Consider the following 144,179-nt stretch of genomic DNA (forward strand, 5'->3'; position numbering starts at 1 on the left):
AGATGTTGTGAAATCAAAAATCAAAATGGCAAGATCCACTAGAGGTTTGCTTTTCTTACATTTCAATTGACATTGCATTTTTCTATTTGCAAAGGTTAAAATCAGGGGTGCCCAAACTCAGTCCTGGTCCTTGGTTTAGCTCCAACTTGCCTCAACACACCTTCCAGGGGGTTTCTAGTATGCCTAGTATAAGCTTGATTAGCTGGTTCAGGTGTGTTTAATTGGGGCTGGAGCTAAAATCTGTAGGACACCTCCCTCCAGGACCGAGTTTGGGCACCCCTGGATTAAAACAATGTTAAGATACTGACAAACATTAGTGTTTCCTTGGACTCGGACGAACTCGACTCGGACTCGGCCCTTTGGGACTCGGACTTGAGTCCGACTCGGCCCATTTTGGACTCGGACTCGTCTCGGACTCAATTGGTAAAAGACTCGGACTCGACTCGGACTCGACTTAGGTGGACTCGAACCCAACACTACAAAATATTGAGAAAATCGCTTTTAAAGTTATCCAAATTAAGTCCTTAGCTTGCATATTACTAATCAGAAATGAAGTTTTTATATATGTACGGTAGGAAATTTACAAAACATCTTCATGGAACTTGATCTTTATTTAATATCCTAATGATTTCTGTCATAAAAGTATTTTTGCCTATTGCTACAAATTTACCCGTACTACTCAAGACTAGTTTTGTGGTCCTAGTTTTAAGGTGTTGAGATGAACTGACAAAATAATTCTCTTCAGAGCTAGAATTTAGTATTGATGAACCATGAGAAAAGAAAGCACAGGCGACAACACCGAAGGTCCTTTTAAGTTATTTTGCAAAACTTTTATTGAACAAAAGTATTTCAATTCTCACCACACTGTCCTCAATACAGTACCATAATGCTGGATCTAAACGATTCATATATGCACCATATCTTTTTTTAATATATATATGTACATACAGTGGAAAGAGGAATTAAATAACATTGCTCAATAACATTCAGACAAATAGATTTAAAAAAAAATAATCTGAAAACCCCTTGTCCAACACACTTATTGGTAAACAGACGTCGAGTAATTGACAAAAGTAAAGAAATAAAATCATGTTTTATCATGTGAATTAGTGTTCACAATCAACTATGTGTTACTGAGAGCAGAGAAGACTTGTTGGTGAGGTGCAATAAGACATCAATAGTAGCAGAACTGGAAGTGGGTGGCACATTTGGTTGAAAGGACACACATTCAAAATCTCTCCTTGTCTACAGAAACTGCTCTCTCTTAGAAGCTACAATCTCTCTCTTCATCGCCGTCTTTATTAATATTTTTCTCCCTTTATGAAGTACCCTGATTCTGAAGAAACCCTGAAGCGACTCGGATCCAAGAGAAATACCTGGAAGCTGCGTATGTTCGCATTGCCTTCATGTATGAAGGACGGGACTGTAGATGCAAAAACAGTGTTTGTAAAGGCTCAACGAATGGGACAGCACCGCTTTATTTCAGGGTGAAATCTGACTGTCATCTCAAATACTAGTTTGGATTCAGATTCAGACAGTGTAATGCAATAGGCAGCTGCAGTGTGAACATACATGAAGTTGCATGGCCTTCGGATGAGCTGTGTGAATGGAGACAAACCATCTGTTGGGAACCAAATTACAAATGCTCGCCTGCTCTGAAGGATCAAGGTTAAGACATGCACATGAATCTATTCTCCTCTGCTAATTCAGTACAAGAGCTGCAAGTGTAAACACTATAATGCTCTTTTGGGCAGAGAAATGTAAACCAATATAATGTGAGTTGAGGTTGTAGATTAACCAGGAACAGGAAAAGCAGAAAAACAGCTGTCCAAAGGCCGGGAGAGAGTACAGATGTTGTTCAGTGAAACCCCATTCTGTTTTTCTTTACCAAAACCTTCAAAGTGACTGTAAATCATTTAAAAACAAAAACAAACAGGGCACGTATAGCAAGGACGGACATCTCTGTTTAAAAGAATGATACGTTGCTACTGCTCCCTACAGGAGTGGAGGCAATTGGGCTTTGAAATGTCAAACAGTCCTTGAAGTTGCTTCTGAAAAGAGCTTCATCCCCTCTTTCAAGAATTTAGTAAAGTCAGAGGAGTGCGCAGGAAGAGAAAAAGAAGGGAACGGAGGTGCATGGGGGAGAGGTAACGTCTGCGACAAATTCAAGCAAGGGACTTGACGAGATAGAGTTTGTCTCCTTGCTCACTGGTGAAGATGGGCGCTTTCTTGTAGTGCTCTACAAGCTCATCCATACTGCTAAAACGCCGCTGACCGATGCAGTACACTCCGTCCTGCAGCTGCACCTTGAAGTGCTTGTTCTTCCCCACAGCCTTCAGAGAAATGGAGAAATCACTAGGCTAGGAAAAAAAAACAAACAGAAAAAGACATGGAGCGATAAATCAGTAGGACATTGTTGCTGCTGCTTTTCCCTATCTAAACACCAGATGGCAGCATTGATTCAAATAAAATCAGATTCTGCTTTACCATACACCACAGCATGATTATAATGATTTTAAAAATCCCACATAATTTAGACAAACATGTCAAATATTGAGAACTGTGTCGCAGAAAAGCAGTTTACTGCTTGGTAATTATAATTTTCGAGTTGCTATGTGCCACTCACATCTGGTGAAGATTTATGGTTTCCAAGCAATATGTACCAACTTGGAACATATTTATTTTAATAAATTATCTTCTCTTTTCATACCTTTTCAAGTTCCAATTAAAAACTCCACAAGAAGTTTCAAAGCAAATAATATAATGAAATTAAAGGGATAGTTCAACCAAAAATTTAAATTCTGTCATTAATTACTCACCCTCATGTCATTAAGATATTTTTAATGAAATCCGAGAGCTTTCTGACTCTGCACACAAAAAGTGTTCTCATAGCTTCATACAATTACAGTTAAACCACTGATGTCACATGGACTATTTTATCGATGTCCTTACTACCTTTCTGAGCCTTGAACGTGGTAGTTGCATTGCTGTCTATGCAGGGTCAGAAAGCTTCCGGATTTTTTTGTGTTCCGAAGATGAACGAAGGTCTTACAGGTTTGGAACAACATGAGGATGAGTAATTAATAACAATTTTCATTTTTGGGTGAACTTTTCCTTTAAGGACCTTCATTCATAAAGTATTTGACCACATGATTAAAATTTGGAATATTTCTGAAATTCATTTTCAGCCAAATTTTGTAAGAAGTACCATACATACATTGCATTACCATATATATGTACACTACCAGTCAAAATTTGTGAACAGTAAGATTTTTAATGTCTCTTCTGCTCACCAAACCTGCATTTATTTGATCCAAAGTACAGCAAAATTTTGAAATATTTGTACTATTTAAAATAACTGTTTTCTGTTTGAATACATTTTAAAATGTAATTTATTCTTGTGGTTTCAAAGCCGAATTTTTAGCATTATTCCAGTCACTTGGTCCTTCAGAAATCACTCTAATATTCTGATTTGCTGCTCAGAAAACATTTATGCTGAAAACAGCCTAGTAGAATTTTTTCAAGTTTGATAAATAGAAAGTTCCTGACAACAGCATTTATCTGAAATAGAAATCTTTTGTAACATTATTAATGTCTTTATCATCACTTTTGATCAATTCAAAGCATCCTTGCTATAATCCTGACTACAAGCTTTTGAATGGTATAGTGTATAATGTTACAAAAATGTTTTATTTCAGATAAATGCTAATCTTTGGACCTTTCTGTTCATCAAAGAATCCTGAAAACGGTACCCAACTGTTTAAATATTATTATTATTATTATTAATAATAATAATAAATATATCTTGAACAGCAAATCAGCATATTAGAATGATTTCTGAAGGATCATGTGACACTGGGGTACTGGAGTAATGATGCAAAATATTTAGCTTTGACCATAGGAATAAATTACATTTTAAAATATACTCAAATAGAAAGCAGTTACTTTAAATAGAAAAAACTTTTTGACTGGTAGTGTAATATGTGATAAAACATTACTAGCTATGTAAGATTTTGGACATACTGCCCACCTCTAAACAGCACTATGGGAAGTCATATTCTCTTTGCAATTCAAATAAGTTTTGCAAGTTTCATGGTTTATTCAACACTGCCCAAATTGGTCTGTGTCACACTCAGTGGGTTGTGCAAGTAAACAGATTCACCATCCAGCGGGCTGCACAAATAATTGGTTCACACTGTGCAGTTCAGTTGGCTAGTGCAGTTTCTTCCCACTCTGGTTTCCAATACACTACATTACATAACTCAACAAGACTGCATAACTATGTGGGAAGGTTGTTGCAACAGGTAGTTTGGCATGCAAATGTAAGTAAAGTCAGTTCAACTTACCGATGACTCACTGTCCCGTATCAGAAAGTCCCCTTCCACTCCTCTCTCATTAAGTGCACACTCAGCTTGGTGCCGTGTCACGTTACCATAGTACCAATCCTTTCCAGCAAATTTGCCTGTACGTGAGGGAACTGTGTGACTGATGTGAGGGGAGCCATGACTTGACCCTAAACCCTTCGCTATTGGCCCATCACTGAGCACTACCACATAGTTCTTGGGCACAAGACCGATCATGCCGCGACTGTTTTTACACTTCCACCACTCTGGGTCGTTCTCTGGCTTTTCCAAAACTTCCATCGTCTCACCCTTCTCAAAGTTCAGTTCCTCCTCTGTTACTGAGCTGAAGGGGTACAGAGTCTGGACCACATGCAGAACGGAGTTCCCAGAGCCTCCCGGTCGGCCGTTGGCCATCGCCGCCCCTTGCCCAACCTTTAAAGACCGGAAGCCCCCCAACGAGTCCCCAAAGACCCCATCGTTGTCTGCGTATCCCATCTCCTCTTGGACGTAGTTGGATGGGAACCAGCCAACACGGCCGGCATGGCTACCCCTCCACCAGCCATCGCTGCACTTCTCCATGACGACCACCCTCTCCCCTTTAATGAGGTTGAGTTCATCTTCACGCTCAGCTGAGTAAGAAAACTTTACAAGTGCGGGAATGTTGAGGTCGTAGATCCGCTCGGCCCCGCCCACTCCACCGCCTCCTGCGCTGCCATTGGATGGGTACTCTGCCTCTGTGCTGGGTGTGGGAGATGGATCACGGGCACTAGTCTTCCTTTTCGTTTTTCCAAGGCCTAAGAGGAGTAGAGAGACACAAAACAGTGAAGATGTAGAAATCTGGAAGAAAGCTGTCAAAAACTGATTATTTGAATCTTGACTAAAGATTTAACCAATGAGTCCTTCAATCAATTAGTCTAAAATTTCCAAGCAAGAGCTTTTACCAGTGCTTAGAGTTGCATAAATTAAACGGGCTCTTTATTAAAATTACCCCAGGTTCCTGGAGGGCCACTGTCCTGCAGAGTTTAGCTGCAACCCTTATCAAACACACCTGCCTGTAGCTTTTCTAGCAGAGATTATATTACTGTTGAGAGATGAAAGGGTCTGCAGGGCTCTACAGTGCGACCATTTCAGTCACATATGCTGTGCATCTCCATTCAAACACAGCGTTGTTTCATTTATGAATAAACGTGCGTTTATTAACGAATCTAGCGAGCCAATAATTTAGCTTGCCATTCATGAAGACAGTCAGTTGCTTTATTCCTGAATGAATCAGTCATTTGAATGAATCAAATGAATGAATGACTCAGTAAAAAATATCAGAGGCTTGCTGCCACCTACTGGCAGTTTTAGTTTCATTTTTAAAGTACATTTTCTGTTTTTTTAAATCACTTAATATTTCTATATTCAAAATTTTGTATTTTAAACTTTAATTTCAACATGTATTTATGAATTTGACTGCAGTCAAGCCACCTCTGAGCCTTGTTAAATATGAAAATACACCTACAAGCCAATTTTGAGTTCTTCTGTGCCACCTCTGTAGTACAAATTCATTTTGGTAATACTGATTTCATTTAATTGGTAACTTATTTGTATTCTATTTGTTCTAATTCTGTTGTTTTAATTAGAAATTTTAAAACTCTTATAAAATATAATAAAAAATTAACATAAAAGATAGCATACTTTTAATAAAGTTAGAAAAATGCCATTGCAAAGGTAAAAGCAAAATTTCCCTGTAAATCACTTTAAGGAGTAAAATATCACCTTATAAGGGGAAGGGTTATTTTTAATCAGATCTTTTGATTATTGATTAGAAGGTGCTCATGAAATTTTGACTGTGCACAAGTGCCCCTAAAAAGAAAAGTAAGTGTAGAGCCATGGTCTGTATTACTTACTATTGGAGAAAGCGCAACGGTTCACTTGGATCACGTGTACCTTGATATCCAATCACATTACAGCCTTGACGTCACTGTATTTCAGTTCAGAGTTGTGCGACACTCAAGCATTGTTTACGGATACCATAGGAATGAATGGGAAGTGCCGAAAGCTTAACCCACCTGTCGCAAAAAGTCAATGACTTGTCTTATAAAACTGCATTTTTTTCATTGTAAATTCTAAACAATACTTTTGGATTGAACTGTTTTTAGTGTAAGGAGTGTATTCTGTGTAGTGCAGCCTCTTCTCCACTGAAATCCATTCAAAGAAATGGCCTCTGTTGTCCTTTCCCAAACTGGAAGCAGTAGGTTTAGCTGTTAGAGGTTGCAGGCTTGCCTTTTATTGGCTTTGTTTCTGGTGATCTAGAAATTAATCAATGAAGACATTAATTAACTTGTTCAGGTGTGTTTGATTAGGGTTGGAGCTAAACTCTGCAGGACAATGGGCCTCCAGGACTGAATTTGCCCAGCCCTGCTTTAACACCAAATGGGACAAATGGGTTGATATGAGTGGTACAAAAAAATGATACACTTCTGCTTTAAATTCCTCATGATTCCCATTCCTACTTTCTAATGAAACACAGACTGCAAAGTACCCTTAAGTTCCCTGATGTCTAAAAGCATTACATATTCTCTTACTATAGAAAATTGCCACCACTTCTGGGCAAACAGAAGCTGATCTACTTAAGACTAGTGATCTGACAGAGCAGACTGCGTTAGAGTCCAAAAAGTAAACACTTGAGTCCTAGGGGTGCATTGGGAACTGTAGAAGAAAAGAGAGATTAAGGATTGAAGATTTTCAAATTCAGCTTTAAAGAGAGGTGGGATTACTTTCATCTGGTTTTCTAACAAAAGAACAAGTAACCTAAGAAACAGACAATGCTTTGAGCGCAGAAACTTCCATCTCATAAATACAAAGACATATACGTATACCACTGGTAGAAAAAGAAAAGTAGTTTTCTTATACAGGGAATAGGTCAAACCAGGTCTAGTAAACCAGATCAGTACACGTGTCATTGTCCATAACTCCATTTTTGCTCTGCATGCTTTGTCAGCATTGCTGTGGCTTATTCAATGTGTGCACATCTGCACATTTTGATGACAACCAGAGTTTGGGTTTTTATAATGAGCTGATTTTTGACAGTTACAAGCATTTCGTTGTATGTGTAAACACGTGAAAATACCTCTAGCAAGGCTTTCTGAGGTGCGAATTAATCTGAAACCATTCCTGACTTCAAACAAAGATATCGACCCTTTGCAGTCCGGAAGGTAGGGATGGGCTTGAGTACCTGACGAAGGTACTCAATCATTATATAAAGCAAATGCAGGTCATGATATATATATTAGCAAAGTATTAGCATATACAGTGACTTGCCATTTGGGACAGTAACAGCACTCAAAAGGGGGAGTGACCTGGACTGCAAACAAGAGCAGTTAACAGTCAGTCTTCCAGTTCAAAGGGAGCGGAAACTTTTTCCCTATTCTGGAACTCTGAGACTGTGTTGGCTGAGAGTGGTGTGTACTTCTGAGGCTCGGGCTGACAGGGAATGAACACTGCAACACAAACAGAACAAAGACCTTCTGGGAAATCTCAAAATAGAAGCACGTCCCACCACCAGTGACAAATACGTGAGAGGAACGCCTGAGAAGGCTTAAAAAAGGAGAATGAAGATAGAAAAATCTATGAAAACCGTGTACAAGAAGTCTTTGAGATGGCAAAATGTGAAGCCTCTTTTCAGAATTCCCAGAAAGGGATGACGCGGTTGACTTGAGCAGAGGAGATTTGAAGAGCTGCTCTGGCCCATCTCAAGTGACCAAAACATGGCACACCAAACTACCACAAGCAATACAATAAGAAAAACTACCTCATGGGCATTCCAACGCATTCATACCCACAAGTTCTCATTCTCCCTCCCTTCGTTTACAAGATGGCAATATAACCGTCCATTAACTCACATTTCCGGAAAGCAATCACCCCTTTCTCCTTAACCTTTACACTTACAGTTTACCTATGTCTTCCTATGTCAAATACAAAGCGGACTTGTTAACAGGCAAAATCATCCAACCATCAAAACTGCAATAATGGCACTCCCCTACCATTATGCTGTCCATTAAGCTCCATACCACAATAATGCCCAAATATCTCTTCATTCAATTAACTCCCCATCTATATGATTAGCTTGGAACCTAACCCACAGTAAAGCTGCAGGCTCCATTTACCATTCATTGAGCGCTGCCTCTATTAGGGAAATACAATGTTGCACATTCAGAGTTTTTTTCAGATAAGGAGACTATTCCTATTGTACAAGGTCCACATATTGAGGTGCTGATATTTTAGCATGTGACAGAACTCCCAAACAGGATCAGTCATAGGAACAAGTTTAAATATAGGAAAATAAATACAGCAAGACTTACATCAAAAATAGCAATTTAGCAAGTCAATAGGTTAGGATTAGAAATTAAGGAAAAGGAGAAATTTTGGTTTTTCAGGAAAACATTCCAGGATTTTTCTCCATATAGTGGACTTCAATGGGGATCAGTGGGTTGAAGGTTCAAATTTGCAGCATAAACATTATATCAACCATTTATCAAACACAAGTGAAGTCAAGCTAGTGCAAGATGAGCACTTGTGGTTAAAAAGTACATAATTTTTGTATTTTTTTATTTTTTTTTAGAAAATGGCCAATTGTTTAGCTAGAAAAGATGCTTATTCCTCAGCTGGAATCATGTAGAGCCCTTTGAATCTGCATTAAACTGCAATTTGGACCTTCAACCCATTGATCCCCATTGAAGTCCACTATATGGAGAAAAATCCTGGAATGTTTTCCTCAAAAGCCTTCATTTCTTTTTGACTGAAAAACGAAAGACTTGAACATCTTGGATGACATGGGGTGAGCCAGGAAATTCTGTTTCTGGAGTGAACTAACCCTTTAGAAGGACAGATCTCAATCAAGCTAATTTTGCTACATTGGGCTGGTCGAGATACCAGATAAACAGCTACTAGCACCGCAGAGCCCCATTCTTCACACTTTCCTCTTCTCTTGATAGAATGGTTTATTAGGAAATGCCAATTCACAGAACAACACGCCCGAGATGGAAGTGAAATGATAGTAAGAGTGTGTGATTAGTGAAACTCAGAGGTGCCAAGAGGAAGTATGTGTGTGTGTGTGTGTGTGAGTGTGAGTGTACGCTGACAGTTCTTTAGCGAGATCCTCTGATCTTCAAAGAGTGACAGGTTTTGAGCTCAACAGGATGGAGGGAGGGTTTGAGAGCAGGTATCCGTGACAACCACCAATCAGAGGTCCCCTGTGGCCTCTCAATGGGAATTAATTCCCAATGCAGAATTAACTTAGAAGGTCACTGACGCATATTCATGACCTTCCTCTTGGTATACAAATGGCCCCCTGTTATCTTTATTCCACATATTATTAGGGAATACTAATATAATCAGAACTCCAAGTAACTAACAAAATAAAAATCAACAAAAAAAGTCAACCCCACTACGTTGATGCATTCATACGGTTCATTATCCCAAAACCTGAACGCTTTGTTATGTATGGACAGATTAAATCTGAACAAGGAGTTTCATTTCAACACTTGCCTAACCTGCTTTAACAAATCTCAACTTAACCTGCTTGGAATTCATACACATTCACTTGGACACAATGGAAAACAATGGAAAGGAAGCAGGTAAAATGTAACACCGTTTTCATGAAAGCTGAATGATGGCCTACTCCAATTTCATTGGCTGTCTCAGGGACCTGCATAGTGAAAATGCATTGCATTTAACAACTTCAGTAGCTATTAAACCTCTCCACATCTCTACACCCCGCAGCAGACGAGGCATTATCGATTCACTGCTTCCTGTTGTTCAGAGCTCATTAACGAAATAACAAAATGTTATTTAGAGCTCATTAACTCATGGTAATCACATATGGGACAAACAAACACATAGAGAGAGATAAGCATGTTCTCATGTAGGGCTACTAATGATTTGGACAAATTTAAAAATACATAAAAATACATTGGGCAGGAGTTAGAATTCATTGAAATTCTGGTCTGATAACGCAATGCTTTTTAAGTTTCCCATATTCTCTTTCTAAACTTTCCAGTTTACATTCTCAACCAGTACTCATGGATTCTTTTCTCTGTCTGGAGAACATGGAAATGAAAACGCTCTGGCCTAGAACTCAGGCGTTTCATGAGAAGGGCAGAAATTGGGATGCACTAGAGCTCAAAATTCATTAATCCTCACACCTGTAGTGTCTCACCCATATGTAGGTCCCGAGACGGCCCTTGGGAGAACTGATGGATAACTTGCAAATATGATTCTGCACATTACACGCTGAGTCTTTTAAGGATAAATAACTGTTTAGCAAGAGACCACAAAAGCATCTCTGAATATTTCCAAACAAATGTACAACATATCAATGATTATTTTGAGTCCAAACAGTATAGTGTTTTTGAAAAGAGCATGGATATGAGGATATTGGTGGGTTTGTTAATGGACAGCAGGGGGCGCCTGACATCCAGTGTCAGCTCTTAGGGCCACACCAATCTTATAAACTTGAGATACATTTTTTAACAATGACCGTTTTTAATTTAAAAAATCCCATGAATCCTGTCCTAACAAAACATGTCATAATCACAAAAAGTTGAGTGTTCAGACGCTTCACCTACTTTTAAGACTAAAAAGTCTTGTTTTGGGGTGTACTAGAACATGCTTTCATGCTTGGTGGTTCGAAAAATGCATTATTTTTCACATTATTTACATTATTATAATACCGTTCCCCCCAGCCCGGCACAAATGGCTCGAATAGTTCTGGGTTTGATGAAGGCCCGCCTTCCGAAAAAAGGAAATGTGTTATGATTGGTTAGCTGTCCCACTGCGTTGCAATTGGCGAACTGCTTAGACGGTGTTTCAGTACCGCCACACCCCTTATTAAAGCAGTTGGCGCAAGCTAGATTAAAGTGATTCTTATGCTTGATTCTTATGTGTGAGGCACTTTTTATTATGGATGGATGCACTTTATTGGACTTGTTTTGGACTGATGAAGAGAAACACCTGTCTATGCCGTTCTAAAGCTTGGAAATGCCAAGATAATTCATAATATAACTCGTATTCGTCTGAACGAAGGAAGTCATATACACCTAGAATGCATGGAGGGTGAGTACATAATACGCTACAGTAGTGTTGAGTCCTATCCTCAGCTAGCGAGATTGCCAATACATTATATTATCGTGCTAATTTATTTAATTATTTTACATTGCCCGAAACCAGCTCCAGCATAAGGCTAAAAACAGCCTAAGATTATCAAAAACATCATCACTGATAAGCCTAACCTAGTCTACTGCAAGTTAATGCATTTTACATTGCACTTCAAGTTTATGCATTTTATGCATTACTGCTCTGACGCGGCCACTCTAGTCTATGCTTGTGTTTATACCCACTGCGCTGCGGCTCATTGAAGTGGCTCTGTGATAGTGGTTGTGATAACATTATATACGGAAAACAAACGCTGTAGTCCAAAGGAGCCGTTCGTTGTAGTTCTTGAAAAGGCATTTTTAAAGACAAATATCTCCTTTTGGAGTGGACTTTGAGATTTGTAACTTTGTAGATATTTTTTATGCCCAAACATACACACTACACACGGACTACAATTCAAAAATAGGACCCCTTTAAGATTCGTCATTGGAATGAATGAAGGAGGGCCCCTCAAGGTGACTAAAAAAAATCAAAGTATCTCAACAATAAACTTAAAAAATCATTTTTATAAAGCATAAGACATGCAATCAAAGGAACTTCCGCTGCTTCATAAATCTCAGTGTTTGTTTTGTGTTGTTGGCTTGTATACAACTCGCTGAAAAAACGACAGTCCCAAGAGTATTCCTTAGTGCCTTGAGATGACAGATTGAGCGTTAAAGGCATGAAGCTCCGGAGGCGTATGGGGGAAGTAGGGCATGGCAACTGTGAGGGCGTTTCATACACGTCATTACTGAAGGAGTATGAGGTCTAGACCTGCACAGGCTCTTCAGAATGACATTTAGATCATTTATCTAATGACCCAACAATTTTAAGTATAACCTTAAATCTGACTGGTCTTGCAAATGCTGAGGCCATGAAAATGCCTGCTGTCAAATTTAAAATGGAAGGAAAACAAAGGAGAGCAAGCCTTTCAGTCATAAGAATTTGATGATTAAGCAGTTCTGGAGATTTTGTTTTTCTCCCCACTTGATATTCTACTTGCCTACATAAAAATAGGTTCCTGATGGCCAAGATGGCTGCTAAATAAACAGACTTGCCTTAAAAGGACTTTTCTAGTTTGGCAGGATTGTGAATTGGTGAAATGCTTCACTGAGCTGTGAGACTTCTTACCGAGTGTGTCCTTCAGGTTCTTCACTAGTGAGGTTTTCTTCAGACTGTTTTTGCGCTCCACGTAATTAGAGGGGACGTAGCCGGTGCGGTTGGATGCGTTGCGGACTCTCCACCAGGTCTTGGAATCATCCAGCAACCACAGGCGCTCGTTCTTCCGGATGTCCAGTTCCTGGTCTTGCTGAGCTGTGTAGTCCCACTTGGCTATAACAATCACCTCCTCTGTCATCTTTCATCGAGTCCCACTGTCAAAAGAGAGAGAGATAAAATTATATGAAAGATTCTAGAAGAGCTATCACCAATAAAAAGTTAGCGAGAACCCAAATCATTTAATAAATGACAAACTGGCCAACTATAAAATCCAATAAGTACCAAGGAAACTGTAGAGATAAGATTGAAAACTCATTATATTTCTCCCTAAACAAAAGTCTGGACCTTCTCTTGTACTAAGACAGTAAGTCAAGCTTTGATGACAAATGCATGACTCAGATGAGAGACAGACATGATTACATATGCTCTATTTAACACATCTTAATCAGCAGGTGAGCTCACACTCCCTCCACCCAACCCATTTACCAGAAGAAAGAGAGAATAGCAGAAGTATATGTGACTAACTTTAGTAGTTAAGAAACAAAAATAAGTTTGGAAGATACAGTAATTTAAGAACCTAAAGATGATAAATAATAAGCTGTTCACTATAAGCTATTCACTATAATGTAAATGTTGTCTCAATGAAATATGTAGTAGAAAACCCATTAAAGATTTACGTCATTGTTTTATACATATTTTGGATGCCACTATTTTGATGACATCAAATGGTTGCACTCAGTGAGCTACTGGCACTACCTGTTGCTATTTTTACCGCAACACAACTTGAAAAATAAAACACTGATACGATGTCCACAGCTACTGAAAGAACTTATAGGTAGCGATGGATATAAGCACAGACTTAAACCAAATGCCGTGCCATCAATATTTCCCCACAAGGCGTCTACACACCACTGGATATCGAATAAAATCGGCATAGAGAAACTCCTTCAGTGGCTGCGCCATCATGACAAGCGTCAGCATGTTTACATCCTGTCAGGATGGCATCTAGCGTTTCTTATCTGCCATTTGTAAGCTCTTTCAGCAGCTGTGGTCTACTAAAAGCATCAAAGGCATCAAGGCTAAAGTGGAGAGAACAAAGACGCGGGTCTTTAGGAAGTTTTATTCATCCATAGGTATCTTCCAATTCTTTTCTCCTCTTCTAAACACTTGGAAAGCAGAGAAGACTTACATCGCTTCTCTTGTTGCCCTTCGGCTGACAATTACAGCCAAAAGCCGCACAATGCGTCATCGTATCAGTATTTTATTTTGAGTTGTATTGCGGCAAAAATAGCAACAGGTAGTGCCAGTAGCTTATCGAGTGCAACCATTTGACGTAAACAAAACAGTGGCACCCCCCTCCATAGTCCAAAATATGTATAAAACAGTGGATTTTTTAAATAACGTAAAGCTTTTATGGGTTTTCTACCACATATTTCAGTAAGAGCTGGGGTTCCTTTTAACTACCAGAGTTTCCAGACACTACAGTAACTTAGAATCAGCCAGATTTAAGATCAGTAACCAGATTTTCTTCATTTATTCTGGAGTTTACTAAATAAAACATTAAATGAAATTTGTATATAAAGTATATAATACGCATTATGTCATGGGTTCTCAACTCTGACCCTCAAGGTTTACTTTCCTTCTAAGTTTAGCTCCAACCCTAATCAAACACACCTGAACAAGCTACTCAAGATCTTGAGGATTACTAGAAAGTCACAGGCAGGTGAGTTTGAACAAGTTGGAGCTAATCTCTGCAGGAAAGTGGACCTCGACTTCATTATGTAATCTACCAGTATAAACTGCATAAGGTTATTTTATCATCCAACATCACAGCTTGATAGCCCTCTTCCCTCTGCTACATAAAGAAAGCTGTGACAGTTGAGTGCATGAAGTGTGCAACATTCCACACTTCATTTTTGTCAACCGATAACGCCTTTTTCCCAGGTTTTTGAAGTGTGCTCTAATGTGTGTAACACACACTATTTATACAATAAAATTCAATGTAATAGTGCGTAAACTTGTGAATTAGGACACACTTATAGATTGTAGTGAATGTTGTCTTGCTTATTTTGCTCAAGGACATGATCTATTTAAGTATACATGTCATACTAACCAGAAACTAACCTCAGGTTACCCACAGGCTGTAGTTCCGACCACACAACATTCAGATGCTATTTGCAACTGTTCATTGGAACGACGGTTTCAGGAAATGACAAAATGTTGAACTATGTTGCTAGTGATGGAGACTGCGACCAGTTGACTTGTAATTCTATTTATTGGTACTAGTGGCACATAAATTACATGACACTGCATTTTGGGTGCTAGATTTTTTAAGTTTAAACAAATCAATATCTTTCAATTGACTGATATATTGTCTAGGCTGATATTTGATAATCTAGAAAGTTTTCACGACATGTCATCAATCGGCCATATTGGTGGCAGTGAATGTAAACAATGCCACTAAACCAAACGAAACTCGCATTTTTTTGCTGAAAATAGTCAATTATTGTCATGTTTTGGGCTGTACTAATCAGTACTATAGACTGCCAAAAGATAAAACAAATCAAAGAGTGCAAAAAACTGTCTGAGGTACAAAAGGCTTTTGTGGTTGGCCAAACTAAACTAGGATTTCCAGGGCAAATTCTAATCATTTGTGCTTGTTCTAATCATTTCTGGTCAGGTAGGTGAAATATTAGGCTAATATCTTAATACTGCTTGTACGTATCTTTACCACCTATTAACTTTACAATCTAACAGTTTGAACAGTACAAAGTCCTTCTCTATATGATTTAGCAGCTTCCACATGCTTTTTTTCATGGTTTAGACAGAATGAATTAGCTAACAATGTACAGTAGTACATTAACCATGCAATCCATACTACCGTTTACATCTGAGTATCACCAATATGGCCACGCATCTAGGTAACTGACCAAATCGTGATGTAAGTGCAAACCAAGAATTTAGATCAGCAGACAATAAGCTGCTTGGATATTTGGCTCCCCGTGACTAATTTTTAGTGTGACTAATTTTCCAGCAATTTAATGTGTGCATTATATGACATGACGACATTGTATCGACCTGTTCTGTAGATATCAGTCCTGGCCATTAAAAACTCATATTGGTTGTCCACTAAAACTGATATAAACATCCTCATTCCATTAAACAGTGAGACCGGATTTATCTAAATATAGCTGACAACAGCACTAACAAGCCTAAGAAACAAAACAAACAATGACTCTAAGGATTACTAAGAAAGCGTGAGCAATAAAAAGCAAGCGATATACGCAGAAAGCATTTTCGCCCAGTCGGAATAGTTAAGCCACTTAATCCATGCCATTGGTTTCATTAAATAAACAGCCAAACCTCTGGGTAGAAAAAGCCATTAAAAATGACTGAGACTGTCAAAGGCTGAGCAGAAGTTTTCAAAATACACGGAGCGCTCTTGTTCCTCCAAGCAAAATGACAGAAATGATAGTAGGCAATTGCTTAACCCATAAATGAATAAGTAGGCGGGTTTATTGGCATGGCTGATTTTAAACGCCTAGCCTGAGATGTGAGAGAGAGAGCTGGCGAAGGATTAAATATGCACTGAATAGTAATGGACTGATTAAGTATTGATGGTGTTTCAGGCAAGCGCACTTAAAGCTCCGTGCTCCTGCTGAGAGAGGCTTTAGGCACGGCTACTAAGTCAAATGCACAGCCATTAGACGAGAAGGCCAGACCTAGTCTGAAAGGGTATGCGCATGTGGGTGTGCATGCGTGAGCAACAGCTTTCATTTCACGCTTTGCCTACAATGCACATGTGATGCAGATCCCATATGCATAGCTTTCTGCTTTCTGAATGCTGTAGTGAGTCTATTCTTTACTACACGTTTAGTAGTGTTCCTTACCACTCCTTTAGTGTTTAGGTGTCATTGTTATTCTCCTGGTACACTTACTGGGTCTTCATGAAAGCAATTATACTCTAGATTCAGCCTCAGGCTGCACGCCAACGGACCACCCACTGTATGTCTGCTGACCGTCTGATGCATATTGCACATAAAACTGGACAAAATACACATTAAAAACAAAAACTGTGGTTCAGATAGTCTCTTCCTATCTAAATGAGAGCCATAAAGAGCTGCAGTGTGGACTAGCCCTTACGCTCACATCAAACGTCTGGCTACACGAGATTAATTTGTCCTGTGAATTATGGGCTCTAAAACTTAAATGCAGATAAACACACCATAAATTGATCTACAGAGACACATTTCAGCTTCTTTTACCTGTTTTATGTCTTTAATGAGGCGACAATTCTAATATTAACACCCATCACACCGGAGCACATAACTCAAGAGATGCCTCCCACACACAATTACGCCACATAAAGGATTTCATTACCTCTGGTGAGATGAGTATCCATGCTGTGCTGTATTTCATAAATGCAAATGTGGCAGCTCAAAGGCAGAGCTCGTTTTCTTTAAAAGCGGTCGTTAAATGACAGTTCAATTAGGAAAGAGACTGGCCGAGACAGCGCAGCAGCTGGATAGAAATGTCCCCGTGCTTTAAATCAGTCATTTCACTCTGCTGGCTGCGAGCTTCGGGTTCATTCATTACCTGAAGCGGGTGACCCCGCTCGCTGAGTTTCGGTACAGGGCGGGAAAGAGAGCAACGGAGAACAAGGAGCTGCTGAACGAGATTCTGCATCAGGCAAACGTGGAAGGGAGAAAGAGGTGGGGAGAGCAGGCCAAAGCTTGCCACTGAACATTTTGTTGAAGAATGCAGATACTGTAGGTAAGAAAGGGAAAGATGGAAAACGTGGCAATAGGGGTGATCGATACTCATATTTGTTATATGTTATCTTGGCATAGATAATAAATCAACACCACAGTCAACAAATTAATCAATACTAACACCACATGCAGCAAATAGTGTCGGTTAGCTGCTTAAAAAAAAAAAAAAAAAAAAAAAAACTTGTCAATGGATCCAATAATTAGCCATTAGTAGCATAACTAATGATATCATTAATAATGATAGCTGCAAGCAGCAATCAAAGGGCCAAGCACAAAGAGGGAAAGATAAGTCATACCAGCAACTGAAGAGGTATTTATGATTTTAAGTAAAACGGCTGCAAAATCAAATGTGACCCTGGACCACAAAAACCAGTCTTAAGTAGCACGGGTACATTTGTAGCAATAACCAAAAAAACAATGGGTCAAATTATTGACTTTCTTTTATGCCAAAAATCATTAGGATATTAAGATCATGTTCCATGAAGATGTTTTGTAAATTTCCTACTGTAATATATCAAAACTTAATTTTTGATTAGTAATATGCATTGCTAAGAACTTCATTTGGACAACTTTAAAGGCGATTTTCAAATTTTTTTGGTACCCTCAGATTGCAGATTTTCAAATACATCAGTCAAACATTGTCCTAACAAACCATACGTCAATGGAAAGCTTATTCAGCTTGTATAAACCTCAAAAAAATAAAAAAATAAATAAAATAAATAAATAAAAAAAAAATAAAAATTGACCCTTATGAATAGTTTTATGGTCCAGGGTCCCAAATACAGTCACAATTAATATAATTGAAAGATTTATCACTGTCGACTAATAGGTGTCGCTCTTACTAAATTCATGTGGTGTGGTCAGGGTGAGGTCACAATGGCACAAATAAAGTTTGGTGTCAATATGTCATATGTTTCGTCTATGGACATAAAACCCATAACTTTTTGTCAAGACGGTATGAAGATGATTGAAGACTCGAAATCGGTAATAATCAGACAAACTGTCTAGGAGGAGTTTGAAAAATGTTGTTTTTAAAGAACATCAAAATGGCAAACAGGAAGTTCAGCCAACTATGGCGAAATTGGTATCTATGTTCTCAGCATGATACAATGATTCATTACAATAGGCTTATTTAATAAAAAGTTATTTTTTTATGTTATTACTGATTGTTAATGGATGGTTTATCACTTTTGACCAATAGGTGGCGCTAGTGCCAAACTGATGTGGTGTGGTCAGTGTGAATTGACAACATATAAAGTTTGGTGTCACTATGTCGCAGTCTCAGATGTTTGGCATCCTTCCAGGAAATTTGTTGATGCACTAAACAATAACGGTTTTCTATATTGACAAAATCCATAACACTTTGCCAGCATGGTCTGAACATGGTCTGAGCCAATTTTGGTGAAAATCAGACAACCCACCTAGGATGAGTTTGAAAAAGTAGGTTTTTTGAACTATTGAAAATTGCAAAACATCTTGGCCAAGCAGACTTTTACATTTTGGTGTTCAACTGACTCGGCATGAGCCAAGATATTAGAGGAAAAAAATATTTTGCTTTTAAAATGTACAGTTCAAAAGTTGATAAACGAGTGAAATTTGGTGAAGTGGTGGTGCTAGAAAGTTGTAGTTAGAAACTCCAAACTTGCTATAGGTAATGTCGAGACTGTCCTCTAGCTGTGTGCCAAATTTCATAACTTTTCAACAAGTGGTTTTATGAGCTGCCATAGACTCGATTGGAAGAAGAAGAACGCCAACGAAAACAATAGATGCCTACACACCTTGGTGCTTTGCCCCTTTTAATATTATAGTATTTAATTTGAAGATAGTAAATAACATGCATGACAAAAAAATTTACTTGGTAAAAAAAAAAAAAAAAATCTGTAAAATAAACAGATTTATATTTTGATAAGAACTTTTTGTTGTGATACCCTCAGGAATGCATGGCGGATACTGATACTGACACAGAAGAGAAGAAATTGTTGAAAAAAGGCGTCATTTTTGTTTTCTTTACACACAAAAAAATTCTTGTAGCTTCATAACATTAAGGTTGAACCACTGATGTCACATGGACCATTTTAAAAATGTGCTTACTATCTTTCTGGGCCTTGAACGTGGTAGTTGCGTTGCTGTGGAAAACATCTTAACTTGTGTTCCAAAGACGAATAAAGGTCTTACAGGTTTGAAACGACATGAGGGTGAGCAAATAAATCACACAATTTTCATTTTTGGGTGAACTATCCCTTTAAGACTTACTAGTACATTGACTTTGTTAAACATCCAACCTGGATTTGATTTGTAGATAAACTATAGATTGAGTCCTTTACTACATTTATAATGATTCCCAAGCCGTTTTTCAAGCCATTATGCCTGAAATGCCAAGGAAAAACTAAATGTCAAGAAAAAACTAAATGTGCAAGACTAAATGACACTGCACGCAATATTGTGCTGCAGTGAGAACTGCTATCAGAACAACTGCCACATTTATCTTCAGAACGGCACTGAAATGGAAAAATTAAGCACAGAGAATGATAACTTGAAATGATGTTTGCAATACCATCTGCTGAGATAACAAGATCAACAACTTTATTTGAAAAGAAGCCTGTTTGTAGAAAAGGCAGATTCATGGATACCAGCTTCTAATATTAATCGCACGTATACTAATTAAGCACAATATTGCTATCATCACTCATTGGTTCTGCAGATCAGGACAGAATCGCGGTCATTGTGTCAGAGGAAGCTGTTAAAGGTCGCCGTCCATCTCTTTCCTCTCTGTCCTCTTCAGAGAAGCGAGGAGGTCTCTGTCCCGCCATCGCGGTGATAGATGACACTCATTTCGCTAATCGGAGCCCCGCCTCCTGTAATATCCACACAGCTTAGCCCACCTCCTTAATAATCAAGGCTGTTAAGAAGACCGATGGCTCTGCCGCAGGAAAGCAGATCAATCCTCAAGACTCAGCGTTCGCTCAGACGCCGGAAAGCTGCTTGGTAATGATCAATCTTACCCGGCTCACTGTCAGCTTACGCTCACTTACACGTGCGACGAGAGAAGCCTTTTAACCGAGAGGAGACAATTAGCCGGGTTATAAACATTTCTCACCACGGGTAGAAAAACAGTCGTACTCCACTTCCTATAAATGGTTCAGACTTGCAAACAGAGTCTGTCTTACATCCGGCGGCCATGATGACTACAGTGCACAATGTTTGTAAAGACGAGAACAGAAGGAAGCCACTCTGTGACCTTGAATTGATCCATCCTCGGCCAAGATGCGTTCCCATAGTCCAGATGCACTTAGCACTCTGAGCCCTGCTCTCGAGGGATTAATACGCATTTAATACGACTACTACATCCGCTAGGCAAATGTCCAGCTCACATTCACTTAACCCAACTAAATATGCCTTGCATGCAAAGTTGCTAAATATCTGCCTAAAATGTGCAGATTACACAACAATTCATGTTATTTCAATGCTCCATGAGTTTCATGCTCCTGTTGCTTAATGGCTGGCTCAAGTTCTTTTAGCCTGCTTGCTAATAACAGATCCATGCTTGGGTCAGTAATATGGGGACCAGATGCAAGAGGTCCTGGGTTCAAATCCCAGACGAGCCCCTAATTTTCACAGTTATGTCCAAGAAGTAAAGCGTGTCTAGGGTTAAGGAGTAACAGAAATACACAGTGTGTTTCCAAATTAAATTCAATTAGATATACATTCTTTTATAGTAATGGTGAAGGACTGGTTTAAAGGAAAGCAGTACTATTTTTTTTTTCCATTCAACTATTATTTTCTGTATGCAAACTATTGACTATTTTTAACTATTTTTGAGGAACCTAAAATCACAAGTTTTGTACTGTTCCTATACAAATATGTAAAAGTAGGAATCAAGTCATTCTCTTTAATGTCTCAATTGTTTGTGCTAGAAGAAAAGTAGGAAGGAACAAGAGCAAAGTGAAGAAAGTGCACACAAAAGAAATCACGAAAGAGGGGGTTGAAGATGTACCCCTGAATGCATCTGGCCTACCCCCTCAAGTGGGAATTTGGAGTGGGACTTAAAGAAAGGCTTCTGTCCAGCTGCTTCAGCACTCTTTACAGACTCTCTTGAGCTCTTTACCCAGCACAAAAAACACTGGGATGAGAGGAAAAGATGGAGAACAAAGAAAAAGAGAGAGGAATAAACAAGTCCCACCAGATTCTTCAGTACAGAGGTTAAGAATGAATCTACCAGTCATCTCTTTCACACTTTCCTGGCCTCTTTTGGATATTTGTCATGTCTGTAGCAACAGTGGACCGCCACATTCATCTCCATCCAGCAAACCTCTCCTGGCACTAATACAGATGCATTCAGAACCATTCAAACGGGCTCGAGAATTAAGCTAATGTGGTGGAGTGTGGAGAAGGGAGGACGGAGTAAATTTGGCTCAATGTGAAAGCGTTAGAGAAACCAGGTCAGGACCTGTAATAGGCAGGGACATGCGTTTTCCCATTGCTGGTGTTAATGGTTACTCTGAACCAGCAGTCCACCCATCGCACACCTCCTCTGTACTTCTTTCCCGCGAATGAACTCACACACACGCCGACCAGGCTGCTCTGATCTCAGAAACACAAGACATTACATCATACAACAGTGGGAAATGGATGACCAGCTTGAAAAAGAAAGTGGCGAGAAGGAATCAAGTTTGACAGTAACATGGCGAGACACAAACTGGTTGTTTGTGAAAATGAGAGACTAGGACGATGATGAAACACCGGTGGACTGTCAACACCAGTTTAGCTAAAGAATGACTTCACTCATTTGGACAAAAGCAACTGCGTGAATCTGTATTCAAATGGTCTAAGATAACAGTAAAACAATAGTTAATTATAAAAATATAATTATAATATTTGTGAGATTTACAGTGAATGCCACCAAGAACACATAGATATAAATATAGATGCTGACTGATCAATGCAGTCCTGCTAAAATACACAATCTAAGACTCTAAATATCTGCTTACCAGCTTTATAGTAAACATTAACATTTTAATTACATGAAATAAAAAACATTAACTGAAATAAAAATGTAATCTAAATTTATTATTATCTGTACTATTATTAACAGTAACTAAAATTTTTAATGTTTTTTAAAAAGTCTCTTCTGCTCACCAAGCCTGCATTTATTTGATTCAAAGCATAGCAAAAACAGTAAAATTTCGAAATATTTTTACTATTTAAAATAATAGTCTTTTATTTAAGTATATTTTAAAATGTAATTCATTCCTGTGATTTCAACGCTGAATTTTTATCATCATTACTCCAGTCACAGGATCCTTCAGAAATCATCATTGCTAAATAAACATATTACTTTCTATAATTCCTTTCCCAAAAAAAGAAAAAAAGACTCCAAGCTTTTAAATTGTATAGGTGTTTAATGTTACAAAAGCTTTTTATTTCAGATAAATGCTGATCTTTAGATCTTTCCACTCAAAGAATACTGAAAAAAATGCATGTTTTAAATATTGATGATGATGATGATGATGATGATAATAATACATTTCTTGAACAGCAAATCAGCATATCAGAATAATGAAGGATCATGTGACACTGAAGACTGGAGTAATGATGCTGAAAATGTAGCTTTGATCACAGGAATAAATTATATTTTAAATATATTAAAATAGTCATTTTAAATAGTAAAAATATTTCAAAATTTTACTGTTTTATAAATATACACACACACACACACACACACATTATTTTGAGCTAGTAACCTAATCCAACATTTCTAATTTTCATTAAGTTCAAGTTGAAGTATTAAAGTTAAATAAAATAAAAGTAAAGTGCTAAAACTAATTGAAAAGCATATAGATATTTACAAAGAAATAAAAATGACAAAAACAACACTAAAACTTTTAAAAGAAAATGAAAGCAAAACAAAATCTACTTGTACAGTAAATCAATTATATTAAAATGACACTGGTCCCTGCACACCGCTAATAAAATAAACAACTGCTACATCTTTTAGCAAAATAATTATGATTAATAAATTTATGTTCTTTGTGTTGCTCACCAAAAGTAGTGTGTCAACATTTATGAGAGCCATTAATCATGAGTTAACAGCAAAACAGTTTGACTATGACACCAGCACCTTCTCACAATGCTTAATTATCAGTGATTTGTAATATGGCAATTAAGCACTAAAGACAGGAAATAAATCATTGTAATGATCTGTCATTGAAGGATTTTTGAGGCTATTATATTTATCCAGGTCTTGAGTGAAGATGAACCCTCATAATGTTGGCAAGTTTTATTGGATCACAATTATTGCGAGTAGCAAAACTATTGTTTTCTGCCAATATATTCCCGCTCTAACGCTTCAACAAATGCAAAATATGTTTTTTTTCTTTTGTAAATTTAAAGTGTGCTGCTTTTTGCTGTCACACGGCAACAAGAAAAGAAAGTGGCTCTTATAAAAAAAAAAAAAAAAGCGATCAAACACTATTTTACAAGTTGGTGATTTCACATGAATTTATACAATACAATTTGTAAGAAATATAAATCTTTTCAAAACAAGTAAGCATGAAGGTCTAACCCTAACCTTAACTCTCAGTGGGGCATAAGCAGATTGTACAAAAAACTGAATATTCACTATACATAAGGTCAACACAAGGTCTCAAGTTTCTTGATTGCTGCCACACCAATATCTATGATTCACCAGTTCTGTTAAAAATATGTCAAATTTATTGGATCAACTGATATCCAAAGCAAACAACAGCATCCTAAAGTCCAAACTGCAGTACAGTGGGCTGGGCTTGCAGTGACACATCCTGTAATGTCTCTGATGAGGTTAGCGGTTGCTCTTCTTCGGTAAGCAATAAAAGAAAATTAATGACTGTTTGACTGCTTGGTGACGTCATTCAAGAAGCCTTCACGTGACTGACATTAAAGCATATCGCTAATGGTGAACAGATTTCCACTGATGTCCCGCTCTACTTACAAACATTTGGTCACAATATTACAAAAAAACAATAATTCAGTGACTGATTGAACCACATTACTGAGCAAAGCCTTTAAAAAGCTACAGCGCATGACTTTCAGCATGTCCCAAGGTGATTGCATGCTACATTTTTCTTACAAACAACAACCTTGTTTGTGTCACAACCAAATCATGACTGTTTCTGTCATCGCTCTGCATAATGAAAGCGATCTGAATTAAGACTTTGAGTGCAGTGAAAAAACACGGAAAGCTAGTTTGTCTTTGATGTCAGTCCTCCACGTTGTTCCAGCCGTGCTTTTCCACAGATGAATTCAGCATTGTTCAGCAAACAATATTTCCATTGTTCAACATGCATCTCAGACCTCTGCGTAATAATCTAAAGAACCCCCTGATCCCAAAATGACCCCTGAACCCTGACATATAAAGAAGAAACCCACACAAATATGCACCAGTCAAAAGAAAATCTTCTTTTTCATTTGAATACTAGTGAAGTTCCCAAAAAAAAGTCAAAGACCATCTCATTTACAAAGCATCTATGAATAAATATTATGCATTGGGTGTGCAAAATAACTAACGGCTGGTGGGTTGCCTGAATGACCATTGGACTACTACGTCCTAAAGGAACAAAACAATGAAGCTGGTTTTGGGTTCACCAGACCTAAATGAGAAGACGACCCAGACGTTTCACAGGAGGTGTTCAGCGGTGCAACAGAAAGTTAGGGTCTAGATAAAAATTTCTGTCAAAAATCAAACAATTCTTGACAACTTGTCAGGTCTTTTAAAATATACCAGATGCTCAAAAACAATGCTAATTAAGGCTCCATCTCCAAAAATCTAAAACTAACAAACCTCACCAATATCCCAAACTAGTTGACCATTTTGACCCATTCCTTATGCATTTTAGGGCTGCACAATTAATCGAATTTCTAATTGTGATTACAATTACAGATGCCACAATTTTGTAATCATTCAAAGACACAACTACAAATATCCACTTACATTATTCTGCTTTCTTAAGATTTATCTTAAAGGTTTTTTTTTCCCATTGTTTTAATTTTTACATTTTTACTTTTTTATATTTAAAGAAGAAACTATATATAAAAATGTGGCCTGAAGTTGCTTCAAACAGTGGTATAAAGCTATTCAAAACATCATTCAATGTAAATTGTGATAATCGTAATTAATAATCGCAATTACAGTTTCAAGGGAATAATCGACAATTATGATTTTTGTCCTAAACAAAAAAAAAAACAGCCCTGACGCATTCATTTAAAAAAATACCAACTGCTTGAATGAACGTGGAAATGTAGGATTATGATAATGAAACTGCTGAGTAGTTCCTCTTTACTACTAGTTATAGCACAAAATAAACATGAACGAGCATTAGTTATGTTGTCTTAACCGTGGAAAGATGTCAATACACCATAGTTCACTGATGGAAATCTAACTCTTCTGTTTAGGTTGTTTGTGAAACAAAATAATGGATTTGGCATTATGATCGGTCAGATCTCCTGTCAATCAAACTCCTGGGAAAGGCTGAAATCCCGCCCTACATTCTAGAAGCTCGGATATACCTTCTACACGTCTGTTTCATGCCAACTTTAATAAACAATATGGTTAAATCAGATCTCACATAGAAGTTGCTTCCAAAACAAACAGCTTTCTGTTGACCAATCAGTGTGGCAAATTCAGATGAAACCATTGCAAAATCTGCATTGAAAAATCTTTTACCTTCACACAAAATTCCAGACTGTGTGAACTCCTGTTGAAATGACTGGATTTTGCCCACGAATACACGCTGAATAATTGTAAATGATGGTGACCGCACCTTAATAAAGAAATTTGTCAAGATTAAGATGACATTTAACCATCCGTCACTTTGCCAGGTTTTTTCACGTCACACAGGAATGTGGGTAACCTCCATCTATGTCATAGGTCTGACAGCTCTCACGCTCATCTCCCCAGGACACATTACCACGCAATACGGATCTCCTTTCCCGCACTGAGCATTCTCACTCAGCCTTTTCCTTTCTTTCTTCCCGCCTTCCTAAGTGTAAAGGCCATTGTTTGCTGGTTTCCATGGTTGCAGTGGCCAAACCCTCTCTGAGGCGAGGGACAGACAGGCGGACGGGTGTCTGGAGCTGAACAGAGAGAGGAGGCTGAGCCTACACAAACTGAAACAAAAGGGTTTGCCATGCCCAGCACACCAGAGATGCACTGAACAGGTGGTCCTGAATGGCAAATTTCATAGTTTGGAGTCCTTTTCCAAAAAGCTTGCTCACTCTGTAAAAATTAGGATTGCTGTTAATTATTTATTTTCTTATCTAAGTCTTGACAAATGAAGTAATTTAATATGATAATTTATGTTCCAAAGATGAAGAAAGGTCATACGGGTTTGGATTGGCATAAGGGTGAGTAATTAATGACAGAATTTTCATTTTTGGGTGAACCATTTTCTATTTTAATATATGATAAAATGTAATTTATTCTTATGATGCAAAGCTGAATTTTCAGCAACATTACTACTTCAGAAATCATACTAATATGTAATATTAGATAAATAAATACCAACAAATACTATATAGGCTACAATGCTTTAAAACAAGATAAGATCACACTCTCTTTTCCTTATTCTGTTTCTTTTGTCAATACGCTCTCTTGGTTTTGTTCCTCTGAGATTCCAGTAACTTCCCAATAAATGACTCATAATTCTTTCTCATGCTGATTGTTTGGTTGGATGCTCCTCAGAGTGAGGTTATTTCTTTTCTTTTCCTGTTTGTGAGCTCAGCAATATTCCCAATACATGCACTAACAATCCGGAACGCAGTGATATACTGAGAATAAATGCTTTGAAGTGTAACCCACTTCTGATGTCTGATGTCTTCTCCCTAAAGAATCTACGTTGTGTATCTGAATGTATGGTTTATTCACAGAAAATGTCACAGAGAGGTCAAAGCCCACATTTGTGAGAACACTTGCTCTATGGCACGTTATCTCCTTCAGCTCCCCATTGGGGTCACATATCACACAACAGACAGGATATTGTCTAAGATCCATAAGCCCATTCTGGTCTACAACTCAGAGCTGACATGCATTTCAACTTGAGTCTTTATCTATTACAAAACGTGGGTGAAGTACAAAACCAATTAATGTCATATAGTTTGGATATTTGCTACTGTCAGCTTCAACTGATCTAGAAAACCAACTGTGCTCGAGCTACATTAAACATGCTTTCGGTACAGCATTTGGCGTGTATTACAAATTCAGCTCAGAGATTCTTCCCTCCCTGTGGTGTTTATTTCCTCAGTAGTTTAAAGTCGCTAATCAAATCTCATCCCGATGCATCGCCCCAGGGTGTTTTCCATGTGAATCTGAATGGAATCCATCAGTCGGAGTACAACTGTTGCCTTAGACAAAGACAAAGTTGAACACAGACATTTCACAAGGGTGAAAAACAAGTGCTGCCATTAAATAAATAAATAAATAATCACGTACAAAGCTAAAGGCGCCTACACACTAGAATTTACACTGCATCAAAGAACGCAGAGAAACCATTGATTTCAAAGGGGATGGTGCATTACAAGGACATAGAAGAAAAACAAAAGTTGTGAACACTCAGGCATGCAACCAAATATTGAGGAGATTCTACATGCAGCAACATGCAGAGACAGAAGCATTCATTGACCAATAAGAGATAGGATTAGTTCACTTCCAGAATAAAAATTACCTGATTATTTACTCACCACGTCATCCAAAATGTTCATGTCTTTCTTTCTTCAGTCGAAAAGAAATAAAGTTTTTTAAGGAAAACATTCCAGGATTTTTCTCCATATAATGGAAGGTCCAAATTGAAATTTCAGTGCAGCTTCAAAGGGCTCAACATGATCCCAGCATGGAATAAGGATCTTATCTAGCAAAACGATTGGTCATTCTCTACACTTTAAAAAAATGCTGGGTTATTTTTTAAATTATTTTAAGCTACGCAACATAAGGACGAAATATCAGTCAGCTGCATCAGCAGCGGTTGTTTCGCAGGATGGAAACGCCTTTTGCCTTGCATAAAATATCTGTCATTGTACTGAGTTTAATCTTAAAATATGTTCTCTAATGTCAGTACTGTTTGGTCAAGGGCCGTTTTTGCAGTCAGTCACGGCATCTTTCAGCTACGAGTGAAAAGCGAGGCCGTGGTCTGAAGTTCGCAGTTCCTCCGGTGAACAGAAGCCCTTCACCAGCTCAAATTTCGGCAACACATCGGCATGAAAATGAACACTATTTCGGTAAAAAGTGATTACAGAGAACGGTTTAATACACTAAAATTAAAGTTCTATATTTAAATGTTACATTTTTTAAAATGTCTAAATGCTTGTTAAATGAGTTTAAATATGTAATATTGTAAACTATGCTGTATTCACCCAAATAAATTCAATTTGTCTTGTATTTTGTCCATGTGTTCTAGCTTAATAATAAATGTTCATCTTTTGATTATTGCTGTTGCCTCTAGTAATTCTGTGTGTTTTTATAAGTTCCAGTCCATTTTAAACCAGCAATATAATAATTTTTAAACAATAGTTGACTTAAATAAAATAACCCAGCATTTGTTCTGTCCGATATTTACCTTTTTTTTTTTTAGAGTGTAAAAAAAATAAAATGTATATACTTTTTAACAACAAATACTTGTCTTGCACTAGCTCAAAAGGTCAAGCGTGGTTAGTTGTTTATCTGTGGACTTTTTTTTTTTTTTTATAAAGGGCATTTGACTTTCTTTGCACCTGCTAGATTGGTAATTCTGCCTATGTCACACATGACCTTTCCAACATGACGTAAAGCATGGTCAACCAGTGCAAGACTAGTATTTGTGGTCAAAAGTATATAAATGTAATTTTTGTTTTGTTTTTTTTTTTTTTTAGAAAATTATGATTGTTTCACTAGACAAGACCCTTATTCCTCAGCTGGGATCATGTAGAACCCTTTGAAGCTGCACTGAAACTACAATTTTGACCTTCAACCTGTTGATCCCCATTGAAGTCCACTATATGAAGAAAAATCCTGGAATGTTTTCCTCTTTTCGACTGAAGAAAGACATGAATTGGATGACATGGTTGTGAGTAAATTATCAGGAATTTTTTATTCTGGAAGTGAACTAATCCTTGAAGTTTCTAATGCACAGACAGAAATTAAAAACCCATCTTGCAAGCGTTGAACCGAACTTCCCTTTTAATCATACACTGACAAATTGTATGTAGGTTCGGTTGTGCTTTCACAAATCCAGTATGCTCCACAGGAGTTTTGTCTAGCGTGTAACAACCTCACACATGACTTAGGTTAATGGATTCTTTAAGAGAACGATCAAAATCCTTCAGAAGTTATAGTCTGGGAAGTCTTCATGATCATAATAGGCCTGCAGTAAATCATACCAAACTAAAGTGCTGCAAATATTCATGATAGAATCTCCAAGTAAACCTGCTGTGATCAAAAGAATATGTGGGGCACCAGGCATTCCAGCAATGCCCTACAGCAGGGCATGCATAATAAACAGACATGTTGAACAGCGCAAGTACAAATCATAGCGTTTACTCACCCGTTCTGTCATCACAAAACAGGTACGGACAAAAATACAAAAGGCCCTTCAGCAAAGAGAGCCATTTACAGAAAGGGCAGGATGTCACAGGTTTGTGGTGTCTCATTACGGGCTCATCTCCCTTGTGCAGGGGTTTGACCTTGCCTCTGCTACAGGGCAGGCCTCTGACAAGCTCTCTTCGTGACTTCCACAGCGCCAGAGGCTAACCAGCGTTCACTAACCTGCATGGCTCTCAGCTACAGTTACACTGCGCACAAATGCAGTGCCTCAGAAGGGCTTCAGCACCTGTCAAAACAAACATGCCTGGCACACATGTCCGCTGAGTCAAGCCGAAAGAGATCTCAGTCAAGCTGCACAATGAATTCTTTTACAAGACAGTCAAGCCTGCCCACTAAATTAGGCCACTTTACTGCTCACAAATGCTCAGCTTGACTCTCCCTATACCTGTTCGCGGTGATCTGCGTGCAGCGGTGTATATCAAGTCACTTTGGGCTGAATAAGAACTATTAGAAATGTGCTGGAGGAAAATTGATTCATATAAATTGTATGGCTTTTTCAAATCATTCAGCAATCTGTTCAACAATTTTAAAACGGTATATAAAATGAAAGTCAATGGGTGCTGGCAAGCTCCAAAATGACAAAAAAGCACCACAAAAATATTATATAAATGACCCACATGTCATTTTCAAATTATTCTGACGCTGTGCAACATCTTTGTGTGAGGAACAGACTGAAATTTCAATTGCGAGTTGACAAACAAAAAAATAATAATAATGATAAAAAATAAACAGTAAAGTACAGGATTTTTTTAGTTTGGAAAACAAGAGAGATTAACCTGGTAATATCTGGCCAGTTATATTATCAGTATTGGCCAATAAATTGTCAGATTACCAGAAGTGTTCATTTCATTGTTATTTTTGTATCATTTATACAGTAACACAGTTTTTGTTGATATTTTAAAGTAAACATATAGAATTGAATTTAGATTATTTTCCATTTCAAATTTAAGTAAATGTTGAGCATATCTATCTATCTATCTATCTATCTATCTATCTAGTTATCCATCCTTCCATCCATCATCCATCTCTCTATCTATACATCTATACATTTAACTATCCATCCATCCATCCAGCAAGCTATTCATCCATCATCCATAATCCATCCATCTAGCTAAATCTATCTAGCTGTCCATCTATACATCCATCTATCCATCCATCTATCCATCTGTCTATTCATATATCCATCTGTGCATCTATTTATACATCCATCCAACTATTCATCCATTAATCCATCCATCCATTAATCATCCATCCATCTATGCGTCTAACTATCCATCCATTCAACTATCTATGTATCTATCCATCCATCTATCCATCCATCCATCCATCCTTCTATCTATCCATCCATTCCTCCATCCATCCATGCATGCATCTGTGCTCCCATCGATCCGACTATCCATCCATTCATCAATCTATCTAGCTATCCATTTATCTATCCATCCATCCATCCATCTATCCTCTATGCATGTATCCATCTATCCATCCATTCACCCATCTATCCACCCATCTATCTATCCATTATCTTTTTTACACATCCATTTTTATGGAAATGAGCATCAGAAATGGTCCGAAGCAATGTTTTTCTCTGAAGCTTCAGAAACCACCAATCCCAGAATTCCCTATGACCTTTGGCCTCAGTCTGCAATGATCTTGGGATTACAAGAAAAGGTTTCAAACTAAGACTTAGACAGACACAAATGAGATGCTAATGAATAACTGTATGGCAGTCCTAACTAGACTGGCCCGAAAATGTACTTCAGGCTTTCAGTGTGTGTGTGTGTGTGTGTGTGTGTGTCATCCAGCTGCTTCCACTGGGACAACTAATGACTCACTCTGTGCCCCGGCGGCAATGTATCCACTGCATGCTTACATCCAGCTCTCACGGATACACAGATAATATATACTCCCACACACACGCTAAAACAAACATATATGTCTCACAGCTCTAAATCAGAACAGACATCCGCCTACCCACTCACACAGAAAAAGCCTGTGGTCTGTTATACGTACATGAGTACACAGAAAATAGGATACCTGCAGTCCAAAACCGGAGCAGGAACAAACATCCAAAGCGACACATGCCTACAGATCCCGTCTCATTTCTCTGTGTGCGTACGACACGAGCGGGGAGATGGCAGCTAAACAGACAGTCCTGATCAAACACGGGGCTTCAAATCGAGCACAAGATTACGAGCACACGCTCTGGGGATGGAGACGAACGAGAGCCCGCAGCTCCGAGAGCCGGGAAAGAATTCATTCACGAAGATTGAAGGCGTATCTCTCTCCGGCTGAGGTAATGAAAAAGGGCTTGTGAACATGAGTCTTCTGGCTGGGAGAACGGGGATTGTCAGGAATACGAGCGGAGAGGATGTTTTCCAGAGCCTGGCGATCTTGGCGGTGCATTAATGGGCCTACAGCCATAAATCTCAATCTATATCTAACAGCAGAACTATACACACACACATTCATGCACAGAGATACATCTACATTACGCTACACTGTGAGTCTTGGGGAAGCAAGACATGGGCATACTGCAAATCTGCAAACCACTGAGTAGAGCCATTATAAAAAGGAGAAAATGGACCACTTGTATTGAAATTAATAGGAAAAAGCACAACACTTAAGAGATAGCTCACCAAAAAATGAAAATTCTGTCATTACTTACTCACCCTCATGTCGTTCCAAACCTGTAAGACCTTTGTTCATTCTTGGAACACAAATTAAGATATTTGTGATGAAATCCGAGAGCTTTCTAACCGTAGACAGCAGCGCAGCTACCACATTCAAGGCATAGAAAGGTAGTAAGGACATCGGTTTTCCCGCAGAATTGGGCTACTTTAACACTGTTGAATCCGCTGACTACTTTAACAGTTTTTTATGTCCGCTTGTTGAAGTGACCCCAATAACATGATATTTAGCCTAACAACTGTGAGTTTTACTAAGGGAATCCTGACAAAAACGTGTATTTTACCCCCTGAAACTTTTTTACAGGGGTAAAAAAGACTGACATGAAAGAGAAGAAATTGTAGAATAAAGTCGTTAATTTTTGTTTTCTTTGACCACAAACTATTCTCATAGCTTGCTTAAATTAAGGACTGATGTCACATGGACTATTTTATCAATGTTCCTACTATCTTTCTGTAGGGTTGCCAGGTTGTCACAATAAAACCCTCCCAACTGCTACTCAAAAGGTGCCCAAAACTAGCCCAATCGGAGGGATAAATATCACATTATTGGGATCGCTTCAACCAGTGGACTTAAAAATCGACCCGCGGCAAGAGTGTTATAGTAGCCAATTCTGCAAGAAAAACCCCAGACTTGGCAACACTTCCTTTCTGGGCCTTGAAGTTGTGTTGCTGTTTATGCAGGGTCAGAAAGCTCTTGGATATGTGTTCCGAAGATGAACAAAGGACGTATGGGTCTTACGACATGAGGTCTTACGACGTGAGTAATGACAAAAGTTTCATTTTTGGTTTCATTTCTTGAGAGAAATGAACACTTCTGTTCAGCAAGGAAACATTAAATTGATCAAAAGTGACAGTGAAGTTAGGAAATATCTAACATCTTTTTAATTAAAATATCAGCAAAAATAACTACATCGTAATATACAATGCTGTGACATATGCTGTAAGATTTTAATACCAAACACCCCTCTGAAGACCTATTAAGCTCAAAGTAAATAAAGCTTAACTAGAATCAGTGTGAAATTCAAAGGCGTTGAGGAATCCCCTCAGATCAACCATTTCCATGATAAAGCACTCAGGCGTGAGCTTCCTGATGACTTGTATGCGGTGTACCGCAGCTGCTCTGTTTGGCCTCTGCCCAATTAAACCCCTGTGTGATATGATCAGCGGTACCATAAACCCCCCTTGAACTGCTGGGCTTGGCTCTCCTTCATCTTTACTCCATATGCGGGTCTCTCATGGCACACAATATGGGCAGCACTACATACCCGCTCAATTTCATTCCATCACAGTCCCTCTGAGACGTCCATATGGAGGGTCTCTCTGTGTCTTCCTCTCTTCCTTATTACTCCATGTACCGAACACCCCAGTTGGAGCGTGTCGGGCATAATCCCAGGCTGTAAGCAGACATGTGGGTAATTTCTTTAATAGGTTAGCCCGGGTTTTACACCTCCCTCCCTCTCATAGGGTAATCCAGAGAGAGCTTCCACAATAACCCTCAAACATCATCAGTATGCATAGAGACCGAACCAGAGGAAGGCAAGGACGATGGAATATTCATGTTTTCCTAATAACCGGATGTGAAGAATTAATCAAATCACTCTATAATTTATTAATGCGATCACTTTAAGGCGAGTTATTGGCTAGAAAACTGCATGTAATGTAAATGTATGCGATGTACAATATGTTCAACCACAAGGGGTTTTAGTACTCTCTTGTGGCTTCCTAGCTTACAAAATAATATTTTCTGCTCGTAAAACCACCGTTACCTTATATTTTTTTGCACATAAAACAGACTCTTCAGTAAGTCGATACTTCATAGATTTTTTTAATGTTGTTAAAAGAAGTCTGTGCTTACCAAGGCTGCAATTATTTGATTAAAAATACAGTTGTAAATATTGTAAAATATTTTGTAAAAATATTTTTGCAATTGAAGATATTTATTTTATATTTAATACATTTTAAAATGTAATTTATTCCTGTGATGCAAAGCTTAAGTGTCAGCATCATTACTCCAGTTTTCAGTGTCACGGGATTCTTCAGAAACTATTTGAATGTTGATATGGTGCACATTTTGTATGAATATCAAAGTTGAAAATATTTGTGCTGCTTCATATTTTTGTGGAAACCTTGATAATGAATTTTCAGGATTCTTTGATGAATATAGTATAAAGAGAACATTATGTATTTTGATTTGTAGCATTATAAAAATCTTTACTGTCACTTTAATTCAGTGCAACGTATTTTTGCTCTATAAAAGTATTAATTTGTTTAAAAACATTTTTGAATTTTTACACATACTCTATGCACAAGCAACTTTCAACACTTTTCAACTTGATTAATTATTACTTTGAAAACTGAAAAAGCGATGCTTAATTGAGAAACGCTTTAAGGAAACATTTCAAATATTATTTATATTAATATTTAACTTTTTAAAAGTGTATTTAATAGCACATTAGCTTTTTCTGTGGTATCAAAATTGGTATTAAGAATTGTGAAAATGTAGTGGCATCAACTAAATACATTAAAAAACTTAGCAGATGGAAGATGTCAACAATCGCAACAAGGGATAAAGCAGATAACCACAGGACAGTTGTTGCAGATACAGTAGACTGTCAATAGTATAAGGATCTTGTTTGCAAACACAACTCTCTACAGATGTGCATATGGAGCAGACGTTAATGAGCCGTCCAAAAAGAACTGCTGTTTACTCACACCGAGTGTGTCCTTCACCTTCCCTTTGTACTATAGAGCTCCCACTCTGTTCACTGCTGAATTATTCCCTTTGATGCACCTAAACACACACACATACATATACATAGAGTGTGCAGACCTGCCATGGGCCCTTCTTCCCTTTTCATGGTTAAACCTCAGGGTCCTCATCTCTGAATCATGTGCTCACCTCAGTGAATGAGCACATCACTTGACCATGATTAATGTTTACCAAACCTTCAAGGGCATTTACAATCTCAATATGTTTTTTAGATCAGTCTTGAGTACACGCTTCCTAAAAATCACAACAGGTAAGCGAATGGCTTTAAAGTGGAAGTGTGATGCTTTTGTAAATACAAAGGTATGAATATTAAGGTACTTCACAAGCCAGTATGATTTTACAACATTTCTTGAGCTACATGTTTTGTGTATTTTTATTGAACTACTTATACAAGTATGTTTTTTAAAAATAGTTCAAACTCCGGCACGGCGCTAACTTACTAGAGTAGATGCGTTCACTCACTGGTGGGTGTCGGTCACTAAACAGCGCTAGTGTGAAGTGGTTGAATTCAGTGAAGAACACAAATGACTCGGTTTATAGCCAGATGAAACAGCGCTGACAAAAAGGAGAAGCACTGTGAGCAACGATACAGTCACAAGGCTTTTTAAATGTACAAATCACCATCATTTGCCATAGATTTACTGTAGAAGCACTAACTGCACTGTCAGAAATGCGGGTATATTTGTGTCGAATTTTATTATATTATTAATGTAGACATGTATTAAATGTATTGAAGGAAGAGGAATGGAATATAAATTACAGTTTGTTTTTTTGTAAGCAAGCTATAGCATACATGCATTTATACTAAATGTATTTAGACTGTTTTTCATACAAATACCTAGGAACCATATTACATATTGCGCAACTCAAACAGTCAAAATAATCAAATTTCACCATATAAAAGTGAGGTTGCTACAATTTTTACAGATATTACGGATTTTGATAAAGAACATAAATCTGCATCTGTGTCTTAACTCAAGCTACTATCAAATGTGTATTTCTAAGAGACAAAAAAATATATATATTATTATTAATATTATCAGGTAACACAAACCTTTCTTGATTTGAAACAATATTACTCATTAAAACATGCAAAACTAAGAAATTATTTTTTTCTATCAAGACATTTATCTTCTTAAGGAAAATGACTGGAAAAAGTGTGAAGAATTCAAAAAACATGAAGTGTTTGTCATGTTCTGACCATAAAGAATATTTTAAAGTCACATTTAACCATCTAGTTTTAACAACTTTCACGTTTCACAAAAATTTGCCTTTAAACTTAAAAGAAATAAAAATTTGACATTGACATTTATCGTAATAATTATAAATATCAACTGATATGAAAAAAAAAAAAATATTGTCAAAATTATCACAAATTCCGAATTGCAAAAGATACCAACTCATAATTCTGAGAAAAAAAGTCTGAACTGTGATTTATATCTCGCAATTCTGACTTTATAACTCACTAAACTAAGAGTCAGAATTGCTAGTTCATATCTCTTTTTAACTCGTAGTTCTCGAGTTTTTATCTCACAAGTCTGAGAAAAAAAAGTCACTATGTACTACGCTTGTACTACGCAATTCTAAGAAAAAAAGTCAGAATTGCGAGATTTCTCGCAATTGTGAGAAAAAAGTTAAAACTGTGAGAAAGTCGCAATTAAACTCAGAATTGTGAATCAGAATTGTGAGATAAAAAGTCACAATTATCTTTTTTATTTTTTATTCAGTGGCGGAAACGTGAGGTGAATGTTCAGGAAAAGCCTTTTTAAAAACATATACTACAAAATTATCTTTTTACATAGCGATACTACTACTACTACTAAAAAAGTCAGAATTACAACATATCACGATATACAGTTTTTATCTTGCAATTCTGACTATTTCTCACAGTTGTGAGTTTATATCACAATTGTGAAAAAAAAAATTTAATTGTGATTTATAAAATTGCGAAAATTCAGAATTGCTAGTTTCTATCTCTTTATAACTCGTAATTGCAAGTTTATATCTTACAGTTCTGAGAAAAAGGTCAGAATTGCGGTAAAAAAGTCAGAATTGTGAGATAAAAAGTCGCAATTATCTTTTTTATATTTTATTCAGTGGCAGAACCAGGCTTCCACACAGATATAAATATTCAGGAAAAGCCTTTTTTAAAATATATACTACAAAAAATTTTTTTTTAAATAGTGATACTACTACTAATTTGAATTACTGTAGAGGACTGGCAGGTTTTATAGCAAGTTTCTGATTTTTTTTTTTTTTTTTGTCAGTAACTTACCCTCATGTTTTTCAAAAACATACTTTCTTTCCTTTGGTAACAAGAGTAGAATCTAACAGTTTCAGTCACCTTCACTTCCACTGCATCTTTTATCAGTATAACGAAAATGAATGGTGACTAAGGCTGTCATTGTGCTAAACATCTCCTTTAGTGTAACACGGAAGAAATAAAGTCATACGGGTTTGAATAACATGAGGGTGAAATGATGACAGAATTTTTGTTTTTGTCCTTTCCATACGACTCCATCAGGGCTCTACCACACCTTTCAACACAAGAGTCATGCAAATGGTTGCAAATAGTGTGATGAATGGATTACTTCATGGCAAGCTTTCGACGTTGCACTGTATAAAGCTAGTAATCACATTATGTACAAAATAAATTGAAATGAGTTAAGTATGACGGTATAGACGTGAAAGAGTCTTTAGTCTACTCAAAAGCAGCCTAGATTCATCACACGGACATTCAGGCACATAGTCCTCCGTTTACAGCTATCAGCTGCATGACAGCTCCGCTCTAAACGGAATAGAGTTTTTCCCCTTCATTTTTCCTTGATTGAGCAAATCACAGGGGAAGTAGGCAGAGACTCTGAAAACTCACTCACCCAGTGAAACGGCAACCCGTGAACAAATGACTGGCATTCATGAAGCTTTTAAAAGCGATCCCCTCCTCACCTGCCCGGCGTATCTCCTCTCCGCTACAATACGGCCCTCGTCCAAAAATAGAACAGTTCGTTTTTTCACAAAAACTAGGATGACAGCGCGCTGCAACGGGAACGAGGCAATTAGATCTAAAACAAGAGAAGGTGCGCTTAAAAACGCATTTAAATACGAACCAAAGAGACACCAGTGAAAGAATGCAGCAGTATATTTAGAAACCCAAGTACTGTGAAGTTATCACAGAGATAAACAGTCTCAAATAAAATCTGTTTCTAAGCTGCGCCGTGACAATGAAGATAGGACTTCAAAAAAGCACAGCTGAGAGATGCGCACTTGTCAGAGCAGAGATGCCGTTAAGTGAATATCGAAGCACTTACCCTGTAGTCATCAGTGAGAAGCATTCGCAGAGACAGATGCAGTGCGTGTCTGTCCAGAAGTATATATAGACATCACTTGGTCGAGAGCCACAGTTCAGATGATAAAATGTATCTACAAAGCACTACGGCTGTAACCAATGACTGTACTATTCTGATAAGAACGTCTTCTAAGGATTATTAGAACAATTTACACAAGGAATAAATCAACAGCTCTCAAAGCTTCTTTTTCATCCAATGCAGGATCACACGTGCTCAACAGATCACCGAGGAAGCATCTCAACCAGCGCATAACTAGTTTCAGCTGCTCTCCTCAGGCAGACACCTGGGAGCAATAACAGCTAAAATCTCCTGATTAAAGAACAGTTTCTTGCCAACAGCTGTCTGGTTACTCAATAAACATCTGCAGAGTAAGCATATTATTCCTCAGGTGCACTTTAAGGCCCATATTTACATGCATATCGGCATCGTCATAGCCTATTTTGAATATTTTAACTAGTCCACAAATTTCTTCTGACTTGCACACTGTATCACACTTTCACAGTGCTTGCTTTTCATTATTTTTGCATCAAGCTATTTTCTATACTTCATTTTATTTTTGATACTGTCAACTATGAGTTTTAGCTCCACAGAGAACTAGTTTCAGATCACAAGAGCTTTCGAAGAGTTTCGAACGTGCCATTTTTAGTAAATTAGTGTGCCTTTCCCTCTGCTGGCTGAATATGAGCAGTCAGGAAAGTGAGGGGGGCGGAGGGCAAAAGTTAATGGTGTCGCCTAGCTGATGCATGAAGGTCAGCGCATTGGCAACGCATTCAGCGCAGTGGCAGAGAAAAGGCTAAGTCACAGAAGCTGGGAGGGGACTACCGCATCCCACAACGGAACAGTGCATTTGTGTGTCACTCTGGCCTTCCATGCTGACCGACGGGGGACAAGCTTAAAGGGGTGGTGGTTCATTACGTAACCACTGTGCATTATCGTGACAGAGCAGGCGGTTCTGGAGAGCGAGGTTAGGGTCCAGAGGAAAGACAGGAAGCTTCTCGCTAAGAGCAGATCGTGTTCTGGGCTCCTGAAGGGCAGAGTCTGGCAGCGTGTCCGTGAACAGCATATGTCACGGCGAGTCAAAACAGAACTTACGCCTGAGACAACAGAAAACACATCCTGCACCTCCCTCTACCTCCACCTATCCATCTACCTTTCTAATCAATCACTCAATAACTTAACCAGAACAGGGCTGCAAACTAAAATGACTAGGGAGCCACCAACTTCTACAATGCAACACTTATGAGTCAAAAAAGTTTTCTGCTTCTTATTTAACCTTTTCATGACAGTCAATAATGAATTAATTTCAGTTGTTCAGACGTGTTTCTTAATTAACCATTTCAAAACAGTCAATATCACAGGTCAATAATCAATTCATGTCAGTTGCTCGGAAGTTTCATAACAGTCAATAATCAATTAATATCAGTTGTTCGAAAGTGCTCCTTATTTAACCCTTTCATAAGAGTCAAAATCAACAGTCAACAATCAATTAATTTCAGTCGTTCGGAAGAGTTTTTTTTAATTAACCCTTTCATAAGAGTCAATATCAACAGTCAATAATCAATTATTTTCAGTCTTTCGGAAGAGTTTTTTTAAATTAACCCTTTCATAAGAGTCAATAATCAAGTAATTTCAGTTGTTCGAAAGTGCTCCTTATTTAACCCTTTCATAACAGTCAATAATCAATTAATTTCAGTTGTTCAAAAGTGTTTCTTAATTAACTCTTTCATAACAGTCAGTATCAACCGTCAATAATTATTAAATTGTAGGTGTTCAAAAATGTTTCTTAATTAACCATTTTATAACAGTCAATAATCAATTAATTTCAGTTGTGAAGAAGTGTTTCTTAATTAACCCTTTCATAACAGTCAAAATCAACAGTCAATCAAGATTATTTCAGTTGTTCGAAAGTGTTTTTTTAATTAACCCTTTCATAAGAGTCAATTTCAACAGTTAATAATTAATTAATCTGAGCTGTTGGGAAGTGTTTTTAATTAACCCTTTCAGATCAATCAAAATCAACAGACAATTATCAATTAATTTCAGGATATAAACTACAACAATTAACATTTTATAAACTACATAAACTATTTTTTGTTATATGGTTTTCTAATATTAGTAGGACTTTCAGGACTTTCAAAATTACAGGCAACCGCATTCTCAGCAACCCGCACTTTTTGATTAAAACACTGAAATGGCAGAAGTTTTCAGAAGATATGGTTATTTATTAGTTAGTCAACCAAAGGATTAATTGACTAATCATAAAATAATTGCTAGATTTATCTGAAAATAACTTATTTAAACTAATCCAAAAATATTTGATAGATTAACATAATGACTAGTTTCAACCTTAAATATTAGTTCCAATATCTTTATTTTCTGAAGAACACATAATAATATACATATATTTTTTTGGTTAATATATTAATGGTCCACACAGTTGAGAATTCAGAAACAGCTCTGGATGTTTTATAAGAGTTATTTGTCTGCAAATAATAAACCAATAAGCTGATAATTATTTCCATGTTCTGCCTGACAAATGATTTGTTTTAATCTAAATTAATTAAAAACAAATCAATAAAAATGAGAGAAAATGAGCATGTACAATTAAAAATTCAGTCTCTTTCACCAGTTTATATGCTATGATACTGATATATCACACGGCGCTAATCGTTGGCAGGTAAATTTTAAACTATTGTCACTACCTTTTAATGCTCATGTAACCATTTTTCATTGCAGGGTAGAGCCTCACAAAAATATTCATGAAACTTCATCCATAGCTCATCCCTCGCTCTCTCAGTCTATCAATATGTACTACTGAGAGTCTGTCCTTGGCTTATGCTGGCTCTCCTTCTGGGTCTCAATTTCCATCTTTATCTCCCCGCAGATGATGTCATTGTAAAGCCATGTGCCAACTAAACAAGGACTGGCAAGGGACAGGATTGTGGGATTTTGGAGCATGGAGTACTAACAAGTATTCACACATCCCTCTGTTCATTGTATGTCCTCTTCTGTTGACATCAACTCAGCACAGCAATGGCTTAGGCAATGAAACAGAACTTCAATTACACACTCATCTGGTTTGGCCCGAGAGGTTCTGGGGCAGCGAGGACACTCGCTCCATGATTGTTCGCTGTATCACCCCCTTCAACATTTCCCGCTCAGCTTGGGGGCGCGTTGCAGCTGTCACAGGCCTCTATTCCCATTGCCTAATAAGCCAGTAATGCAAAAATCTCTATATAAAAAACCCTCTGCCAACCAAATGTCTGTGATGGGTGAGGGAGTCTTTTTATTAGAAGCAGCACCCCATAATTACCATTCCACTTCACTGAGTACCGGCCCAAGCAATTAATGTGTCATCCAATTAGCCCACCAGGAGATCCATAAAGAGCCTACCATTGTTAGCATGCAGATGACTCAAACCCAGGTGACGCTAAACATTTGCAAGCTTAGGTTAGCCTACAACTTAATGTATGCGTTACAGTTTATTAACTTAACACAAAACACTCATTACAGGGTGCTTTTGATAAAGTTAAAGAACCACCACTTTAGTTTTAAAACACTATTATCAGCATCTAAAAGTGCTTTGGATGGAGGTGAATGAATTAGGAAAATTTGACAGAGCCATGAAAAGGTTGAACAGGCAGTTTTATTTAAAATATAAACTACTGTTCAAAAGTTTTGGGTCAGTAAGATTTTTTTGAAAGAAATCAAGTCCCATTAAATTAAGCAAATATATATATATATATATACATATATACATATATACATATATACATATATACATATATACATATATACATATATACATATATACATATATATATATATATATATATATATATATATCCTCTAATAATTTTATATTATAAAGTGTGTGTGTGTATATATATATATATATATATATATATTTATATACATACATACACACACACTTTATAATATACAATTATTAGAGGATATGCTTTTTAATGTAATTATGGAACTGTCACACTTTCTAATAAAATTACCTGCTAAAACATTTATATGAGGAGAGTATTAATTTTGGAGTCTGACAACAACGTAATATAAAAGGGCAAGAAAAGAGACTAAAGACCTGGGGAAATAATAACTGCGTGCATTCACACTGCCAAATCCAGCACAGGAATGTGACACTAAAGCAAGTGGACAAACACAATCTTGTACAGGAAATGATCAGGTCAGAGTGCAGATCATTTCCTCTGTAAACAGAAGGATGCATTTCAACAATGTCAACTGGAAAAAGAAGGGTTGTGAATTGCAAAGGGAATTCTTTTTGGCAAACAAATCTAATGATGCAGCCTGAAAATCAGCCTAGTTTCTTAAATCTACCATGTCTCAGAAGAAAATTTCTCACCTTGGGGAACCAAACTGGCTCTCCATCTGCTTTATGAAGTCTTTACTCAAAATAAACAAAAGGTCAACGGTCTCCAAATTATAAGATGAAATACTGGAATGTTCTTACAAACGTTTCTTAATTGGCAGTTTTTGCAAGACCTAAAACTTCGACATTAATGGGAGCATTGTGCGGGATAGTATTACTATTAATTATGATTTTGCATGCTGATTTGTACTGGAGACCACTTTTTTTTTCAGATCTTTCTCTTCAAATTGCTCTTGGTACATCTCGCATATTGTGGACCTACTTTGATGTCAAGAGCTTCTGGGTAGCCAAAAACAATGTCCACAGCTATGGAAAGACTGGCGCAGCATACGGTTGAGGTCAAAAGTTTACATCCCCCTTTCAGAATCTGCAAAATGTTCATTTTACCAAAATAAGAGAAATCACACAAAATGGTTATTCTTTATTTAGTACTGACCTGAATAAGATATTTTACATAAAAGATGTTATGTTAAAAAGACTGCCCGCTGTTCTTCAGAAAAATCCCTCAGTTCCCACAAATTCTTTGTTTTTTCAGCATTTTTGTGTATTTGAACCCTTTCCAACAATGAGTGTATGATTTTGAGATTCACCTTTTCACACTGAGGACAACTGAGCGACTCTTATGCAACTATTACAGAATGTTCAAAGTTCACTGAAGCTCCTGAAGGAAACAATACATTAAAAGCCGGGGGGGGTGAACACTTTTTGAATTTAAGAATCAGGGTAAATTTAATTTATTTTGTCTTCTGTGAAACATCTTCTGTAGCCTCTTAAGGGCAGCACTAAATTAAAAAATATGATATTTAGGCAAAATAAGAAAAATCCATTCAGTTCAAAAGTTTTCACCCCTGGCAATTATTGCATCGTGTTTCCTGCTGGAGCATCAGTGAGCGTTTGAACCTTCCGTAATAGTTGCATATGAATCCTTCAGTTGTCCTCACAGTGAAAAGATGGATCTCAAAATCATGCAGTCCTTGTTGGAAAGGGGATTAAATACACAAAAATGCTAGAAAACCAAATAATTTGTGGGACCTGAAGGATTTTTCAGAAGAACAGCAGGCAGTTTAACTGTTTAGGACAAATAAGGGACTCATGAACAACTATCACTAAACAAACAAACAAAAAAAAAAAACAGCTGTGGATCATTTAGGTAACAAGACAGTATTAAGAATCAAGGGGTTGTAAACTTTTGAACGGGGTAATTTTTATATATTCAACTATTATTGTCTCTTGTGGACTTATATTTCACATCTTTTATGTGAAATATCTTATTCAGGTCAGTACAAAATAAACTAACATGCATTTTGTATGATCCCTCTTATTTTGGTCAAATTAACATTTTGCAGATTCTGAAAGGAGGATGTAAACTTTTGACCTCAACTGCATACAATGTATGGAATTATCAGTTGTTCGACTTTATGGTGCAAAAGAGGAAATATGTGGTTGGCTACTGACTATTCGATAACACGCATTATTAAACTCATCAAAATGTAGGTGTGACCCTGAAAATAATGTAACCACTTGTCAGAATATGCAATGGTTTGAATGCATGTTGTAACAATATTTGGAGCAATATTTGGATGGAGCAAATAATGCATTATCAGGGTTACTTGTATTGGTTGGCTACTTAACTAAGGAAAAATGAAAAAAATAATTGACATCATGTAAGCACAAAAAGCACTAATGCAAAACCTTTTTAATTATAACACCTAATAATGGCAGCATGACTATGTTTCCCATACAACTTCACTGATTATCCTGTGCTTGTCCACACCCTGAGCACAGTGCTAATGTATGTAAAAAAGTAATTTGACTGAGTTTGTTTAGTTTAGCTTTTGTTAAGTTTGCGACTGTGTACATGTGAGCGCGTGTACAAATAAATAATGTGCTAACATACCACACCGCTCAGGCTCCAGTCAAACAAAACAACAGGAGAGCTGGCAACAGCTCAAGACTCTCGTCTCCGCAGTGCAGGTTCAGGTCAGGTCATTTCTGTCCCTCGTCTGTCTGCCATTCATACTCATTTTTTCCATTCTCATTTATACCTACAGCACCGAGGGTTCACAGAGATTAACCCCTCGGCTTCCAATCTGTTACATCCATCAAAGCTGCAGCCCATACTCACATTCACAGCTGAGCAGTTCCAAGTTTGATGCTGTGCTGTTTAATCTCCAAGGCTCCAAGACCTGCAATGCGAAGCTGTCTGAAAACACATCTAAAAACACCATAGGAAAACTTCTCATCAGAAATCTATAAACAGCACTGATGCATGTCTTTTTCCCCCTTGTAGAATATCAAGGAAAATTCCCACCAACAACGACACAAGCTGGATTCTCCATTTGAGGCAGAAGCCAGGCCAGAGTGTGAGGAAATTACGACTCAGCAAATCTACATGGTTCAACGACATACAGTGCATCGTTTCGCTAGACAAGACCCTTATTCCTCAGCTGGGATCATGTAGAGCCCTTTGAAGCTGCACTGAAACTAGAATTTGGATCTTCAACCCACTGGCTCCCATTGAAGTCCACTATATGGAGAAAAATCCTGGAATGTTTTCCTCAAAAACCCTAAGTTCTGTTCGACTGAAGAAAGAAAGACATGAACATTTTGGCTGACACAGGGGTGAGTAAATTATCAGGAATTCTGCAGTGAACTAATACTTTAACTTTTCTGACCGCGAACTTTTGAACTGTAGCTTCTATTTTGATGGCTTTCAGAGAGGGTTTTATACCAGGCTAACTGTCTAAAAGCTGAAGTCTCTTGAGTGTCTTTTATCCTCTTAGTCGACTGGTTGATGGACGACTAGTCGATTACCCTGACTCATGCCTAGAGGCAATGGCCCAAGCACACCCGTGGCACCGGCCCAACAAATACAAGCCACAGCTTCATCAGCAAATACCTTCCTGTGCTTCCATGAAAGTGTGCCGTGAGAGGAAAAGCGTGTGTGTGCTCTTTCTCTGTAGGACTCCATTCCCTTCATGAATAAAGAAGAAGTGTTTTGCACACTCAGCCGACATGCAATTCACACTGCAGCACAACCAGGGAAAGGCCAGCGAACATGCTAGAGAGAGAGTGCAGGGTACTTACACAAAGCGGTGGGCTGATGGGATCTACCACTGGGACATGGACAAAGGGGTGTCTTAACAGTTTAGCTCAGATCAGACTCACACAATCTCCAGACATTCTAAGGCAGCACACTTATGGGCCACACGCAGTCCAGTAACCGAAGCGTACTGCACACAAAATTGCAAGAGCTGCCTGAATTGCAACAAATAATCTGGAAACTAATTCTCGTTTAGCAGGGCTTCTGAGGAAAATAAAATTCCAAAATTTGCCAGGTTAAATCTTTAAAGGATTAGTTCACTTCCAGAAGAAAAAAATCCTGATAATTTACTTACCCTCATGTAAGCCAAGATGTTCATGAAAAGATGAAAAGAAATTGAGGTTTTTGAGGAAAACATTCCAGGATTTTTCTCTATAAAGTGGACAACAATGGAAACCAACTGGTTAAAGGTTCAAACTGCAGTTTCAAAGCAGCCTCAAAGGGCTCTACACGATCCCAGCCGAGGTATAAGGGTCTTATCTAGCGAAACAATCTGTCGTTTCAAAAAACAATAAAAATGTATATACTTTTTAACCACAAATGCTCATCTTGCACTAGCTCTGCGATACGTGTCTGCAACTTAGCACATTATGTAATCATGTTGGAAAACTCACATGTGGTTAGTTCTTCGTCCAGTTCAAAAAGGTTGGGCAGGATGAAAAACTCCATCTCATTTTCTTCTCCAGCTTCAAAATCGTCAGACATTGTTGTTTTACCTTATTTTGTAAAGTGCATTTGACTTTCTTTGCATGGTCGTTTTGTAAACACTGGGTCGGTACTCTCGCTTACATCACACTTGACCTTTCCAACGTGACTATGTATTGCGTCGAGCTAGTGCAAAACGAGCATTTGTGGTAACAAAAGTATAGAAATGTTCATTTTATTTAATAAAATGACATATCGTTTTGCTAGATAAGCCCCTTATTCTTCAGCTGGGATTGTGTAGAGCCTTCTGAAGCTGCACTGAAACTGTAATTTGGACCTTCAACCCACTGATCCTCATTGAAGTCAACTATATGGAGAAAAAACCTGGAATGTTTACCTTTTCGCCTTCTTTGAGGTGGAAATCCTCTCCAGTTAATTTATCCTGTTCATTCTGTCGAGGTCATACGAACATGAACACACTGGAAAGCTGCTTTATAGTAAAAATGTTGTAATTTGAAAGTGAAAAGTGAAAGTGATGACATATTGTCAAGTATGGTGGTCATCTGCATTTAAGCCATCACGAGTGCACACACAGCAGTGAGAAGTGAACACACGCACACACACACTGTGAACACACATCCGGAGCAGTGGGCAGCCATTGCTCCTGGCCCGGGGAGCAATTGGGGGTTTGGTGCCTTGCTCAAGGTCACTTCAGTCATGGTATTAAAGGTGGAAGGAGCACTGTTCATTCACAATTCCCACCTTCAATTCCTGCTGGTGCGGAAATCGAACCAACAACCTTTGGGTTACAAGCCTAACTCTCTAACCATTAGGCCATACTGTAAAGCTACTTATTTATGTTGTAATGTGCATACTGTAAAGCCTATTTTATAGCAATCTGTTGTATGAATAACATTTCCACATCATCAGGATCACATGCTTTCTTAACTGTTGTTTTCCCACAGCACTCATTTTTGGTGTTGGTTTATTTTATTGAAAGGAAAGCACTAACATTTAAAAAAGCCCTGAGTACATCGGGAGCTTAATCTGAGTTTGTAGGAAGTTTTCTCCACTACTCATTATCGTGGTATCATTGATGAGCTGAGAACTGTGTTTGGTTTGAGTCTAAATGTGTGCTTTGTAGAATAAGTTGCAAAGTGGATAACATCTTTACATAATAAACAGAGGTTCTAAAGCTAAAATCTGGAGCATTAAAAAACTATAAATTCTCCTCCTGGTCACAATGTAAAGCCTTAAAAAGCACCATCTCCAAGCATGAGTGACCCTGCAGATTACGGCGTGAATGTGGTTCGGTGATAAAGATTTATGACAGGCTTCTGAAAGGTAAAGAGCAACAAGGAAAAGAGGGGGGAAAGGAGGCAAGAAAAAAAACTGTGTGGTAAAGAAGGGAGAAAGTAAGATAAAAGAAGAGATAATGGGATTGTCTATAAGGCCCCGTCACAGTTTCTAAGAAACTGGGTAGGAGTTCAAGCAGTGTTGTCTTCCGAAAGGAAGGAGAAATGTACTGGAGGAAATATTTCACAGAAACTGTGGCACTGCTAATGCGAATTACAACCTCACCCATGTTCAAAGTTCATTTATGAGAAGGAACAGGTCTGGAGATGTAGATCAGGTAGGATCACGTGACTCTCGATGTAAACACAGCATAATAAATACTAGAGTCCTACTCTACATCCATTCTGTGTACTGAGAAAAGGGGAGATAAGGATATCAAATTCATTTACTCTGGCTTCCGAGAAGGGAATCAGGTATCTTCAGACAGTTTGCCATATTTTCTCAATATGCAAGTGTGTTTAATTGTGCGTAAGGACCAGGGCTGAGCAATATAATAGATATTAGTAATATTTTTAACAATAACTGATCTTGTAAACAAAAAAATGCACTTTTTATTCGCCTATTAGTGTGGTTAGGCCAGTTTAGCACACAATTGCTTTTTCAACTCAAAAGTATGAAAGTGCTAAAACAGAAATAATAAACCACAGCAGAATAGAGCTGAGAAGATTGATTCATTTCCACGAATCAGTTTCTTCTGACTGTACATTTCAGTGAATTAATAGAATAATATTTTGTCTTAGCAAAATTGTTTTGGCAACATTAATTTTAGCTAAAGAAATGTTTTTTAGCAAACTGCCATTTAACAGTCTGGGGTCAATAAGATTTTATTTTCGAAAATTAAATTTATTTAGCAAGGACATAAAACTGATGAAAAGTAACAAGAAAGGTATTTATATACAACATTTTTCTCACTGTAGTGTACATGGGTTGCTGTTGTACAGTACTGTAAATATTGCAGGGCTAACAAAAGGATTTTTTCTAAAAATGTAAAATGTAAAAATAAAATAAAATAACATAAATTAATAAATTAAAGAGTTGTTGTTTTCATTGTTTCTGATAAATTTAACCTTTACAAAAAAGGTTATGACACCAAAACTATGCAACTTAATAACTTAACTCATTTAAATTTAAAATATTGTTAGGCAAGTGAACATACTACATAGCGTTCACTGTATTCGAGATGTAACGGTATCAAAATTTCTCATCACGATTATAGTGACCAAAATTATCACGGTTATCAGTATTATCATGGTTTTGTTAAAATGTGCTGGAAATGTTCAAAAAGTACTGACACATAAATCACTCAACCAAGTTTTATATTTAAGTTGCTCAGAAATGCAAAACATTGTCTTTATCTTTGTTTGGAGCTATTTTCGTTGGCAAAATAGAACAAAAACAGACAATATGGCATCTAAAACGTCTTTTAATATTACCTTCCTGTTTAATGAACTGTAGTATAAAAATCAATATCACTTTGTGATCTTGCTGATATTTGGATAAAAACGGTACTTTTCCTATAATTTTGGTTAATTATGTCATTTATAAATAGAGGGGCATTTTTGCCCCGATTTTGACTTTTGGGGGTATTCTAAATGCATTTTAAGGGGCTAAATCACGCAGTGAAAGCATCAACTCCAAACATGCACGCAGAAGTTTAACCTACTATTTCTTCACATAGTGTGTGCAGTCAATGACTGCGTGTGTTTTTGTTTGCTTTTCCTAAAGTGAGGGAAATGTCAGATTGTTAAAACAACAGTTAGCCTACAATATTATCGTAGACAATATATCACAAACTCATACGATACTCGTTCTGTCAACTGGCCCGAGCAACGTTCACACTGGCCCTGGGCCATCGAGCAGTCCTTATTGTCGAGACCTGTATTAGTGATTAATAAAACTGGTTTGGTCAGAATTTCTACTATTTCATCCCAAAACATAGAGATTGTTGTTAAAAGGACTTCAGCAAAAACAAAACTGTTTATTTAGTGATGCCAAACACTTCCACACAATTGGATTCAAGCAAGCAGAAAACCAAGTTAATTAAATTAACTGGAGCAACACTCACCAGCTCCGCTCCAAACAAACCCTCTGACAAAACAAAGCAGCAAACACTTACTGCACCAACACAATCAAACTTGACAGTGACAGCACATAAAGCTCAACTTCCTGCCTCTCGATCTCCGTCCCTCTGGTACATCTTCGTTTCGTGTGTGAATTTCCTAATGTGAACTCCTCCGTTCTTCCTCTCTTTCTTTCTTTCTTTCTATCTCTCACCCTCCCTCTAGCTCAATCTCCCATCTCTTCTTCCATGTGGTTGACAGCACAAATCTGTGGTCATGACCTTTATCTCAGAGGCTGACTGTGAGTGTTCAGGCCCTGGGCTGTGGAGCTCTAAAGCAGTCACAGATATCCACACACAAATACAAACACAGCCCCTGGTTACCTATTCACAGACAATTAACCTCACTGTCTCCAACATGTGGCTATGGTCAACACAACTATTTCAACACATCTGTCGATGCTTTAGCTCCTAAAACACTTGATATACAAAGATGTTGGCTGATTAACTTATTAACTGAAATGCTAAAGGGACACTTCACCAAAAATGGAAAATCTGTCCACATTTTATTCACCCCCATGTCATTCCAGACCTCTTTGACTTTGTCATAACACAACACAAAGCACAAAAGGATACATTTGGAAGAATGTCACTCTTTTACACATATTTACAAAGGCCCTGTCCCAATACAAACACTTGCGAATAGTGTTGTCCTCATAATCTTGTGATTTTGGGTCACGTGTCTGGACATGATGAATGATAGGATACACTTAGCCTCAAATACTGCTCTAAAGTGGTGTGGATTAGGGTGCATTACGGGCATTGAGCTTTGTCAGTTTTGAGCCAGTATTATTTACAGTAACATACATGCACTCTCAAGTGACCAAGACTGCAAATGTGGGCACTGAGACTGGAGGTTGACCAATATGTGTTTTCAGGGTTGATGCTGATACCAGTTATTACTGATCAAGTAGACCGATAACAGATATTCTGAACCGATATATATGTCTGGAGTAAAAATTCAAATTAATGTCAAAATTAAGAATAACAAGGGCTCTGACAAAAACTTTCTTTAAATGTTTTTAAATAATTTTATTGGCAAATTCAGTTTTGAAAATGACTGATACCGATACCCATACCCACAAAAATGCTTAAAGGGGTCATCGGATGCAAAACTCACTTTTACATGTTGTTTGAACATAAATGCTGACAGTGTGTACACAACCACCCTACCATGATAAAAATCCACCCAGTGGTATTTTTGGGTGCTCCCACATAGTTGATTGACATGATCGTCTTACCTTGGACCCACCCTGATTCAGCTGTGAACAGTTCGACTCAAAGACAAGAATGTCTCCGATTGAGCGATTGAGGTATTCTGTTGTTGGATGTAACAACGATCACAGCAGTCGTCATTTACTCCCGACAAACGTTACTTTCGTTTTAGAAGGAAATGCGCCCGGCTATCTACATAAATGCGTCTATGTTCGCGCGAATCATTCATGATCCAGCTTCACCTGCAGCAGAAGTGAGTGTAAGGGTTTTTAACATTTTTAAGCAAGTCACCTTTCTTAATAATGTGCTAGTTAGCAAGTTTCGCGGCTAAATGCAGCTAAACAGACCGGCTCTTCACCCCACAGAAGAGAGGGGCAGGGTGAGCAGAGCTCATTAACATTTAAAGGAACATGCAATAGAATGGCTCACTCTAAACATGGCTGATTTTGACAAGGTAAAAAGGGTGTTTTTTTACACTACTACTAGAAATTTTAACCCAAGTACGTTATAGAATTCTCATTAAGACCCTAAAGAAGCATATCAGCTTGTGGAAAATGGGCATCCGATGACCTCTTTAATATCGGTGCCGATAATCGGTTGACTGACCAATGGAACTGCAGCTGCTAGTTGAAATACTAGTTGACTAGTCGAAGTTTAGTGAATTTAATATTACTTAAAAAAAAATTGCATTATTTTGTGGATATCTGGAGCAGATAACAAATTCATATTACTTCACCTTAGACCTTGCATGTATGTTTTTTGTTTTTTTCGTGTCAATCAGTGCTTGCTCATAAATATCCACTAGGAAGACGAGCAATGTGTAGGAGTGTATTTAACTTTTTTTTTAAAGGGGGTAACATTATGAATGAAAGGGTACTGACTTTCTTCAGAAAGATTTTGTTGACTGTATCATCTCTGTATAACGTTTAATAAAATGGTGTTTATCAATGCAGCGCTGTTTTGTTTACACAGTAACCACTGTGTTTCTGCTTGTCTGAGTGTGAATTTGCATTTTCATCAAGCCTGTCTTCTGATTTTGCTGCTAACAGTGTTGTAAATTGTAACCGTTTGTAAACCGTTTGAAAGTAAGAGCAGTTAAGATGATAAGGTATCTGGAATTAATTTTGATTCATAGATTAAGTATTACAAATAGATCGCTTACACACAATTTATTTGGCTGTTTTCTGAGAGTTTCTTACATTCAGACTTTTGGTCGGGTACAAAATTTGTTTAAACGATTTTGAAAGTAGTCATAATGCACATCCCTAACTGAGACAAGCCCTATGAAATGCCACCAAGCCAATATAGTGACACATCAATAACATCAAAATTTGAGTCATGCGATACACAACAACCAATGAGCTTTGATGTGAACATTTTGTGTTCATCATTAGTAAACATGAGTTGATCCATGTTTATATTTGATTTGACAGTAAATAAACACTTCTACATGACACCAAAGACTTGAACTGAAAAAAATAAATTTGTATGGATTACTGTAACGCTACTTTAAAGGGTTAGTTCACCCAAAAAGAAAAATTTGGACATTAATTGCTCACCCTCATGTTGTTTCAAACTTATAAGACTTTCGTTCATCTTCGGAGCATAAATTAAGATATTTTTGATGAAATCCAAGAGCTTAGACAGACAGCACAGACAGCAACGCAACTGACACATTCAAGGCCCAGAAAGGTAGTAAGAACATTGTTAAAATAGTCCATGTGACATTAGTGGTTCATCCTTAATTATATTCTGTCTGTGCAGGGTCAGAAAGCTCTCGGATTTCATCAAAATATCAGTTTTTTGCATTTGCAAGATGAACGCAGGACTTACAGGTTTGGAACAACATGAGGGTGAGTAATTATTTTCATTTTTGGCTAAACTAAACCTAAAGCTTAAAACATTGACTTTCACTGTATGAACAAGATCTTGTGTTCCACAGAACAAATAAATGCATACATGTTTTAAATGACACGAAGAAGATCGTTCCAAGTACATGCAGGTCTTATCAGTTACGCAATAGCCATCCTCTTCAGACACACAAAGAAACTCAAATTCCCATGACTTCTAGCAACACCTGAGCCTGCGTTCTGCTCTTTAGCACGGTCCTGTGCGAGCGAGGGGGAGGGCGGGATAAGGTTCTGAATCAGCAGGGGAGAGTGGCCAGCAGGGCCCAAATCTGCTGCTCACTCCGAGCTGCAATAAAGCACTTAGAGGTGGTGTTGAATTTCACACTCACCCTGTAACACCCTGTCCAGTCCAGAATGGCCATTTCGCTGAGGAAATTCAAAACCAGCCATGCAGTTAAGAGCAGGCGACCCTTAATTACAGCTCAAGAAGCCCTTCACAGGGTGTTTATGACTGGAAAATGAATTAATGATCAGTTCGGTGTAAATGGCAATAGGGTGCTAAAGAGAAAGGCTAAATATGTGGTGTCTGATTATGTACTTCCCATTTCCCAAGCAGAAGGGATGCATCTGGGATGCATCAAGAATGCGGGTGTGTGTGCAGAAGAAAGGGCATATATATTACAGAGAGAGTTGACAGAACCTTTCATAAGGAAGATTAGGTGTGATATCTGCTAGTATGAGAAAAAACAATCACCTTGCTGGACCAGATGATGGAGTGACATGATAGAGGTCAGGGACAGAACAAATAGTGAAGAGTCTTGGCTGGCATGGCCACAGATTCGGTTCACTGGCCGCCTGACGCATATTGCTCAGAAAACTGGAAAGCACTTGCAAAGAACGCAGGCTCCATCAGATTGGACTTCCGTAAGCCAGTGTCTAAAAATATTTTATCAGTCTGCCAGGAAACAAACAAATGTATATGAATGTAAAGAAATGTTATGTAATAAAAAAAATTAGTGTCTACAAAACAGTGGTTTGCCATCTTACAAGACAGTCAAACAGTCAGGAGTTTTACAATAACCTGCAATGCAAACCAAACTTTATGCTGGCAAGTCATCATTCTGGCTTGAGAAGGTCTGACAGTAAAAAGAGTGATCAGAGGATGGATGGAGGAAGCAGCCAGGACTGCAATCCAGCAAAGACTGAACAAAGCCAGAAAGAGAAAGATGCTCTATGCAGCTATATAAGTCTGTGATAGTCCCTGGAAAGCTTGTGAAAGAAGGAGGTTCAGCCAAGGGACATAGTCTAGTTCAATTTCCCAGTGAGTTTTCACACGATGTAGAGCTCCTCAGTAAAAATCTTCTCAACTGCTAATAGTTACTCATGAGAACATTCCCCATGGTCAACAAACCTTGTTCCCTTAATGAAACCACAATTAACAAAACAATGCCCTTGTTAAATAAATTGCCCTTTTTAAACGGATGCCACCGCAAAGGCACTGAACACCCAGATTGCAACCCACACAAACAAGTCTACACGGAAAACAAAGCTAAAGGAGGCTATTGTGAAAATGTAAAAAAAAAGCCTGACGATGAGCAATCAACTTTGTCTTTTGTTGAGAATTCTGTCATATTTAAAGGGATAGTTCGACCAAAAATCAAAATTAGCTCAATATTTACTCATCCTCCAGGGATCCTAAGTGTATACGACTTCTTTCAGACGAATGCAATTGGAGTTATATTGAACATGATCCTGGCACTTCGAAGCTTTAGAATGGCATGGACAGGTGTTTCTCTTCATCAGTCCAAAATAAGTCCAATAAAGTGTATCCATCCATAATAAAAAAAAGTGCCTCACACGGCTCCGGGGCGTGAATAAAGGCCTTCTGTAGCGAATCGATGAGTTTTTGTAAGAAAAAAATATCTATACTTAAAATGTAAGAATCACTTTAATTGTAACTTGCACTAACTGCTTGTACACGGAAGCAGCCCTGGGCGGATTACGTAGGATATCAGCATTGCGCATGTGCCACTCAGACATGACGAACACAGACGCGCCGTGGAGAAAGGCAAACAAAGCACTGGTCATGAATTATAAGTTCAAAACAAGGATTTGCAAAGAAAAATGTTTTGGAATTTTGATATAAACCAAGAGGAGACTGGTTTTCCTTTGCTAAAGTAAGGAAACTTTGCCTCCTTTGCTCCTGTAAACAAACGTTGGCTCATGGGCGCATGTGCAATGCAAACATCCTACGTCATTTGCCTGGAGCTGCTTTTGTGTACGATTGTTAGCGCAAGCTAGATTAGTCATTATTGTTTTAGATAAGGATATTTTTCTTAAAAAAAACGCATTGATTCGCTACAGGAGGCCTTTATTCACCCCCTGGAGCAGCGTGAGGCACTTTTTATTATGGATGGATGCACTTTATTGGACTGGTTTTGGACTGTTGAAGAGAAACACCCACGCATTGTCATGATAGAGCTTGGAAATGGCTGGATAATTTTTAATTGAACTCAGATTGCATTTGTCTGAAAGAAGGAAGTCATATACACCTAGTATGCCTGGAGGGTGAGTAAATAATGGGATTATTTTCGGAACTAACCCTTTAAAATATTGTCATAATCATACTGTCATGCACACAAGCCAAAAAACTGTTTAAATGCTCTAAGAAATCTCATAACAATTCATAACTATTTTATGTTTTGGAGAAATGGAGGCAAATTCGAATTAATGTGTTTTGATATTATCTGCTTACATCCCAGTGAATGTTACATTTTCATATGGAATCATCATCTCATAAAATAGTTATCTTTTTCCTTGAGATTGTGTTGAAATAATGCCTATATGTGATCTTCATACACTGTCATCTTTCATAGTGTCTTTGCAGGCACTGAATATTCCATGAGGGAAAAAAAAAAAAAAAAAAAAAGATTCAGTCAGTTTTTTGCTGATTTAGAGGAACAGTCTTTGGTCCATGATCACTTTCACAGTCAAATCTCTTTAGTCTCCACATATGACCTATAAAAAACAGCGCTAAAGAGAAAAAAAACATATATGGCCTTTAAATTCCATCCAAGCAGGGGAATAACACATTTCGGGAGCGTCGTGCACTGCGCAGGATAAATCCTCTTTCTCACCAGAGGCACGACGACCAATTCAGTTCCATCATTGCTAAATCAGCTGCACGCATAATGGCCGTTCCAGATTACAAATGATTATGGTAAAAATAACAAAACTCCAGCCTGACCTTTAACCGTCATCTGTGCGCTCTATTAGACGGGGGCGTCTGTCTCTGGGGTTGGCAATCTGGGCCTTTTCTCTCTCTTATTTTGGGAAAGATTAAAATTTGCTGTAGGACGGCACGTCACAAAAAAGCAATTTCCAGCTCCAAGCCACAAACTCCACTGTGACGTGATGTTGCAGATGTGAGCCGTTCTCTCTCCGCACATCTAAATTTATGGAACGAAGATACGTGGGATTTTTGTTCATACCATCCAAATCCATTCTGCAGCTTAAGAGTTTAAAACAGGGTGATTTCACAAAAATGTGAGCACCATGAACATCTACTAATACAAACTATCAACATTTTAGTGGACATCCACCCAGCGAAGAAAACGGGTAGCCTTAACCACTAGAATGTGATAAATCAATACATTTACAAAATACTAAACCACAAACTATCTGCGGCTACGCCGAATACTTGCATAACTCTGCCAAATCCATAAACACTATAATTATAGCCTTTTATAGAAAAGTTAAAGTACATTTAGGTCAAAGTTCTGAGGGAGCCAGTTGCGGAGATGTTGGCGTAAACCAGCTGAGAGACGCAGAAAACACTTGCCTTGCAAGATTTTTAAGCCGGACGCAATTACCAACAAACGTGAACTATAATTTCAAACAAATCATGTCTGGAACTGCAAAACCAAACATGTCTCTAATTGACTGATTCATCCGTAAATCACAACATACAGTGTTTCTGAACGAGGGCTGACACCACTAATAGATTTAAATCTCTTGTCTTCACAGACTGTAACGTAATAACATACAAAAAACAGCATAAATAATGGTGGATTCCATAATTTGGAGAATGTGGACATACCAATGAGTTTACACTGAAAGTTATGGGCATGTGCAAGAGATGGCAAAGCTCAAATGGAGAGAAAGGCTTTGACTGAACAGTCTTTTGTTTGGGACTGGTGGCTGGTACTGAGAGAGTACCGTGTGCACAGCACATTCCAAAGCCCGGTCCAGAAAACAGCACATTTGTAAATGAGATCAGTAACAAGAGCGCTCGGGACATTTTTGGACTATTCCAGGACTATTTCAGGACTAAGGAGTATTCAGATTCCTTTCTTATGCCACAGGAATAAAAGGAGGAGCACACTGTGATGACAGTGCTGTGTTCAGATTTTAGTTAGCTAATTTTATAACTGAATTTCACAACCTTTCACAGTTGTTCGTAAATATGAAATGGAAAAGGATGCTTAAATAGACAGTTTACCCAAAAATGAAAAATCTGATATCATTTACTGCTTCTGAAGTCTAAACATGTATGAATTTTTTTCTTCTTGAACACATAAGAAGATATTTTGAGGAATGTTGGTAACCAGATAGTTCCTGGTAACCTTTGACTTCCATAGTATTTTTCTCTATTATGGAATAAATGACTACTAGTACCTGTTTGGTTACCAACATTCTTCAAAATATCTTCTTTTGTCTTTCAACAGAAAAAAAAACAATACAAATTTGAAACAACATAAGGGGGAGTAAATGACAGAACTGTCATTTTTGGGTGAATTATCACTTTAAAAATCATTTGTGATCCTGGACCACAAAACCAGTTTTAAGTAGCATGTGTATATTTGTAGCAATAGCCAAAACTATATTGTATGGGTTAAAAATATCATTTCCTTTTAAGCCAAATATCATCAGGATATTAAGTAAAAAATATCTTCATAGATGTTCTATGAAGATATTTTGTAAATATATCAAAACTTAATTTTGATTAGTAATATGCATTTCTGAGAACTTTGTTCGGACAACTTTAAAGGTGATTATCTCAATATTTTGATTTTTTTTACACCCTCAGATTCCAGATTTTCAACTCCAAATATTTATCTATATTTATATAAATATAAATATTGTCCTATCCTAACAAACCATACATCAATGGAAAGCTTATTTATTCAGCTTTCAGATTATGTGTAAATCTCAATTTCAAAACAAAACTACCCTTATTACTGGTTTTGTGGTCCAGGGTCAAATTTTTCAAAAACATTTGTACTGATAAAAAGCTTTTTCTCTCTTTAGAAAAATCCAGAAATTTCCTTTAGAACATTTCTAGTCCTGAAAATCACAGTTTCAAAATTCCCTAACATTTCCAGGTTTTCCTTGCCTTTGGGGATCCTGTTTATGGCAGATTGCGCCTGCTGCATTGCGTAAGCTCAACTATGTTGTCTTTTGTTGCGCAATGACAGACACTACGTGACAATTACATACAAGTTTCATAAAAGAAAATGCAAGTGAGTTGTACCGTGTTCAGACATCATGCCTAAGATTCCACATGCCTGACAATGCAAGACAGAAATGCTACAAATCACGATTTGCGAAGAAACGACAGTGGTGGGTGTGATGAGAGTGAAACTTTAAATCAGTCGAAACTAAAAATAGACTTATCGTGCATTCAAATCGATACATAACTCAGACAAGAAATCCAATAGACATACGGTTTGGGAATTTTATAAATGTGATGGGAATACAACACAAGTACCAGCGTTGTGTAATAAGTATAAGCAGGTTAGCTTTTCCAATCCTCTAAGGATGTTTCATGAGAAACTATAAAAATAGGATTATTGTCTTCAAAGTAGCCCAGTATTTGAGCCACTTACAGCACGTAAGCCGAGTGGGCGAAATCCTGACTGGTGTAAAATTCAATTATCATAATGCTAGGAAGTATGCAAGAGTCTGTGAAAGGGAGATGGAAAGGAATGGCATCAAGAACATGACCATAAATGTAGACCACAACAACTGTAAATCACAAGATGCGGCATGTTTACTTTTGCCATGAAAGAAACCATTTTAAAATTACTACAGCAATCAGACAGTGTATTAAATGCAATAAATCTTTCTCTGGGACTCAACTTTCATTTGCCATCATTTTAAAGCAATGTCTCCATGTTCCGCTGAGACCGTCTATAGGTACTTTGCTTAAGGATCCTCAAATGTGACCCTGGACCACAAAACCAGTCCTAAGTAGCACAGGTATATTTGTAGCAATAGCCAAAAATACATTGCATATTTCTTTTATGCCAAAAATCATTAGGATATTAATTAAAGCTCATGTTCCATGAGGATATTTTGTAGATTTCCTACAGTAAATATATAAAAACTTTTTGATTAGTAACATGCACTGCTAAGAACTCTAAGTATTTAGATTTTTTTGCAACCTCAGATTCCAGTTTTTCCAATAGTTGTATCAGACAAATATGTACAATCCTAATAAACCATACATCAGTGGAAAGCTAAATCATCTTTCAGATGGTGTATAATCTCAGTTTCAAAAAACTGACCCTTATGATTGGTTTTGTGGTCAACGGTCACGTATTTAATTAAAACCCAATATACAGATAGTATTGAACTTCAACCACACATTCTACAAAGTATTGTTAATTACAGAAACATTTGATTTCAGTAAAAACATATTATATAAAAATGCAATATAACCAACAAGACTGCATTGCTACATTCACCTTAACAAGAGACTTCTGAGACCCAAAACAGAAATGATGTCATTTTTTTTCCACTGATGATATGTAAAGGATGTCCTTCAGTGCTCACCAGATTAAAAAAAGACAAAGTAAACCAGAAAGTGTGTTTGAGCATTTAAAATACAACATGAGCGTTAAATACCATTTAAGCCAATCTCACTTCACATCAAGACCCAAGTTTCATTCACTTCCAGTGAAGTAATGTGCACTTCTTGCCATGCCAATTCATTCCCTCACTTCAGTGAATATCATTTATAAACACTAAACTACGCTTATATACAATTATCCCTTACAGCATTGGATATGTCAGGGAAAGCGGTTGTTGTACAATGTGGAATGACTCCATGGCGTGTGCACACAACATGTAGTGAATGACAATGGACATTTCCCAGCAGCCATCATTTCATTTTTTTCTCTAACATGATGCCTTAAAACAAAAACAAACCAAAAGCGAGATTTCAACTATATCGATCAACAGATGATCCTCGGTGTTACGCGAATATATGTCAAATCCAGCAACTTAAGCAGGCGGTTGGGATCTCTATTGTGGGAACAGAGCTGTTAAAGACAAAAGACGAGCGCGACAGAGACAATCACTCAAAGTGCTCCTGTTTCTTTCTCATTTTGCATTGCACCATGTACACAGACCCTCTCGATACAGAAGCAAAATTCATATAGACGCGATGGTGCTCACAGTTTTTGCTCGGAAAGCACACCAAGGCAACTTTAAGTGAGCCTTTATTACTCCAGTTGACATTTTAGTGTGTTCCTCTTCTTACCTCGCTGTAACTCCTGACAGATCGGGCTTTAGGAACGCAGGAAAACACACTCTCTTTGCAAACTCGGATTGGTAGGACGATACGTAGCGAATGTAAATCCTTTTCGGTGAGTTTTTGTCCGTGGGCCCAGGCTGCTGCTGCTGCTGCTCTCTAACCCTCGGTCTGTTCAACCTCTCGCTCTCAGCCAGCGCGAGTCAATGCACGGGTGACGTCACCGCTGCCATGGCACAGCGCGAGCGAGCAAGCGAGCGAAGAGGGAGGCGCGCTCAAGAGCTCTGGGGGAGCTGATGATGATGTCTTTAGTGGGGTTGCTCAGATATTAAAATACTTTACACTTTTTATAGTGGGTAATATACTAATGAAGTATGGTCAAGTTTAGAAACATGTGGAAGCTGATTCATACATGAGAGCAGTGCACTCGATCATGACATGGATTTTTATTATTATTATTATGATTTTAATATGTTCCTTGAGTTTTACTTGTAATGTTAATAAAGTTTTTTGCACAAAAAAAAAAAACTAATAACCGTGGAAAAAATATTATTTTCTGACCCTCTGTCTAAAATGACCTGTTGTTAAGGGGCGTGTCCTTGTTTTGATTGACTAACATCATTACATAGGAAACAGTATCAACGCTCCACCCCCTCGCTATAGCAAATGAGTGTTTTGACGGCATAATCAAAATAAAACTGTCGTTTCCAGACAAACATTATAAAATAATTTACTTACAGTTTGTGATGCAGCTGCAGTCAGATCTAGTACCACTTCATCTTTCAGCAAATGTTTCTTTGTGAACTCTCCGTGACACGGTGCCTCGATTACAATCATCAGACACAATCTGGAATGCCGTTAAAAATAATAATGCTCCTGTCGGCGCCAATAGCCTTGCGGTTTGTGTGTTGACATACAGTGCAATTGCGCTCATGGCGACCCGAGTTCGAATCCCAACTCCTGGTCCTTTGCCAATCCCACTCCCCTCTCTCTTCACCCAATGCTTTCCTGTCTTATCTACACTGTCCTGTCCAAATAAAGGCATACAAAAGCCCAAAAATAAATCTTTAAAAAATAATAATAATAATGTTCCTATGGTGAAAAGAAGACTATTCATCTATGTGTTGCTCTGGAGGCATTGTTTATGCAAACGACTGTCACCTCGCACCTCGGATTCAAAAGAGCCGATTTCTAAGGGTTATTACGGAAATGCTTTTTTTATTGATGATGAGGACATTTTACATTATGTAACTTGCAGGATGTATTAAGCGTACAAAGACCTCTTCTATGTCAAAAGATTAAGGAAAATTGGTTTCTCATATCATGACCCCTTTAACTGAAAGTGAAAGATGCTTACTAGTTGAATTGTATTTTACAGTTCAATAAAAATGATTAATAATACGGTTGAATGGCATGACATACATTATCTTCTTTGCAAAATAATCTATCCCCCAAATATATAATACAGAAATATTTTACAAAAATATAGTACTGCAGCACATAGCTTGATTGTGCATTAGATAGATTTTTTTATAATAAAGTTGTATTTTAATTAAACAGTCAAATTAAAAAAAAAAGTATTTTTAGTTGTAATTGTATTAAATGTTTTTGTTCAAATGTTTTAATTAATAAAAAATAAATAAAAATATTTTTATTAAACAGTACTGGAGTAGTGCTGTATATACAGCAGTACTATCTATTTTGTAAAATATAATTTTTGCAGTCTAACCAAGAAATCTCTAATTTATTGTAGTACATATTAAAGCAATTCATATCGCAATATAACTTTTGCTGTACTAAAAAAAGAGAAAAGGATAGGACATGGATGCTTCACAGGCTTATAAAATACTTCATGACACAAAAGAGGGTCATGCGATGACACTGACAGGCCATATCCTTCTTCGGTTTTCCTTTGGGCTTTTAGTGAAAGCTGTAAATGTTTTCAGCAATGTATCATTGCACCGAACTTTTTTGTTCACTGGAACCATTGCGTCTGCTGCCAAAATCTGACGGGGACTGCAGACTACACTGTAGTAAAATGTCATCCCGTCGTTGTCACATGAAAGAATGAGTAAGTCTGATTCACCGCTGAGGTTTTTATAGTTTCAGGAGATGGAGGGGAAAAACCCCACACATATTTATTGGATTTTGATGAAGGTTTCTCTCAGGCTGAAGAACGATATTTTATTGGCTCAATAAGTGCCTGCAATGCAATGACCAAGAGTGCTTTCATCTGAATAGTTATCTACAGAGTACTGCGGAAATTTAATCATGTTCTTCCCTTTAGTGGGATTAAATCATGGATAAAACAAGGGTTTGCTGTGAAAATGGGCTAAGGAAGCAAAGTTCATCACATTATGATGATGCAGATCCAAAAAGGGTGTTTTAGCAGCAATGCCTTAAAGAACCACTTTGGGTCTTCCAAAAAACTGTCAGTCCATTACAAATAGTAATGTCCAGGAACTAATACTAGAGTCACACAATGTCACCTATTAAGGTGGTTCTGGTGGATTGCGAATCTAAAATGAGTCAAAATGGTATACAAAATTATCTGCCGATTGGTAGAATCAAATTAGACAGATGCCAATATGGACGTGTGTACACAACACAATATGGATTGTCTAAACCAAGGTATTTACATACAGTATCTGCGTATCCCTATGAACAGAGCCAGCCTGCTGTGTTTTGCATTCTCACAAGTGGGCATCAGGCCTAATCCTGTGTTTGAGGAACAGCATTGTGATCCTCTGCATGCATGGATAATGGCCCGTTCCAATAATGGATTTGTGCCTGGCACATTATGATTTCAAATTGTAAAGCTGAACACAGTGTTTCACAATATTTCAGATTATCGATTTAGAAAGTCTATGGACTCAACAAGACCTTCCATTTTCAGTTTGTTTACTGAATCAGAAATGATGGCAAACGTTAAATATATTCAAATTGTTACAGAAATGATTTCAAATCATTTAAGGCCATATGACAATGCAGCAAGTATTGTTTCATAATACCTATTGTTTCACATACTTTCTGTAATTTAAAAAAAGAAATAGTATGCAATATACATTGCATAGTGTGCATAGTATTCAGTAAGCATAAGCTAATATTCCATTCTGAACATAAGCTTTATGAATATTACTCTGCTTCCTCAGCTGGGCACAGCTGCATCAGCCTTGCTCGTCACATTTATTCAACTAGCCTGCATAAACAGTTACTACATATGCTGTTTCAGCACATATGGGTGAGACTAAGAACACCGATGGCAAGATGAATATAATATACCTCCTCAAGACTTTCAGCACTAAGAAACAAGAAACTGAAGGCTCACACAGTCATGGCTTGCATGATTAATTCTGCCTGCATGACCTCAGATCTAAACACAGTAACAATTACTGCAATTAAATATCCTATTTTCTTATACATATATATAGTGTGCGTGTTAGGGACCTGAGAGGTCACAAGGAGGATCTCATTGTGATGTAAGCACAGGAGCAATGTTGGCAGCCAAAAAGGTGTTAATTTAGAGCAAATGTGCAAAATGTGCAAAAAATATGTCCAAGAGCATAAACACAAAGGTTATTAATAAAACTACTAAAAATAGTACTAAAATTATAAGGCTGGTGTTTACGGCACTTAAGCAGCATTACAATAACCTTGTTCACTTGCTCTTTATTGGTCCATATATACATATTGTGCCTATTCAAGTCTGTGTGATGGCCATTTAAAAAAAAATACTGTGACAGTTTCACTGCAGTTTACCAGCAAAGAATGACAATGACTCGACCTCAAATTGAAAATCAATTTCAATAATAGAAGTGGTTTGGATGTTGTCGTTCCTCTAATGGGAAGACAACAAAGTAATTGAGGTCAATTATCCAGTGTTTTCTCTGTGTGATGAGTTATTGGGCTGTGCACAGAAGCAAAGTAATTCCAGTGACAAAGTTAACTGATTAATGAGACCGTTGGAGGATTTGGAAAGAGAGCATTTCTCACAATTAAGACCCATTAAACGCAGTCATGGTTAATAGTTTACAATGAATTTCAGATGAACGTTTGGACCGATGGTTACCTTTGTTTGTTAACATACCTACAGGTGGTATAATGACTTCTTAAGCAGTTTATTTGCTGAGGTGGAGGTTTTTTACAAAATGCACAACAGCCTTATTCATTAAAAGGAAAGGTGATACTATTAGGTACACTTGCTCTGCAACCACACGCATGAATTTTCACAATGTTCATAACGAGTGTTCCCATTAGTCATGGACTCGGAGTGCATTGATAATAGCTGCTCTCAGGCAGCGGGGGATTACGGAAACTGAGGAGAATATTAAGAGAGGTTGGAGTCCAGTCAGCATTAACTGGAAAGGGTCAACAAGACAAACCAAGACTAAAGTTAAGATCAAGTCGTTGATAGCTATGTATTTCATGTGGTTTGATGAGCAAGCAAATGATAAGACTCGATGAAAGAGTATCGATGGAATAGTAATATATCGATTGACAACCCATGGCGATATTTTATGGTGCTTTAACGCCCCCAAGCGATTGGTGATGGTATTACCGCGTGCAATTGCACCAGCAGAGGGCGCATTTAGTTCTGACTACAGACTGTTTGAAACGTTTCATTCCGTTTACTCATTTATGCTTTGGAGAGGCAACTATCCACCTTATTTTTCCCATAAGAGTGGGTGCAGCCATTTGTAAATTTTTTTGTGTCTGGCTTCCGGTCCCATCCACTTCCAGCTATTTTTAGCTGCACAAAAAAGCTTTTTTTTCTGCTTGATATTGCAAACTGGTGTCCCTGGTGAAAAAAACAGCATATGCTGGTTAGGTAGGTTTTGATGCTGGTTTAAGCTGGTCCTTTGCTGGTTCATGCTGGTCCTTGACCAGCAACATGACCAGCAAAAACCAGCTTAAACCAGCATCAAAACCTACCTAACCAGCAGTGTTGGGAAGGTTACTTTGGAAATGTAATAGGTTACAGATTACAAGTTACTTGATTTAAAATGTAATAAAGTAATGTAACTTATTACTTTTAATTACATTTTACTTTTGATTACTTTTCTAAATTTCTAATATTTTCAACTGTTAATCATTTTGAAAGATTTAAACCAGGCAGAGTTAGCCTTACAGTAGCACTCAACACTGATTACTGTCAGACTTTCAAAATCCTTTATGACTTGAATTAAGATTATAATAAGTAAGGGATAAAATACATCTTTATTTTGCAATAACAACTGACTGAATGTACATTATCTCACCTATTACACAGCTGCTTGATAGATTATTTAGATGTTTTGTGGCAAAATTATTTGAACGCAAAGCTTCCACGAAGAAATCAGTTGCTAGCAAACGGCAAGTTCAAACTAGACATTTTAGGGATACAGTCAGGCCCGGTTCTACGGGGGTGATTGAGGGTGCTAAGCACCCCCAAACAAAAGCAAAAGCACCCTCAGATAAAATTATTAATAGCGTATTAATTTTTAAATTAATGAACACGCAGACAGATGCACACACATACATAAATTCGCCAAATTAATACGTACACACAAGCTTATAAATACACAAGCTGAATTGTTAAAAGCGCACCTCGGGTCATGTGACACGAACCAACCAATCAGCTTCATCCTTTATAGAAACAACATTGAAAACTCAGCCAAGACGGTGAAACAGCTGATCATAGCTGTACAGGGATAGACATTTTTAAAATACATTTTGTAGCAGGGCAGTGCTAGAAAGCCATTTATCATTTGCTGAAACTAACTTGTCTTCATGGAGAGCGTAGGCCATGGTTGCCTAGTAACGACAGACGCCATGGGAGCGTAACTTAGCGCTTTGGAAAGAACGCGTTTTTAGGCGCGACATGTGAACTGCTCCTAGATGAGCATGCAGTAATAACCTTCACAGTGTATTCTTGATGTTAGATGGCATTTGTTGAAACTACAATTACGATACTAGTGTAGACGATTTATATTACTCAGTCCTATTTGGTGGTACCGTTTTCATACAGTTCCATGCATATTTTTTGTGAGCACCCTCACAATTTTCAGAAGCACCCTCAGTGATTTGGTTCTGGAACCGGGCCTGGATACAGTGCAGTCATACCAGTTTTCTTACACAACATTTCACCACATAAATTATTAAGTAGTAGTACTAGTTAGTTATCTTATAATCCATTGCAGTGTACAAAAAAAAAAATGGCAGCAGCTGCGTTTGTATGAAACAACAGAGCAAGTCCACGATACCAGGATCACAGAATTAAGAAATTGTCCACATAATATTGAATTAAGCTTTAATATTTTATTAGCTAACCAAACACAAAGCTTCCGCCAAGAAAAATTATCAAGCATATAGCACTTAAGTTGCCCCGAATGAGTCTGAGCTGTGTTAAATTTTAATTTAAAGCTCAGCCACCACAAATTCAGACTTTCTTTTTTTTTTAAACTTATTTTTTTTGGGCTTTTTATGCCTTTTATTGTGATAGGACAGTAGAGAGATGACAGGAAATGGTGTCTCATTTCAGAGCAGTCAATACAATTTATTTAAGAAGTCAATTAAATCTGTAAGTGTGGATGGGTGTGTGAAAAAATTCAGATGTAATCCCCTTTGTAATCACTGGCATTTTTCAAAAGTAATTGTAATTTAATTACACATTTTTTCTCAGTAACTGTAACTAATTACAATTATATTTATTTTGTAATTAAATTACGTAATTCCGTTACATGTAATTAGTTACTCCCCAACACTGCTAACCAGCATTACAGCATCAAAACATACCTACCAGCATATGCTGTTTTTTTCACCAGGGTCTTACCATATTATTTTAATGTATGATCTTAATTATGAACACACTGGTTTGTAGTGCAAACTGTTTTACCGTTTACTGCACTTCAATATTCTTCTCGTTATTTCCCTATGGTGGATTATGAACCGGACGTCTAACACTTCACCAGAAAACAGCTTACTTCCGCATTGAGAAATAAGGTGCATAGCTTCATTGTTTGCTTTACATAATTGATATATACTTCATCTTTCTTGTGTTTTATTGTGTGGGATTTAGATAAGCCATACTCTAGTCTAATAGAAAAAAGAACTGACTGAAACAAAAACTCATTAACTGCCACTAACAACTGATTGTAAACACAGCGTTCCTGACCAGTTTTGACAAAGCCATATGATCAAATTATGTATTTTAGAACATGATGGTGAGGAATTAAAGACCAAAAATTAAATAAAAAATGGCAATGTTTCTAATTCATAAACTCACATGGTTCTTGTTATCCGGCAGTAAGAACACAGTCTAAAAAATATTGATAAGAAAACATTTAGGTACTTTCCCCTTACACAGGCCTTCCGCTAGACTTGAAAAGACGACTTAAACAGTGGTGCCACTGACTGTGGCACATTCTGATGATTTTAAATAAATGATGTTCAGCAGTCTTCGTGTCTGTTTTGGTCTTCTGAATTCCACAGCATAGGTATTCTTCAATTATTCTTTCCAAAACCTGTCTTTTCCCAGCTGAAAAAACAACAGAACCACAGAATCACAGAACATTCTAATGGTTTCCACTACAAATACCATTACAAACCGTCAACTTTTAACCATTAAAACCATTAAAAATGTTTTTTCTGTATTGTGTTTGGGACATATTTAATTAGGATTTATTGGTTTTAACAAGCCACTAACAGAACGTGACCAATTACCAGTAGTAGTCATTACAGTTTCCATTAAAACCAATACAAGTCCCAATATAACCAGCAAAACCAATACAAATTTCGTAATGTGTCTATTGTTTGTTTATTCGTTTTTCCATCAGGGTTCCGTTCTTTTGAGTTGATTGTCTGGTCAAAGGTTTTTCCAAAAATCGCATTTGTCCCGAAGTTTTCGATTTTTATTTTGGTGTTTTTGCCTTTATATTGATAGTAGAAAAACGACAGGGAGTGAAGCGGGAGATGGGAACGAGAAAGTTCCACAAGCCACAAAATATGGACCACAAAATCAGTCATAAGAGTCCATTTTTAGAAATTGAGATTTATACATTATTTGAAAACTGAATAAATAAGTATTCCATTGACGTATGGTTTGTTATGATAAGATAATACCAGGGTTGTCAACTTTGAAGTTCAGCTTGGAGTGAGATTTTTTGGGGTCTTCTCGATTTCATGTCTATCTATATGTATATACTGTACATATAAGGGGATACAAATGCAGCTGGATGCATTTTTAGCACCATTTTAAACCATTTTAAACTTTTAAAACCTTCTATTTAACCTTAAATACTACACTAATTTGAATATAATTAACATATGTTTTGGTTACATATATATATTTATATTAAGCCACTGGACCATAATTATTGGACAAATATGATTTAGTACTAAATGATCTCCTTAAAATATTAATGAATATTATAAGTAAGCATTACTTGAGGGTTAAATACAAGAAAACCATATTAACCCTTACGAAAATTAACCATGGTTTTATTATAGTAAAAGTGTAGTAACCATGTTTTTGGCGCATTGATTACCATTTGTATAACCATAGTTTCTACAAATACCATGGTTAAACTATGGTTAGTGTACCAAGACCATGGTTCTGAGGGTGCAAAAAAAATCTAAATATTGAGAAAATCGCCTTTAAATTTGTCCAAACATAGCTCTTAGCAATGCATGCTACTAATCCAAATTAAGTTTTGATGTATTTACAGTAGGAAATTTACAAAATATCTTCATGGAACATGATCTATACTTAATATCCTAATGATTTTTGGCATAAAAGAAAAATCAATCATTTTGAGCCATAGGCTACAGTGTATTTTTGGCTATTGCAACAAATATACCCATGCTACTTAGACATTTTGAGATGCAGTAAATGATGAAAAATCGATAATTTTGACCCATACAATGCATTGGCTATTTACCCGTGCTAGCTATGACTGGTTTTGTGGTCCACATGTCGGCACACTACACCCAAAAGGCTGCCGGTGCCAACAGTTTGTCCCAAAGTTTATTTTCCCTTATGGACCTGAGGCCATGTCTATTCTTGTGACCCTTAATATAATTTTAAAATAAGCTACTGAATAAATATACCTCCTTAATTGCCTTAATTACACTAAGAGGGCTAAAAGAGAATCACAAGGTTTCATAAAGAGCAGCATATTGTTATTGTTTAATCACCAGCACACCATTCATGATTTAAGTATCTGATTGTTTTCACATTGTCTGTAAAGTCTGGCAGGATGAAGTTGCATATTTTGGTTCTTAAGAGACCACATGCAAAACCTACCAGTCAAGTAGGCCTAACTGCTTTTCTCTCCTCCTTGGATCCACCTCTTTCTTTTTGTTTTGTCGTGGAAATGTGCTGCATTTATGGGGAATGGGGTATAGAAAAGGAGGAGGACTCTTTGCATCCTGGGAGACAGTGAATGGATTTGTTCAACAAAGCCCAGACACAGAGAAGTGAATGTCTGTCTCCATGGCAGTCACTTGTTTATAACTGTACATAAAATTAAAAAGAGTCAACTATTGTTTTAAGCCAGCTGAAGCATAATTGCTAATAAAGGTCTCTGTGAAAAAATATAAAAAGTTAATTATACAACCCATTTAAAAACAGCATTAGTGTAACTTGAAGGTGAAGTAATATAATGAGATTAAAATGAATTAATTAAACTGAGCGGAGGTGACTAGGAAAGGCCAAAATAGCATGCAGCATTCAGTATTATAATAATATAGCTTTGTTTTTATTACCCGAATAGTCAATATAATCTTTCTGCATTTAAAAAAATATTTTGTTAAAAGTTGTAAAAAAAAAACAAAACAAAAATAAAAAAAAAACTGGTTAAAATGTAATGTTTCATTAAATTTGTCTGTAAAATTTGCTAGCAATTTCTGAGTGAAAACTATTTCTTTATCACTGTTGTGTGTGTGTGCCAAGCTCTGAAAATTAAATAAGTTGTTTATATTCAGTTTCCATTTAATAAAGTAATTAAAATAGTGAGAGCAGATGTCGAAAAATATGGTAATCCCCATCTGTAATCGTCTGACTTCTGTGAGACTGAAATATGAGATCAGTCACAAGTCAGTCTATACATTAGAGCGTAGCATCTGAAGATCCAAAATGCATTCAGGTAAGCACACACAATGCATTATTTATTTGTTATTATATAAGTCTTTTGGTTAATGAATAATGAAAATAAAAAGATTGCTATTATTCCCTTGAGGTTTGTCTAAGTATGCACAGACTCTGTAGTTAGATACTCCCTCAGGGTCGTGTGTAAAGGCAGTGGTCTCATATTGTGTAACAGTAATTATGATGATGACATTTGTGCTTCTGATGATGATATGATGGATGATGCATTTACAAAACATACAAGTCAAGATGATGGCAAAGGGTAATTATGTCTGCAAAAATACATCTCCAGAATTAGAGCTCATTCCAGTAATTCCAAAGATGTAAACTGGTGTACTACATACTAGATACTGGTATCTCTAATGGAGAATTATGGAAATGCAATTGCATTATTATCATATATTTCTTAAAATAAATTAATAATACTCAAGTGGCAATACTAAAATCTATGTTTTATCAGCATTGTAAACAAAGTATTTTGTGAAAGACAACCTATTAAGTTTATTATATTAATCACAGTCATCTCTAACAGTTTGTTAAATAAATGAATACATTTGCAAAAGGGTTTTCAAATATATTGATAAATTCATTTTTAATAATAATAATAATAATAAAGTAGTAGTAGTAGTAGTAGTATTTAAATGCCATTGAAGTCCTAAAAAATGTTTTATCACCATTATAAAGTATTTTGCAAAAGTCAGCTTCTTAAATTTATATTAATGGTAGTCTTTAACAGTTTTTCAAATAAACTGATGAATAAGTTTTTTTTATAATAATAATACAAACCACAAATACCTAATTGCCAATAAAGTTGTAAAAATCTATGTTTTATCAGAATATAAGATAATTTGAGAGAGACAGCTTCTTAAATTTATTTTCACAGTCATCTCTAACAGTTTTTAAAATAAACTGCTGAATTTATTTTAATAATAAAATTAATTATAATGTGCCAATGAAGCACTGAAATATTTTAGCACTATTATAAATACAGTTTTTTGTAAAAGACTTTGCAAAAGGCTTTTACAATTTATATTCACAGTTGTCTCTGACAGTTTTTTAAACTAAACTGAATTTATTTTATTATTATTGATAATAATAATAATAATAATAATAATAATAATAATTTAAGTGTCAACAAAGTTCTAAAAAAATCAATGTTTTATCACAATTATACAGACAACATTCAGTAGACAACAAGTCAGATTCATGAATTTATTTCCAGTTGTCTCTAACAGTTTTAAATAAATTCATGAATTACTTTTTTTGTAATAATAATATTAATAATACAATGTGCCAATAAAGTCCTATAAATTAAACGTTTTATCAGCATTGTAAGCAAAGTATTTTGTGAAATTTTTAAGTTTTTTAAATAAATTAATTAATTAATTATTAATAATAATAATAATGATGATGATGAAGTGCCAATAAAGTCTTGCAAAATACCTTGCAAAAGGCTTTTTACATTTATATTCACATTCGTCTATAGCCAACAAGCCTTAGAAAAATCAATGTTTCATCACTATTAAAAAGACAGTATTTTGTCTCAGCTTCTTAAATTTATTTTCAGTCACAGTGGTCTCCAACTGTTTTTTTTTTTTTTTTTTTTTTTGTTTTTTTTTTTTTTCAAATAAATTAAAGAATTAGTTTAATAGTAGTAGTAGTAGTAATAATAATAATAATAATAACAACAACAATAATAATAATAACTATACATTTTTAGGTGCCAATAAAGTCCTAATAAAAATCTGTGTTTTATCAGCATTATAAGTATTTGCAAAAAACAGATTTTTAAATGTATATTCACAGTCATAAGAGTAAATAATTTGAAAAATCATTGCATCAGCAAACACTATGAGCAATTATATACATTCTTGTTCCACAAAGTCAGCATTTTTTAATGCTGTCTAGCAGCCGCCAGTTTTAATGACAGAGCTGGTGGATGAGCTTGACAGGAACGGCAGAGCAACGAACCCATTTAATATCTGCAGCAGTTGGCTTTCCCTCCTGCCATTCTCAGGCACTAATCTTAGTGCAGGATTTTGAGAGGATCTGTGTCCGAGAGCCTTTGTGTTTAAATACTCAGTCCCAGCTGTCTCCACCTCAGCAGTGCTAGATTTGCTAGATAAACACTAGAGAGACAGACTAACCCCCTGCACTATTAATAAAGAAGATCAAATCACTCCAGTGAGACTGGTGGAAAGGAGACTGCTCTGTTCCAAAACCTTGTGAGCTGAATTGCTGTCTACTGCATGAATATGCGGCCAGCATCATAACTGGCCATTTGTTACTAATTAATAACTACCTCTTATGGCTAAATCTTAAAATAAGCTCAGGGTCATTGGTCATTTGATGCAAAAACATCCTGGATGTTTCCATGGGTGATGTAAACTACGGAGAGCCTGGAGTGAAAGCAGTTTCTCCTATAGCCCACTCCCAAAAATAACCATCTCTGCTAGGATACCAGGCAGCAAACCGTGTAACAAATATCCACAGGGCTTTAGAGGCCTGGGCACAATGCATGACCAGGAGACTTGAGATTTTACTGTTTTGGCTCCATGTCCAAGTGCAGAAACATGAGCTTCTGCAGGGTCACGCAAAGTGAAATGCATTTGAAAAAACGTTGGAATCAAGTGCCCTTTTGAAACCCGCTACGTTGTCTGCAGCATTATTATGTAAATGTAATAAATTCAATTACCAGAATAAAATTAAATATGAGTCATGATTTTATAACATTATGGCTGATAAAGGAGAGCACCTCTGTAGAAAACATGCCTCCCAAATTTAATTTCAAACAATACATTGACTGAAAAACTAAACTGCTGCATAGGTCAGCACAGCAAACTGTGTTTTGTACTGTGTACTTACAAAAAGTGGGTCTAAGTTGGTGTTGAATAAAGTATCCAGGTGTCATACTCAAGAAAAAAAAATTGATATCTTATGGAAATTGATTCACATAAATCAATTCACGTAAATCAAAACCCCCGACACTTAATGTGTGGTTTTTCCTTCTTGAGAATCAGTGAGATTCTTCTAAAAAAAAGTTTAACTGCTGAGGACAAACAAGGGACTCATGAACAACTATCACTAAACAACAAAAAAAAAAAACACAGCTGTGGATCATTTCGGTAAGAAAACAAAACAAAACAAAACAAAAACAGCCGTGGATCATTTAGGTAACAACACAGTATTAAGAATCAAGTGTATGTAAACTTTTGAATGGGGTCATTTTTATAAACTGAACTATTATTTTCTTTTGTGGACTATATGTAAACATCTTTTATGTGAAATATCTCATTCAGGTCAGTACTAAATGAAAAAATAACATGCATTTTGTATGAACCCTCTTATTTTGGTCAAATAATTAACATTTTGCAGATTCTGCAAAGTTGTATGTAAACTTTTGACCTCAACTGTATATTAAATAAGTAGGGAAACTACTGCAATTCTGCACCTTTATTGAAACACACAGTTAATTAGTTTCTCTTTCATGAGTTAATGTACCGGTTTACATAAAGTTGAACACATATTTGTTAACTTTATATGGATATGGATTTTTCCAGTTTTCTTCACGTGTACACATATTGCACATACATGTTCCCTATATGTGAATATATATTGATACATATGTGTTGATATTTATACACACAGTACCATACAATATGTTTATATGTATTAAAACTATTATATTAAAATTACATTTCTGTTTTTTAATATATGAAAAGTTCTTCATATATTCAATATATTGTCATTTATTAATAACACAATATATAATTCTGTATATTTTCAGTATCCATTAAATAATTTAATATTTCGATTGCTATTATCTACGAACAATATATTTTCTTTGCATTTCTTGCCATAGTAATGATCATTTACTTTATAATAATATCACTAGAGGTAACACTATAGATCTTTAATATCACACGAATAAATAAATAAATAAATAAATAAATAAAAGCTGCAACTATCTAAGCAAGGATGTTTAACACCCTACACAATAATAGCTCTACTGTGGCAATGCCATAGTACAGTGATAGTAAAACACTGATTCACTTATAGGAAAGAACAAGCGAGTGAGTTCTTCTGAAACAGAAAGACACATACTAGTGCAGATTCATCCTTCCAAGCTCAGTCCTTCTGAAGCTTTAAGGTAGAGTAATGAGTAAGCTAGAATGAGATAGTAAGCGGCATTCATATTTGGGTAATTATTTTTAATGAACTGGAATGTGTGCAAAGTCTGTGGGCGATTGATGGACGCAAAGGATGAAGGATGTTCATCTTCAGATCTTCAGATGCCTACTAAGGATCTTCAAATTGAGACATCTTTCGACGAGATATGCAGCCTAGGCATCCTTCTGATTGAGAAGCAACCACTGCTTTTTATGAGTCATTGAATCATTAATTCAACTGATTAATTCCACAGTGTAACATCACTGCACTTTTTGTAATTTTTTTCACGTAATTAAAGCAGTCAGCTTTGTGCATAACACAGCCTTGCTAATTTGTATTTTTCAATACAAGGCTGTCGGATTTGAGCTTCATGATAAACTAGATGTAGCTGTCTAACTTGCTTGATTTTGAAGTCTGTTTGTGCTGGCATACTGAGGAGAAGAGCAGTCTTTTGTAATGTTACCTCCCGGCTGGTAAGCCCCTCTTAACCCTGTCATGGAATGAGATTCTATAAATAGACTCATCAGCGCTGGAGGCAAGATTGGGAGATGAGTGAGGCCCGGTCTGAAGGAGTCTCATTGGAAAAGGTTGTTGATCTCGTGTTATGCAGTGGAGGTTTATACCGAAGAGGTTCGCCTAATGGAAAGACACGTCATTACAGCATGGCCTGTTGATCCAGTGGCTCGGGTATGCTACATTTATGGATGAGGTCGGAAAGTCTTTGGATAAAATGATTGGGAATAGAAACAACAACCCAGTATGATTTTCGTATAAGCCTACTATCTACACCTTGTAATAATATAATCTCAAAGGCAGTGAACTCAACTGTGAGAAAATATGTAAAAATATGTTTTGTTGGTTTAATGTATTTAGGTTGATTTAGTGACCTAATAGCACTATACCATTCACTTTCGCAATCTGTTCTTAGAAATTTCTGCTGTATAAGATCACAGGATCTTTTTATCCATTTTATATGAAAAATATTAAACAGTTAATATCAGGGCAAAACTATTTTTGAAATTCGCCCTGCAAGGTCCCAGCTCTGCAAACTAGAACCACAAAGTTGTAGTATTTTCATACCATTGTTTCTTCAGGATAAAACTTGATTTGTGAGTAAAATAGTCCTTTTTTCTCTGGAGGAAGTTTTAGCATGGGAAGAACAAGGAAGGGTAAAGGGAAAGTAAATTAGATCAGACAAACACAGGACTCACTCTCCCACTGAGTCTATGAAACAACTCAGTGAAAGACTGTATTAAGGACAAACATCTGACTTAAATTTCCTGCTCTTCCAAACAGTTCAGTGTGATTTGGTTACCTTACAGTCTCTCCTCAGATGACATCTTCTAATTATGATTGATTTTCTCCAGAATGCCCCATAACATGCGCTTGATGTGAATACTGAAATTTTATATAAAATCTGCTCATAAACTGATGTAAATAAATAAATAATCTGACCCTGGACCACAAAACCACTCTTAAGTACAATGGGGATAAATGATCAATGTTTCTTTTATGCCAAAAATCATCAGGATATTAAGGAAAGATCAAGTTCCATGATGATTTCATGTACATTTCCTACCATAACTATATAAAAACATTATTATTAGTAGAAATATGCATTGCTAAGAACTTCATTTGGACAAATTTAAAGGCGATTTTCTCAATATTCCGATTTTTTGCACCCTCAGATTCCAGATTTATAAATAGTTGTATCTTGGCCAAATATTGTGCTAACAAACCATACCTCAATGGAAAGCTTATTTATTCAGAGTTAAGATGATGTATAAATCTCAGTTTCAAAAAATGACTGGTTTTGTTGTCCAGGGTCACAAATAAACTTAAAACATTGATTTTAAACATTGAATGTGATAGTTGTGTTGCTGTCTATGCAGGGACAGAAAGCTCTTGGATTTCATCAAAAATATCTTAATTTGTGTTTCAAAGATGAACAAAGGTCTTACAGGTTTGGAACGACATGAGGGTGAGTAATTAATTTTTGTTTGAACAGGCCCTTTAAGCACACTTCTTTTTCATGAGGCGATATTGGTTTGTAATGACAAAAGGATTACTAAAATAAAATACATTTTTAAAACATTTCTTTAGCAACTACATTCATTTCAGAGCATGCTAATATGCATTCTCCTGTTTAATTCATCATCTGAGCACATCTGATGCAGTTTTGAGTCTTGATGATGCCAGTATGGTAGCAACACACATCTAGTTATCTGTTAAGTCAAATGTTAGATTGATGGCAGTGAATATATCCACACTGCATATGAAACACAAGCTGGATGGCTGGTAATATCTTAAGCTTTGAGATGACAGATGTGTTGGGTGTTTGCCGTCATTAGTCCATCTGTTGCTATGATGATGAGATGACTTCCCAAACTCCACATTTGCATCCGATTGAATATCATCCATAATCACTTTCTTTCTACGACAGAGGGAATCCCCAACTGATTTTTCAGTGTTAAATATCACAGCTACTAATAAATCAGCCCAACAGGGGTTGTGTGATGAAACAAATGTGTATAGATGTCTGAAATTGCGTATAGTAGCAGATCTGGATGGGTAGTTCCATGGATCAGGATCACTCCGTAACTGAGAGAGAAAGATAAAGGGAATGGGGGAAGGAGGTGGGGGTGTGCGATTAGAAAGAAGAGAGGTGAGGAGTGAGAGATGGAAAGGTGCAGAAAATAGCTCCACAATACGCTTAGAAACCAAACAAAGGGTCTGTTATCAGGACACATGGAAAACATCCTCAACACAATCCCCTGAAGTGACAGAGAGGTGGAAAGGGACTGAGGGCAAGATTTAGGGTGCAAGTGCATGGTTTTAAAAGGTTAGTTCACCCAAAAATGAAAATTCTGCCATTATTTGCTCACCCTCATGTCGTTCCAAACCTGTAAGACCTTCGTTCATCTTTGCAACACAAATTGAGATATTTTTCATGAAATCCAAGAACTTTCTGACCCTGCATAGACAGCAACACAACTGAAACAATCAAGGCCCAGAAAGGTAGTGAAGACATTATTAAAATAGTCCATGTCACATCAGTTGTTCAACCTTAATTTTATGTACACGCATACGTCCAGTGTTGGGGGTATCGCATTTTAAGTAACGAAAGTTATGTAATCAGATTACTTTTTTCAAGTGACTAGTAAAGTAATGGATTACTTTTTTTTAATTTAAAAGAAAAGATCATTTTTTTTTTCCCCATTGACCGACTGGCAGCTCTCCTGTCCCCATGTTGATGGAAATTGGGAGTAAGTGCAGAGGCGAACTATGAAGAATATGTTAAATAACATATAATGTTAACAAATGAATGTTTTTGCTGTTGATCTTCGATGATCCAATTCAACTGTACTTAATAAGCAAAAATTACTTTAGACTGAAATTAAACTAACAATTTAACCTAACATTTGTGGTTCTTTTTTTATTGCTGAAGAGTTGAACCTTCTTCACCTGCGTTCTGCTGTACAAATGTGAATTCACATTTCCATCAGCCTGAGGCTTATTCATTTCACTTTTGGTGTAAAAGGGCTTTTATGATTGCCAAAAATATAACTTTTTATACTAAGAACAAACAAGCAAGTCCTGCCCAGATTTAAAAAATAATGCAAAAGTAGCACAAAAGTAACATAACCCATTAACTTACATAAAAAGTAACTTAGTAATGTAAAAGTTACTTTTTAGGGAGTAACAAAATATTGTAATGGATTACTTTTAAAGTAATTGTGTCTGACAAGAAAGAGAATAAATTGTTGTATAAAGTCATTATTTTTGTTTTTTCTTGAGCACAATTCAGATATCTTGTTTTGTGTAGAAAAAACAGTCATACAGGTTTGATAAGACATGAGGGTGAGTAAATGATGACAGAATTTAAATTTCTGGGTGAATTCTGACTTTTGTGTCCATTTTAATATTATAAACTGCACTGCAAAACAATTCTGTACAATTTATAGTAAAAAACGGAAGCTGTGGTGTGAATTTTTGCTGTAGAAAATATGGTAGCAACGTTTTAGGTTTTACGGTTTTAACTTACATTTACATTTAAATACCATAATTTCATTTATTTATATAATGTTAATATACCAACCTATGGAAGCACTGAAATCTGTTTTGTACACTGTAAAAAACTAATAAATAATTTGTTACCTGGCTGCCTTCAAATTTTAAGTTCAGTCAACTCCAAAAACATTTATTTAACTTGAAATGTTAAGTTATGCTGATGTGACAACTTAAATATTTGTGTTGATTCAACTTATAATTTTAAGGTAGCTGGGTTACTTACCCAGCTTTAAGTTTAACAAACACAAATATCTAAGTTGTTACTTAGTACAACTTAACATTTCAAGTTGACTAAACTTATTTGACTTGACTGAACTTAAAATTTTAAGGCAGCAGGGTAACAGATTATTTTAAGCTGACTCAGCAAATTGTGTTTTTCACAAATGATAAAAAAAAACAAAGAAACAATTATTTCAACAACAACAAAACCCCATCAAATTTGAAACATAATGCAGGGAATTACAGTTATTCACTGTAAATTATATGTTCTTTTCCGCTTCCAAAAACATTAGACTGTCGTAAAAATTACATCACCTTATATAGTAGGGGATCTTACTGTTAACCATTCAACAGGTTTTTACTGTACCATTTTTACAGTCTTTTTTTTACAGTGTGTGTATGTGCAGAGTAGTAGTATCCTAAAGTCTGAGACCCCTAGATAAAGTGCATCTTGCATTCTTTTCTAATTTAATACAGTTTTTCATTGTACATTATACTGTCAGCATACAATTTAAGTGAAAAAATGAATTAAAAATGGACATGGATTTTAGCTTTTCTTAGCTTTTTACCTTTTTCCTTAATGTCACGTGCATTCAAACCACATGATCCATTATGTCCTAATATGATTTGACAATGTTCCAAAGAGCATCTTGTGCTTCATTGTAAGCAAAAACATTAGTGTACAAATTAGTTTATGTGGTCTGTGTCACAAATTTGTAACCATTTGTAAGAGACCATTTGTAAGCAAACTGTATGTAAAATAACTTCCGTAAGTGCTTTTAGATGGACTTTAAAAACATGTGTTTAATGCAGATTTAAATCTGAAGTAAAGATTCATATCTAAGTTCACATAAAAATCTGTTTTGCCACATGAAAACTGCTTTGATAACAAAAGCTAAAAAACGCCTGTTGAGAGAAGAGGTCTGTAAACATTCTCCAAGTTGTTTGTTTGCTCTGGCTCGCTTCTCTCTCACAAATGCTTGAGGGCTAGAAACGAAGCGAGGGAATAAGACGCAGATGATGAAGACAAGAGTTATTACTATGAAACAGAATGTCTTACATAATATACTTTTGGGTCCAAGCACTTTATTTTCATAAATAGCAATGTGACAATGGCATGTAAAATGCATAGCATCTTTAAAATGTAAGACCGAATACTCTGATACATAAAAATTTCCAGATTTAGACCTGTAGATGAAAAGCCCCCCTTTTTAGATCCTAAATCATAAACCACATCTAGTATTAAAACCATTTTATTTTTGGTTTAAGCTAAACAAAATACATTTGAATTAAGATATACTTCTGAAAATAAGTCTTGTTATCATCATACAGTTTGCCTTTACAAGCATGTTTAAAGGATTTATATTTTTACTGGAAAACAGTAAACAGTAACATTACTGGATTTTTTGTTTAGGTTTACTTCAGCGTTAATGTAATGATCACAAAACTAAATGAGGCCTTAAAAGGACACAGGACTGAAGAGGTAAAAGGGAATGTGTGTATGTGTGTGACTACATACGCAGATGGGCTTTATCTTGTGTGCTGATGCTTTTGGTATTGCTGTGTTGTATTTATAGCTTGTCTTGATAGAAAAAGCCTGCCCAAACCCTACCACTCCAATTAGTCACCCCATAGGTGGAGTAATTTAATCAGGAGAACATACAACCCAAGTCGAGAGCCTCCACGCTCAGTCTGGCCAGACTCTTCACACAGACGGACGGCTCTTCTCCTGCGGTAAGAACCACAGACGCTTGTGTCTATACAGGTAGATTACTAACACCAAATCTCACTTGTGAGCAATGATACAACTACCATCCATCACTAAACCTGTGTTCTATGTCAGAATTACTCACATTTGTGTTGGTATGTGTCATGTCAATACCTCTGTCATAACATCTGCTGTTCTTCTGTCATTTTGCATAGTTTATTGTAGCTATTAGGTAAATATGTTACACCTCTAGACCAAAATATGCAGTTATTCTCCTCAAAACAAAGTTCTAATGCATTATTTCTAAAATGCACAGAGTTACACATTTGTTTTTAAATACTTTCTAATGTAATCTGCCTTTACAGGAATGCTAAACAAAACCCAAACATTTGATTCTACTAACAAACTTCTGCAACAGTAAAGAATTTGTCTCACAGTGGCTCGGTATTGTGTTAACAGGTTGCCATAGCCATTGTATATGACAACCTTAGGTCTTTGACAGCTATAAGTCTCTCTTAAAACATTTATGGTGAAGATAAAAGGCATTTATAGAGTCATGATGGGTGGTCAGACTCTTGTCTCACTCTCTCCATGGATATGGATAGTGCTGGAGGAGGAATGGGGGCGTGAAGGTTGCGTGTGGGGTGCGAACACAAGGTCTTAATCACAGGAGGGTTAGTCTTCCACCCACCTGTCCGGCTTCTCTTTTTAGTGTCGTCTAAAAGCTTTCCGTTTATCCTTCAGAGCCCTGCAGTACTTTTAATTAACATTGTGTGATATGTTTGTGTAATGACACTCGCAAATGTCTCCAAACACAGCTGAGAATTATAAAAAAGAGAGATTAGGGAGATATCAAATCATGCCCAAGAGAAATCTTGTTATATGAGATCAGTTTAGAGCAAGTGTGTTGATGACGAAAATTCAAAAACAAAAGCGTATTAGCTTAAAATGGGTTTTTACACTGTCAAGAATGATTCAGTTGACATACATTGTGAGTTTGACATTGACGATTTAACGTTTTTTAAAGTTTGGGATCAGTAAGAATTGTAATGTTTTTAAAAGAAGTTTCTTATGCTCATAAAGGCTGCATTTATTTGATCAAAAATACAGAGAAAATGTAAAAATTTAAAATAACAGTTTTCTATTTTAATGTACTTTAAACTATAATTCATTTATGTGAAGCAAAGCTGAATTTTCAGCATCATTACTTCAGTCTTCAGTGTCACATGATCGTTCAGAAATCATTTTAATATGCTGATTTACAATATCATAATAATGCTGGAAAACAGTTGTGCTGCTTAATATTTTTAGGACCTGTGATACTTTATTCAGGATTCTTTGTTAAATAAAAAGTTTAAAAAGAACAGTGTTTATTCAAAATAGAAATTTTGTTTTAGTATACAGCGCTATTCAAAAGTTTGGGGTCAGTACATTTTTTCTTTTTTTTTTTTTTAAGAAATTAATATTTTTAATTATCAAGGATGCGTTAAATTGATAAAAAAAAAAAGTGATAGTAAAGGCTTCTATTTTGCATAAATGCTATTCTTTGTAACTATTTATTCTTCAAAGAATAAAAAAAAGTATCACAGGTTCTGGAAAAAAAGATTATAACTGATAATAAATCAGCATATTAATAATTTCTGAAGGATCATGTGACACTGAAGACTGCAGTAATGGCTAATGAAAATCCAGCTCTACGTCACAGAAATAAATAATACATGGAACATGATCTTTGCTTAATATCCTAATGATTTTGGGCATAAAAGAAAAACGATAATTTTGACCCATGCAATATATTTTTGGCTACTGCTACAAACATACCTGTGCTACTTAGGACTGGTTTTGTGGTCCAGGGTCACATATTAAAATAGGAAACCAGTATTTGAATCTGCAATAACATTTCACAATATTGCTGTTTTTCTCTTTTTTTATCAAATAAATGCAGCCTTAATGAGCATAAGAGACTCTATTAAAAATATTCAAAATTGTGCTGATCCCAAACTTTTGAATGGCAGTGTACATGCTTGTCCATCTTTAAATCTTTAAATGAATTATTGCACAACTACCACCAAACTTGCTTGAATTAATGTAGTCTTGTCAAATTTTACAGCGTAGTTACAGGCAATTATAGTCAGGATACTGTATTTACTGGATTGAAGATTTGAGACTGTTTTAGGGCAATAAAGACAAATAAGATTAGAATAACAAGATTTACTTTTACAACATAAGAAGAAACTGAAGAATGAACTGTGGATGAACCCAAGTACAATTATTTAGATCTACACTCTTAAAAATAAAGGTGCTTTAGAAGGTGATGCCATAGAAGAACCATTTGTGTTTCCACAAAGAACCATTCAGTCTATTTCTTAACTTTTTATAATCTGAAGAACCTTCTATTGCCACAAAGTTCCTTTTGTGAAACAGAAAGGTTCTTCAGATGTTAAAGGTTCTTTATGGAACCATTTAGACAGAAGAGGTTCTTCTATAGCATCGTGAAGCACCTTTACTTTTAAGAGTGTACTGCATCATATTTTAGAAATGCTAACAATTTCTCTCCAAACAATGTCATCTTTAGGTGGCTTTAGCACATCAGTGTTGTTACCAGTGTTGGGGAAAGTTACTTTTAAAAGTAATGCATTACAATATTGCGTTACTCCATAAAAAAAATAGCTAATTATGTTACTTTTTGTGGAAACTAATGCGTTACATTACTTTTGCGTTACTTTTACATTACTTTTTAAATCTGGGCAGGGCTTGCTTGTTTGTTTTTAATATAAAACATTCAATTTTTAGCAAATGTAAAAGCCCTTTCACACCAAAAAGTGAAAGAAAAAAGCCTAAGGCTGAAGGAAAAGTAAATTCACGTTTGTACAGTAGAACTGTAGGAGAAGGAAGTTCAACACTTTTCAGCAATGAGAAAAATGAAGCACGAATGTTAGTTAATCTAAAGTAAGTTTTGCTTATTAGTATGGTGGAACTGCATCAACAAAGGTCAGCAGTAAAGACATTGGTTAATAAAATGGGATTAAATACATAAAGGAAACAAAAAGTAACTATTTTCTTGGAAATTAAAAAGTAATGCGTTACTTTACTAGTAATCTGATTACGTAACTCGCATTACTTGTAATGCATTACTCCCAACACTGGTCGTTATCAAATCAAGACTTATTGAATGATATCTTTTTTTTTTGTTTGTTTGTTTTGCTTCTAAGTTGTAGGTACTGTACATTTCAAAAAACAGCCCTGAATTTGGAGGCTTATTGAAGTGGTTCTCAACCAGAGGGCCTTGATGCCTTAAATTAAGATGACATTACAAAACAAACATTAAGGCAAAACAGCTAAACTGAAGAACCAGTTTCCTTTGAACTACCAGGTTCCCACAGGCTTGGAAAACCACTGGTTTACAGCAATCACAGATTGAGTAATTGATAAAGCATTTCAGCAAACTTGGACCAAACATTACAAAACATTTTTGTTTATGTGTTCTGTGTCAAACCAAGGCCAGATTTTGTCTAGTTCAGTATGATGGAAGCAAAAGTGTTGAAAAACCAAAAACTGAAAACATATTAGTATTTAGAGACATGGTATTCAACAGACTATTCATTCAAAAAATGTCTTGACCAGTCATGGTCAGGCTTGAGCTTAGAGCCATGGACAACCTATTTTCACAAGAAAATATGGTCAGAATAACCTGCAGTATGCTATTTTGATTGTGTGAAAAGACGTAGAAGGAAACTAATGGAAAGAATTGAGATGGCTTGCCAGTTGGATGGAGAAAGGGAGAAAGCCTGAAGAAGTGAGACAGCAGAAAAGGGCAAGACAAACAGGAAGCAGAGGAGGGGGGAGTGAAGGACTGACTGTGCAAGTCAAAGAATTTTCGTAGAAGGATTTTAAGCAAGAGAGCCGCTTCTCCTGGTTTCCATCTGCTGCCTTTTATGGTAAAACAGTGAAGGGGGATTTGGTGTAGTAGTGAAGCCCGGGCTGGACGAGGGCTCAGTTCGACACGCTCACGAAGGGGCTGAGGAGCAGGCAGAGAGCGTGCGTTTGGGACACTGGGGACCCCTGAGGTGGTGGCACAGAGTGAGGCAGCACGCAGCATCACAGGGCTCATGGGAACAATACTCAGAGAGGTTTAACAGGTCCAGGACTCATACAGCTGCGTGAGTAGATGGCATTCTGTTATCAAGAATAATTTAGAAGAAATCACAATCTCTCTTTCAATAAACTTCACACGCGATACACACTGGACGCCAGCGTTTCTTCGAATGATTTGGTTGAGGTCCGTTTTAGAATCAGACCAATGTTAGAAGTATGTGGTATTAGAGGAAAGATGGATTATTGTCAGGAAAAAGTCCATTCATAGTGATGTTTGTAGGTAATCGCATCCATGCCAGGAGAGGCACATTTAGGTACGCACACTAACACATGCTGATACACAATATAATGGCTGACAGCTGGAGGTGAGATAACAAGCTGGTTACGATGCTATGATGTACTACACTGTGGAATTCCAGCATGCTCCATCCAGCACTGGGAATGACTGATCATTGTTACCCATGCAGAGAGTGAATTTCACTGACGCTTGAGCTCCTCATAATATGGTTAGCAACATCTGATATCTCCTTTATCACTATAAACCCTCATCTGTTAATAATTTTCTTTCTTTTGTTCGTTCTTTTCTTTCTTTCTTTCTTTCTTCTTTTTTATTCAACCTTTTTCTTTCTTTTTTAACTATTACCGTATGAATTAAATCAGTAAAGAAAAGGAGTTTATTCAACGGACTCCTTAAACACTAAGACATATTTATAAAACCTTATCTGTTAATAACTTTCTTTCGTTCTTTCTTTTTCTTTCTTTCTTTCTTTCTTTCTTTCTTTCTTTCTTTCTTTTTTTCTTTTTTATTCAACATTTTTTTTTTTTTTTTTTTACTATTATTATATAAATTAAATCAGTAAAGAAGAAGCTGATGAGGAGTTTAATGTTAAAGTGTTGCTAAATGTATGAAATATGCTCCAAAAATGTGAGACCACTTGCAAAACTGCCTATAATTTTCTCAATTGTATTATTATCATAACAAATTTGAGTGAGAAGTGAAATGTATGTATGTATTTATTTTAACTAAAACCATAAAATACATAATAAAAACATGAACAGAAATAAAAGTTTGAAGTACTAATATAACTTATAAGAACAAAAAACAAAAACAAAAAAACTAATTAAAGTAACTAACTAAAAAACTAAGAGTAAACCAAAATTCAAACTATAAACTATACAGAGATACTTAGAAATTATAAGCACAATACTACTAAAACTTTAAAATGAAATGAAAAACAGAAAATAAAATTCTAATTGAAAAATCTAATAAAATTTAATTTAAAATATTCATTACAAATAGAACAGCATATCAATAATAATTAAAATGTTGCACGTTACAAAATGTATAAAATGGGCTCCAAAAGTCTGAGACCCCTAGTAAAATTGGCTATAATTTTCTCAGTTTCTCAGTTATTATTATAGCAAATTGGAGTTAGAAGTGGAATGGGAAAAATAAATTTATAAATATATATATACATACAGTCATGACCAAAAATATCGGCACCCTTCCAATTCTGCCAGGAAATGCAACACATGTCTCAGAAAATTGTTCCAATTGCAAATGTTTTGGTATTCACATGCTTATTGTTTTTGTTTGCACTGCAACAAAACAAAAAACAAACAAACAAACAAAAAAAACAGAAGAAAAAACAATCTTGATAAAATTTCACACAGAACTCAAAAATGGACTGGACAAAATTATTGGCACCTTGTCAAAATTGTAAGAAAAAAATTGTTTTTCAAGCATGTGATGCTCCTGTAATTTGTATTTAGACACACCAGTGGCAAGTAATAGGTGTGGGCAATATAGTAATCACACTTGCAACCAGTTAAAAATGGAGAAAAGTTGATACAACCTTTGTGTTGTGTGTCACACTGAGCATGGAGAAACGAAAGACGTGTAAAGAGTTGCCTGTAAATTTGAGAGAAAAAATTGTGGAAAAACATGGACAATCTCAAGGCTACAAGTCCATCTCCAGAGATCTTAATGTTCCTGTGTCCACTGTGCGCAATATCATCAAGAGGTTTACAGCCCATGGCACTGTAGCTAACCTCCCTGGACGTGGACGGAAGAGCAAAATTAATGAAAAATGACAACGAAGGGTTGTTCAAATGGTGGATAAAGAACCTCGATTAACTTCCAAACAAATTCCAGCTGATCTGCAGACACAGGGTACAACAGTGTCAGCTCACACTATCTGTCACCATCTGAATGAAAAGGGACACTATGGTAGGAGACCCAGGAGGACACCACTGCATAAAAAAAAAAAACTGGAGTTTGCCAAAACTTATGTGACAAAACCACAGTTCTTCTGGGAGAACATAGTGTTTTGGTAAAGGACATCATGGCACTGTTTACAGAAAAAGAAAAGAAAAAGAACACCGTCCCTACAGTCAAACATGGTGGAGGTTCAAATGTTTTGGGGTTGCTTTGCTGTTTCTGGCACTGGATGCCTTGATTGTGTGAATGGTATAATGAAATTGCCAAAAGATTACCAAAGAATTTTGGGGCGCAACATAGTGGTCAGTGTCAAAAAGTTCAGTCTCCACCAGAGGTCATGGGTCTTCCAGCAGGACAAAACACACTTCAAAAAGCACTCAGGAAACAAAGCGCTGGAGAGTTCTAAAATGGCCAGCAATGAGTCCAGATCTGAATCTCATAGAACATCTGTGGGGAGATCTCAAAGTTGGGAGAAGGCATCCTTCAAATCTGAATGACCTGGAGCAGTTTGCAAAAGAAGAGTGGTCCAAAATTCCAGCAGAGAGGTGTGAGAAACTCATTCATGGTTACAGGAAGCAATTGATTTCAGTAAATTTTTCCAAAGGAGTGCTACCAAATATTAAGTTAAGGGTGTGAATAATATTGTCCAGTGCATTTTTTGGGTTCTGTGTGGGATTCAGATTTGTGTTGTTCCAATGCAAACAAAAAAAAATAAACATGTGAGTACCAAAACATTTGCAACTGCAACAATTTTCTGAGAGAAGGGTTGCATTTTCTGACAGAATTGCAAGGGGCCGATATTTTTGGCCATGACTATATATATATATATATATATATATATATATATATATATATATATATATATGTGTATGTATGTATATACACACACATTCAAACCAAAATTTATTCAGACACCTTCAACATATCTCACATTATCACAGTTTATTTGCTATAGTTTAGAAAATGGTAATAAAATATGACAAAACCTCAAGAGTTAAACTGTGACAGAACAAATTAATCTTGATAATGTCAGATAACTTTGATAGAATGTTATGTAACAAAACATGGTCAGGTCACAATGTGTCTGAAGAATTTCTGGTTGACAGAAATTGACAGAAAAATATTGAAACAGAAAATCCAATTTAAAATATTAATAATAAATATAACAGCATATCAAATCTAAAATAGCACTGCTTTATTGATGCATGAATTCCACAAGTAAAACCTTATGATCATGTTTTTCAGCATGATTTAAGATGATTACTCAATTTCAGAATCATTGTATAAATAAATATATATATATATAATATTCCGTTTATTTACAGGTTACAAGACTTGTGGACCCCACTGTATATTAAAAATAGAAATCTGAATATCACAAGGCTCAGTAGTTAATGATGGTTTGAGCCAAATACTTATCAACAGAGATTACAATCATCTTAGAGGTTCTAGCACTTTCTCACATCTCCCCATGCACATCCTCTCTCCCGCAGGACTGAAAGGCAGAAGTAAAGATGACAGAGCGTTATGACTGCCACTACTGCAAGGAGTCTCTGTTTGGGAAGAAGTATGTCCTTCGTGAGGAAAACCCATACTGTGTGAAGTGCTATGAGAGTCTGTACTCCAACACCTGTGAGGAGTGCAAGAAACCCATCGGCTGCAACAGCAGGGTAACATCACTTCATCTACTTACAGTGCCATGTATGAAGCTACATAAAACCAGCCAATTGAAAAAGAGCTTGCAGATCTGGAAAGTGCATCAGATGGTCATCAAACTGACTTTAGATGGTTCATAGGTACTTTTCAATCTCTAATTCAACCAAAGCTGACATCAAAAATCTCTTTTGATGCTTTAGGATCTGTCCTACAAGGACCGTCACTGGCACGAGGACTGTTTTCACTGCTTCCAGTGCAAGCGCTCACTGGTGGACAAGCCTTTCTCCACCAAAGACGAGCAGCTGCTGTGCACCGAGTGCTATTCTAATGAGTACTCCTCCAAATGCCATGAGTGCAAGAAGACCATCATGCCTGGTAAGAGATTTTGTGGGAGGAACCATTATCTCATATCAGTAGATGTATTTTTTTATCCACATACACTGCCATAAAAACATAATCATTCATTCAGAGACACATTCTTTCCATTAAAGCAAAAGAAAGCTGCTTCCTTTCACACTGAGTCGATCTTTGCCCAGATCTTGTGAAGAAAGAGCAACTGTCATTAGACAGATATATTACAGGCCCATCATGACGTCAAGTTATCGGCTCAACTGGTAATAAATATTCATTCATAAATTTTCAAAGACAGGCCCTCATGACCATGTAAAAATGTCACACTCTTATTAACCCATTAGGTTTTATGATCAACCATCCCTTTTTTAATATTGATCAATCAAAATGAATAGATGGAAGCAAGGTTGGATTTATTATATGTGTAGATTAAAGCTGTTTAATTGATGTGATTCAGTTTGTGCTCACAGTCCTGTGGAATGTTCCAGCTCTCACTGAGTGAAACTTAATATTTCAAATCTGGAGCACATGGACTTATAAGATATGAGCCAGACGTTTTAAAACAATGAAACTCTGTGCTATGTCTGTTTACTCCACTGGTGTTTATTGAGCTTTCGTCTAAATGTGATGAAGAAGAAATTATGCTTCATCATCTTAACAGCTAAGCTTTCCTGTTACATTACAGATAATAAAGAGAGTACTGTAAACCTGATAACAATTATGTATCATCTGTGTCTGATAAGACTATATACAATAAATATGTTGTCCTGGAATGATAATTCATATGTTCATATAAAATATGGCATAAACTTTGCAAATTGTAAACATTTGTAATTTTACTATCAATTAAAAAAATACAAATAGGCCACTTAGTCATTTAAATATGACCAAAGGCCTATTTTTGCAAACAAGAAAAAAAGGACAAATAAAATAAATAATCAAATAACGAAATGATATTAAATCCACATGTTTGTATGAATAATGCCAGATGAAGACCCAGTTTGGGTCAAATGTTGGGGTCAAGTTTTTTTAGATCATGAATTCATAAATTCATTTGCATTCAACCATAAAAGTAACTCAAAACTGTATTTGTCCACACATACATTACTAATTCAAAGGCTTGAAATACTTAACATTTTCTTTTACTAAAGGATGCATTACATTTATAATGTCTTCACATAAACATCTATTTTTAATAAATGCTGTTCTTTTGAACTTTCTTTCCATCAAAGATTAGAAGGAAATATTAATATTAAGAAATATTAAACATTGATCATAATAATCTTCTTGAGCATCAAATCAGCATATTAGAATGATTTCTGAAGAAACATGTGGCTCTGAGAACTGGAGTAATAATTCTGTTACACTGACTTTAATTTCTGTTTTGCTATATAGGGCCCTTTGAAATCTATTTTATTTTTTCATACAACTTACACACTTTAATAGCTATTTTTTTCAAAGTTTAACAAAAATATAATGTCTAAGGCTCTATGAAATGCGCTTTAGTTTTTGTTGTTGTTTGAATTTTAATAAACAAAAGCATCTCTAACTAATTAATTAAAAAATTCCCAGCTAACAATTTTTGGTTCCCAGAACGTTCCCAAGAATGTTCCTTATTGGTTAGCCAGGAAAGCTTTCTTAACGTAAATAGAATGTTCCCTGTAGGTTAGGGGAACGTTCTATTTACGTTAAGAAAACTTTTCTGGCTAACCAATAGGGAACATTCTATTTATGTTCCTAGAAGGTTCCCAAAAACTCCTCTGAAGGTTGCCAGAACGTTCTCCTAACCTTTTCACTCTGATACCTGATTCTGTCACAGTTTCTTAAAGTTAAACTGAACTTTTACCTTTACGTTTCTGTTTGTAGGCCTTTTTTAATATGACGATAGTTTTTCTCAAGTGAAAGTGACTCTCAGAGCACTTCTAAAAATTATGTTTATGTGTTTATGTACTCATATATGAGGTGGAAAACACGGCAAGCGCTTTAGTATGTATGTAGTAAATGAAACCGTGCATCTGTGCCGTTCACACAGAGACACGCAAAACATGCAGGATTCATATTTAAATAGTCGTTTCGCAGCTTAATATTCACAGACACTTGTCCACATTGCTTTTTGATTTTTGTTTTTGTTAACTGAAATAAAGTGAACTGACCTTCTTGATTTATTCATCCCAAATTTGTCAAATCCCATGACATTCCATGTTATACAGTAAATTCCATTTTATACTCATATATACGCATAGAACTAGTATCATAACCTAAGTAACATAACCTGATATCTGGACAAGGACATACACTCTTAAGAATAAAGGTGCTTCATGATACCATAGAAGAAACTTTTTTGTCTAAATGGTTCCACAAAGAACCTTTAACATCTGAAGAACCTTTCTATTTCACAAAAGGTTCTTCGTGGCGAAAGAAGGTTCTCCAGATTATATATATATATATATATATATATATAAAAAAGATGATTCTTTAAAGAACCTTTGACTGAATGGTTCTTTGTGAAACCAAAATTTATGTCACTGCTGTGAAGAACCTTTTAAAGCACCTTTATTTTTAAGTGTATATACCACCTTCTTCCATCTTTCATTATAGTTTTACAATATGTACTTTGAGTGTTACGGATCTCAGTATCATTTTAACATGCTTCACTTCATAAGCAGACTGTTGTTGTATTTGGTATAAGATGGCTCTCTTTTCTCCCTCAGGCTCCAGGAAGATGGAGCATAAAGGAAACAGCTGGCATGAGACCTGCTTTACCTGCCAGCGCTGCCAGCAGCCAATTGGCACCAAGAGCTTCATCCCCAAAGACAACCATAACTACTGCGTGCCCTGCTACGAAAAGCAGTTTGCCATGCAGTGTGTTCACTGCAAGAAGGTAGAGTTCAAGTAAAGAGTTGAAGTAACCAGTGTTGGGGAAAGTTACTTTTAAAAGTAATGCATTACAATATTGAGTTCCTAAAAAGTAACTAATTACGTTACTTAGTTACTTTTTATGGAAAGTAATGCGTTACTTTACTTTTGCGATACGTTTTATATCTGGGCAGGGCTTGCTTGTTTGTTTTTAATATAAAAAGTTCTATTTTTGGCAAATGTAAAAGGATTTTCACACCAAAAGCCTCAGGCTTTGAGAAAAGTAAATTCACATCTGTACAGTAGATCGCAGAAGAAAAAAATGTCAACTCTTCAGCAATAAAAATAAAAAGGAAAATAAATGTTAGATTATCTTGAGTATTTTTTGCTTATTAGTATGGTTGAATTGGATCATCGAAGGTTGGCAGCAAAGACATCGGTTAATAAAATGGGATTAAATGTATAAAGAATATTTAAATTATTTAACATATTTAATTATTGCAGGTTTGTGTAATATTCTTCACTGTTTTTATTCACTTTGAGGAATACTGAATTTGATTTTTGTGAGTGAGATAAATTGATGCATGTTCACATTTATTCTAGAACTAACGTCTTACTCCCAATTTCTCTCAACATGGGGACAGGAGAGCCTTTAATCAATAAATGGGAGGAAAAGTAACTGGCATTACTTATTTGAAAAAAGTAACTCAGATATTTCTTGTCAATTAAAAAGTAATGCATTACTTTACTAGTTACTTGGAAAAAGAAATAATATTACGTAACTCACGTTACTTGTAATACGTTACCCCCAATGAACTACAACAAACTAGGCTTCAGGGATTACACATGCAGACTAAAAGTACATGAAACTTTTATTAAAAAGAAGATTTAATTTTGCCATTACTATGACAGGACAGAGCAAAGTGGAAGAGAGATAAGAGGGGATCGAGAAAAGTCCTCGAGTCAGGATTGTGTTGATGCACAGAATGGCAGAATTTTCATTTTTGGGTGAACTATACTTCATGATTCCAGAGTGAAACAGTGTTTCATGCAGTCACAAAATCAAGCTATTCTATGCATACAGTTAATCTGCATACTGTATAGTGCAGAAATAGTAGGGAAGCATGTTATTCTGATCATAGTCAATGTCTTCATCTCCTTCCTTGTCTGTGTAGCCCATCACCACTGGCGGTGTGACGTACCATGACCAGCCGTGGCATAAGGACTGTTTCTTGTGCACTGGCTGTAAGCAGCAGCTGTCTGGACAGCGCTTCACCTCTCGTGATGACTTTGCCTACTGCCTTAACTGCTTCTGCAACTTGTATGCCAAGAAATGTGCCTCCTGCACCACCCCCATCAGTGGTATGTACAAACCAACAAACAGATCTACAAATAGAAATAGCTTTTATACAGAATTTCCTCAATTCCAAGTCTACTCTTGAATATAAATCGGTGGTGTTTTGTTAGCTAAAGCAACCTTCAACCTCAACTCAAAAAGCTTTAATCTAAAATCTCTTTGTTGCCAATGCTCATAACATGTTTGTCATCACACATAGGACTCGGAGGAAGCAAGTACATCTCCTTTGAGGAGCGCCAGTGGCACAACGACTGTTTCAACTGCAAGAAGTGCTCAGTGTCTCTGGTGGGCAGAGGCTTCCTCACCGAGAGAGATGACATCCTGTGTCCTGAGTGTGGCAAAGACATCTGAAAGAGTGCATAGAAAAATTCAAGCATGCATGACAGTTAAAATGTTAAACCAAAGTATTGGCAAAGCATGAAACAGTGTGAGCAATGAAAACTTTTAGGTACTCCATGGAAACATAGTAAACGTTGTAGTGAAGATTATAATAGTGTATGTATAGCAAGAGGCTTTTTTCAGGAGAGTTATTTGAGCTTGCTTTAACTTGAAGACTGAGAAAAGAACTGATCCTAAAGATTAAATGTGAGGATAATAACTATTATTATCTCTTTTAAATGTCTAACTGGCTTTCTGAAGTATTGCATAACCCATATCTTAACTTGCAGAAATGTATTTTGGTCTTTTTGTGTATCTAACAGTTAAGGATGAATTCTAAATAAAGTACATTTAATGCAATATCAATAAAGCTTTTTAAAACAAATAGACTACATGTTGTTTTTTGTTTCTCTAACTGAATGTTTGTTTCTCGAACTGGGCTGTTGCACTAGCAAGCCCTCAGTACTGATCTAATAATAAAATAAGACAATAGAGCCACCTAGTGTCCATGCAAATCAATGTGCATCCTCCTATCAGGGCATATGCAAAATATATTTTGTCAGTTTATCAATCATGATTGTAAAATATTATGCATTAATGCTTGACATGAGTTCCACAAACAGACATAAATAGTGCCTAGGTATGAATGAAGTGGGCTGAGTGCATGTCCAGAGAAGGTACAGTTGGAACTTAGACAACAGGTGGTCCAGAAACCACTTGGTTACATAATACACTTCATTTGTATCATTTTATGGTTTTGATGACCTAGTTCTGATTACTGTTTTCATCACTTTACAATAAGCAAGTATATTCAAGTATATTCAAACTTTTGAGAGGTGGTGCATATTGTCCTCTCGGACAAAAACCTTATAAGCAACTGCATGGAAAACAAGCACCTCTAATAAGAGGCAGTGGAGTGTTTGAAAGCGGAATAGAGAGAGACACAAGTGAGAGATGAGTGAGAGAATGAGCGAGCTGATAAAGAGACCAAGTGAAATGATAAAGAGAGTGTGAGATGACACGAGTGAAAGAGAACAAAGTGGAAGTCCTGTGAGCTCTGACTGGAGATAACAGACTTACAAAGGAACAAGACGATGCTGGAACGATGGGACGGACAAATCTAGCAGCACAACATGAGCCACAATTATGGAAAACACACAAAAATGACTTTTCGCACTCTACAAATTATGACCACTAGGGTTTTTATTGTCAGGAAATTCCTGCTTAAACCTGGATCAAGAACAACCAGGGTTGTTCACCATTCAGAAGTCAATGTCATTTAAATTCATTCTTTAAAACTTAAAAAACCGTTGGTGAATTTGAAACGAATAATTGTCATTCAAATTTACTGTTCAAAAGCTTATGGTTAGTTGTTTTTTAGAATGCAATAAACTGAATAAAAGTGACAGCAAAAACTTTTATGTGACCCATAACCCTTGAATAAATAAGCTTTCCATTGATGTATGGTTTGTTAGGATAGGACAATGTTTGGCCGAGATACGACTAGTTGAAAATCTAGACTCTGAGGGTGCAAAAAATCTAAATACTGAGAAAATCGCCTTTAAAGTTGTCCAAATGAAGTTCTTAGAAATGCATATTATATTACTAATCAAAAATTAAGTTTTGATATATTTACAGTAGTAAAATTACAAAACATCTTAATGGAACATGAACTTTACTTCATATCCTAATGATTTTTAGCATAAAAGAAAAATCAATATTTTTGACCCATACAATGTATTTTTGGCTATTGCTAGAAATATATGCTACTTAAGACTGGTTTTGTGGTCCAGGGTCACATATATAAAGATTTCACATTTATAATGTTACAAAAGATGATTTATTTGAAATAATTGCCGTTGTTTTGGACTTTCTACTCATCAAAGAAAGACAAAAAAAAAAAAAAACACTTTTCTCAACACTGATAATAAGTAATGCTTCTTGAGCAGCAAAACAGCATATTACTGTAGAATGATTTCAGAAAGATCAGAAGTATGTGTTAATGAAAAAACTGGATTAATGACGCTGAAAATTCGGCTTTGCATCACAGGATTAAATAAAACTTTTATAATTTTGCTGCTTTATTGCATTAAATGCAAAACAACCCCTACCAACCCCAATAGTAGTGTACATGTAACAAAGTAGGACATGGAATTCCTATAACACATATTTAATAAATAAATTTCAGTTTGACTGATCCAGTATAAAAAGGGACATATTATGCCCCTTTTTATAATATGTAATATAAGTCTCTGGTGTCCCCAAAATGTGTCTGTTAAGGTTCAGCTCAAAATACCTCACAGATCTTTTATTATAGCTTGTCAAATTTGCCCTTTTTTGGATGTGATCAAAATCATGCTGTTTTCGAGTGTGTACCTTTAAATGCAAATGAGCTGCTGCTCTCTGGAAAGAGGGCGGAGCCTTTACAGCTTGCTCTTCATACCAACAACAAAACGAGAATTTCACGCAGCCAAAATGTTAGAAATTTATAATGAAAAATGCATACAGTTATCATTTCCAGGATAAAGCTAACAATAGTGTTTTCACATGGAACCATTAATCGGACATATTGGCGGCACTGAATGAAAACAATGCCACTGAACCTAACAAAACTTGCATATTTTGCTGGTTATTTCTGCTGAAAATGATCAATTATTGTCATGGTTTGGGCTGTACTAATCGGTTGGACTAGGAAAAACATTTGGAGTACTACAGATTGTCAAAAAAGATAACCAATCAAGAAAAAGAAAGCAGAAAACTGTCTAAGAAACAAAAGCATTTGTGGTTGGCCAAACTGAACCAGGTTTTCCAGGGCAAGAATCTTGACAACATTTGCGTTTGTTCTAATTACTTCTGGTCAGGTATGTGAATATTAGGCTAATATCTTGATTAATACTGCATATCTTTACCACCTATTAACTTTAGTTTGTCAAAATATTGCTACTAAGTCCTTCTCTCACCGTATTCAGTAGTACATTATTTATGGAATCAATGCTGTTGTTAACATCTGAGTATCTCCAATTTGGCCAGCATCTAGGTAACTAACCAAACCGTGACGTAAGTGCAAACCCTCTATATTGCTCTGCTCTCAGGTTCTGATTTATGGGGATTATAAAAAAAAAATGAATGGGTGGATTTTCACCGTTATACACTGGTTCTTTACACACTGTGGACACACATCAGTGTTCAAACAGCATGCAAAAGTGAATTTGCACAATAGGTCCAATAGCTGTATCATGCTTTCTATAATTTTATAATATTATGGGGGTCATTACTAACTTCTGAAAATAAGGCTTAAAAAAAAAAAAAAAAAGAACCACAAACATCATGATCAATGCTCTCAGCCATTTATTTTATCAGGCTTGTTGTCACTGAGAAACATTCCATGCAGTTTAATAAAAACTCAATTCATAATGTCTAGAAAAGACCGTCACTAAAACGCTGACATATGAAACACCCTTCATTTCGCTTTTTCACTTAAACACATCAATGCATGATGCAACACGCATCACAATTGCATTTTGTCCCTATGGAGGATATAAATACAAAAACAGTCAAGGGATTTACCTGATATTGACCAAGGCTCTTGGACAAGCCTATCCCGATCTAAAACACTGTTCAATGCAAACATTTTATTTGAGAAATAAGAGATTTCTTCAAAATGTCACTCAGTACAAGCACATCCAGTTACTCTGAATACTCCTATGCCAGTAAAACACTGCAGACCAATGAAAAGCATGTGCATTTTTTCATCCATTTCCTCTTAGTGGGTCTAATTTGCCAACATGATTCACACACAACGGAAAGTTTGTTAATTGCAAGAAAGATATTTCTATAAACACATTGCTAAAAAAGTGAAAAACTGACCAGTCTAACATAAAACTGCTAGGAATGTCTCAGTACCTTCACCACACATCAAGTCAGAAGCCGATGTGTTGCCTAGTGTGAAACGAACCAGAGGGTCACATTTCTCAAGTCAACTTTCCTGAGGCTGCTAAGTAAAGATGAAAGTGACAACTTGAGATGTGTGACAAGAATCCATCTTTCAAATTCATGTGTTTCATCATGATCCTCAGAGACCCAGCAGACGATGCCAGTGGCGTTAACCGTCCATCCTAGATGACTTCACAGATTATGGCCATGTGATATGTTGAATCTTTTTCTTTGTATCAGGTGACTTAATGTCCTTCTGCCACAAAAAATAAAAGAATATCAGAAAAACCTAAACCATTCACACAACGCCTGTTAAACACTTTTTCATGATGTTAGTTTGATACTCACATTACTGTTTGGTTCTCCATCACTGGGGGACGTGCGCTTTAGTTTAGACGTGGTATTGTTTGAATGCACTGAGGAGTTGACAGTTTTGGAGTGATTACAGGGGCTCTTGGGACCGGACCCTGGTGGTGACACTGGGGTCCTGTTCGAGGAGTTTGAGGAAGAGCAGTTTGTAGAGGTCCCAGAGAGCTTGCGTATGGGGTTTGTGAGGCTGATGCTGGAAACCGGGGGCTTTAGTCGGTCTGTGGTGACAGGTGCTGGTGAAGGATCAGTTTTCTTCAGCTTAACACTGCCAGTGTTAGTAGAGCTGCCATCAAACACAATCAACGGCCTCTTCCTGCCACTATCAGTGCTTGAACTGAAACCAAAGAGAGTCATATAAGAGAAACCACTTTGGATATTTTCATTCAGTTACATAAGAGCCACATGAGAACTTTGATGAAAAATTATATTATTACTCACATCTACCTTTCAATTTTTTTTTTCATTCTGCATATTCTAAATTGTGCATCAAGTTCATCAAACATGCAGCCAAGTGAGTTGTTTCATCAAACAAGCAATGGCAAAAAGAAAGCATATCTGTGATTATTACAAAGCAGTCTGGAATACTTGAGTTAAAAGGGTTAGTTCACCCAAAAATCAAAACTCTGTCATTAATTACCCACCCTCATGCCGTTCCAAACCTGTAAGACTGTTCATCTTTGGAACACAAATGAATTTATTTTTGATGAAATCCAAGAGCTTTCTGACCCTGCATAGACAGCAACACAACTACCACATTCAAGGCCCAGAAAGGTAGTAAGGACATTGTTAAAATAGTCTATGTCACAGAACACTGGTTCCTATGTCAGCATGTCCTTACTATCTTTCTGGGCCTTAAATGTGGTGGTTGTGTTGCTGTCTATGCAGTCAGAAAGTTCTCATTTTCATCAAAAATATTAACATTTTTGTGTTCTGAAGATGCACAAAGGCCTTATGGGTTTGGAATGACACGAGGCTGAGTAATTAAAGAAATAAATGTCATTTTTGGGTGAACTACCCCTTTAAATATTTTGGAATATTGAATAATTGCACATTTGTATGCATGTATGTATAGCATGTATAGTATGTATACTATGCATAAACCAGTGTTCAAATGTTTGGGTTGGTAATTTTTTTTTAATGCATAATGTTTTTGAAATAATTTTCACCAAGGCAGCATTTATTTAATCAAATATGCAGTAAAAACAGTAATATTGTGAAGTATTATTAAAATTTAAAATAACTGATTTTAAAATTAATTTACAAATAATTTAAAAAAAAATGTATTCCTTTAATGGCAAAGCTAAATTTCTAGCAGGCATTAACCTAAATCTTTAGCAGTGTTGAGGAAAGTTACTTTTAAAAGTAATGCACTCCCTAAAAAAGTAACTAACTACATTACTAAGTTACTTTCCGTGGAAAATAATGGGTTGCATTACTTTTTAACTCTGGCAGGGCTTGCTTGTTTATTTTTAACATAAAAAGTTCTATTTTTAACAAATGTAAAAGCCCTTTGACACCAAAAATTGAAATGAAGCAACAGCGTAAATTTCATCTAACAGTGGGGGGGGCAATAAACATAAAATTTCTCTGAAATTTAATACAGCCAAAATTGTACTTGTAAGGATAGATATGTGTACACAGCTTGTGTGCATAGCATGGAGACTGTGTTTAAATATAAGTTTGGTTCATAGATTCACCACGCGGGCATTTTATAATTACTGAATTGTTTTGCGTCCTCCGCACATTTAGGTTTCGTCTGGGACTGAGCACATCTCTTATTTAGATATTCAACCACAACAAGCCCACTGTTCTGCCACTTAACATCATACTGAGCAAAACCCAACACATCGGTAGGTCTACAATATTAGCCTAATATCAGTTCACACACAGCCTTATTGTCGTGTTAGTTGTAGTGGGTGACAAGCGACGATATTAAACAAACTACAGTAGTCAACATTTGAAGTGGATCAGAAAAGTTAATCAAAGTTGGCCTAAGACAAGAATGGGTATGGTTTTGGTTTTAGGACAACTTTTATGAAATGTTTTGATCCACTTCAAATGTTGACTACTGTATGCTCGCTCATAGAAAAATACATCAGATATCATTATTTTTTTGTCATGACTAATTCTTTAATGATCCAGCGTCATCTGTATTAAAGAGAAAGAATCACTTCATCCAATGTTTAAAATGAACAAAATAGCTTTGACAGCCTAAGTTACTTGCACATAACTACTGAAGAACTTTGCTCTCTCCCACCAGACTTGTATGTGTATCAGTAAAGGGGGAAAGCTGGCACTAAACCAAACCACTGGGTAGCAAGGGAGGGGGAACATATACTTTTGACATATACTCAAAACATTTCTGAAACACTTTTTTGAATTTATATTGTTTTACTATTTACACAGTTATTTTAAGTATATGTCCATTATATTATTTACAACATACAGAGTCAATTTCGCTGATTAGTATGGTTTAATGGGATCATATTTGCTATTTAACATATTTAACTACTGCAGGTGCGTGTCATATTCTGAGGTTGCATTTCACTGTTTTAATGAATCTGAATTTGTGCGAGTGAGATTAATTAATGTATGTTCACATGAGTAACATGATGTTTACACAGCGCACACAACACCTTTGTACTTCTGATTTCTCTCAACATGGGGACAGGAGACTTGCCAGTCAATAAATGGGAAAACAACTGGTGTTACTTGTTTGAAAAGTAACGCATTACTTTACTAGTTACTTGAAAAAAGCAATCTGATTACATAATTTGTATTTGTAATGCATTACCCCCAACACTGGTCTTCAGTGTCGCATGTTCCTTCAGAAATCATTACAATACTCTGCATTTAAAAACCATTTCTTACAATTATCAATGTCACAACCAATTGTGATGCTTAATATTTTTGTGAAATTCAAGATACAATTCGTCAGGATTCTTTAATGAATAGAAAGTAAAAAAAACAGCATGCATTTGAAAAATATTTTTTTCACTTTTGATCAATTTAATACAACTGTCGAACAAAGGTATTTATGCCTTAAAAAAGACATGTGAGTTAATCACATTAGATTTAATAAATGAAAGAATTTCATGCTTTCTTTAAGCACTGCAGCATCAGTAACGTTACATGAGAGTGTGCGGTACCTGTGCGCGCTGGCGGAGCCCTGACGCGCTCGGCTTTTCTCCATCCTCCTCCCCCAGCGGCTGCTGGGCAGATCCCTCTGCGGGAGAGGAATGACATGCCGCAGGTACAGATCTGTGAGCCCGTCACGGTCCTCATCATCACCCACTGCTATCTTCCTCTAAAACACAACACAGACACCATTCGTTTGCTGCTGTTCTGTGACGGTTTTTCTTTTTAACTCAGACTTTAGGCGTTCTTACTAGATCTGATAAAACAATACTTTGCAGAAAAGCCTGAGCTCTCCAGAAACACTTACATTACGATGATCATTATGTTCATATAAGAGACAAGCACGTTAAGCCATGAAGCTTATAATAACCCGACAGGTTGCATGTGGCTCTTTATCTCACCTCTCGTAACATAAGCTGAATGAACTCCTGAGAAAGAAGTTCTGGATGAAGCAGAAGGTCGATTTTAGAGTTATCTCCAACATTTGATGTGGGGTTTTTCGTTCTGTCTGTCCGGTGTGACGCCATGTTTCTCACCGATTTCCGGAGAGCGCAGGAAGAAGCGCCTTTGTTCTGCGCTTATGTGACAAGCGTTGAACAGCACATAACCATTACTGCCACCTACAGGAAATAGGTGTTTGGACAGAATGAAACAGAATCATCTACATTAAGAATGAGTGCATGACCGAATTTGAGTCCATCCACACTTTCAGCCTTGGTCACTGGAAAACACATATTGGTCACTTTTTTCTTTTTCAGTATCCATGGGTTAAATGCAAAGCACAAATTCTAAGTATGGGTCACCATACTTGGCCACACATCACATCTTTTCCTTTTTTTTGCCTTTCATATTTTTTCCTGTAAAAGTGAGCTTCCAATCTCATCCACATCCAGCTATTTTTAGCTGCACAAAACAGTTTGTTTTGCTGCTTGATATTGCATATAGGTGTGTCTTACTTATTTTAATTTATTGTCTTAATTATGTGCACACTGGTTTGTAGTGCAAACAGTTTTAGAATTCATTGCACATCGTTATTCTTCTGGTTATTTCCCTATAGTTTCTAATGAACCGGAAGTCCCGTCCATAAGCTCACTTCAGCACTGAAGTCTATATTGATAGTATTTATATAGGTGTATATTGTGAAAAGCCGTTTTTGCCACTGAAAAAAGGTAATTTTTTCTTAGAATTGCAACATATAAACTTGCAAATCTAACTTTTTTCTCAGAATTGCGTGATATAAACTCACAATCGTGAGTTATAAAGTCAGAAACTCACAATTCTGACCTTTTTTCTCCAAATTGCAAGTTTATATCACGCAGTTGCGAGTTATTAGGTCAAAACATAAGTCTTTTTTCCCCATCAAATTGGACTATAATTTATAATTTGCGTTTACATCTCACAATTCTGAAAAAAAGTCAGTCATTTGAGAGTTTTTATCACACAGTTCTGAGAAAAAAAAATCAGAATTGCAATTCTGACTTTTTTCCTGCAAATGTGAGTTTATATGATGCAGTTCCGACTTTATTTCTTGCAACTGTGTTTATATGATGCAGTTCTGAGAAAAAGTCTTTTAAAAAGGTTATATCTCACAATTCTGACTTTACAGCCTATATTTATGAGTTTATATCACACAATTCTGAGAAAAAAGTCAATATTTGCGAGTTTGTATCAGACAGTTCTGACTTTATATAGTAGCTCACAAATGCAAGTTTATATCTCAAAATTCTGAGAAAGTCAGAATTGTGTGAAAAAGTCAGAATTGTGAGACATAAACTTGCAATTGTGAAAAAAAAGTCAGAATTGTGAGATAAAAACTCGTAATTCTGACTTTTTTCTTGCAAATACAAGTTGTATCTTGCGATTCTGACTTTATTTCTCTCAATTGTGAGTTTATATCATGCAATTCTGAGAAAAAAGTCAGAACTGCGAGTTTGTATCATGCAATTCTAAGAAAAAAAGTCAAAATTGTGAGATAAAAAGTTGCAATAACCTTTTTTTATTCAGTGGTGAAATGGTCTTCCACAGTATGGTTACCAAGTTACTGATTAAACTCTCACCAGTCCTGCAGTTTGACTTTGGGACTGGTGTTCAAGGCAAACTCAAGGTAGTTAACATTACTGACAAGCTTGAATGTGTGAGAACACCATATTTGAAATTGATATGAAAAATGTCATGGGTTTGTTACCCACTGGGTTACACAGACAGATAAAATGAACAGCTTGAATGCACTCTAAGTTGCTTTAATTAAAAATGTCTCCCAAATGCATAAAATATAAATGCAACTACTTAAAAAACACACCTAACCAGGAATAAATCTGATCAAAAACATCTCATAAGTCACAAGCTCATCTACTTTATTTGTCAATTTTTCATGTTTCACAAAATTGCAGAACATGTAAAATCCCTCCAACAGAAAAATAAAGAAATGATCTAGTTCAGGAACATACATCAGTATTGCTTTGATGAATTTCAGACAGCGGATGCTGTTTCCTTCATCACTGCAGACTATGATCAAAGTTTTCTGTCAATTCAATTCATAAGTGTTCTTTGAATCCATGTGTCATATCTAAATATTATCTTCCATTATCAGTCAGTTTAAAACATACTTTGGTGCAAATCCTAGACAGAAGACTGGGTCTCACTGGTGCACACATAGATGTTGCTGGGTCTTATACGTCGTCGACTTCGCCCGGGAATCTTGGGACAGAGATGACAGCTCTTGGGCATGAACTCCAAGCAGGCCTCACGAAACTTTCGGATTCTCCAGCAGTATATCACCGGGTTGAAGACCGCTTTGAGGTAACTCAACCACAGCGCCCCGATGCTGATAGGGTAAAATGCTGGGCTGAGGTAGAAGCGTCTACTGAACACTGCCAGCAGGCTCACCACCGTATGTGGCAGCCAACACACTGAAAAACCAATGAACAGGATGAGGATTGTAGTGAAGGCCCTGGTTTTGAAACTCATGTCCACGTTGACTTGGGGCCGCTGCAGACCGGTTAAACCCAACTTGCTGACGTGGTTAATAGCGACACTGCCTTCACTTGTGTGATTGTGGATGCGCAGCGCATTGCGTCGAACCGTGTTGAGGATACACAGATAAGAATACAACATTACACTGAATGGCACAAAAAACACAGCAACCGCAAGCAGAACCGTGTAACCCCTGTCCGCCAGAGATTCACTGTATCCCAGAATGCACTGCGGTACTTGCGCCCCAATCCCAGCCGTCCTCCAACCGACCACAGATGGTAGCGACACGCAAAGCGACAGAGCCCATGAAGCGCCAATAAGGATTTTCGCCCGATGGGGCGTCAGCTTGTCCTGCCGCTGCACTATAATGAGAAACCGATCAACGCTGATGATTAGAAGTATAGACACACCTTCTAGAACAAACAGCCAGTACAGCATGACAGATATGCGGCAGAATCCCACTCCGAAGCTCCAGTCCGTAGTTGTGAGAGTGATGGCAGTAAACGGCATGCATAGCAGCGACAGCATGATGTCTGAAAAAGCCAGCGTGGCCAAGAGCAGATTAATTGCTGAACGCATGGCTGGTTTCTGATACACTATCAGACACACAATGGCATTGCCAAGAAAACCAATGGTGATCATGAAGATCATGATGGCAGCCAGTGCCACCCTAAGAGTGGTGGGCATAAGAGCAGTATCAGAGTCTTGCATCTCAGTTTCTATTGGTTCAAGAAGGCCACACCCCTCCAGTGAGCTGCCATTACATGTAAACATGGCAGCTGTTACCAGTTATTATCCATCCAAGGCTGGGAAGTCGTAGCTAAATCTTTGCCATGGTCCTGTGAGCTTTCATTAAGTGAATTCCTCTCCACACTGAGGACATTGTGAAACATTACCTGCAACAGAAAATCGTAAGTGTGAGGTATATTAATAACAACACATATATTCATTATATTCATTTATATTTGCATAGGGCATGACATACTATATAGCAAAATCTCAACGGCTTGTCTACTTGTATTTTTACAAAATATCAACTGTATTATTGCCCAGCTCAGCTGAAAGGAGAAATTCACTTCCAGAACAAACATTTATAGATAATTTACTCACCCCCTTGTCATCCAAGATGTCTTTCTTTTTTATTAGTCGTAAAAAAAATTATGTTTTTTTAGGAAAACATTTCAGGATTTCTCTCCATATAGTGGACCTATATGGTGCCCCCAAGTTTGACCTTCCAAAATGCAGTTTAAATGCAGCTTCAAAGAGCTCTAAAGGAAGTCAAGGAAGACGGGTCTTATCTAGCTCTACGTGAAATTGTGTTTTCCGGTATGTTGAAAGACTCCCATCTCATTTTCTCCTCCAACTTCAAAACTGTCCTACACTGCTGTAGAAGTACAGACAAGTGAACATGCAAAGAGGATCAAATGCCCTTTACAAAAAAGGGTAAAACAGAGATGTAGGACGATTTTGAAGTTGGAGAAGAAAATGAGATGTGAGTTTTCCGACATATCCTAACTGTCTTGAACCGGAATACACAGTTCACGCAGAGCTAGACAAGACGAGCATTTGGGGTTAAAAAGTATATAAATGTATTTTTTTTTAGAAAATGTTTTCCTCAAAAAACAATTTCTTTATGACTGAAGTAAGAAAGACATGAACATCCTGGATGACAAAGGGGTGAGTACATTATCTGTAAATTTTTGTTCTGGAAGTGAACTTCTCCTTTAACACAGCTATAAGGAATGAAGATATGAAGGTATCATATCAACATTATGATTTTCTTTAAAGATGCTTTGAAAAGTGCTACACTAATACATAAAGAATGAATATTACACAGGTTTAAAATGACATGAAGGTGAATACATAATGACAGAATTTTCACTTCTGGGTGTACTATCCCTTTAAGAGCACAGAGGTACTGTCTGTGATAGGATTTTAATGAGTGACATTTTTCTGACACTACACGAACGTTGCATAATCAGTAAAGACATACGGTGAAAACATTTTTGTAATAATGACATTTTTTGCTAAACAACTGTAAAGCAATCTGTGCAGAGCACAACATGAGCAATATGGTGAGCAAATATCATGTTTACAGATGAAAGAGGGAATGATGCTCACTCAGAGGATGCTGCTGTTGCCATGGTTACACCAGACTGTTCTTTGCTAAGGATAGTGCGGATATAAAGGGGAATGTAAATTCCAAGAATTCATCACACATCTCTGCATGTCATCCTCTGACACCTCCATTGTCTTAGAAAAGACCAGAATACCTGCAAAACACACAGCAGGACAGTTACACATACTAATTTTAGGGCATATTTCGTGCCATATTACAAGTAGTGATCATGGGTTGGCCAATCAGATTTACATGGTTAATGTAATATCTGTGCTCCTCTACATTCCGTTTATCAAATTGAGAGGGACAGTGGATATTACACTCTTAAAAATAAAGGTTCTTTATTGGCATCAATGGTTCCATGACGAATCTTGAACATCCATGGAACCTTTCAAAAGGTTCTTTATAGTCGAAAAATGTTCTTTTTCGGTTGGTCTATGGCATCACTGCAAAAACACCCTTTTGGAAGCTTTATTTTTAAGACTGTAGAGAGCCAGATATTCAGACTTTTTCTTATTCAGCTCTACAAATGTTGGTGTCAGTCTATTTAAAAACTCCCATGTAATTCCTAGTGTATCTAGTCTACAATACAATCAATCGGGAATTAATATGTAATTAACAGCATACATTATTTAAGATTTAAGATTTAATTATTTAAGATCACACTGGGCTACAGGTGACAAAACAAAGGGATATGACAGACAAAAGCATAAGAATCATGCAATAAAAACAAAATATCCTATGAAGTATAAAGAATGCTGTTATGTACAATGAAATATACTATGTTATATAAAATACATTAATAATGGAATAACAACAAAATAAGAATAAATACACAATGGAAGCCGATTATTATTTGTGTTTAACTGCTGATATGTGGAACAGATTTTTTAACACAATGATAAATTAAATAATAATTATAATATCAGCAATAAAATCACACATATGACTACTGTATATTATTATGAACCGATTATTACTGTTATTTTGTTTAACCCGTTTAGCTGGATATGGCTGGTGGCCCTGAAATTGTTGTTTACATTCATTGCATACTATTGACATTAAAATTCTTATTCAATCTTGTTACAATATATAATATTACATGCTATATGTCTAGCATTTCTATAACACTTTTAATTTAGATGCCAGTGCTTAATTGTGAATGGTTATCAAGGATAAACCAAGGTGTTTCCTACTGAACACACAGTGGCGTTAATGTTTATATTGGGTGCTATTTTTAGAGACCCACCAAAAATCCATCTTTGCAGCTGACACTACAGAACCCATAAACCTGTGTGTAAACATCAATCTAAAACTATTGGTAATCTTATATAGAAAGACTAAAAATGAAAACACTCATTAAAAAAGAAAGCAACAATTCAGTCTTTAGCAGCTGTTTTTTCAAGAAGATATTCATAGGTAATTTAAACACAAAAGCAGGACAGTCTTTACAGTGGATCTGTGCTCAGCCAAAGAACTGCTTATTTAGAATTAGACGTTATGATGAGATAGCTAACGTCTTAATAATTGTTTACAAATGCACCAAAACATACAGAATGAAATTTTTAACTGAATTGTATCTATACCACACGATAGGTATCAAATTCATTCGAATTATTTGTTTTGAAAATGTCTAAGAGTGATATGCATGATAATTGTTATCAGTATTGCATCCCTTGTAATGTATGCATTGATCGCACGATACATGTCAACTGATGCAACGTTTCTGTTCTCACGTGCACTCGCGCGCTTGCCAGATGTGACGTGATAAACACAGCCAGATAGTGCAGTGATTTTACCTCCTGTCCACTGAAGTCCGTGTATTTGTTGGGCGTTGAGCTGTGAAAATCCAAAACAGGTGAAGGACAAGATGTTGTGGCGTCTGCCGTTGTAGTTTGATTTCAGAGAATTGCTATTGTTTCCACTGATGCGATTTCTTGCTGCATGTAACACGTCCGTCGGGGTGTGGAGCTCTGGAGGTGTGACAACGGCAATCAATCACAGCTGTAGTATGAGCTTCATCCTTGAGGATTTCAGAGGTACACGGATGACAAACTGCATCAGGAGGTCACTGACGTACACGCTTAAATATAAAGCTCAATGGTTCAGTCATAGACGCTCTGGCTATCAACAATGTTTTGGCTGCGTTGCGTACCTTTAAAAGTCTGAAATCTAGATGTAGAAACAAGAGATCAAAGCTAAGCTGCAGGCTTTTGTTGTTGTCATCGTTTTGTTGTAGAGGTAAGGCAACTTGTCCTTGACATTTGTTCATCCATCATGCCCATTTTGTTCAGATCTCTCTCACACACATGTAATTAGCTGTCTAAATGGGACTTGTTGTTTTTATACACTACCAGTCAAAAGTTTTTTTAAAGACGTTTCTTCTGCTCACCAAGCCAAACAGTAATATTGTGAAATATTTTTGCTTTTTAAATTAACTGTTTTCTGTCAATATATTATAAAATGCAATTTATTCCTGTGATAAAAGCTAAATTTTAAACATCATTACTCCAGTCTTCAGTGTCACATGATCCTTCAGAAATCATTCTAATATGCTGATTTGCTGTTCAAGAAACATATTATTATTATTATTATCATCATCATCATCATCATCATCAGTGATATTTAAAACAGTTGAGTACATTTTTGTCAGGATTCTTTGTTATGAAATAAAAAGATTTTGTAACATTATACACTGTAGCATTCAAAAGCTTGGAATTTTATAGAAATTAATACTTTTATTTAGCAAAGATGCTTAAAATTGATCAAAAGTGATGATAAAGACATTTATAAAGTTACAAACGATTCCTATATCAGATTAATGCTGTTCTTCTGAACTTTCTATTCATCAAAGAAACCTGAAAAATTCTACTTAGCTGTTTTCAACATTATAATAATAATAGTAATAATAATAATAATAATAATAATGTCTGAATGATTTCTGAAGGATCATGTGACTGAAGTAATGATGCTAAAATTCAGCTTTGAATTATTAATGAATTAAATTACATTTTTATATTTAAATAGAAAACATTTATTTTAAATATTAAAAACTTTTACTGTTTTTGCTGTACTTTGGATCAAATAAATGCAGGCTTGGTGAGCAGCAGAGACTTCTTTAAAAAACATTAAAAGTTTTACTGTTCAAAAGCTTTTGACTAGTGTATATAGCTACTTAATATACACTGTACAGCATAAATGAGTACACCCCCTCTGAATAAATATAAAAGATGTATTTTCTTAATGATCACTAATATAATTCATGGAAAGATGTCAAATTGAAATGTATTAAACATATACTTAATAAAAACAACACAATATATGCCAATATTTTCTGTAAAAAAAGTAAATTAGCCAGTTTTGTTTAAATAAAGGATTGCATAAATAAGTACACCCTAGATGTAATTTAGCAAATGTATAATATTCTAGTACTTAGTATGTCCTCCAGAACTTCTCTGACCCTTCTTGGTGTACAACTTCATGACAAATTTTCACATTTGTCCTGTTTAACTCCTGGAGGACAACCTCCTTAAATGCCCTGGTCTTTAATGGGTAGTGTTGCTCAGCGCATCTCTATGAATACATATCCACTGAAAGATTTTCACCTTGAGAGAATGAATATCTTCATTGTCATGTTGAAAAAATGGCCAATAATGCAGGGAATGAGGAGAGGGTAGCATCTTCTGTTTCAAGTTTTTGTATTACATCACACAGTGGTGTGTGAATTCATGACAGCACTGATAAAAGCACAACTCCCTCACCCCTTCAGCACTCATACATCCCTATATAAGAGCTTTACTACCACTGAACATCACTGTGGGAACCAGGCACTTCTCACTGTACTCCTCCTCTAGCAACACTAGAACATTTTGGATGCTTTTGGATCCAAAATGACTGACTTGGTCTCTTGAGACCAGAGTATGGATTCCCAGAAGTCCATATTTTGTAAATATGGGCCTTGGAAGAGGTTAAATGAGTTTATTGTGCTTTGGCTACAGTAGGAAATTCTAGTGTCACTCTTTTCGTAGCTTTTGCTGGCTCTGAGACACTTGCATGGTATTTCCCCAGCTTATATTCTAGCAAAAATTCACTCATCGCTAAATCAAAACTTAAAATGAAGACTTGATTATTCCAGGAGCCTTGTCACAAGTGCATTGTTTTTGAATGTCGGTGTTACTTCTGCTATATTTTCACACTTAAAACAATAATTTGGTATTTCTCTTGTACCACAGTCCTCTTTTATGCTAAGAAATAAGTCTGCCAGTTCTTAGGTTAGGATAAGTCACCTGAAGTGGTTTGATTCAGTAGGCTATAAAACACTTTTAACTGTCAGGAAATTACTTGTCTTTAAAAGTTTTGGTTCAATATACTTACCGTTTGATCAAAAATTATATCTCCAAAGAACCCTAACATGTCTTCTAAGTAAAGGGTAATTGCTGAATTTGTTTTAGAGGGCGTCTACTCATTTATGCTGTGCACTGTATGAGTAGTAGCTGATAATTTATATATAAAATAGTAGAAATTCATATATTTCTATTTAATTTAAAAACATTCACAAACTCAAAAGTATGTATTTCATTTATTTACAATTTATTTTTAAAAAATTATATTTAAAATGCCGTTTTTTAGCTGGAATCCTGGAAAAATTCTTATGGTTTGCACAAAATATTGAATATTTATAATAATAATAAAAAAAATGGTTCTTGATCAGCAAATCAGTATGTTAGAATAATTTGTGAAGTATCATGTGACACTGAAGATGGAATAAAAAACTGAAAATTCAGCTTTGCCAGTGATCTTATATATATTCAAATTAAAAACAGTTATTTACAACTCTAAATATATTTCACAGTATTACTGTTTCACTGTATTTTTTGTCACAAGAGTCTTTTTTTAAAAACCATAATTTTACAGATCCCAAACGTTTTAATGGTAGTGTTTCTGTATGTGTATATATACATACATACATAGACTCCATTTAGGAATTATGTTTTATCTTTATTATTTACACAATGATTTCACAGTGATATTACTGATATTTTGTTTATTTGATTCACACACAATCCTGGTGATGTTAGATTTGCAAAAAAAAAAAAAACCTCTCCTAAGTCACCGTTGTCTTTACTTATTCTAAATTTCACTATTTTTACTTGCACCTCACAATATTCACAAGGTCAATTAAAAGTATTTGTTCTTCACAAGTGTAGTCAAACCTGTACACATCACGCAAAAACAGTGCTAAGGTGGTGAAATGTAGATGCCAATGACATAAAAGCACAAATCCAAATGTTTCATCATGCAATCTTGGATGATGCAGGAGTGAAAGTGACACTGCTATTGGCCTCTGAGATCTCAAGATGATTGTGTTGTGACTGTCACCAGGGCAACCTCTCCATCTTTGGCCTGTCAATAATGGAACACTCTGTGCTCTACAGACCCTCGCTTTTACTCTTTGATGCTCACTGAGACGTCACAACACAAAATCACAACAAGCCCACATAAGGATGACTCAGATGCACTCTCTATCTCTCTCACCTGTAGCTAAATGAAAGTAGGAACTCAGATATAAACTGAGAAATTATATGTATAAACATGACCTTCATACATTATTGCCTGTGTTTGCTCTAAATCAAAACGGTTTAGTCACGCTGTGTTAAGTTGTTGCTTTGTGAATCTGAAAATACCAATGTCTGTAGGCTACAACTTGAGTAAAATGCTCAGCAACAAAGCCTGTGAAATGAAATAGCAGTTTATTAGTAAATAATGCATGAACAGCTTCCACTAATTGATTCTAATAAAAGATGACAATGTGTTACGTACAATCAATATTGTTTAGTGTTTTGTTCGTTTGTTTTTTGACATCATTAATTTAAAATAATGGAAACACATGACATGGAATATGCTCTCAGAATCATAATGCATGCAGTTCTACGTCAGAACAGAAGATGGCAACATTGTCCAGCTGATTGCTGTTCAGTTCAACAGCAGCTTCTCCTCTATGTGTATGGTGAACAATGCAGTATATAACTCAAAGTTTATAAGAAAAAATTGAATAATAATCATTACTGAATTAGTAAATGAACAGTTCAGATGCAAAACCAGCTAAAAAAGCATCTCGGTCAAAAATGAGATAATGATACTGAGTGAATGCTCCTTACATATAATACATCCATCAAATACTTTCACTTCAAACTCGTTAAATTCCAGCCTCAGCCCAGTCAGAAGTACCAGTACTTATATAAATATATAAGAAAAAGGGTCTCAACGGGTTTAAATAAATATTACGCATTGATAACATTTACAGTGTAATTTTATTCTGGAGAGTGATGGACAGGCAACCCTTAGGAAAATTATACATGGTTTTACTACAAAATAAAACCCAAAAAACCATGGTTCCATGGTTCTGCTACATTAACCATAGTTTAACCATGGTATTTGTAGTAAAACTATTGTTATACAAATGGTAATCGATGCACCAAAAACATGGTTACTACACCATGGTAATTTTCGTAAGGGTAGTACGGTTTTCTTGTATTTAACCCTCAGGTATTGCTTGCTTATAATGTGACCATACAGCTGACCTGTTTTTCAGTTAAAGAAGTGTTCTATATTTTAGTCCAATAATTTTTATTTCATATTTTAAGGAGATCGTTTAGTACTAAATACTATTTGTCCAATAATTATAGTCTATTAATGACTTTAATAAATATACATGTATGTAGAGTATTGCAGGTCATACCTGCTTACTTATTTTTACATTTTTCATTTAAATAAATATTTAGAAATTATTAAACACTATATTTTTAAATATAAAATTTAAAAAGTTAATAACTTACATCTTTTTTTTAATGATACTCGTATAAGTACACACAATGAATGCAAGCAAATACTGAATTTAAACCAAGTTTAAAATGGTGCTAAAAGCATTCAGCTGCATTTTTATTCCCTTTGTCAGTGTCGTTGTGGGTGTTGGTTCTTTGCCTGTTGTAGGCTGTAAGGACTGTTGAAATAACTGAAATCATTTGGTGAAGTGATATGACATGTATTGCAGTCAAGACCTGCCTGGAACTACTTTAATATAAAAAATAATTGCACAGCTTAGAACATTCATAAGGCAATCAGATTTAAGCGCACAAAAGCACGGTAGTATCCACCTTTTTCTTCAACGCAGAAGTAAGCCTATGGGTAAGACTTCCAGTTCATTAGCCACTATAGGGAAATAATAAGGAAAATAACAACATGCAGTAAATGGTAAAGCTGTTTGCACTACAAACCAGTGTACTCATAATTAAGATAATATGTTAAAATAATATGGTACACCAATTTGTAATATCAAGCAGAAAAATGTTTGTACAGTTTGTACAGCTGAAAATAGCTGGATGGGGTTGAGACCGGAAGCCTGACCCAATTTACGGTAAGAAAAAGTTAATAGTAAAAATAAAAAGTAAAACAGTAATAAATTACTGGCTCCTTGTCCAGACTACCCAAGATGATTTCTGTGTCAAAACTATGGGACTGGGACTCAGGGGATTAGTTCATCCAAAAATGAAATTTCTCTTATCATTTACTCACTTTCTTCTGTGGAGCACATAAGGATTTATTAATAACAACTAAAAGTTTTATTTGTTCCTCACACCAAGCTATTGTTTGACTTGCAATATACTGCATGAGTCATACTGACTACTTTCATGACGCTTGTTTGTTTTTGTCATTTGTAGAGCTTAGCAGTTTGTGGTCTCCATCCACTTTCCTTGAGGAAAAGAGCAGCTCAGACATTCTGATAAACATCTTCTTTTGTGTTCCACAGCAGATGATTCAATGAAATGAGAAAATAATTAATTTTAATTTTGGGTGAGCTATCTTTTTAACATAAATATAACAGTTTAAATGAATGAATTATACGTCATTATCAAGTTTATCAGTTACTTGAATGCATTTTTTATAGTGTGGAGTGTAAACAGCACTTCTAATATACACCTTTGCCTGTGTGTGAGGTGACTACAAAGGCACACTTGTCTAAATTGGCATCAAACCCAGCAGTCTGATATGCCCATCAAGCGTTACAGAGCGCACATGCTATATCCGGCACTGGCGTACAGGTATGCTGATCACGCAGAGTGACACTGGCGCTACGAGAGCTCATCTCCCTGTCAATTACCTCTCAGATGTTTGCTCTAATGCCATCTCAACAGAGCTGCTCTAATCCCCCAACCCACACTCAAAAAAGCACATTTGAGGAACACAAGAATTTTCCTCAGTATAAATGGATACAGGTGAAGTGATGCAGACACTGAAGGATGGCTTCATAAATAACCGAATGAGATTTCATTTTTTAATGGCAGCCACTGAATAGGGATACAATTAATTATGCTGGGCTCTTATTTAAAGTTCTGTATATCATTTTCTAGTCTTTCACAAGACTTTGTTCTTATGAAGCAGTTTTTCATCTGTAGTATACAAAAAACAGCCTCAGAACAAGGATAAAGGAATAATTCTGCACTTTCAGTAAATGAAGATGCCAAATCACAGTGTGAGGACTGTGTGTTATTTATTTATGTGTTGATTAAAGAAATTCATTGTAAATTTGGGAATTGAAATCTTTGTTTATATTTAGATATATTCGGAGATCCAAAGCCACTTACAACTGAGGCATACGACAGTTCAGTTCAACAGTTCATTATAAAGACACAAATATACATGATAGGTATTTGAGAAGTGTATATAGACATTCATTCATTTATTTATTGCCATAAAGAAATACAGTGCTCTCAACTAATATTGGCATCTTTGGTAAACATGAGCAAAGGTGGCTATGAAAATAAATCTGCACTGTTTATCATTTTGATCTTTTAAAAATTTAAAAAAAAAAAATCACAAAATTCTGTTTTTCTCCAATGCATGTTGGCCACAATTATTGGCACCCCGAGAAATTCTTATGAGTAAAATATAAGTATATTCCCATTCATATTTACATTTTTAGCACACCAAGGTGACTAGGAGCACACTCTTGAAACTAAAGGGTGTTTTGCGGTGATGCCATAGAAGAACCATTTTTGGTTCCCCAAAGAACCTTTTATTAAACAGTTCTTAAAACAACCGTTTGAACCACTATAAAGAATCTTTTCTGGATTTGAAAGATTCCATGGATGTTTAAGGTTTTTCATTGAACCATCGATATCAATAAAGAACCTTTATTTTTAGGAATGCATGAAACTGTCCAGCCATGACTTCCTGTTTCACAGGATTATAAATATGAGAAACACAAAGGCCAAATTCCCTTCATCATTCATCACAAGGAGTAAAACCGAAGAATATAGTTCTGAGGTGCAGAACAAGATTGTTGAGCTTCACAAAATAGAAAGTGGCTGTAAGAGCTAAAGCATTGAAAATCCCAATTTCCACCATCAGGGAAATAATTAAGACGTTTCAATCAACTAAAGATGTTACAAATCTGCCTGAAAGAAGACGTGTGTCTGAGAGTTTGAGTGGCCAACGACCCTCCAAGGATCACAGCTGGGGAATTGCAGAGATTAGTTGAGTCTTGAGGTTAGAAATCCAAATAAAAAAAAACAAAATCAAACAGCCCCTACATCATCACGTTGTTCAGGAGGGTTTCAGGAAAAATGCTCCTCGCTCATGCAAAAACAAACTCCAGCATATTCAGTTGTCAGACAAGATTAGAACTTCAAACAGGACTGGCTTCTATGGACAGATAAAACAAAAAAAAGAGCTTTTTGGCAGAAAACCTGGTGCAAACAGGGATAAAAAGTACCCCATGCCCATGGTTAAGATACTGAAAAAAAAACACAAATGTCAGGGCATGTCAAAACTTCTCCAGGGCCCCAAGACCCCCTCAGACCCTAAAGGGTTAAGTACAGTATACTGCTAGATCTTTAATGTTGTGGGCCTATTTTTCTGCTGGAGGTCCTGGACATCTTGTTCAGATACATGGGATCATGGATTCTATCAAATACCAACAGATAAGAAATCAAAACCTGACTCTGTTACAAATTTTATGGTTGGATCTTTCATCAGGATAATGATCCAAAACAAACATCAAAATCAACACAAAAAATGTGTCACTGAGCACAAAATGAAGCTTCTGCCATGGCGGTCCTAGTTCCCTGACCTGAACCCCCTATGAGTGTGGTGAATTAAAGAGAAGAAGCACCAAATTCTGTTGAAATTCTGTATGAAGGAATAGTCTCTGATCTCATGTCAGGTGTTCTCCAAACTCATCAGGCATTAGAATGGAAAACTCAGAGCTGTTATCTTGCGGAAAGGATATTGCAGTAATTGGGTGCCAACAATTGTAGCCAACGTGAACTAGAGAAAAACATTAATGAGATTTTCTGCCCACTTTCTATTGTTTTACTTCAGTGATAGGAATCTATAGGAAATATGGTGGGGTACAAAAGTATTAATAGTATTAAATTAGAAAATAGTAAATAACAGTAGTCCAAGACATTTCAGACTCCACTGCACCTGCCCATGCTTTTGCATTTCTATGATTATATGAAGATATCTGGGTAGCACTACGCTGTAGAGAAATAGGTTCACAAATTGAGACGAGGCTAGATATCTACGATTAATCCAACGGTAAGAGGATCCAAACTCCTACACTTACATCTGTCCCTCATCTGGTACTCATTTATCAGCTCTCTTCACAGCCCTCGTCAGCAGACAAACGTCTCTCTCAGGTGTGGGTGAAAATGAGGAGAGGTGCAGGTATTAGTCAGTGTTTTGCGCCATCTAATCTGCGATCTTCATCAGCGCTGCCACAGTTCCCAAAGTCGGTTGCTGGCTGACAGCTGCGTCTCTATGACAACTGTCCCTCTAGAGTTTGACCGCAACCCAGCCACTTAACACTTCCACCCTCAGGGGGGCCTAATGGACAGGTGCCCACTCCCTCTCCACGTCTCTCCAGCTCTGAGGTGCCATTACACCTCCTGCTGTTTTAACACTGTCCCTTTTCCCTGCCATCATACATCTGGCAGAGCTGTGCTTAGAGTCACTTTCACTTAGACACGCCCCCTCCTAACGAGTCCATTCATTAGCAGCCAGCGGGTAAAGGGAGAAAACGACTTGAGGCGACGAGAAATCGAAACAAATCGGCGGGCCGTATCAATTAGGGGCAATATTTCTGCTCTGTAATTGCAGATGTGATTAGAGGCAGAGTGCTGGCCGAGGAAGTGTAATTCACCATTTAACAAACCACCGAAGGGACACCTGCCTGTTGTGGCTGCGTAGGTTAATCATTCCTGCACTCTTGTAGCTTGTTTGCACGGTTAAAGGACATATGCAGACATCTTTGCCCTCAGCTGGAAACTTATTAATGACTTAACCTGTAGCATAATCTCAAACAGAGGAACCATGACTGCATACATCCGTGTGAAAACTTGACTTTCACAGTTCAAAGCCTAAACACATTTAAAGGGATAGTTCACCTAGAGATGAAAATTCATCATTTACCCTCATGTCGTTCCAAACCTGTATGACTTGTTTTCTCTTTTTGCAACATAATGTCATTGGAAAAATGTGCTTCTGTATCTATATTAACTCCAAAATCTATGCATACCATTCACTGCATGGTATGAACACTAGTTTCAGCAGAAAACCAACAACTTTTATTTTTCTCCTATGATTGATTAAAAGCAGGATTACCAATTATTAAAGACTTGTTTTTATGTGAAGCCTTATCCAGCATGTTATGACATAAAGAGACTTTTACCATAGTGCTTGATTTATCAACTAATACATTTTGATGTTTGCATCACATATTCAGTTCCATATGTAGGCCTATGGCTTCTCTGACAGTAAACTTGCTCAGAAGCTCACCTGGTATGCCATTGCACTTGTGTTGCGAAGTCCTCTGAAACACTAGTCAAGATCAGGGTTGCCAGGTTCTCACAACAAAACCATCTGCTACTCAAAAGTAGCCCAAAACTAGCCCAATCACATTTTTGAAAGGGTTTCCTGGTAAAAATTGCATTTCGGGGGGTAAAATACACATTTTTAGGCAGGGTTCCCTTTGTAAAATTTGCATTCCAAGGGCTAAATATCAGTTTTTGAGGTTGCTTTAACGCACGGCAACAAAAATGAAAATAACCCTATGATTTACTCACCCTCAAGCCATCCTAGGTGTATATGACTTCATTGTTTTAGACCAACACAATCAGAGCTATAAAAATGGAGTGGCTCTTTCAAGCTTTACAATGGCAGTGATTGGTGGTCGAGATTTTGAAGCAAAATAAGGTGCATCCATACATCATAAAAAGTGCTCCACGTGGATCCAGGGGGTTAACAAATGCCTTCTGAAATGAACCGATGCTAAAACTTTATAAACCATAATGTCTAGCTTCCTCTAACTGTCGTACACACAAGGCGGTACAGCAGATGATGCAGGCTTAATCTCGCGTAGCCAGACCTTCAGACTGTCGACAGAACCAAGACTCAAGAGGCCATATGACTGACAGGTAAAGCAACCAATCACATTTCATTTTGTGCCACGTCATATCTGGGTCTTGGTAAAATGCCCCACAATAACAGACCGATGTGTAAAACATATATTAAAGATTCTATGGTGCAAACTTCATTTATTCAGAAAATCCAGCATTTAGTTGACCCTGATAATTTCTCATTGTCACAACTGTAAATACAACAGGTTTCTTATTCCTTTAAGAGGGTTTGGTGTCACGCATTTTTGTTTCCAAGTATAGTGCAACACACACATCTCCTGGAAATCCTGTACAATTCAACCAATCTGATGACAACTTTGAAACTCCTAAAATGTTTCCAATTTTGTATGCAATATGCGTCAGACTTTCAGTCCATGGGTGTGACGTCTGAGGCTAAGACTAACGTAGGCATAGAAATGAACACCATAAACGTCGTCCATATGATTTGTGTCCTACATTTCAGTTTTTCTGAAGCCACCCTGATAGCACACATACATCACAGAGACGTATGCATTTACATCCGCAAGACGTTTGCTTATCTGCAATACGTCTGTTGGACGTTTCCTATCAGATGTCAAATAGATGTTTATTAGATGTCTTTAAGATGTTTGTGATTTAGTATGCATGTAAAACTGTCCGATGTTTGTACACATGGTCCTAAGCCATCTGGGCCTAATAGCTTGAAGGTGAGTAAATGATGCCAGAATGACCTCTTTCAAAACGTACTTCACATTTGCAAATTCTGCTTTCTTTGTAATAAGTGACACTAAGCCAAACTGTTGTTGTCTTGGTGTAAATCTATTACTAAATACTATATTCTGAATATCTACAGTGGACTACAAAATTTGTATGCTAGATAAAAAAAAAAAAAAAAAAAAAAAAGCTGCATGAGGCACATTTGGATTCACAATTTTTTAGTATCAGGCCTCCTCTGTGGCCTGATGGCTTAATGTGAGTATTTGTTCTCTTCGCTGGGCATTTCCCTCTTGTTCTCTAACAGCTTCGGTGGCTTGTGTCGTGGATTACAGATCGCTCTGAATATTACCATCATGCCTAAATGTAATTTATTCAGCATAGCCTCTCATACAAATCCCTGTACAGATATTCTTACAGTTTGTGGCCTATAAGACCATGATTAAACCGTTATGCTTTGTCGGGTTGCTACAAATCCAGATTTAGACTAATACAGATGTTGAGATGGCTTTGATCAGATATATTTGAACTTCAAAAGATTGTTGAAAATATAATTGAATTATAAGTAGGCGTACTCTATGTAACATCCATTCCATGTATTGGTGAAAAGTTCATGTAAGATGTTCTCACTGAGGGAAGACATTAAATTGCTTTCCCTGTAATTGAACTGGAGAGGTGCACCGTAAGGAAGTGTTCATCTTGATAAATCATCTCAATAGTAATACTCAAGTCATTTTCAAAACCAGTAGGGGGCAGTGATGATCAGTGTGTGGAATTATCACTGTCTATCATGGTGACATAAAAACAATACAAACCACGGATCTATTTTGCACATCAACTGTCAGTATGATGAACTTGTTAATTCAAGCACTTCCACTTCATTTGAAACGTCCGGCCCTTTCAATAACACCACCTCTGCTCCATCTGGTCATGTTCAGTCAAAAGCTATTTTGTTAAACGGAAGGAATTCATTGCTCAAAAAAACACAAAGATAAATACTCTCATATACACACATGTGGCAGACTTCAGATGCAGCAGGTGAAACATGAGCCCGTGAGACTCAGGAATGAGACAGGAAAGAGCCACACAGACTTCCTCTCCCCCTTCCCCATGCAGCCTAAGTGCTGAGTCTGAATATAAAATAGTAGCACTGCCAGCCTGCTCCACAGCAATCTGCATTAAGATGAACTCGAATTAGCAAACAGGTTAAACCAATAACAAAGCAAAAGGGTGTTGAAATTATAGGTTGCGCTCTCTATTGTTCTTTCTTGTTTAATTGTCACATTATTTGCATTTTAGCTCAATCAGCAGTACCAAAAATAATGAAAAAAATCCAGTAAATGTCTTTAATATTAAAAAAAAAAAAGTTGGAGTGAGCCATGTAAGTAAATGGGGCTGAATTTTAGAGGATGTAAAAGCATAAAAGTGAAGCTGATACATAAACAATTACACTTCCTGTTTAAAAGTTTGGGGTCGGTACTTTTCGGTTACTTGTTCGGTTCCTTTTTTTTTTTTTTTTTTTTTTTTATGAAATCTCTTATGTTTACCAAAGCTGCATTTATTTGATCAGTAAAACCAGTATTGTTGTAAAATTACAATTTATTTATTTATTTATTTCAGCATCATTACTCCAGTCTTCAGTGTCACATGATCCCTCAGAAATCATTCTAATATGCTGATTTGCTGCTGAAACACACACACACACGTTTGTTTTTGTGAATTGTGGGGACTTTCCATAGACTTCTATAGTCTTTATACTGACAAAACGATATTGTCTATCCCCTAAAACCAACCCTAACCCTAAACCTACCCCTTATAGAAAACATGTTTGCATCGTTACACTTTCAGATAAACATCATTTACTATTTTTAATAATTTTTTAACATTGTGGGGACTGCAGGCCAGTCCCCACAATGTAAAAAATTTCAAGTTTTACTATCCTTGTGGGGACATTTGGTCCCCACAATGTAGCAAAAACAAGTACATACACACACACACACACACACACACAAACATTTCTTATTATGCATGTTGAAAATAGGTTTACTGCTTTAATTTAATTGTTGAAATCATTTTTTGCAGGATACTTTAGGAAAAAGCTCTTCTCTCTCTCTCTTTTTATTTATTTTTTTTTATTTTAGAATTTTTGTCTAACAATGTAATGTTTCTATTCCTAGATAAATAAATAAATATTTTTTTTACCCCAAACTTTTGAATGGCAGTGTAAATAAATACATATATAAATACATTTGTACCCCAAACTTTTGAATGGTAGTGCAAATAAATAAATAAATAAAAATATTATTTGAGCTGTAAATCTCTTCTTTTAATTTTCATGGTCAATTTAGGTGTTATGTTGTCAAAACAAAGTTGTAAAAGTGGATGTAACTTGCAGAGAAAATTGAGTAAGCGATTATTTTCTACACTAAAATCTTGCTGACATATTGTTTATATCATGTGGCTACACTGTTGCAAAGTGTTTTGACGTTTACAAATTGGCCGCATTCACTTCCAATGTAAGCACCTCACTGTAACTAAAGAAAAGGGACATTCACAGTTTAAAAATGAGTTATTTTTTCAACATTCAATTCAAGATTATATCACAAATGCTGTTGATTAAGTTTAACTTGATCCCAGAATATTCCTTTAATGCCATTCTCATTGTAATTTCAAAAGCACGAACAATTGCGATCACTTCAGATCTTGGATTACTTCAGATTATACAAACCCTAGACATCTTTTGAAGTATTTGCCACTGAACGGCCTCACAAGGCTCAGAGGGCAAGAGGGCAAGACTGCTGGGGTGAGAGGGTGGGAACGGTTCAGCAATCAACACACTTCAACCGGACTGCAATTCTCAGCAGGCCCAATCACGTTAATCAGTGTTTGTTTCCTGTAGAGCTCCGAGTCTGGTGTTGCAATGTGGCAATAATTAACAGCAAACACAGGATAACAGAAACCCCACTGTTATAAATATGACATCTGAGAGAAAATTCGTACTGGAGCGTGTGACAGCAGAAAGAAGAGGACATGTAGATCGCCAGCGTTTCTGTTTATTTCTGTTTGCGTTTAGGTTAAGAAGGAATGCGGCACTATAACGCATTATGTCACGCTTATGCGTGTACATTTTGTGTGTGCGCGTGATATTTTTCCCTCTCTGCCGCCCTTATCATGGCGCTTTGATACAGAAGCCCTAATGACTAAGCCAGAATAGCAGGATTAACACATGATGCATAATAACAGTCTTGTGTTCATCACTTCTGAACAAGGTTTGGAGAACAATTACCAGCAATTAAACCACCGCCAGTTATTCAAAGAGATAATTATGTCCTTGGTGTATTGCATCAATTAGCTACTTTTATTTCAGCCCGCAAACTCTCTGCTACGTCGTATGTGACATGTTTGGAGAGGTTTGAACAACAGGAATTCCTGCACTTATCCCCCATAAGCAGAGTGAAATATGAGCACAGAGAAAGTGAAAAGTATCCTCTCATCTATGAAAGGATTGTGTTGTTCTGCCATTTTGTTGTCCCTCATAATAATGACGTGCGGCCCAAGGAGAAATCTCTCTCTGAAGTGACAATTTGGATTTGACATCCCAACCGAATCCTTCTGAATTCTCGAAAACAGAAGATTAAAACCAAACAGGCCTGAATATGTATTGAGGATGATTTTCTTGAGCTGCCAAATGGCTCGTCGCCGTCGTCGTCGTATAGGCCACTCGTGTATATTGAATTCAGACTCCGCGACGGGCCGAGGTGCATACTGTAATAGCATTTCAGGAAAGGCCTGTTGGGGCCGTTTTCTAATGCCGAGACCTTATTCGATGGGTTTAGGTCTACATTTTTTCCATTCTTTCCGAGGGAGATTGAGGCTCTAAGAGCTTAGCTGAAATTCAGATGTGCCCTTGAAGAGATATGGCTTTGTGCTTTTTGATGACCTCAATACAATTCTGACTCAATCCATTCAGACAAAGATTTGACCTTAACAAATTGTGCCGTGACTACAATGAGTTGAATTTAAAAGAGCTTATGCTTGAAAGGGCTCTTGATAATGTGTAAGTGTTCTTCAGAAACAGCAAAAACATGCTAATGCAAATATTCGCAGCCGTGTCGCGCGCATTTGGAAAACACCAAACGAGGATGCTAAACGAACATGTTTGTTTTACAAAAACACAAAGGAGTCGGAACGTGAAGCGCTGGCAGATTTTGTTGCATTGTGATGTTTCTTTTACCTTTTTTCGGGCCCTCAAGGGTATAATGGCTAACTCCAAATACCTGTGTCCAATTGTAAGTAATCTATTAAACCACAGAGCCCACAGCTTATTTCCCCTCTGCTTCACATCCTCCAGTTAATGTGATAGCTACAACAAAATCAGGAACACCTTTCACCTCCTGTTCTCTACTTGCGTCTTTCATTCACACACACTCGTATCCATATTTAGGATTGTTGCTTATTGAATTATGAGCTGGAAAGTGTGTTAGACTCACTTAGTATCACAAACCTTAATTTAAGTTAAGTAGCACGGGTATATTTGTAGCAATAGCCAACAATATTGTATGGGTCAAAATGATAGATTTTTCTTTTATGCCAAAAATCATCAGGATATTTATTAAAGATCAGATTCCATGAAGATATTTTGTAAATTTCCTACTGTAAATATATCAACACTTAATTTTAGATTAGTAATATGCATTGCTAAGAGCTTCATTTAGACACATTTAAAGGTGATTTTCTCAATATATTGATTTTTTGGCACCTTTCACATAGTTGTATCTTGGCCAAATATTGTCCTGTCCTAACAAACCATACATCAATGAAAAGCGTATTTATAAATCTCAATTTTAAAAAATTGACCCTTATGACATGGTTTTGTGATCCAGGGTCACACATTAGCACTAATGTTGAGATTCTAAGGATTTAGGCTCTGAGGCACTGGCCCTTGCCACGTGTAGAGTCAGTTTGTTGCTAAGCATTTGAATGTGTGCCTTAGGTCCCCCACTTCCTCAAGTTCCAGGGGCCGGTCGGAGGCAGCGATGCGTTGGCCGTCAGCCCCCCGTACTCCTCAATGGGCAGGCTCTGACATGCTGTCACCTTGGCAACTGCTGCCAGGGTAATGTGCCTGGCGGGCTAACTGACCTCAGCTGGCAGTGTGCCATGGGCTTGCAGCAGGTGTGTGACAGCGAAGGTCCCTCGGCCACTAATCCAGCCGTCTTGTATAGCCTCGGACGTTGCTCGACCGCATCTATTGGCCGAAGGTCTGATGGGAATTGCGAGAAAAGAAAACGTTATGCTGGGTAGCGAGACACAGTTAGATCACTGGCTGGTCGGGAGAGAACAAAAAAGCAGCTTTTAAGAAATTAGAAATAAATACGTCACTAGGAACATTTTAATTAGCTCTAAATCCCACATTTGTGTACACTAGGTAAACATATGCAGTTGAATAGCTTTAAAACGGCATTTAAAGGTTTAAGGGTATATAACGGCTTTTTTTTTTTTTTTGCATTTGTAATATTACAATTCTTATTTTTATATTATTATTATTGTATAAAGCCCCCCAAAATTATATATATATATATATAGACTGAAGCACTCTAAACGTTTTTAGAGATGGGTTTACTCCAGCACGGATTTTTTTAAATTATTATTATAATTAATGTTGTTTTAAAAGTTCATTCAGTATTGTTTTGTCGATAAAATGGTTTGATAGTGATACTCTATTCGTGCGGAAGAGAATTCCAAAAGATGGCGCTAAAGAAATATGAGAGGGGAAGATTTCTTTTCTATGGTCCACATGTATTTGGGAAAAACAAATTAACGTTTATAAATATGATCTTAAAAAGCAGTGTGGAAAAACATTAAACATTTTTTTAATTCGACTTAATTTGAATTACTTTTAGATACACAAATTTGATAGGTTAAGAAAAGTCCGCAGTTAAGATTTTTTTTTTTGTATTATTATGACTGCATAATATAGGCCTAAATCCCCACACAGAACAGAACTACAAAATATAAATAAAAAGAAAAAGCATAGATATGAAAATAAAAATATAAATAGTTATAAAAATATAAAACACGTGCGTAATATTTTTTATATGTTTTTAAATGTATTTCTTTACTTTATTTCTTTATTTCTACTACTTATGGTTTTAGAATTTTTTATTAGGTATAGGCTAACAGATCTCAGAGACGATAAATAGACGTACGCATGTATTTTTTTTTTTTTTTAAATTTAAAGATAGGAATATTATATACAATACAATATGTATAGTGTGCAATTCAGGGTTTCACACATAAGAAGAAGAAGAAGAAGAAGACATTTTCATCACATCACTCAGAATCATTAAAGTTATTATTAATTGTGAGTTTGACTGAGGATGCACAGCCGATGTTTTTTAATACATTCTGATTAAAGTTGACGGATACATTGTTTTTAATGTTCGCTTACTTTGGAACCATTGAAAATGTACTTTTACAAAAATATCCTTTATTTTCGAATATATTGTAAATTCCCAAATTAAAACGAGTTAACAGTAATATAATCAGCCTATTAAGTCTTGATGTTTTCATGCAGTTTATTACTGCTAGTCATAAACTTTGTGATAAAAGTGCATTTTAGACAGTTTTAGACAGAAAGTGAAAGCTTTACAAACTCTTATCCTGGATGTGTGAGCGATGCTATTAACATTGAGTATATTGCATGAAGGGTGGGGCGAGTGCTTATAACCACAGGTTGAATTTCGTTGCCACGCAACGGATGTACGGTAAATCATCCGCGAAATTTAAATCTTCAAGAGAAGGACCGTGTGTTTGGCTGAATAGTCACTACCACACAAAAGTTCTCCGGAAGAAAAAAAAATCAGCTGCACTCCCAAGTCTTAACAGAAGCGTCGTTCAGCTGGAAGGTTAGTGTTGCGCCTCAGCTGAAAGAGTGCACAGCCAGCTATTTCAAACATAGCAGAAATGAATACAAATGGGAAAAAATTGCCAAACTTGTCTTGATGAAAATTAAGGGCCAACAGTTGTGCTGTACCCCAGCAGAAACGGTCGGTTTACAGAAAAAAAGCAATTCAGTCACACAATCGTTTTTGCACGCTTTTACATTGCAATCTGATGGAAGGATCTAGGCCCTTTTGCACTCAGAGAGCTACGTGGCAAGCATACGAATTTCCATGCATACAAATTCACTCCTGCTTTAGAGCGTGCACGGAATGGATTCCAAATTACGTCACTCGCTGAGCGGGACGCTCGTGCTTTTTTTTTTTTTTTTCAAATTTAAATTTGAAAACAAATAAAAGCATTTTACGAAATGTACGCTCCCAGAATGAAGCCAAATAAATCAATTGTTTGCTGAAGGCACGCCAATTTAATATGATGCATTTGAATTACAATAAATGCAATTTCTTGTTGTTTAATGCGGATATATTTCAGTTGTTTTATTCAGTTCATCCAGATGTTTTCTGAAATGACCCGGAGTAAACAATAAAATAATGTTTGCTTGAAGTTCTACAAAGAAAGCGGTAAATGGGTTGTCCATTGAGGCAATAATCGCTGGTAACCATGATTTATGTGTCAAATACTTATTAAAACAAGGGAAAAACACACTAAAAAACTTTCAATGCATTACTGAGATGAGACTGCAAGTAAAGCAAAGTATGGAAATTATGACCCTGGTTTAATGAGGACAACAGGAAGAGTAATCTGAATAGTGCAACACATTTCCATGTCTCTTTAATGCTGTCGTTTTTTACAATATGATTTATACCTAGAGACATTTTTTTTTTTTTTTTTTTTTTTTGTTTGTTTGTTTGTTTGTTTGTTTTTTGCTTTTTTTGAGAAGCAAGAAGGCCTCCGGACGTTTTGATAATTTATATTTAGTTGAGAGGAAAATAATCTAAATCAGAATAGCGTACGTCAGCTGGTGTAATGCATAATATATAACTGGTACAATACGAAAACAGTGTAACTCTGTTCAGGTTTGGGATACCCCCACAACCTCGGACTATTTGGAGTCTGAAAAAATCTTTAAGTCATTGGCGAAAAAAGTTTTGTAAAACAATGTAAAATGTAATACATTACTTGTTTTTGCAACGACGACGTGAAGCTTACTTGATAAACGCCGTTAATATCGCATCTAGATAGTATATAAACAATTACATGTTATATTTGTTCTTTTGTATTTCGAAGAAAAAAGCATATACAGAAAAACAGGGTAACACAAAGAAAAAATAAGACAATAAGGAAATATGACAATGCAAGGTGAAAACATTTGGGAAGTTCTCTCACTTCCATTTTCAGGCCAAGGGTCAGAAGATCGAGAAAAAAACCTTTGTAGCCTATAGAATTAAGACACTGTCTCAGTATTTGTCTAGGCGAAATGAAATCAAACAAATATTAATGTGTTTTAATTTAGAATTTAGTTTCAATATTTAAACAAATTACGAAAGAAAGAAAGAGAAAGAAAGAGAAAATAAAAAGAAAGAAAGTTGCACGGATGCATCTGAAAGCTATCAGATTTATTGTTCTCATTCACTTCTCGCTGAGTCAGTACTGAACTTAAATAACAACCACGGGGGAAACGGTTTGACAACGGTTTGTTTAAGCTTCGTCAACGTGTTTGTGTACAATATCTGTATATAATAACAAGTGTAATACTAACAGTATAAAATATAATCAATATTTAAAATGGCAGGGGGAAGGCCTACAAGAGATGCTACTAGGTTGAAAGTCATCACAGCGCGCAACAAATCTGTCATTGCTCCTGAAAATATTTGAAATTGATTTTAGTGAAAAATATAAAGCAAATCATTTAAATCAACACAGAGAATTCATATTGCCAAATTTACACAGACTTGTTATCAAAACCCACCAAAAAAATCTGCCTGGAAAAAGCAGTGAAGAGAGGGCAATATCCACGATTATTCAGCCAAACAACAACAAAAAGTGTTTACAAGGGGTCGGCTGAAATTGGAAAATAAGTGCAGCTTGAGAGTAATCAATCTTTTTTTTTCTTTTTCCTTATTTTTTTTTTCTTAAGAGTTTTCTCTGTGTAAAAGCTATTCACAGAAGTGTGGTCCACAAAAATACTATGAAATAGAAAAGGTGTAGTTTGTTGCACATAATGCTCCAAGAGTAGACAAGACAATTCCGTTCTGTTAAAATGAGTAATATAATTCCTGTGCGTAAAATTGATACGTGTCCTGGGGTAAATTCTTCCACTGTTTAATATTTAATGTTTGTCTGCATTGATCCATGTCCTTGGGAGTTCTTTTGTCATTTCGATCCATAAAGTCTATGTTGGCTTTGGGCTGGTTATGATTTCGGTGTCAGTGCACCAGAATCTCCTGGCCATAGGAGCTCGCAGTTGTCACGTTGTGGTTGCTGTCCGGTTCATCTTTCAAACTTGCACCTTTTAAGTAATCTACCACAAAACTCCCCTGAAACACAGAGCAAACATAGTCATTTAGCGTTAGGGACATTGGAGGATAAAACGAAGAGCTTTTAAAGATTTCAGTTTTGGCTTCTCTCGTAATATACATAGAATATTTGTAATATCTTGCTGACTTGAAGTGTGTATAAAATGATTTGTTCTACGTCTCAGTGAACATACGTTTGCAGTCCATGGACGGAGGCGGTGTGTCTGCACTCACGTTGCCGGCATGGGTGTACACGTCCTCGGGCGTCTGAGGGACCCCGGGCGGCGTCATCCTCTTCTCCTTCTGCCTTCGGTTGCAGAACCAGACCCGAACCACCTCCTTTTCCAGCTGGAGGTTGTCCGCCAGACTGGATATCTCCTGTGCCGACGGTTTGGGGCATTTCAAGAAATGGCTCTCCAGGGCTCCCTTCACGCTCACCTCGATGGAGGTGCGCTTCTTTCGTTTCCTGCCTTGGGCTGCTATTTTGTCGATGCTGGTGGGACTGCCCGTGGTCGAGTCGGCCTCCTCCAGCCACTTGTTCAGCAACGGCTTGAGTTTGCACATGTTTTTAAAGCTCAGCTGGAGAGCCTCGAACCTGCAAATGGTGGTCTGCGAGAAAACATTTCCGTAAAGAGTTCCCAGCGCTAACCCGACGTCGGCTTGAGTAAAACCCAGTTTGATCCGACGCTGCTTAAACTGCTTGGCAAACTGCTCCAGGTCGTCGGAGGTCGGCGTGTCCTCGTCTGAGTGCGAGTCGTGGCTGTTCACTCCCGCGTGGTGCTGGTGGTGGTGGTGGTGAGGGTGCTGCTGCTGATGGTGGTGGTGGTGATGATGGTGATCCATTTCGGGAGAGTCCCCTCGCATCAGCCCCGGGTGGACTAAACTCCCGGGAGGGTTCAGCATCCCGTTGACCGTGAAACCGCCCGGCTGGGAGTAAATGAGAGATTGCTGGGATTGCTGCTGTCCTCCGGTGATGGTGGGGATGTGGGAGGCTGTGGTGCCACCCCATGCGCTTTGGTGCGACTGGTGAGCCCCTAAATGCGAGGCTCTGTGGTGCAACGCGGTGCCCGAGTGTAAATCTTCTCTGTTTGAACTGTTCTTCACGTCTTGTTGCTGTGGGCTCCCGGCCATGCCAACTGGGCTGGAGGACCAAGGTGAGCCGGCTTCCGCCGCTGCAGCGGCTGCGGCGGCGGCGGCTGCGGCAGCAGCATGTGGCAGCGAGGTAACCCACTGATGGGCATGGCTCAGCATGTGCCCCCCGTTACTGGCCGTCATGGCTCCTTGCATGAAGTCGCTCTGCACCATCTTGACCGCGGGGTCTCCCCTGTAACCTCCCGACACTGATGTTACGGCACCGCTTCCCGGCTGCATGCCACCACCTCCGGACTCCGAGTGCACGATCGAGGCTGATGAGAGAATGCTATTGCTGGCCAGGTAAGGATTGGAAGCCGCTGTGGCCATCCCCCCTCACCACTTTGAACAATTCTACTTATTATTCCCCCTCCCCGTATTGTCGTAACTTTTTTTCCAAGCCTCGAAGGCACGCACTATTTCATGAATTATTCAAGCTGGAAAAGTATGCGTGGTATTTTGGTTTGGTCCACCGGCAGCACAGCAAAAGATGGCAAAAATATATCCGTCAAAACCTCCTTTTATCGTAAGCAAAAGGAGAGAGAAATACCTTCGGCGTAGAAATCCACATTATGCATGGAAGTTGTTTTTACAATTGCATTCCATTCTTAATGTCATTGTCTTAAAGACCAATTGTGAAACCAAAAAGTCTTGTTTGTTCTTCTTCACATCAACTTCACGTGACGGTTACACAAATCCCACACCGAACTTCATCGTGCGCTCTCTTGACTTGATGTGGAGGCTCATCGGAAGAAGACGCTCCTTTGTAAACTTCTCTCTCGTCCTGCAACCCACAAGGCGTTTTCTTACCGAGCCTTGCTTCTCATATTTCTTCTTTTCACAGAGTCCATCTGACGTTAATCTTCGATACGTTCAGTTGCACACAACTCTGTTAAATGCATGCAATGCAATGGAGAGCTTTCACTGTCCTCGCTCGCTCAGTTCCTCTCTCTGAGCGCGAGAACACGCGAATGTTTACGTTCAGCCCCCGCGTGCGCACACCATCCACATCCTTCACCCAATTACCGCGAGGAAGTTTCTACGAGATTGATGCTCATTGGATATCCTTCGGGAGAGTGACAGATCTTAGGGCACAGCTAAGAAATCACGTCAAGGCGTTGCAATTTGCTATGTCTAATTTGGATATGTCAACATACGAATAAAAGTGACTAGACCTTCTATCCGAACAGGAAGCTTTAGCTGATATAATTTAAGTCCACCGTACTGCATTATTGGCCTCTGATAACGACGCAGTAGATGTTTTGTTTTTTTTTCTTACAGAGGAAATTGTTTGGCTTGTTTTCGTCTCAGCGTTAATTTTACCTTGTGTTGGTCTTTTGTCTGCAACAGGCATTTAAATGCTAAAATGAATATCTGCTGATGATAAATTATAATCGTGTGTGATATTTTACCTGTGGGAATGTAATAAACAAACAGGGAAATCAGAATAGATGAGATACAGATAAAAATAATGCAAATAACAGGCAGATAAAAACATTAAGCATTTCAGCTTTGGCTTGGGGGTACTAATGAAGTAAGCATAGATTAGATTTTTATCCAGAAATGTTTGTAATCTGCTATTACCAACATGTAAGAATTGACATCTTAACGGAAAGCATCTTTCAGTTTATTCAGATTTATTCAAAGAATAAAGCAGAGCCATTTCAGTTTAAACTTTTAAACTGATTTATTTATTAATTTATGAATTATCTTCACCTTTCTGGCACAACGAGGTTACACTTATAAAATAGAAAAACAAAGCACAAATAAACACAATCGTCTTAATAAACACCAACTATTTCATACTGTTTATTTTATTTCTTTTATTTTCAGTGGCAAGCCATGGAACTTAAACAAATGTACAGCAGGCATTCAGCTGAAATAAAAAAAAAAAAAACATCAGATGAATACAAAAAACACGTCGTATTAATCCCTGAGTGGCGATTTATTATTATTGTTGTTTGTTTATTTGTAGACTGATCCACCCCTGGTGTAGCCTACATATAACCTATTGTATAGTGTCGAGGACAGGGACACTCGTGCACTGCGAGCGATGAACAGTTAGTGCTGATTTTCATTTGCATAAATTTTCATATGTTTAAGTGAAAATAATAGCGGAGCGGAGGAGAGCGGGATTCACTCGAGACGGAGCAAGAGAGAGAGGGAGCTGCGCTGGATTCATTCCTGCGGTAAGATATATACCTCTCCCTCTCCTTCTCACTCTCTCCGTCTCAATGTTTTGTTTTAATCGCGAAAAACGGTCTATTTTGAATTTAAGAGCCATGTTGTATTGTGCGCTCGTAAAATCTGCAGAAAAACGTATATGTGTGCAGAGCTTGTTCTTCAGCGAGGGCCTTGCGCTGACTGTGATAGCCTACAAATTCTGAAAATCACATTTTTTATATAAAATAAAAGCGGTTTTGCTCGAGGGACAATAATGGTAGCAAACGCGTCATAGCACAAGGATGCAGAGGGTTAAATGACATCAACTCCTTGACAATTTCATTAAGCTTCTTAGCTTCTTAAGCAAAGACTTCCAGGACTTTATATCATGGACTTATAAGGTAGACTTCTTATTTATTTATTTATTTTTTGAAGTTTTAAAGATATAACGAATTAGCTATTAAAAGTGCAGTTAATCGAGTTTCTGCAATTTGAAAAGAAATAAGTTTGTGTAGTTTGAAGACAAGCTGGACACGCAAGTCTGTTTTTCACAAACAGCATGGTCAAATGTATTTAAAACTCTTTTAAACTCGCAAGGTAACAGCTTAAGAGTTGATTCAGTTGCTGACTGTAATTTCTATTGCTTGTTTCGGTTTCCTAAAAATAAGTTTGATCAATCAAAATGCCAAGTGTCAGTCACAGATTTGCCGTAACAGCATTATGAATTAATTTCCAAAGACTAACATGACCCTCCCTGTAACAGGTCATGCAATAAGTTTATAACGGGAAATATGTAGTCTATCAGCTGGCATGGGTGCACAGATGATCCATCAATCACTGTCCGGCAAAGTCATGTTTAACAATGGCGCAGTGTGTCATTTGTAAATTAAGATACTTTATTTCTTGTTACGCCTTCATTTTGCGCACTAATTGACGCTTGCTATATAGAAAACTTGTACTTGGGGTTGAAGTCGTGTTTTGTATTAAAGTTGCCATAAAATGGCGAGAACAACTTTACACCGCCATGTCTGTGTTTCAAGATAATTTCTAATATTTTTTTTATTTTTGGTGAAAAAACAGGACTTGCTTTTTATCCTCTCTGACTTTGTCATTGACTATCTTTTCTCCCAGAAAAAAAATGAATAAATTGTAATGTGTATTTTTTATAAGTAGCAGGATTAACTGTGTGCTGTTGTATGCAGCATGTATTATAGTCACTGCCTTCACAAGTTTAACAGACCGTTGCATAAGAAATTAAAAAGCTAAATTTTATTGGCATTAAATCTAAAATTATAAGGTAATTTTGTAGACTGTAATCCCTTAGTTTCTTGAAGTTAATGCATTATACTTGTTTAAAGTAATTTATGAATAATGACATAAACTAATCTATTATTAACCACATCAACCATATTCTGATTTAGTCTAAATAAAAAGTTGTTGCTTAAATGAGGATAAGTTTCCCCCAAATGATTTTATTGCCAACCCCTCACACACACACATGCACACACACCTATTTCCCCCAGTCCCTGTATTACATTAATCAAAGCACATATTTCCCAAGGGAATCCACACATGGATCACAGTAAATCCTAGTGAAATTGAATCACACAGAGGCCTAACTCAGCAGCCTGGCCGTTATTTTCCATACATATCCTTGAGTGATTTCTTGTAAGAGAAAACATGGGAAATATTTACACCTATTGACATTCACTACCAAATAAGCTGCTATAAATGGGCTCCCTATAGCTAGACAAGGCACTGGCAGCGCTATAACCAACCTCATGTTCCCGCTTTAAAGCAGCAACGAAATTTCTACCTCATGTTGTTCTCTAGACTAAAGTGACTTCGCCGCTTATATTTCGTTGAGGTGCGTGATTAGAAATGCTAAACCGTTTCAGATGCCTCGCTGAAATGACATCACAGAGATGTCGTGAACATTTCCAGCTCTCCAGAGCTGAAACTGTTCAGTCTGAGGAAAGTTTCAAATGTGCTATGCTTCTGCAAGTGACTGCAATTCAAATCTCTTTTCCCCCTGCAGGTAAGAGCAAGTCCCTCTGATAAACACAAGACACACAAGGCCTTCTTTCAGTGAAAGCTCCTTTATAAGGGCGGGATGGCTAGGATTATCTTTCCTTCTGTCCTCGTCTCTCTCTCTCGTGCGCCATCTCATCTGGCTGAGTATTCTAGCAATGTATAGAAAGTTGTTTTGGACAGATGTTTACATTATATTCTGGATACAACCTCAAGTCTAAAAGCGATTTTAATAATTTCCTTCTCGGAAGAACACCACAGCACCTCAGAAAGGCTCTAGCAAAGATGTTATGTTCTTGGTTTTCTGTGGGTAAAGCTCAAACCGGCTGGAGCAAAAATCACAGAATTGTCCTCTCCTCCTTTATTTCTCATGTGCGGCATTTGCATTTTACTCAGCTTAGCAAAAGAAATAGCCTGCAGCGAGAAAACTCTATCCACTATGCATATAAGAAAGAAAGAGAGGGAGAACGAGAGAATAAAAGACGTGAAAAAGAACACAGACAGGCTGACTGAAAGGAAATGAGAGATAATCTCAACGCTACTGTCCATTTCCAATGTAGTCGCAAGCCATCATCCGTAATGGGAAAAATGCATCAGCATGCACCGCTAGACGAAGTGCAATCCACACGTTCTTTTGTCACCTAACCACGGATATCTTCGCTCTATGGTCTTAAATAGTCTTTTGATGGTATCTCGAGACCAATTTACAGATCTGCGCCATTATTACCACGGAGCAGACGCATTATGTCTGCCCGTCTCTTTTAGGAAGGGGTCATTCTCAGGGAAGTATCTTCGCATGTTACCTGAGGACGCCACAGGCGTGTTATCATCCTCAGACCCTGCCAACTGTATGTGTCCCCATCTCTTCTGACAACTAAAGGGACCCATCAATGTTTCAACCCACAGAGAATGACTCAAAGGGCCTTTAAAGTGAGTAAAACCCATTCTCTTTAATTCTGATTACACTCTGAAAGTGTCTTTAGCATGTGGCGGCTAAATTGGGCTATCAGCGCTAAGTAGCGGCGGGGAAGAAAAGAGCCAATTATGCCAGTCAAAGCCAGATGATGATTCTCATCTTCACTCTCTCTAACACACACACACACACACACTCACACACTCGCACACAAACAAAAGAGAGGAGAGGAATACGTGGCTTTTGTTCTAAAATATAGAGCTGACACACCTTTGTACATCTTCACAGTATTGAGAGACACCTACGGATCCACGATTTCACTCTTACCGACTTCATAATGAGTCTCTGCATCTAATATAAATAGCTAGAGGCAGTATGATATAAATTCATATCCATAACAATCAAGAATACTTATAGTTTAAAAATAAAGCAATACTTGCTAAATCAACCGTGTTGTTTTATTTATTTATTTCATGCACGTTGGATGACTCAAACTCTATCAGATGTTTATTTGTGTGGGATAAAAGCAGAACCTGTAAAACCTTCAACAATGCAGTAAGATTTAACTTAATTCAAGTGACTATATCCTGAGGGTAATTTGTGCCAAATCTGAGCTTCGCCGTGCCTGCATGATTAATGTGCATAGAGGAGTTTATCCCTTCAAACACATTCGCTGTTTTGACAATCTAGCATTCTCAGAATAGTAAGGTGCTGTTTGACTCGCACAGTCCATTAACTCCTGATACACTCCTGATCTCCCACTGTTACTGCTGGATGTCATAGATGTGAGTTCTTGTGCTTCCACAGTCAACTTTTATAGGCTAGGAAGGGATCAGATGCTCACCACATAAGGACACTTGGAAGAAATGGCTGAGAGACTACAGAAGAGGACAGAAGTTTGTTCTTCATTCGTTGATAAGAGAGAGGGATGTACTGTATCCTGTATCAAGATCGGTCAATCGATTTACGTCCGCAGGCTTCACGGGGGAGGGATGTTGCTACACACTGGATAAAAAAAAAGAGACATCAAAGTAGAAATGTATATGGAAGCTTAACACAGATAATAAAAGCCCATGAAAAACCTTTTTGTAGTGTAACCTTATTTGTCAGGTTGATTCAGAAGTTTTAAGTTACATGTAAATTGTGTGTAAAAGGTTTTTTTTTTTTTTTAATTAAACAACTCTTCAATCAAGTTTGCAGCTACAGTATCTTTAAACATTTAAACACTTGCATGTTTAACTGAATGTTTGTTTCCCTTGAGCCTAAAAACTGTTTGTGACCCTTGACCACAAAACCAGTCTTAAGTAGCTCAGGTATATTTGTAGCAATAGCCAAAAATACATTGTATTGGTCAAAATTATAAATTTTTCTTTATGCCTAAAATAATTAGGATATTAAGTAAAGATCATGTTCCATGAAGATATTTAGTAAATTTCCTACCGTAAATATATCATAACTTATTTTTTGAGTAGTAATATGCATTGCAAAGAACTTCATTTGGACAACTTTAAAGGAAATTTTCTCAATATTTAGATTTTTTTTACACCCTCAGATTTTCAAATATATTGTCCTATCCTAACAAACCATACATCAATGGAAAGCTTATTTATTCAGCTTTCAGATTCATAACAAAAATTCAAACATTGACCCTTATGACTGGTTTCGTGGTCCAGGGTCACATTTAGTCTATATGTATATGCTTAAATATGCTAAGAAATGCTAAATTAAAAATGATTAAAAAAAGAAAAAAATCTGCATAAATATTTACAAAACATCTACAAAATAAAACTACATGACTAAATAAATAAACATGCATGTATATTTTAGACATTTCAGTATACATAAACAGAGACTTAAAGTAAAAAAGCTGTGAGGTTGGAAAAGCGTCTCAAGAAGCTGGTTGAGAAAATGCCAAGAGTGAGCAGTTTGAAGTGTCTAAAATAAATGTGCGTGTTTATTTATTTAGTCATGACATACCTCTATTGGTGTCATTTCATATTTGTGATATGTTATATGTTTGACTAGTATAGAAAACCCTTTGCACATTTTTTTTTAAAAAAGAACTTTTGATAACATGAATAAATTCATCAGTGCCATTGAATTATTGTATGACATGAATGCTTAAATGACATACTGTAAGTTCCCCATGATATCATGTTTTTTAGAGTCTTAATGTTTCTTTAATGTTTCTTTCCAAGAATATAATCATGTGACATTTAGTTTTTTCTTTGAAAATGATGTGGTTTAATAGTGTTACACATTCTTCCACTTCACCACTTTCGTCAGCCATGCTGAACATATTCTGTCATAAATAAAAAGCACAATCGCAATGGTTTTAAAACCAAAACCAAACATGACTTTTAAAGATCTGTCCATTGTGAAAACAAGCATAATGTAACACAACAGCAAAAGGCTGATTCTGAGTTGAATCGTCATTATATTTAAGTTTTAATTTCTGATTTTTTGAATGATCTTAGTTTAATGTAGGAATTTTTCTTGCAATCCACAAAAGTGAGAAAAAAGATCTATAACTAATAATCATGTAGCTGAAACAGTAGATGCAGTGCCTATTAATCAGTTTGATTTCCAGAGAATAAATAAACTAATGAAATGTATATCATGAGTAGCTTTGGATAAAAAGATCTGTCCAATGAATAAATGTAAAAAAGTATATACAGTGACAATGCATTTCTGTGTAAATATGCTTGAAACTGTATCAGCACATAGGATTTCATCCTTTATGAGGTTTTAGGACAATGAAGCGTCTCTTTTAACCCCTGTCCACCCACAGAGAGTGTCAATTCTGCTAATACGTGTCTTCCGAGCCACAAAACTTCTCTGAAGATCAACTGCAGTTGTAAAGCCGAACTAAAAGAAGTTGAAATAAAGCTTTCCTTCTCTGTCTCTCGCAAACTCCTTGTGTTCTGTGGTTTATTCCCCTCCCCGCACTTTTCTGGTCTTTCTTCACATCCCTTATCTCTTTCTCACAAGAGCTTCCACAGTCTGTGGTGCTCAACAGGCTGTCACTGCTCAAACACTGCTTCATAAAAGCACCAACATCACACAGAAACAAACATACACTAACACGCACACACACTGTACACCTCAGTAGGGAAACATATATGCAGCTACCCAGAGACACTTGAAAAAAAGCCTACAGTCATGCAAACTAACAAAAATGTCAGTATATATAGCCAGACAATCACACATATAGTTACCACACATAGATATGAGGGTTATGTGTTTCTTTTGTGTCTATTATGTTTTCTCTGTGTCTGATGATATATGTTTGCTAGTAAGAAATACGGTAATAGCATGTTTTAAGGTATTTTATGAGTACATTTCAGTACAAGAACTTGATACAATGCCACAGTAGGTTACATATAATAATGTAGTTCTAAGTCTTTGTTCAGAAGGTGATAAAACCAGAGTATAATCACATCATAATCTCAGTTCATTTGATGTATAAAAATGTCAATATACAGATATACTGTATTCACATTTAATTAATACATGTTATATTTCACACATAAGCGGTTCACAAGTCAGCATCATGATTTCAATTTGTAAAATTGACAACAAAAGAAAAAAAAACATCACTTTGTAGTTTTCACCTTATTGCAAAGTGCAAATGTTTGTTAGTGTGTAAAGAGAAGTGTTTTGCTCTAAATATATTTTTTCCTATATACAGTATATTACCTTTGGGAGGCCTACTTTATAAAAAGATGATCATTTAAATGATTTACATAAAACAAAACAGGCTAAAAGTTAGTGTCTGACAAAACCGATAAGATTATTGAGCTGAAGTTTTCCTCACAATGTGACAGTGGTTCAGAGTGTCAGCAGATGGTCTTTGTTGTGGCTGATGATTCTTGTTGTTCTAACACTGATTATTCTCAAACTGAATGTTCCCGACATTCTAATGCTAAAGGTTCCAGATGATTAATTTCACTGGAGTAGAGTAATGCGGTTTCGCAACTGATGGGGTGCCAGGACATCATTGGTAATTTCAATGATCTTGGAATGTCTTACTAAACACAGGCCACTCTGGACAACAGAAATAACAACAAAACACAAATTCATATATGGCTTCAGGGAGGCAACGTGAGAACAACAGGATAAGATATGTCCGTTATCAACTAGTAAGTCTATGATGTCATTCCCTGCTGGAGTCTTTAGCCATTTTTAAGGTACGGCTAAAGATGCATCTTTTTAATCAACACTTGACCCATTAATACTAACACTTTCTATTCTATCTCTATCTCTATTCTATTTTTTTTTTTTCTATTAAAAAAAAAAAAACTTCTAACTAGGACTTGTCACAACTCTTAGATATTAATGTCTTTTTGTTGGTTTAACTGCTTGTTATCCTCATTTGAAAGTCACTTTGGATAAAAGTGTCATTAAATGTAAATGTTAATGTAGACACAACTAATGACTGTAAATCTTGCTGATCTAGTGACTAGTAATTTTGTCACTAATGTTATTTAAAAAAAAAATGTAATGAAATTATCAACATTGTTATGCAAAGTTATATCTTAAATTCTCCAAAAAAAAAAAAAAAAAAAAAAAATTAAATTAAATTAAATTAAATTAAAAAATAAATAAGTACAACAAAATAAACTGGGTAGTTTGCCTTTGTTGAAGAAACTATGGAACAGACATGGAAGATTGGACTTAATTTCAGGTAAGTGAGAAAATAGTGTTTTATTTTTTGGCATTTTTTGCCTTTAATATAGAACAGATAGTTGACAGGAAGTGAAGTGGAGGGTGGGGGGCAGGGGGTATGGGATCGGGAAAGTTAGTGGTGCCAACAGGTATGTTACGTTAAGCACAACGTGAGAATATAGGCACCAATGGGAAAGTTACGTTTAAAAGTAATGCATTATTATATTGCGTTAGTCCCTAAAAAAGTAACTATTTACTTTACTTAGTTATGTTTTGTGGAAAGTAATGTGTTACTTTTTAAATCTGGAAAGGGCATGCTTGTTTGTTTTTAAGAAAAAAAAAATCCATTTTTAGCAAACATAAAACCCCTTTCACACCAAAAGTGAAATGAAGTGAATAAATAAATTTAAGTCTGTACAGTAGTAATTTTTGTAATTTTTGCTTATTATTATGGTTGAATTAGATCAGCAGCAAATGCATTTGTTAATAAAATTGCATTAAACACATAAGAAATATTTGTGTTATTTAACATATTGCATATTCTAAGTTTGCATTTCAATACAGATTTCTGGCATGAAACCCTAGATGGCTCAATTCAAATTGGTCTAACTCAATCTGACCTATGACATCATTATCACATGGCACAGCCGATTGGTTCGCTCCTGTATCAGTAGCCAATGAGCTCACTACTCAACATTCAAATATATGACTAGTGTTTGCCATAGCAGTTTGCAGCTTGCTTCAGAAACCCTCCTCCATCCCCAGCTCCCCCTGTATAGATCTGCTACAAGGTGATATGCGATATGTATGCAATAGGAGGTTATTCATATATGTTCTATGTGCAGCAGCAGTATTTCTTACATGCTCACATGTTGTGGATGTACTGGCAGTAGCAAGTCTCGGTACTTGCTCTGTCACATCAGCAACATCAGCGTAGCAGATCTATTCCGCCAAGATCAAATACATTAACATTGTCATGTACATTACCATGCCAATGCCTCCAAGAGTTGTTATGTCAGAACTGCTTTTTTACTTTTTTACTACTTATTTTACTTGCATCTAAACTGTAATTTGTGGTAATGACATGCTCATTGTTACAGAGAAATTGGTATGTATATTCCTTATATAGATAGATATATAGATAGATAGAGCAAGTTTGTATGTGCACTTGCTCATTAGTGTGTATGTGTGCATTTGTGTTCACACTCCTGCTGCTCTCTCTTCTTTGCTCCCAGTGTGTATTAAAGTTTGATAACCTGTGGACACAGGATCTTCTTTCATCTCCCTCGCTCTCTTCCTGTAGTGCAGACTGTCTGACTAGCAATCTTACCTGCAGTCACTGCATTAAAACGCTTATCCTTAAGTAGCATTTCAACTAAAGCCCGTGCAAACTACCCAGCAGGCAGCAGCAGCGGCAGCAAACTCAATCAACACAGTTTAAGACACTAGGATTTTTCAGCACACCAGTTTTCACTGAATGAATCTGCCGATCCGCTGATATTTGGCACCCGCCGCTTGCCATTTGGTCAGAAACGATGTACGGTTTTTAAAAGTTCTCGAAAGCAGGACATCTGGTGTGCTAAACATCACCACTGCCTCGTCTTCACACGCTGCAATGGCACAGCATCTCTGCTGAAACAGATTTATGGCTTGCCAAGTGTTTTCCAGTAATCCCTGCTGTGTTCCACTGGATGCTGCAGAACAGGAAGTGCCAACCTCACAGAATATCTGGCATCATGACGCCTGCGAGAAATCCTACGTAGGAATGTTAATCTTTTCTAGTATATGCACAACACGGACATATTCGCAAGCAAACATTAAAATATTTGCACAAGCGAAATTATCTAAAGTAACCGAAAATAAGAAAGAGCAACAGAAGACGTCCAAGCGAGCTTAAGTACACAAAGCGGGTCTTTGTGCGTCAGTGTTTTCGTGGCGTATTTACAGCGCGCATTTAGAGGGCACGGCTTGCTCCGTGTGTGTGTTTCGCAGAAATTACCAGTAAAAACCCCTTGCCATGGCACTCAGCAGCCAGCTGGCCCTAGTAGCCCGTGTTGCCCAGGGACTGTGGAAAGCCGGGCTGGCAGAGGGAGGGCAGCTCTAGGGTAGAGAGGACTGGCAGATCCAGGCCTCCGGGGGGTAGAGAGATGCACGGAGTCCAGAGAGCAGTCACCCCGCACTGGAGGAGGAGGACTCGGCCGGGCAGCCTGGCTCTACGGGGACTTCGCTGCTCTTGCCCCACCGCTGTCGTCTTGACCCGCTGACTCCCCATAGATACTGGCACGTTGCCAAGCCGTAATGGCAGACTGCACAAAGGCACTCTGCCAATGTCCTGCTGTGAGTTTGTGACTGGCAATGAATATAAATCAGCTATGCGTGCGTGCGTACGTGTGTGTCTTTTTTAAGCTGTTTGAGTCTTAGTCCTCTAATCCATTGAAACTGAATGTGTGTATCTTTATGAATGTCAGTGTGTATCACTGCGTTCAGCAGTTTTAGGGGTTCACGGGTGAGAAGGTCTGAACATGTTCGCACACCATCACACCCTCAAATAATTTGAGATTCAAAATGCACCCCTGTCCATGAAGATGAAATATGATCAGAAGCATCTCTCCACCTGAAGTCACAGTGTGTGATTTCATGATCTCATATCCCTTGACCCAACATCATGTTTCTCCACTTCGTCTTCCATGATGTTCCTGGACTGGCTCTGAGAAAGTCAGCAGATCACCTGTTATTTCACCACTCATTATGACTGATTGTCAAGGTCTGTGATAAGAACCAACACACCAGCATTAAACTCCAAAACCAAGTGTGGTCTTCCGTTTAGTAAATTCACTACAAAGGGTAATTTTGTGTTCCTTGTAACCATGAGAGCTCCCCAATCTCACCAATTGGAAAATAACAGGACATACTTGACCAACTTATACCTTCATGCTTCCGACAACAAGTTTGTTTGCTAAAGCACAGCAAAACGTCACATACGTCAGTAGTGAAAGACAGCAAGAGTGCTGGTAATTGTTGTCATGTAGTTAAATTATTGTTCTCCTTACAAAATGTAATTTAGACGAAGATACATATTATATCTATCCATACTAAACACCAGTACACAATGTATTCTCTTATAGTATCCTATAATAACTCACTTATAATCACTGTAGTTAATACTATATTATGATACAGTATACATTAATAAAGTGTAGCAAATACAATAATATACTACAGTATACTACAGTATTACTACAGTTTACTATAGTAAAAAACAAAATTTTACTACAATTTACGAACACACTATATTTAATACTGGAGTATGCTGTAGTAAATACTATAATATACTACAATGTACTATACGTTACTACATTTTACAATAGTAAATACTAGTTTACTACAGTATTTACTAAAGTTTATGAATTCACTATAGTTAATACTATATTATGCTGTAGTATAGATTAACAAAGTGTAGTAAATAATACTATAACATACTACAGTATACTACAATTTACTACTGTTTACTATAGTAAATACTACAGTTTACTACATTATTTGCTACAGTTTATAAAATCACTATAGTTAATACCACAGAATGCAGTAGTATAGATTAACAAAATGTAGTGGATACTATAATATGATACACCATACTACAGTTTACTAGAGTTTACTATAGTAAATGCTAGTTTACTACAGCATTTACTAGTATGAATTCACTATTGTTAATACTACAGTATGCTAAATACTATAATATACTGCGGTATACTACAATTTCCCTAATGAAAATTAACCATGATTTTATTATAGTATAGCTTAAACCTTGTAGTATAAGTGTAGTAT

At 36.6% G+C, this 144,179-nt stretch overlaps 5 protein-coding genes and 1 long non-coding RNA gene across 10 annotated transcripts; 2 read left to right on the forward strand and 4 right to left on the reverse strand.

Moving 5' to 3' along the window:
• Nucleotides 1–805: 805 nt before the first annotated feature.
• Nucleotides 806–61,383, reverse strand: nck2a (NCK adaptor protein 2a). Its single transcript, XM_051119229.1, has 4 exons — nt 61,151–61,383; nt 12,651–12,892; nt 4,347–5,137; nt 806–2,360 (listed from the first exon to the last, which is right to left on the reverse strand). The coding sequence occupies exons 2-4, from the start codon at nt 12,874–12,876 to the stop codon at nt 2,166–2,168; spliced, it is 1,212 nt and encodes a 403-aa protein (XP_050975186.1). The 5' UTR covers nt 12,877–12,892; nt 61,151–61,383; the 3' UTR covers nt 806–2,165.
• Nucleotides 61,384–81,334: 19,951 nt separating this feature from the next.
• fhl2a (four and a half LIM domains 2a) lies at nt 81,335–94,450 on the forward strand. Of its 3 annotated transcripts, none has more exons than XM_051119969.1 (6): nt 81,335–81,461; nt 89,245–89,421; nt 89,608–89,782; nt 92,470–92,639; nt 93,790–93,976; nt 94,171–94,450. In XM_051119969.1, the coding sequence occupies exons 2-6, from the start codon at nt 89,266–89,268 to the stop codon at nt 94,320–94,322; spliced, it is 840 nt and encodes a 279-aa protein (XP_050975926.1). In that variant the 5' UTR covers nt 81,335–81,461; nt 89,245–89,265; the 3' UTR covers nt 94,323–94,450. The 3 variants fall into 3 exon arrangements, with proteins under 3 accessions (XP_050975926.1, XP_050975925.1, XP_050975927.1); XM_051119968.1 differs by lacking the exon at nt 81,335–81,461 and adding an exon at nt 85,294–85,595; XM_051119970.1 differs by lacking the exon at nt 81,335–81,461 and adding an exon at nt 85,673–86,036.
• A 3,211-nt stretch (nt 94,451–97,661) lies between these two features.
• On the reverse strand, nt 97,662–102,358 carry c9h2orf49 (chromosome 9 C2orf49 homolog). Of its 2 annotated transcripts, none has more exons than XM_051118420.1 (4): nt 102,191–102,358; nt 101,801–101,958; nt 98,631–98,985; nt 97,662–98,535 (listed from the first exon to the last, which is right to left on the reverse strand). In XM_051118420.1, the coding sequence occupies exons 1-4, from the start codon at nt 102,314–102,316 to the stop codon at nt 98,482–98,484; spliced, it is 693 nt and encodes a 230-aa protein (XP_050974377.1). In that variant the 5' UTR covers nt 102,317–102,358; the 3' UTR covers nt 97,662–98,481. The 2 variants fall into 2 exon arrangements, with proteins under 2 accessions (XP_050974377.1, XP_050974376.1); XM_051118419.1 differs by having other exon boundaries at nt 97,663–98,538.
• A 1,879-nt stretch (nt 102,359–104,237) lies between these two features.
• On the reverse strand, nt 104,238–109,273 carry gpr45 (G protein-coupled receptor 45). Its single transcript, XM_051118560.1, has 3 exons — nt 108,681–109,273; nt 106,884–107,035; nt 104,238–105,658 (listed from the first exon to the last, which is right to left on the reverse strand). The coding sequence occupies exon 3, from the start codon at nt 105,534–105,536 to the stop codon at nt 104,409–104,411; it is 1,128 nt and encodes a 375-aa protein (XP_050974517.1). The 5' UTR covers nt 105,537–105,658; nt 106,884–107,035; nt 108,681–109,273; the 3' UTR covers nt 104,238–104,408.
• A 19,256-nt stretch (nt 109,274–128,529) lies between these two features.
• On the reverse strand, nt 128,530–131,618 carry pou3f3a (POU class 3 homeobox 3a). 2 transcript variants are annotated; one of them, XM_051119643.1, is made up of 2 exons: nt 129,683–131,618; nt 128,530–129,469 (listed from the first exon to the last, which is right to left on the reverse strand). In XM_051119643.1, exons 1-2 carry the CDS (start codon nt 130,907–130,909, stop codon nt 129,359–129,361), a joined length of 1,338 nt encoding a protein of 445 aa, XP_050975600.1. In that variant the 5' UTR covers nt 130,910–131,618; the 3' UTR covers nt 128,530–129,358. The 2 variants fall into 2 exon arrangements, with proteins under 2 accessions (XP_050975600.1, XP_050975601.1); XM_051119644.1 differs by having other exon boundaries at nt 129,643–131,618.
• Nucleotides 131,619–132,706: 1,088 nt separating this feature from the next.
• On the forward strand, nt 132,707–135,808 carry LOC127171168 (uncharacterized). Its single transcript, XR_007828473.1, has 2 exons — nt 132,707–132,768; nt 134,781–135,808. It is a non-coding gene; the product is annotated as an uncharacterized LOC127171168 (long non-coding RNA).
• Nucleotides 135,809–144,179: the final 8,371 nt, after the last annotated feature.

This window comes from Labeo rohita, chromosome 9, assembly GCF_022985175.1.
Source record: "Labeo rohita strain BAU-BD-2019 chromosome 9, IGBB_LRoh.1.0, whole genome shotgun sequence".
NCBI lineage: Eukaryota > Metazoa > Chordata > Actinopteri > Cypriniformes > Cyprinidae > Labeo > Labeo rohita.

What these genes read in the sequence shown, in the direction of transcription:
- nck2a (XM_051119229.1), bottom strand. Translation starts at nt 12,876, where the DNA reads ATGACAGAGGAGGTGATTGTTATAGCCAAGTGGGACTACACAGCTCAG. An exon ending in GAACCTGAAGGACACACTCG is followed by an intron (nt 5,138 to 12,650) that starts GTAAGAAGTCTC and finishes TACTCCTCTTAG; the next exon opens with GCCTTGGAAAAACGAAAAGG. An exon ending in TACGGGACAGTGAGTCATCG is followed by an intron (nt 2,361 to 4,346) that starts GTAAGTTGAACT and finishes TTTTTTTCCTAG; the next exon opens with CCTAGTGATTTCTCCATTTC.
- gpr45 (XM_051118560.1), bottom strand. Translation starts at nt 105,536, where the DNA reads ATGTTTACATGTAATGGCAGCTCACTGGAGGGGTGTGGCCTTCTTGAA.
- fhl2a (XM_051119969.1), top strand. Translation starts at nt 89,266, where the DNA reads ATGACAGAGCGTTATGACTGCCACTACTGCAAGGAGTCTCTGTTTGGG. An exon ending in CCATCGGCTGCAACAGCAGG is followed by an intron (nt 89,422 to 89,607) that starts GTAACATCACTT and finishes TTGATGCTTTAG; the next exon opens with GATCTGTCCTACAAGGACCG. An exon ending in AGTGTGTTCACTGCAAGAAG is followed by an intron (nt 92,640 to 93,789) that starts GTAGAGTTCAAG and finishes TTGTCTGTGTAG; the next exon opens with CCCATCACCACTGGCGGTGT.
- pou3f3a (XM_051119643.1), bottom strand. Translation starts at nt 130,909, where the DNA reads ATGGCCACAGCGGCTTCCAATCCTTACCTGGCCAGCAATAGCATTCTC. An exon ending in TGTACACCCATGCCGGCAAC is followed by an intron (nt 129,470 to 129,682) that starts GTGAGTGCAGAC and finishes TCTGTGTTTCAG; the next exon opens with GGGAGTTTTGTGGTAGATTA.
- c9h2orf49 (XM_051118419.1), bottom strand. Translation starts at nt 102,316, where the DNA reads ATGGCGTCACACCGGACAGACAGAACGAAAAACCCCACATCAAATGTT. An exon ending in GGCTCCGCCAGCGCGCACAG is followed by an intron (nt 98,986 to 101,800) that starts GTACCGCACACT and finishes CTTTGGTTTCAG; the next exon opens with TTCAAGCACTGATAGTGGCA. An exon ending in ATGGAGAACCAAACAGTAAT is followed by an intron (nt 98,539 to 98,630) that starts GTGAGTATCAAA and finishes TTTTTGTGGCAG; the next exon opens with AAGGACATTAAGTCACCTGA.